Here is a 104139-nt window from a genome sequence, read left to right as displayed (position 1 = left end):
CTTTTATATCATTGATGTTCATGCGTCCCATGGTTATGTTTTCATTTAAATTTCATTTGTTGGATTAGGGAGAGAAACATCCATAGATTAGGGACACCCAGCAGCAGTGTCTAAGGGAAGTGATATATCTGTCCCTTTTGGTTAGGGGACACCCAGCAGTAGTGTATCAATGACTAAAGGGGGGATGATGATGGGGCGGGGACAGGTAGGGGATTTTGTCTCCAAAGGATGTGGCGGAGGCGAGGGGATGGGGATTAGATATTCCCCGCGGGGAGGGGAGGGGGATTCCCCACCATCCCCGCAGCGGGGAAGGGGTCGGGGACCCCAACATCCGGCCCCGACCCGCCCCGTTACCAACCCTAGTCCAAGAGTCCTAGTTTGATCAGAGTACATTATTAGTAGAAAAGACAAGAATAATGAAGAAGGCAAGGATTTTGTTCTTCCCAAACTTGAGTTCGTGAAGCACAGAGGCCAGTCACCTCTAAAGGTAACTGCATGTCTCCATTGAAGTCTTACAAGTGGTATTACAAGTGGTATCAGAGCTAGGTTTCCGAGCCCACTCAAGATCTCTGTGCTTCATAATGGATGATAAAGTTGGGGATTGGAGAGTGAGGTGCAATACTTATCTTTGATCTTGACGGGAGTGTTGGAAACCATAAAGAAGATGGTGATGAACGTTTTTTCAAAACATGATTTGAGATCTGGGTATCATCAAATCCAAGTGTACGAACCTAATATGCCAATAATTGTGGATCTAAACATGATTTGAGATTCGGGTATCATCAAATTCAAGTGTAAGAACATAATAGAAGCCCAAAGCCTATCTTATTGGGCTTGGTTAAAATGGATGCCAAGTTTAGACAAAAGTAGTGTCAATAAGATGCAACAACTGATTATTTAGTTAGATTATCATGGAGGAGTGAAAAAATCGAATTCCAAAAAGTTGAAAGGCACAACACAGTACAATAAAAAAGAAAGCATAAGCCCAGTCATTGGAGCAGAGACATGACATATAGGAATTATGGGTTGTGGCACACCTATGAATCCTCAATCCAATCAGAAAACCCGGCAAGCACGATGGTTATCATGAATTCCTTGTAATGCATTTTCTTGAAACCTTGTGATGCTGTTTGGACTGTCAAAAGCCCCATCAACTTTCCAAAGCCTAGGGGCTGATGAACACCCCTAGGACAATTTGCATTAAGTCTTTTTTGACGATAAGTGCTATACTAGCTTACATCTAACCGGTTGTATGTCAAAAGATCAAAGTGCACCTTTGGTTAATAACAAGTAGATTAGTTGGGGCATGTGATTCAGTAAATGGTGTAGCAAAAGGCCCCTATCCAAGCGAGCTAGGGTCAAGGCCTTGGCCTTACGGGGATTCTTGGGGCTGATTGGCTATTATAAAAAAAAAAATAGAATGGCTGATGCATTAAATAGGGAAACAAAGAGACCAGAGGGGCTCTTGATACAAGAAAAAACAAATACCTGAATTTCACATTCAGATTGTTCTTTACATTGTTTGATGGCTAATGCATTAAATCAAACCAAGGGAAAAGAAAGAGACTGAGGGGTCTCGATACAAGAAAAAAAACGAAGACCTGAATTTTACATTTAGATTGCTTTTATATTGTTTATGTTACACACCCAATAATCTCCAATGATCATTAGTGTATTGCAATGCAAGAAACAAGTTTATGAAAAGTGGCAGACATAAATGAAGGTGCAGAATCATTCAAATGTTTTTAATACCGTTACAGGCTAGCAAAATCTTTTGAAGTAGACCAACTTCAGGGTTCCAACAAGGGTTAAGAGTCAAAAGAATTTTTTAGCGTTACAGGCACTGGCTGAGCACACTGTTCTAGTACCTTGATCAATGGAGCTGCCAAGGGCACGTCTTCCTGAGAAAAGAAACTATGTAATGCACCATCGACTGATCGGCGGGCCACCCTGGTGAGGACACCAATATAGTCATTGATCGACGGGAAATCAACAAACACAGCAATTTCAAATTCCCCAATGTCTTCTCTACTTATGATGTGCTCTTGATCTGTTACTGAGACCGCCACTCTCTTCTCGCTGCAAATTTGGAAACAATAGATGACTATTAGGTTAGGTATCAATCACAGATTAATAAAAGAAAAGGCTAATGATATCCGCACGACTATGTTTTGATATACATTGTTTAACCTGCTCTCGAACGCCATTACAATTACGAAAAGGATCTCAACAGCCAATTAAAAAGTGTAAAACAAGGTGTGGGTTTGCCCCAATATCAAAACATGATCATGTGGATATCAGTAGCCAAAGAAAATAGTCCTGAAGAGTGCCATCACCAAGTTTGACCAGCCCAGTTGGGCAGACGTGGGCTGCACTAAACTTGGGGTAAATTAATTCAAAAAGAAAAAAAAATGCAGAACTTAACGATAAGATTGAGAAACTTTCAATTTTTTTCAGATGATAAAAAATAATTTATTAAAAAGAAGTAAGAAACTTCCCCCCAAAAAAGAATTACAAAGTGGGCAGAGATTGCCCCACAAACAAAACAGGAACAAGAATAATCTGATGAATCCAGCAAAAACTGAACTGTCTGTTCCAGATGAAAGTGGGTAAATTGTCTGATTCAACTTCCAAAAACTGTAAAAGGTGGGTTTGAGGTCAAACCACATTTCCAGAATTGCCAGTTCTGGTCAACCTGGATAGGGGTGGTGCACTTTCAGAAACATTGCCATAAACACCAAGTAATAGGGCATGTACCATTGGATAAATAGAAATTGAAAGGATGGGTATAAGCCGATAAGGCTTGCATATTACCTGTTATGATAAGAAAAATTAGAAACTCCTCCTTGTGATCCATCAGAGAGAGAGTCATTAGATGCATAAAAACCTTCAGCTCTAAGGGCAGTTATCAACATTTGAGGGTTGCTAGTCGTTCCTGCTATAAATAGGACCCTAAGAAGCATAGCGCGCACTCGATTATCACAAGCCTGTTTTAGAATTTGAATGGCCTGCAAATTGAAGAACATAAATAGCGTCAAGCAAGATGCACAATTAATAAAAAAAATGAACATTATTATTTGAAAGTATATCAAGTGGTAGAAAAAAAAGGTATCAAGAAGTAATAATCAAAATGACATTCAGTTATAAAGTCGCAGAGATCGCCGTGATGCTTTTTGAAGCAGATGGCTGGTGCTTTGGTCGTTTTGACTCTTGGTTCTGCATCAACTAGTCTAGTTTGGGGTGTGGTGTTTTTATTTGTGTCACATTTTTTTTCTTATTCTTTTTTAATTCTTTTGTTTCTCAGAATCATAATTAAGGGCCCGTTTGGATACCTCCCATTTTGTATTTGGATTTCGAATTGAGTTTTGAATACAAAATGAATATATCCGGCAGCTCATGTAGAGGGAGACAGAGGGAAGGGGGTACTTCCTAGTGGAGGGGAGAGGTTGAGGAGCAAAGAGGGTGAAGGAAACTGCCAGATCTGTGGATTTCCAATTTCTTATTTCCACAGCAAATTTAGAAATCTGATTTTTTTCACTGTCAGCTGCTGAATTAGAAATCCAAGAATTTGATCCGATCCAAATTACAATGCAAAAAGGGCTGCAAATGTGAGAAATCCAAATCAAAACCTTCTCGGCATCCAAACGGGCCCTAATAGATTTTATTAAACCAAAATTTGAGAACAAAAATGACAAACTAAGCTAATTATACAAGAGAAACAGAACGACAACAATAACTACAGATAGGAGACATAGGGTTACACATCATCTATTGGGAAATAATTATCCATAACTAATGCCACATGCTCCAATCCTCCTTTGCTAATGAATCAGCCTCTATGCTTTCTTCATAGTGAATATGCTAAAAGATATATGACTTGATGAAGTTAAGAACCTCATATAAAATATGTCGGCCACCAAGGGTACTCTTTCCCCTTTGAGATCCACTTAATGATATTCAAGATCTCCCTCAATTGAAAAAGGGCCCTTGAAACTGCTCTATAAGTAATCTCACCCCTTTGTCTCCATGTTAATACATATGCCTGATTTGAAAAAAAAATTCATTGAATGAGTCCTGTTCAATTCATTACTGAAATCTCAAAATCATTAACAAATAAATAAAAGTTTGAATAGTAGATTGCAAAACAAAATGGCTTTAATCCTTGTGACAGGTGTTTCCTGACTGTACTATACCTTAGAAGCGGCCTTTGTAGGACTTGTACTACTAGAAAACATCTTGATTTACCTTATCTCTCCCAAATCTTAAGGGGTGTATTTCATCGGAGGCTATCAAATATTTTGAAGGACATAGGACACATGGTTTTAAATTTCGGTTTCGATATATGTTTTGTTACCCTGCGAAAATCGAAATTTCAGTTTCAATTTTGGCTTCGATATGTGTTTCGTACCCCCTGTGAAACCGAAATTTCGCTCGAAATCCGACGGACTACTAAAGCGAATATTTTATTTGTTACGTAATTTCAGTCAAAATCCCTGCAGTTTCGGTCAAAATTTTGGGATAACTATAAAATAATTAAAAAAACGAAAAAATTGGTCGAAATCCCTAAAATTTTGCATAAGGTCAAAATTTCGAAATTGTGCACGAAATAAAGCCAAGTTTCGGGTTCGTGCCATTTAGGTTTCGGTCTCCACCAAAACCCAAAATTTCGGATTTCGGTCGAAATTTAAAACCATAATAATAGGACACTCCAGTCTACTTATTTCCTACGGCCATGTGAAGAGGGATGCAAATTCCGAGCTGACTATCTCACAAGGAATGAGGTTAATCAGCAAACTTTAGTTATTCATGATCATTTTCTGTTAGATGATGAAGTGTTAGATTTAGAACTTATTTCTTTCTTAATGACCAACTCAGTCATGTTGTTGTCATTGTGCTTCTTTGTTACTTCAATAAAATGTCTTATTTAACTATTAAAAAAAGAGAATAAATGGTGTCGTCCCATTTAGACTTGAACTTTTTATAATTACCAACTCCAACATCTTGTTGAATTTGTGTTTCTTTGTTACATATTAATAAAATACCTATCTCATCATTCAAAAATAGAAAACAATATCCGTGTTCCAATGGTGGTGTTCGAGCCTTGGAGATCTCCGACTGTCATATCCTAAGACAACAATGCCATTTAAAGATTAGCGTCTGACATTGTCTTATCATCACTTCACAATTTGGAAGGATGGAAATGTTGACATATTCAAGCTAAACCAAGGATCTGACAGTTTCAAGCTTACAATGAGATGATATGCCAAAAGTGTTAATATTATTGTTGTTATCACTATTTGATAGATAACAATTACTTAATAAATAAATAAAAAACATAATAACTGGGGTAGAGCTTGTCCAATACTAAATTTTGTTCTTGAACCTTGTTACACCCTCTTTAGATAACATATCTGCAACCTCGTTGTATAAATGAAGCTGTCATGCCATGTTTCTACTCACCTCTGTTCTTTCAATTTGGTTGGATTGTCTCAAAAGGCTTTTTGACTGAGGTCCATCTAGTTTTTCTATTATAAAATCATCTCATGTATGATTTCGTAGCATTGGGGTGAGTGACCAGCATATTGACTCTTCAAACTTCACACAACGCAAAAGTTTCAAGTTCATGTAGATTAGAAATACTGGATCAGGGGTAAGCAAGAATATTTTTTCGAGCTCTGCTTTGGTTTGCAGTCATACTGGACATATTGAACTCTACCTCAGTTGGTTCCTCTTAAGAGTCCATGGAACATGCAAATATACACCTTTATAACAACAAGATACACACGCATTCATTGCATTGTAGTAACCAAGGACTTGGTATTAACTGCACAAGGTTCTTTTAGGTTAAAAAATTACATCATGGAGTACAATAAACTCAGCCGACCTCAACTGGTTTGGGACAAAGGCTTAGTTGAGTTGAGCTGAGTTGAATACAATAAACTCAACGTCTAATGTACAGCCTTTTTGTGGATCCAGAAAACAGTCATAAAAAGAAAATATAAAATTTTAATATTCCTCCTGCAACTTCACAATATAGAAATGATGTTTCTATTTTTCCTTAAACTGAAATAATATTCACCTAGAAGTAAGGAATTAATCAGTTTCATAGGCTTCAAAGAAGATAACTACAGAATTGAAAATGATTTCAACTCAAAACGGCAATCAACATACCTTTGATATCTTTTCTTCTTCTGAGATGTACACATGTATAAATTGAGAGATGCAGGCACTTTGACTAGCTATAGAATCATTAAGGGACAACCTACGGATGGGTCCCTCAAATAAATTTTGCACCACTGACGTAGACATGTTTCCGTAGGAGTCACTGAAAATAATCGTCTGTGGACTTCCAGAAATAAACTGTCGAAGGGATTTTAGTGCATCTACAAAACCACCACTAACAAAACTTTCCAAGCCATCAAGAACCTGGTAAATTCAAAAGGGTAAAAAAGGGATCAGACACAGATGAAAAAGGTGACCATGAACGCTGAAATCAGATCATCTTGAAAAACCTCATTCAAAGTATTTTCTCAGTGACAAAAAATCTAGAGGAGATTTGAAAGTTTTTGGCTTGGGTTTTTATAAGGAAATTATAGGCGAACAACTCATTGATGCATCAATCAAGAAAGCCAGTACATGGATTAGATGCAGGAGTTGCACATCACTAATAGATAAAGCTAAATAAAGCAACAATACATGACATCATGCAATCATGAAATTTTTACAGTTAAAAATCTGGAAGCCTTCCCAAAATGAGAATTTATGCAAACATCTTTATAACAACATTCAAAAGGCTGGTGAAAGCATCCATCCTTTATTTATTTTTTTCTGCTAGATCAGTTCATTAATTTTGCAAGTATGATGTTCAAGTGATTCAACAGCCTGGAATTTCATATATTAAAGACTGTCTTATGGAAGATGTCCGACATTCTTTTTTCACTATCATGAATAAGAAGCCAAACAAAGACTCCTAAAGAGGGAAGAACTACTAGAATACCCAATGATGCATATAAAGACAAGGATATGAAAACAGTGCTGAACCATACATGAGAATCAGCCATGGATACATGAAAATCAGCCATGGCACATGCCTCCCTATGGATGTGAAAGTAATGAGCTATCAACAATTGGGGAAGAGGTTCCAAGAAAACGGAAAATGAACACTTCAAGCCTCAGAGGAATGTATTTTCTTAAAATGAAACACAGACGTCCAAGGTAGAGATATCTATACTGAAAAATCCTCCATCACAAGGAGATCATTAAGACTTGGATATACCAATGAAAAATGTCAGTCAGATATGAAGGCATTAGACCTAGATATACCAATGAAAGATGTGTCAGACATGCAGTCCTCGGGCAATAAAGAAATAGTAGAAAGAAGATGCATTGATAATCAAACATATATCTGGCGATTGGAATTAATATTACAAAAGCCATGGGGAACAACCATACCAACAATGAGACGCCAGATATGTCAATGGCCTTTAAGGAAACAAGCTCAAAAAGCCTTTCAGGAGTTGATACAAGGAACTCAGGCTCGCAGCTTCTTAAACTGCAGGTAAAGAAGAAAAAAAATCTTAGTAAGACAAAATGCACATTAAAATTGATAGCACATCCACACTGTCAGGCTCTACAAAACAGAAAGGGAAAAAAGAGGATCCAGCCTAAATTAATCAACTGAGCAGCATGTATGAAAAATGCTGTCCAGCCCAGAACCCATGACTTCAAATTACATGCATATGCGGATGAGGAATGCTAAGGGAAATCATAGTTTAAAACAGCCACATTGCCTATTTGTTCCCAAATATCTGGCCTTTTCAAAATATGACAGATTGACAGCCCTTGCAAATTGCAAATGGGTTGTTCTACAGCTGCCCCAAGTATTCCTCTCCACACATATGCATGGGAAACTATAAAAAAAAAAAAAAAAAAAGCATGCCTAAACTATCTCACAAATATCGTTCCGGAGAATTCTCGGCAAGGGAAAATCTCAGGATATATTATTTTTTTCTGGTTTATATCGGGAAAATAGTAAAATTATATATATATATATATATATATATATATATATATATATATAGAGAGAGAGAGAGAGAGAGAGAGAGTGTGCGGTCGAGCGCACCTAAGCTTAGGTGCGGTCGAGGGCCCAAACACATGAGTCCCACATTTTTTGTGCTGATCAAAACCATTCATTTGCAAGGCCCCATCATAGATAGGGTGTGTACAAAAAATCAGGTCCATTAGATCATCCTAACCCCTCCAAAAGTAGAGGGCAAAAATGGACAGATTTGTGGCAAACAGTGTCTGTCCATTTTTACCTCCACAAATGGATGGGTTAGGATGATCCTATGGAGCTGATTTTTTGTACATACCCCATCTCTGTAAGGGCCTTTCAAATGAATGATTTGGATCATCCTAATAAAGTGGGCCCACATGAGTTTGGGGCCCTCGACCACACCTAAGCTTGGTGCGGTTGACCGCACAATCTTATTCCTCATATATATATATATATATATATATATATATATATATATATATATATATATATAATGTAAGAAAAACACAATAAAAATATTATAAAATATCGCAATATGATGGTGATATTTTCATTGCAAATGATAAAAATGAAAATATCGTTATATTTTTTTAGAATCTCAGCATTATTTCGGGATTTTGATGTTTATCGAAATATTGCGATAAAATTGCGATATTTTGAAAATTTAGCGCGACATTTTTAAAATATCTGGTGATATTTTCATTGCAGATGATAAAAATGGAAATATCGTTATATTTTTTAAGAATCTCAACATTATTTCGGGATTTTGGCTTTTATCGAAATATTGCGATAAATTGTGATATTTTGAAAATTTACCGCGACATTTTTAAAATGTCAGATATTTGTGACATAGTGCCTAACATAGAAAAATGCCAGGCATCCACAATATTTTGTGCGCACTTACAGTTTTGCACGCTTAAATTTAGCAAAGGAATCTGCGTCCGTTATAAGATAAAGTGATAAACTAGCCCATGTAAGCCCTACATGAATAGAACCTCATAATATTCAAACATGATTAACCTTCACTGCAATTCGGACCCCATCTTAAAAGTTAGTCAAACAACTATTCAGTATTGTGATTCCTATCTATCCTATATTAAGCTCTTGCCCTGGTTTCCAAATGCAACATCAACACTTTATTTAATCAGATAAAAGATGCTCAACCTCTAAAATCTAAATACTTTGGTATACATCTTTCCTAATGAAAGCTTCAGTCTTATGTTGAATAACGAGACCATTCAATTTAACACTGACTGGTGTAAGTCATAAAGATGCCAAAAAAGGTCATGAAGTTTCATAAGCAGGTATCTCTTATCTCATCAGTTAAATTAGCCAACCTCCATGGGCCCATGCTTTTCCTTTTCACTCATGATATCATGTTGGTGGAGTTGCCTTCCACAGTGACCCTCCCAGTCAAGTCCCTCATAAAAATGTGCAAGCCCATGAACCAAGCACGAATCGTTGCCTCGTTATTGCCAATCGGACCGGATAAAGAACGAATTAACTGGCCTAGTCCCAGGAGTGCTAACAAAGTTGTAAATAAATTCACCAAGCCCATGGCATGTAAAAATTGCTTTGTACATAGAGCAACCCCACCCACTGATGCAATTATGCAATTTTATTTTCTTTCTTTGATTAAATTTTGGGATAAATACATTTACACCCCCTCTAGTTTCTGACACATCCACTTCGACCCCTGTGGTTTAAAAAGTGACAGAGACATCCCCTCTAGTTTCAATGTGTTTAAGGTTTGCCCCCTCAGCTGAAGGTTCGTCCATAGATTGAAGGGTTAGGATGATCCGATGGAGCTGATTTTTTGGGCACACCCTATCTATGTCAGGACCCATCAAATGAACGCTTTGGATCATCCAAATAATGTAGGCCCATATGCGAATCCAAAGCGTTTGGTAGTGTTTGGATTCGGGTATGGGCCCACATTATTTGGATGATCCAAAGCGTTCATTTGATGGGTCCTGACATAGATAGGGTGTGCCCAAAAAATCAGCTCCATCGGATCATCCTAACCCTTCAATCTATGGACGAACCTTCAGCTGAGGGGGCAAACCTTAAACAAATTGAAACTAGAGGGGATGTCTTTGTCACTTTTTAAACCACAGGGGTCGAAGTGGATGTGTCAAAAACTAGAGGGGGTTTAAATGTATTTATCCCTTAAATTTTTGTTTTCCCTCAGAAATCCTGAAATTTCAACTAGAACAGTTAAGTTCACAATGCAAGGTGTTGTGCAGATGTATTGTATTCAAGCATTATACAGGATCCTAACGAACTAACGTGCATGACGCACACGCGGCTCACTGGGGTGCAAGAGTAGCGCCACGGAAGAAAATTTTCGATTTTTGATTTTCATGTTACGAGAAACTTTTTTTTTTTATAGTTTTCTTGGCCAAGAATGAGAGTTTTGTAATCCTAACTCGAAATAGCGAAACCCTTTTCCTGTGAACGTAGGCACACTGTCGAACCATGTAAATCTTGTCTCCTTGCATTGTGTGATTGTGTTTCTCAAATTCTTTTTTGATGTTTGCTACAAATCGTTTTTTATCCTATTTGAGAAGGTATTTCTCGATTTTCTACACAAGAAAACCTGTTCAGAATTCTGCTAAACTTCCACACCTAAAACAAATGCAAATCAGGAGAATGAGTGTTCACTGACTATATATCCTATGGCTGAAGAAGGATATGCCTAGTCCAGGATAATCTTTACTTGCTTCAATGCTTTTGTTTCGATTTATAGTTTCCAAAATGCAGTACAAACTTAGATTCAACTAATTTCCTTTTTTCATTACTTTTCCTTTAATGGCACTCCTTTTTCCATTACCCCATTTTCAAAAATGGACTACGTGACCTTAGTAGTGTAGTATTGCATTTAAATGTAGAAAATGCAATTTTTTTCATCTAGACAGCAGTTAGAAATTTAAAAAAACTCTGAAAATACACTCACCCATGAATCTGGTGACCAACTGAAGCACCAGGATGCAAGCTTACTGTATGGATTCCAAGATCCTTGAGGGGTTTGCAAACTGATCGTACCTGAGAAATAATGTAAAGTGAAGCATAAGATAAACCAAAATAATTGTAACATCAGGGTCACACTAACATAATGACAACTAGCTATTTTGAACCATGGGGACAAGGAAAGGTTGAAAAGAATAAAATATAATTTAGCTTTGAGATTAAACACTTAAGAGGTGGAAAAGAGAGTGAAGAACATGAGAAAAGTTTAGGGAATGAACTTGAAGAAAATGGTAAAATTTTCACAAATTAAAGAAAGAAAATGTCATGCCAATTTTTGTTCATAACAGTTAGAGTTTTAAGCATGCAAACAATGGTTAAACTGTAGGACTGGTCAGTTAGAATTGTTTGACACTAACACAAGAAAAAATGCCATCTGAAACAATCTGGAACCAGACTTCAGGTAAGCATGGCTGAAGAGGTTTGTTAGATGTTAACAACTTTTGCAGACACACACACATATATACATATACACATAGACATGAATGATCACAAACCAGGAATGTAAGCTATGAAAAGCAAAGAATAGAATAACTGCAAACCTTAATAGCTTTTTCTTGAGATGGAACAAGCAATAAAAGAAAGGGTGTGGCGACGAATTGGCCTTCTTTCTCTTTTCTACTGAAAACATCAGAAGCAGTTGAAACCAGCCATGCAATCTGCTCTATGCTAGTACAAGTTCCACTAGTTTCCAAGATATCGGATCCAACCGAACAACATTTCCATAACTCAACTCCCCATGTGTTAGCTAACAATGGCCTGTCCACACTCGCATCAAAGGTACCATCATGCACCCATGCATTCTGAATTGCATTCAAGCATAAAATAAGAAACTTCGAAAGACAATCAGTGTTTCCAGTATTGCTACCGTCAACTCTTTCGTTAGCATTGATCACTGCACCATTTCCAAACAGCCGATGATTTAATTTTCCAGCCCCTTCAGGGATTGTCTGCCCCTTATTAGAAAGAGATGTTAATAACTTGCTCTGCTCATTCTTCGGATCAACTTTCCGAGGCGCAAGCTTTTTGGGTTTTTTACAGTTTTTACTGTTTTGGGCCTTATCATTTTTCTCGTTGAAGGGATCCTCAGGAGTTGGGAGGCTAAAACACATCCCCTGCAAAATCATAAGAGACAACCACACATTAACTTGAATTTTGGCATAAAATTTATAACTTTGTCCGTTACCCTTACACCTTCCAAAAGCGAAAAATCCAAAGCAATAATTCACATTATCACATTCTCCATAATCCATATGTTAAGTTCCAATGTTCACATCCAAGTTTAAGCAAAGTAGGTTCGCTAGGTTACACTCGTTTGGGATACGTATCTAGTACTTTGTTCAGACATTTTGAAAATGTCCAGTCCATATTCACATATCACTGCTGTGTGACCCACCTGAAACCTTCTCAAGCAAGTACGAAAATTTTCCCGTGTAGTTTCTTTTAATAAAATGTCTGTCACTGTTTCTAAAAAATAAAAAAAATAAAAACTTCTGTATTAGAAGCTATAAACTCAGTCTATCATTTTCCAGGTGACCCATTGCACTAGCCTGAAATTCAAATCTTAGAAGAGACTAAGGCCCTGTTTGGATTGCAGAAATTTTCTAGAAAAGTTTGGAAATAAAAAAACATTTCTAAAATTTACAACTTTGAACCAACATATTCAATTTATCATAATAGCCCTTGAAATTAACGATAATCATATCATGTCCTTCTAAATTGTGGAAAGAAAAAGTTTACTCAAGAAAAAAAATTCCATGAGAAATGTTTTTTTTTTTTTTTTTTTTTGACGCTGTTAGAAACGTCACATATCGAATTAGGGTTTCACTTGTCAGATCACTAGTGTCTATCTTCAACATCCAACGCCTAAGAAATTAAACTCAGTGCTCTTGTGAGCACGTTTTTAATGATTAGTATGAGATAAAACAAGATCCATTATAGATAGAATAAGATCAAAATCCACATAAATCTGATAAGTAGAAACACAGTTTAATTTGTGGGGCTTTTGATATCCTACAAAGAGGAATGCACAAAACCCTAAACCTCAAAGCATTAAGAAAAATAGAAATACCTGGCACATGCGGCGTTTTCCGGCCTTACGTCGGGATTTAGCGGCGATTATGGAGGCGACACGTGCGGAGACGGTGGATTCCTTACGCATCTTCTTGCGCTCGATCCTGCTTCGTTTTCTTCGCACTGCATCGTCTCCTTTGGCCATGGCAGCAGACACAGAGAGAGAGAGAGAGACTGCAAAATGGAAACTGCGGCGAGAGGAATTCTTCGGTAGGGCGCGACCTTCTCCTATAGTACAACCTACTGGGTCCCACCAATGGTTGATCCGATCCGCCCACTTTATGCAAACCGTCCCCAATTGTTGATCCGAACCGTCCAAGGACTAAAAGTTGTTGTTATAAAAGTTTGAGATTTGCTACGAAAACGGGAATCCGCTTTTGGGTAAAAAAAACCGGGCATCAATCAATGGAGCCATGTCTACTAAAAGACAAAGGGAGGGGGTTCAAATCCTCATAAAAGCAATAAATACACCTTTAAAAAGGTCAAATCAACAATTATGAGTGTTTTTATTTTCCAAAGGGAATCCCGTTTTCAAAGTGTTTTGCGGTCTTAGTTTCTTTTGTTACAAACTAGATTATGAGACTTTCGATTGGATATACATTTCATAGAATTACGAGTTGAACTGAGTGAGTTATTCTGTAATCAAAATTCAGCACACTGAAAATAGACGAGTTTCATCATTTCTTCCATAACTCTAAAAAATACGTACGGGCACCGACCAAAATTTATATCAACATGTACCATGATTGGATGTTGGCTTAATTCTTCCAGGCATTCTTTGAATGAAAAAAAACTCTGAAATTCAATATATACTTTCTTTTCTACATAAAATGGGGCAAAAATGAGAAACAAGTGCTACAGAAATTAGGGCTGCAACTCGAGCCGGGTTATACTTGACCCGCATCGACCCGACCCGAAAATAGCTTGGGATGGGTTCAGGTTTCATGGGTTTCAGGTCGAGCCGGGTTGAGCATTCAAAAGCCCGCATGAATCTCGGGTCGAGCCGGGTTTGAAGGGGCCCGACCTGACCCGACCTGAGTTACATAAGTTATAGTATGTACATTTTTTTCTACTGTTAGTTAAAAGTTAAAACCCACGCACCCACTGTTATTGTATGTGAGTGTAATTTCTGCTTCTATGAGTTGAGTTGATTCAAGTGTTTGATTCAGCATTGTTTGATTGTAATTACAACATTGTTTGATTACAGCATTGTTTGATTCAAGTATAATATGAGTGTAATTACATCATTGTTTGATTCAAGTGTAATTTCTGCTTCTATGAGTTGAGTTGCCTTGCCTTGCCAAACAAGAATTTTCCTTAAAAAATTGCGTCAACGTGAAAAAACCCGACCCGAGATATTTCTCGGGTAGGGTTGGGTTCTCCAAAACCCGACCCGCCCGACCGAGTTGCAGCCCTAACAGAAATCGTCATATGTCTTCTACATTTCATTTTGAAAAGCAATTTTTAGTGACAATAATCAGTTTCCCAAAAATCTTATAGAGATGTAGCATAAAAGATGAAGTCCAAGTTTGTTTACCAAAAAAATAAGGTCGGTATATGTGCTTATAGACATTCAAATTCATTTGCTTATACTTGGTAGGGGTTTGGTGCTTTATTTGCACTTGTTTTTCCGTCCAAAATGTTGTTGGTTAAGGACAGGGTTATTATTGTCGTTGGATCTATAGATGTGGGCATTTGAATTGTTTTCACTGTTTTGGTGGAGTTCTCTGAATTTCTGTACTTGCGTCTAACTTTTTACTCGTGAAGATATGGTTTTTCCTTGAACGGTCTCTATTGGGTTTACATCTACAGATGTATGACTCGTTGAACTGTTCCTAGATAAAAGAAAATATCTATCGAAGTAATATCCCTATCTGCTTAAATAAATTTATTGGCATAAAAAACCCATCAGCATAAATGTCCTATTGGCATAAATCTAATCTAATCTAACTACTATATATATAAAGGCAAAATGATGGGCTAAGTTCTTCCACCCTTTTGTGTTAATTCCAATTGAATCCCATTCATTTTCTACCTATCCTTTTTACAAGAGTATATGAAATTATGTATTTCCCTTAGGGTAATTTTGGCATTTCCTGCTCCTTGGAAAAGTAAAAAAGCATTCATTGCTCTCTTTTGCTGGGATTTGCTAGCTACAACCGACAAAGGAGTTTCGCCCTAAGCTCACTTTTCGGTAGCTTTTGTCACGTTTCATTGGATAACTTTCTTCATTTTGGGAAAAGCTATTGCTTCGGATGAAGGGCGATAACGAGTGGGACAAGCGGAATTCCTGTGAGGGGTGTGACGTGTCGAGACGAGATGCTTTTATTGGATTGAAACTTTCCCAGAGCGTAGGCGATTAGAGTGGTTGGGAATAAATCTATCCAGTAAACGAGTGTCACGTGGAGACGTTCCGTATCATTTGGTGCAACTTGTCCGGATCGTGTTTGAACTGGTCTTTCTTTCTGTGGGGCCCGCTTGATTCTCTCACAATGGTTTGGCAATTTTATACTCGAGATGCTAGGAAGAAGCGCGCGTGGCCACTTGTTCAGGCATTACTATCAAGTGATGGGTCCCACAACAGGACATGGGTATTTAATAGAGATCGTCGATCATGCAGATCATCATTAAGTGGTCCATCTTCGCGTCATGAAATCTAGAACGGACATCCCATTTTGAAGTACCATTTTAACTTTTCTTGGTGGAATTACCCCAAAGCAAGTGGTATAAAATGAAGGAGTCACAATACGCGATCAAATGACTTGTGACTGCGGGTCAAATCAACGAATCAGAACACGTCCACGTGGCATTGAACCATCTAAAGTGATCGTCGGTCTTAGTGCTCTTATACAATCTTACTTAGATAGTTAGGATCACCCAATTATTACGCTTTTTTTTCTTTGCATTGAATTATCTGAAGTGAGGCTTTCCAAGAACGGCTTAGATCAGCCATGGTTTGATTGATGATTGGTCATGAGGGCATGTTTGAGATCATTAGGAGCGTCATGCCTGGGCCTTTTGTATCCCTCGTCGCAGAAATATTTGCTTGCACAGTTTGTCAAAAAAGCATACAAACCCAAGTACTATTGAGATCATTAGGAGCGCCATGTCTGGGCCTTCTCTATCCCTTCTACCATAAATATTTGCTTGTGCAGTCGGTCAAAAAACATACAAATCCAAGTACTACATGCTGTTTTCTTCTATCTTGTGTTCTTTACTGATAGAGGAATAAATCTTAACAATCAAGTATTTCAAAACGACCTGTTTATTTTTTTCCTAATTTTTGAATTAATGAATGAATGTTCTGTACTGTATATAAGATTCCAAAATCTTATCTATATGTAATTCTCAATGCGGTTTGATCATGCCATTGAAAATGTATATATTTGCTATCCAATCAATAAGTAACAGCATGCATTTTTAAACAACTTTAATGACTCAAGCTAACATATTTATCATTTAATGAAATATGGCTTTTACAGTTAAATGTTCTAAAATATAAAATACTTCACATTTTTACTAGTATATTATCAGCATATTTTTACTAGTATATTATCAGCATAAAAAGGCTATCAAAGTAACCTATTGGGGCAATCTCTGGGCCCTGCTTGGTTGCAGGTATTTACCTCGAAGAGTAGTGGTATAAGTAGTCAACATGGAGGAGACAAGTCTTGCATTTACATGTAACTTAGCTCGTAGAATAGTTGTAGTGTTTGGATGTCAACCTCGGAGAGTAGCGGTAGGGAGTGCCATTACCAATATAGATGGAGGAGATGGAAAGAAAGAAAAAGCATCATTCCCATAAAATCCAAGCAAAATTCCACCTTTTCGTGGTTTTACATGCAATGATTATAGGGATATTATCATAAATTGAAGGTCCCTCTAAATAAAAATTAAATAGGTTTGGTTCAAGTTATCTTTATTGGAGTGTAAAAAAAAGGTAGGACATTTTAGAAATATATTTCATTTCCCAGCTTTTCCCGAAAATTCCTGCAGTCCAGACAAGCCCTTAGGTTCTAAGGAAGTTTGCGACCAGTAAGGAACGAATGATACGAGTCATAAGACTCATAGTACTTCTTAACACTCTAAATAGGGAAATGATATAGCACAACCATATTTTGAAGTTTTCAAAATATGGTTGTGCTGATAACATTACCCTTTAAATAACAGGGGAGTTGCTAGGGACCATCGCAGAAGGCATTTCGCAGGCCGGCTGTTGAGCAAAATGCGTTCTACGATGGTCCATAGCAAATCCTAAATAACAAATATACCAGGATTGATACCCTTCTCAGTTTAGCGAAGTGCCTTCTAGGATTTAGCCAACTAGTTTCAAATTTTCGAAAAATATTTGCAACAAGTCCCAAAAACTCCTTACAGACTGAGGCACGTGCTTAGGAGTGCTTTCGCCTTTTGGGCACTTCACGCTAGCATTTCCCTTTCAGAAACAGGTTAAAAAAAAAGGGTGGCCCAGTGCATAAGGTTACTACCAAAAAAAAAAAAAAACCAGTACCTCGCTGGCTCACAGATGAACAAGGCACAAAACCAATGCCGGCACTGATATATTTGGCGACCATGCGCCATAAGCCCAGCGAGTAGTTTGGCGACAGATACGCTATAAGCCCAACGGGTAAACGAGAGATAAATGTTTCGAAGTCACAGGCTGCCACCGTTCACTTGTTTCTGAGAGTGCATAATTGAGGCAAGGAAGCAAATCAAAGAGTTCAGCCATATGCCCATATCAACAGATAAACTGCTTAACCCCATGAATCATAACAGTAAAATCAGATTCTATAGATGACTAATTCACATATGAAAAGTTCAAGTTTCATAACCTTGTTGGATACATCCAGTATTTTCAAAGCATGCTACATAATTCAGGTACCCATATCTGACGGGTGAGTATCACTGGAACTGGAAAAATTGAGTGGTTTCCTGGAAATTTTCTTCCTACCAACTCAAGTTGATTTTTCCTAAAAAACACCCTCTTCTGATTTGTATCTCGATCAGTGTCGTTTCCTGTTTTCCAGTAATGAAGATAAGCATTCAACATCCCAGCAAAAGCCGAACTGCACTTCATGAGGATAGACACAGAGATTTAAATAATAGAAGCAACCCATTAGCTCTTGGCTTTGCAATTATAATGAGTCAAATGGAAAAATGCGTGGATCCTTCAGTACATCTATTTACATGCCTCTGCAAATGGAAACTCAACTTTGAAAGTGATATCAAAATGCAGAGTTGTCATAATTTGTTCTGGGTATTAACGGGCCCCCTTATTTGATCTACAAGAATGACATCCCACGTTTTAGCTCCTGCGAGAGAATTCCCATTTCCGTGTCTCCTACTGTGAAGTCTAAGGTTGTTTCTAACGTATATGAGATCTTCTGCTCTCTCTACTCCTAACTTGTTAATGGTTTCCGTGTAAGCCAAATCGTCATTGCTCCAACTTTCTAGGAAAGTAGAAATACTCGAAATCTGACTCAGAATCTTTATCGCTAATGTTTGCAATTGGGGTGTTTCTGAGCCGAAATTCTCCCACCATGCAACTGGGTCCATTTTATCTCTACAGTCCACGGCATCTTCCTCGCCCAACGACCCCTCAAGGTTCCAGTAAGAGCTCAGTTGCTCTCTAAGAACTCGTCGAGCAGTTCCATCACATTCATATCTGTCTAGAGTAGCCTTCCAACCCCGCATCACAGCTTTATCTTTTGTCTGACCTTTTCCGAAATACCGTGGGTTCAGTATATAACCTGTAGCGTGCAGTGGAGAGAACAACACTTCCCACCTGGTCTCTACTAGGACCTCCAATTGTTTCAATACCATATCACCAATTCCTTTACTCCTCACGGCGTCAATTGACCGAATGCGCCAATTGTAAATGTCACCCATGACAGACCTCTCAACATTTAGCAATCCTAGAAGCCTTACAAAGGGTTCACACACTTGCAACATCAAATGGGCCCCAGCCCAGAATTCATTCCCCAGAACCGTCGCTTCAATACTAGATACATCCTCTGGAAAAGTGAGTTTCCACTGACTCCAGTCCTCGCTAAGAACCACCTCTAGCAAAGCTTGCTTAAGCTCAAGAATCCTTTGCACCAAGTAATAGGTGGGTGTAAACTTTGGGTGAAGTGGGTCCACACTCTCATCTTTTAAATCTTGACTAAAAGTAAACTGAAAAGAATGTTGTTGAGTTAGAATGGTATGCTGAATTCCCTTGGCACACAAAACAATAGGCTTTATCCAATCCAATCCGATCATATCATCCATCAACATGTCTATGGAATGAGATGCACATGGGGACCAAAATATTTGTTGGAATTCCGACTGAATAAGAGATCCCAGTGATTTGGCTGTGGACCAGGGATGCAAAATTATCTGAAGCACATTGGTGGGCCCAACTTCTAAGACTGATTTCTTAAGAAAACCACTGAATACGTCATCTGCTTCATCTCCCTTTTTTACATCAACAGCTTGTAAAAATAAGAGTCCCCTTGGACTCGAGACAAAAATATTGATACAGTGACAGCCAATCTTACCTACAGATCCATCAACACAGATAATTGTGCAGCCTGTATTACCCCATGACTCCTTCACAGGAATTACAGCTTTATTTATTCGTGTTTTCTCTTTGCTCAAGAAAGAATTTGATAAATTTTCTATAGATGGAGGTTCGTACCCTGGGCCAAAGGCTGCAATTGCTTTAGCCATGTCATGGAAGTAGGGAGAATTAGTGACGTTGAAATTCAATCCATTGGCATAGAAAAATCTGGCGACTACATCATCAACATCCTCTTTTGCAAAAGCTTTCCACACACACGTCAGACTTGGCTGTGATGGCCGAATGCGCTTTCCAGGCTTTGTGGTTCCAGCCATCCGTTTCTTTTTTCTAGCAATTCGTTCCTCCTCCAGAATTTGAAATGCCTCTCTCAAAGACCTATCAATTGCTGGGCAGCTTTTAACCCCAACACCAGTGAAGCCAAGAAGGTGGGCCCTCACACGGGAGTAGGATCCATTATACCGTAGGTTGCAGTGGTTACATTTCCACCTCTTGGTACCACTTCCCTTTTCAAATCCTCCAAACACGCTAACATGTTTCCACCCCCACTTATCATTTTCCGAGGGCATCTTTTCAGCCCAAACAAATGCTGTGGCATCACAATCAAATGAAATAAAATAAGTACGAATGAAACTTTTCATTATCAACTTTGACATGGATGAAGACAGCACAAGAAAAAGTGTCTCCAACATAAATAATGCAAATTCCATTTCAATGCCAAAAGACGCCATAGAGAAGGGCTTTGCAAATTAAGGATTTTTGCTTCTAACTGGGCATGTTGTGGTACAAGTTACAAAGTTATAATTGCATTCTTACTGGGTGAAAAATGATAGGATGCTCTCGATTTATTGATATAAATGAAGAAGTAATGTATAGGAATGCAAATGGAAACAGAACTCAATTTAACACAATAATGGCATTTTGCATTACAAAAGGACGCATGGCAAGGCAGTTGTGCACATCATTTTTATAGGAAATCTAGAATACGGAAGCTGAAACCGTTCACACCTCCAAATCAGGAAGACATATTACTACCCCAAAAGGCAGAATGGATTTAAATTAGCAGGTGATGTATCTGGAATATAAATTGCACGGCCAAGTATCTGGTGCAAATAGAGTTGACTCAGTGGCTTTATTGTGTTTTGAGCATTCCCAAATTAACCTGTATGCCTCCCAGCATTTAATAGTTCAACTCCAAAATGGAAACAGTCTCATGCAATTAGAAAACCAGGTAGCTAAAGAATTAAACTTCCCTTCAGGGTGTGGAACCTCTAGATTCTAAATACAAGCTTTCTCATGTTTGATCTTAGAAAAAAAAAATGTTACTGCCCACCTGACCTCCAACTCATTTCTTAAATGCCAATTATGAACCAACTTGGAATGACTTGCTATGGGTGTTCACGTAAACCTTTCTTTAAGAAAAGGTAGAGATGTGTCAAGGAACAGAATAAAACTAAACTACAAAGGAAATCAATAATAAGAATATATGTCTATATACTAGTGAACACTGTGTACCAATTGTTAACATAAAGCTTAGAAATTCAAATTAAGAATATAATTAAAACGTGACACAAAAAAGTGGCTATTTTAAATTTTGTATTTCAATCGGTTTTGATGTAGTATATGAATTTAACATGAATAAAGTGGCTATTTTAAATTTTGTATTTCAATCGGTTTTGATGTAGTATATGTAACTTAAACACAAGTATGTACGCTGGTGCCATATACACAAGGTTGCAGAGTAGGCCATGCAACCTTGGAAAAACCTGAGCAAATGACATGTCAGTACACTTCAAATTTCAACGACTTCTAATACTTAGAGGGAAAATGAGCCTACCAGTTCTAAACCCTCATGAAAAAACCAACAAGGCTCTAAAATTACTAGTTGAGGTTGTCTTAGAAGAACTTAAGGCAAATCTCAAAAGAGACCTCAAAGAAAAAGACAGGGAAGACAAAGATTGTGGAAGGTAGCTTCCAATATGAATGAGAGAAACCCTGCTTTTTTCACTGTGAAAGGTAGAAAAGTTAATTGAACAAATAGCATGCAATTACAAAATAATGGACATACAATACCAATTAACCATGACCCACATCTAGTATTTGTGAGTCAACCCTAACCATTGTGGAGAATGTAATTTCCATATATCTAAAAAACTTTCTCCTATTGTTCAAGAAAGTGGACATTACACCGAAACCGAAACGTTTCGGTTTCGGTACGAAATTTCGGACGAAATCTTGTAAAAATTTCACCGAAATTCGGTGAAATTTCCGAAACGTTTCACGTTTGGTACTTTTCCGACTCACTGTGAATTTCGTTTCATTTTCCACCGAAACCGAAATATTTTGGCCGAAACGAAACGTTTCGGCCGAAATTTAAAACCATGCTCTTAGTTGCAAGATGTCTGATGCAATATCCATAGGTCCTTTAAACCAAAATTGGAGGAATAATAACCTTTAAAGAAATAAATATTTATTTTGAATTGAGGTTTAAGTTGCAGTAGGAAGGTTAAATTAGGAATAGTTTATAATTAGAAACTGCTTATGATGGAAGGTTATGTTTTTAGAGGACATAAACAGCTTATGATGGAAGGTTATGTTTTTAGAGGACATTTGGATTAGTTTTTTTTTTTTTGGAAAGTTTCTATTTTTGTTTTGAAAGAATTCTAGCTGGTTTAGAACTGTTTTACATGTGTTTTAAAGTTGAAATTTTTTCTAAGAATATGACGTAAATCCAGCTTCGATGACTCTGATACTAAAATAATGTGAATCCATGATAGCCAAGAAGACAGACAGAATGAATAATCAAGATCAAGATCAAGGAAGATCAAAATCACGGTAAAGAAATTCAAGACCGAGTAAGAGATCAAGATCAAGAAAAGACGGGGGATAGGGGTAGAAAGGAAAGTGGTTTATGAACCCAACCAAGGGTAGCAATTTATGAACCCCACCGGGGGGAGCAGTTTATGAACCCAACCGGGGGAGGGGTGAAAAAGATGTAAGAAGATAGGGAAATAGGGAAGGGAAAAGGCAAACAAGTAGAGATATGAAATATGAAAAGAGAGAGATGAAGGCGGAATGTGAAAAGAGAAAGATGGATTAGAAGAAAAGAAGGGAGAGAGAGAGAGAGAGAGAGAGAGAGAGAGAGAGAGGGAGGAGAAGAGAAGAGAGAGAGAGAGAGAGAGAGAGAGAGAGAGAGAGAGAGAGATGGGAGGTCCGGAGCATCAAACTATATGACCAGTAAATTCAATACACTTTTTTCCTTTCGGTTACATTCTTCACCGAGTCATAACGTTACCTTGATTGATGAGACTACATCTCGTGTCTCAGGAGTAGGTGTGGCTTCCTCTCATTTTGGTCTTCCATTACCTTTTGTCCTTTGTGTGCACAAATTTCTTTTTAATTTACTTTCTATTAGTTAGTTAACTAAACATCTTAATTGTTCTATTTCTTTCTTTCCCCCTTATAGTGTTTTTCAGGATCTGAAGATAGGGTTCGGGTCGTGAGGTGGATAACTAACCTTCTTCTTTGGATGACACACCTTCTCAATGCAGGTTTATACTCGTGGCCCTCGAAGTATTTGGCAGACTCATCAAGATGCACCTATCTCAGATCCTCCTCCACCGTCCAATTCCCTTCCCGGTCGGAAGGGCCTCCCTCAGGTAATCGGTTGTCTACTTTTCCTTTTGATACAGTTGGTTGTTGATTTTCCAGTTACTTCTTGGACTCTTTCACGCACTGTTACACATCATATTTCTCACTTTGTCTTCTATGATGGTATTTCTCCTTCATATCAGACATTTCTCTTTGTTTTTTTTTATGTTGTTATGTCTAAATATGTTGCATAGGCATTAGCTCACCCAGGTTGGCATGCCGCCATGTTCATTCTAATGGCACTTGGCAATTGGTCCCACATCCGTCCGGTGCTCAAACTGTTGGATGTTGAGGGGTGTTCTCGGTCAAGTATTTGTCGGATGGTACTGTTAAGCATCTGAAAGCCGGGTTGGTTGCGAAAGAATATATTCAGACATCTGGGGTTGATTACACTGAGACGTTTTCTCCTGTTGTGAAAATTTCATCCGTCCGGGCTCTTATCTCATTAGTTGTAAACTGGGGTTGGCCACTGTATCAATTGGATATGAAGAATGCCTTTTTTGCATGGTGAACTTATTGAGGAAGCTATATAGAGCAACCTCATGGGTATGATCAGTTGATCAGGGGGAGATGGGATAAGTATGCCGTCTTCATAAGGCTCTTTGTGGACTGAAACAGCCTCCCCAAACTTATTTTGGGAGATTTAGTGAGGTTGTTATGCACTTTGGTATAAAACAATGTATTGTCGATCACTCAGTGTTTAGTTCTCACTCAATATATTTTCTTGATAGTTTATGTGGATAATATTGTTATTATTGGAAATAACATGATAGACATACAAAAGCTGAAAGACTTTCTTTAACTAGAGTTCTGCACCAAGGATCCGGGTTGTCTTTGGTATTTTATGGGAGTTGAGGTGGTGTATTCTCGTGACGGTCTTTACTTGTCTCAGAGAAAGTTTGTGCTGGGTATATTAAAAGAGAAGATCCTTAGGAATAAAACTTGCTGAGATACCCATAGATCTTGTATGAAGCTCTATCCATATCAAGGGAAGCTGTTGGAAGATCCAGGCAGGTATAGGAGATTGATTGGCGAGTTGATCTACTTGACTATGACTCATCCTGATATCTCCTTCGTTGTAGGCGGTAGGAGGGGTTAGCAGATTTATGAGTTCTCCACAAAAATTTCATTGGGGAGATGTTCTTCAAATAGTTATGTACTTGAAGAGTGCTCCCAGGAAAGGCTTATTATTTAGAAAACATAATCATGTGAAGTTCGAAGGATTCACTGATGCAGACTGGGAATAATCTCCAGCATACAGGAGGTCAACTACAGGATATTGTACCTTTAGTATCGTGGCGAAGTACGAAACAAGATATGGTGGCTAGATCTAGTGCGGAGGGGTAGAATATCGAGCTATGGCTCACACTTGTGAGAAGTTGACTTGGTTGATATCTCTTTTGTCTGAGATTGGCATTCCTTCCTCATCGCCAACGTCATTGTACTGTGGTAATAGAGCAACCATTCATATCACCTCAAATCCAGTCTTTCATGAGAGGAATAAGCACATTGAAGTGGATTGTCATTTCATTTGTGAGAAGCTCCAAAAGGGAGAAGTATGTATTATGTTAACCCAATTTGGACTATGGAGATCAATTGCCTAAATGTTTACCAAACCATTGAAAAAGTCTAAGTTGAGTGATATTTGTAACAAACCGGGGTTGTATGATACATACACTTCAGCTTAAGGGGGAATATTAGAAGGGTTAAGTAATTACGTGCCTGTTTAAGGGTATTTTAGTCTTTCTCCTTGTACAATCCTAGTAATATATATAGATATCTATAAATCATGTTTGTGAAAGGTCTGAACATTGACCCTCACTTTTCTCCATCTCTTTCTCTCTCTATTTCTCCTCCATTACTAACAACTTTTAATGTCAAAGTACGATGAAATTATCTATGAATCCCAAGTTGTGATTGTTATAGTTACTTAGATGGAAATAGTGAAATTAAGATATCACAAATGGAATGCCCAATTGTGGAGGAGTTTTTGTATAACATTTCTAACAAACTGCCTCACGGGTTAGTGCCAAACTACATGTTATGGTTCAAATTCACCCAAGAATGTCATGGGGAAGGACGATTTGGAAAAGGCAAGACATTGGAATTTATTTCCAAAGATCTCTTCTGGTATCAAGGAAGTCCTTAGGTCTGTGAAGCATTGCCATGATGTGTATACAGAAAAGCGCTTAGCTTTGGATGAAGATGACATAAACTCATGGGTGAGTTCTCCCCAATCCGAAGAGAATTATGTAAATCAGATTTCGCAAGAGTGCCTAGATGGTCTAGACTGAGCCAAGAAGAAGCCCATCAAGTGTTGAAACTTGAAAGAGCTCACGATTTGTGTCATCCAATAATGCTATTAATAAATCAACGATTTGAACAACAAATCGACAAACTTGACAGTTGACAAACAAATCGCGTAGTCAATCAATAAATTATCCATGAAGATTGAAGTCAATTTATTACATTTTTTTTTTCCTTTCTTGATCGAACCATAGTCACCAAACAGGATAGGAAGTGCGAAAAGCGATGCGGAAAGAGAAAGCAGAGAGGGGTTAGAAAAGAGAAGATGCGGGAAGTGAAAAGCTCTAAAGAAAGTAAATAAGAAACGTGTGTGAAGTGCCATTGAAAGTCAATATAAAGCATATGATAAGCCTCATTAAGAGAGAATAAGAAGTGTATAGAAAGAGCAGGGTTTTAGCAGCTTATGGAGGAAGTGTTAATGTAGGTAAGAATTACAACAAAGAAGACTTCGCGAGTGATTAGACTTATAAGTTTTAGGGATTTATAGTTTCACATGTTTTATTCATGTAGATTCAATGTTAAGCTTTTAGAAAAAGAACAACATAATTATTTGAAGCTTAAGATAAGTTTTTTCAAGTTTCAAATGCACTCTTTTTAAATACGCTCCTTCGACGTTATCAAAAGGAGAGAACACTCTTTAGGAAAAATAAGCACCTCAATAGAAAGTGTATTCTTAGTTATTAATAGAAAACACGTGGGAAGCATTCCGGAAGCGATAAGGGAGCTTCCCATCGAACTAGGAAGTTTCAGGTAACTATGGTTCCAACATTGTGTTATTGGAATAGGTTTTTAAAGCTGTGCAAGTGCTTCAATTATAAAAGCATGCATGCGTTAGGGTTTGAGGGAGAGATTATTAAGTTCTACTCTAGATTGAATAAAAGTTGAGAGACACATGGTCCTCTTCTTAAGTTCTTATTTTCTTCCCTGATTTCGTGACTTGCAAGCCGGATTCCTTGGCTCAAATTCATATTTTCTTTCTACACTGCATCAATTTGGAAGAGGAGAGAGATGATTTCAAGTTTTATGTGGAGTATAATTTCAAAATACATAAGATAATTTAACAGAAAATTTCAATGATTATACTTTTAATGAAAACTACAATGACGATGGAGCCCCATTATTAATTGGGAGTTGCTAGACAATTTTGCGGAAAGCCATTTTGCGGATGGCTTTTGCACATGAGAACAACCACACCGGTTGACTTTTTGGCAGATTTTGTCTTTTTCATTTAATTCAGCTGAGGTGGATATTCTATCATGCAAAAGCCAACCGCGAAATGGCTTTCCGCGAAATTGCCTAGCAAATCCCTTATTAATTTATGAGTTTCGGTCAATTTCAACAATTTAGGGTTGCAAGAATCAAAGCTTTCTCATGGATTTATCAAAGAAGATGACACTACTAAACTTATTATTCCCAATGACCATGTGAACTTCCATAAAAAAACATGATCTACTATTTTAGAAAATATATGAATAAGAATTTTTGAAGTATAGGAGAAAGGAATTGATCTCTACTCCAAATACTTCATTCAATGAACTGGATCTCCAAAATATCTTAGTTCAAAATCTCAAGAAGATATGGTAGTGTTGTTGATTCGCCAAAGTCGAATGATGTAGAGCAATCCATAGGTCCTTAAACCAAAAATTGGATTAGGATGAGTGAACTTTGATTAAAGATTTTTTTATGAATTTTGATGATTCTATGAGAACTTTTGGAATATTTTGTCGGGTTTTAGAATATCCATGTTATGGGAGAAGATGTGGCCTTTTGGAGCTTCTAGTGTTTCTATTTTAAAATAAGGAGGTTGAAGTCGATTTATGAAGGTTGGGCTAGGGCTAGATTATTATTAGAAATAATTTAGGATATGTAAATTTATTTATTTAGAGGAGATTTGGGTTAGTTTTCTTTGAAAAACTAGCTTGTTTAGAACTGTGTAAGAAGTATTTTAAAGTTGAAAAGTGTCTAGGATTAGAAGTCCATACTTTGGATAGGTTTTGGAGTAAAAAAAGGCCAAGTATATGGTCTATAGAAGTGAACTTTGAACTAGTTTTGTAACCATTACGAAAATTGAAATTTATGAGTCTTTCTGTTGTTGTTTCTCTTTGAGAGAACAAATATCTTACTCTCCTTGTCATTTATGGAGGTATGTGCTTAGTTTTCTCCTGGGTTGAATGAATCAATTTCAAGCTCATGATTTTTATTCTCTGTCTGCCGCACAAAGCCTTAGGCCGCCCATAACCTAAGCAAATTATTCTCATCATGTATCTAGTAATTTATGCTAGGTGTTGAAATTTCATCCAAGTTGGTTACGAATATAATCAGGTGTTTCTCATTATATTCAGTTAATGTGGTTCTTGCATACACATTAGCACTTAATTCAGCCCTCCACGATAGTTCCTCTCGCCTTTCGTACCAAAGTGCAGTGAGTTGACTCCTATCATTTTCCTAGTTTTATCATTCATAGAATTCTAAGGCTTCAACCTACACAATCCAACGCTGGAATGACTAATTCTGAAGTGATGTAAAGGAGAGTGTAACATCAAATTTGAATCATATCTCAATGTCATAAGTTCATAACTGTGCAATATATTTTCCATGATTTCTACCAAGCATATAGTCTTTTCAAATGAAACAATATAAAGAACGATAGATTTGAATTCTCATCTTCAATTCCCTCTATTCTTATAAGCAATGTTTTCACTGTAATTGACATATTCTAATTCTACAAATAATTCATCCATTCTTCATAATCTTACAAAAATAGTTAAAAAAAAAAAAAAAACTAAAAATAAGCATGAATTAACATCTTTAATTTAAGATTTAGAATCATTCATGAGAAGAGGTATTCAAAGAAGAAATCTTAGAAACAAAATGTGCAAATTCGAGCTTCTCTTCTTCTTTTTTTGCTTTTTCCTCTTCTTTTATGAGAATTGAAACAAAAAGAGAAAATTTCAAAAAATTAAAGAGATTGAAAAGGTTAATCACATTACCTTGATAATAATAAGAGAATCGATTGGACCAAGAACAGCTAGTGGAAGAGATTTTGCGGCAGAATCGTTTCAATAGGTTTCGAAAACGAGGGAAATTTCTGAAAAGAGGAAAATCGGAGAAGAAAAAGCGATTCCTTTGTCATGAGAAACTTTTTTACGGATCGGAAGAGAAACGGGAGGAGAAAAATATTTTCCAATCGAGGGGTTATTCAGGACAGAGAAAAACGAGGAAAATGGGAAAAACGGGGAACTTGAATGCGGAGAGAAACGGAGTTTTTTTTTTTTTTTTTTTCTCTTCTTTTTTCCGTTTTGATGCACGTGATAGGCACGTGTGGCGTGTGAAAGGTTTTTACTCTCTCTCGCACGGTTGGGTATTTGGGTAATGGGCGCACCATATACGCTTTTCCCTCTTTTCATAGCGTACTGGTATTGGCACTACCATGTTTTAATAACAGCACAAAATCAGCTTGTATTGTCTTTTCCAATTGGCTTCTGAGAGCCTTTTGGGAACTGGAATGACGTTGGGCAGCTGTTTAAAAAGAAAAGAAAAGAAGACAACTTGGGTTTGTGCAATTATTAAAACATAGTAGTGCCAACACCAGTACCCTTGGATACTGATTTGCACTGCCATATTTTAATAACTGCACAAACTCAGCTTGTCTTTTCTTTTCTAATTGGCTTCTGACAGCTTTTTGGGAGAATATCTGAAAATGATAAATGGAATAACTTTCATGTTTATGGCATCCTCAAATTTTGAATATACATCGAAAAAGGCATTTTGCGGATGGTCCGTCGCATGTCAGGGCAGTCACCTTGTGAATGAAGACAGCAACTTTTGTCTCCATTCACTGGGTGGATGGTCTGACTTGCGACAGAACGGCCGTGAAAAGTCTTTTGCAATGGACCCTAGCAAATCCCTAAAAAGATATATTAAGTTTAAGTTTTCATAAGAACATGAAACCCTCTTTCATAAATCTGAAAGAAAAGTGACTTTTCTAGCCATCTCCGGTGAGAACTGGCCGGAACACTTAACCAGAGAAGTGTTCTTCTCTTTATATGGGACAACTTTTATGTTTATGAGTTTTCTTATAAATGAGGCCAACTCGAACCCAATTCTTTCCAACCTGGCGATTTGGAAAATTGGGGTTGGGTTGTTAGAACCAGTTTTCCTTTTTAAGTATGCTTTTTCTTATTTACATTATTTTCATATTCTAGTACGTTTCTTAAATATCCTCTTCCTAGTTTACTAATTTAAGTTTCCTATTTTATTTTCTTCAATTTCTATATAATGTAAATGTCATATGACTCATAAATGAATAATCAAATTTAGTGCGATTAGGACATTGGAGGTCGAGTTTCCTCGAATTAACTCATTGGAAGCCCGAGTTTCCTCGAATTAACTAATTGTTTCCCTCTTAAGAGGGCACTATTGAAGAGAGGGTGGGAAGTGGATGGAAAACTAGGAAAAAAATAAATTGCTTTTTGAGTGGAGTTTTTCGTCTTCTTATTTTCAGCCTTTTCTCACCTTGTCCTCACTCAATCCCTCTCTTACGTGCCTAGATATGGGTTCCACTTAGGTAGAATAAATTAGTTTATATTTTGCGGTATTTTCTCTCTAATTGTTTGGCATGGATAGGAGTTTAGAGACAAGGGTTATCTGGATTTGAGAAATTCTATGATGAAGTGGTGTACAAATATGTACTCGTCATCCAATCCTTATTTGATCCAACAGCAGCGCCCTTTTTGAGAAACTATTGTTGGATCGAATACCATGGGTGGTACTTGCATTGTACTACCTTTATGTGTTTTTATGCCCTTTCATCATATAATTTCTCATCTATCTCATCTAGACTGGCCTAGGTAGGAGTTTTAGAGAAAGTGGTCAATTGGGGTTTCTATAAAGAACATGTAAATAGCCTTTTTTGAATCAATGAAGAAACTTGTTTCATAAAGTGTGTCTTTGTGATCCTTCAATTGAAGTGTGTTAAGAGGCTGATCTTCTCTCTAAGAAGATCAATCACGTTGCAAACTGATTTGTGTTCGTAACATTTGCTATCAGAGCAATTGATCTTACGAATCTTGCGCCATAACTGCATCTTGGGAGATTTTGGATTCCATACATGACGATTTTCAAAAGATCAGAGTAATTTGTTATGGAATTGATGAAAGGGCATCGATGGTTTACTGAAGGCTTGAACAAAATCAGCATAGCGATTAAGGAAATGTGCAAAGATGGAGAAAAGCAAAATTTTGAAAATGTTGATGTTTGGGTAAAGAAAGTGCAAGAATTGATGGCGACAAGGATGGGTTAGTTGAGCATAAACATATTTATTTTGTTCAACTATTCAATCATTCTGTCATTTCGATGTTGCTCCATGAAAAATCGTATTTCTTTTCAACTTGGATCACTACGAATTTTGGAGGCAGGGCTCGAATGATCACGACTACTATTTTTGAAAAACATGAAAGGCTGATGTCAACTATGTTTTTCAACAAGATTATACCCGATAAGATCTAGACCCGATGGAATAAATTATTTTCTTCAATAATCCAACTTTGAGGACAAGGTTGATTTCAAGGGGGTGGAATGTTACATTATTGTTACATGCCTAGGTCCCACTTAGGTAGAATAAATTAGTTAATATTTTGTGGTATTTTCTCGCTAGTTGTTTGGCATGGATATGAATCTTAGAGATAAGGGTTGTCTAGATTGGCTTGGGTAGGAGCTTTAGAGGAAGTGGTCAAGTGGGTTTTCTATAAATAACATGTAAGTAGTTTTTTTTTTTTTTTTTTGAAAAGATGAAGTAACTTGTTGCAGAAAGTCTGTCTTTGTGCACAAAGGAGGATTGATCCTTCTCTCGAAGTGGGTCAAGAGGCTGATCTTCCATCTACGAAGATCGGGCTCGTAACATTCTCTGAGGCCTCTCCCTCTCCGGCCTTCCCACGCTATTAAATAAGCTAATATTCCATGGGGAAAAAATACATGGCTGCCAAACATGACCTAAACGTAATTTTGAGTACATTAATCAGTTTTGGACTCAATCAATTCTTAAAATTCAAAACAAATATGACCTAACCAAAATTGAGAATGTTAGAATATATAGCTGAACGGATAGTAAGCCGTATTTATTATTCAAATTGAATACACCATAATTTCATTAAAAACTACGTTTACAGGGATGTGGTTCCAAAAATATAGAATATAGATTCTAGCAAGTCTATATGCATTCAATTCTCCAAAGAAAACATCTATGAAACTAATAAGAACCAATGCATTCAATTCTCCAAAGAAGACATATATATGAAACTGACAAAAACCATTAAGTGTAGTGCAGAACTTAAAACTAGAGAATGCATTAAAATCATGTAAGTTAAATATAATTCTAATATAATCATAAATAACTTTATTATTAGATTTTCTGAAATATTTTTATTGTAAAAACCATAATCTCATTAAAAAATCTATTTCCAGAGATGAAATTCTGATTTTCAGATCTTGAATTCAGTACCCGTCATCATCCCCCTAAAATTTCACTTTTAATTAGCTTTATCACAGCTGTAGCAATACTCAAGATGCTATCAACATCCAATTAGAAAAATATGAAGCAAAGTGAGTAGTGTCATTATAAAAATATGGCAGTGCAGATATCAATCCCCATTTTCTTGTACCCAACTCCTTTGAAATATTCTTGAGTAATAGTATATCAAGTATCAAAACCCCTTAGAGGTCTTCACCAATTTAAAATTCACCCAAGATTAAGAAGGAAACTTCAAAGAAAGAAGTTTCTTAAATGACAATATAGATTCTATTGAGAGTTTATCACTTTCAAATATTACCAGAAAAAAGGAAAAGTTTCAACCATAATCTTTAGTCCTGAGAAGCTTAAAATAACAAACAAACAACCCAAATCCAAAAGTTATAAAGTTTAAGGACATAAAATAAATGATTCCATTACTTAAGTGACCCAGTTGCATGTCCTGCAATTCTTTGTACTCTCAACCTTAATGGATACGCCAGCCATCCAGTTAGAGTAGTTAAGCTTGAAGAACATCTTTGTGTTTAAAGAAAAGAAAAGTTACCTTCATGCTACTCCCCAGATGTTTATATCAGTATTAAGGCTTCTAGTTGGATGTGGGCTGTGAACCATGCTGACCTGTATGGCAAGAAGTCGGACCTGGGTTTTGGCTTTCACTCGGACTGTTCTCGGCATCTCCATGCATGCCTGAAGTAGTTGGAATGGCTGAATGGATCGAAGATTCAGGATTCGATCTCCTTTGAGGCTCATTGTCAGTGTTCGGTATGAAACTTCCCACACAAAGCTGGTAAAATAACCAAAGCCACAATTTTATGCTAAGATAGATATAGCATTGATATATGGTAACTACGATATGGTCAAAGCCACAATTTTATGCTAAGATAGATATCAGTGTAATGTCCATATAGCATTGGTATAGGCAATTAGTGTGGGGTGGTCGCATATGTTGTGAGTAGACTTGTGTCATCTTATTTACAACAATCTCCCCTTGAATTATATGCATATGCATCCCCTTATTGAGGGTGAGTTATAGATAAAATCACAGTTATTTCTGTCATCTAGAAAAATAACCGAACAAGTAAATTAAGAATAACAGAAGAATCCTTATCCCGTGCTTGGGTACTAAAGTTTTTGAAGGATCTAGATATCAAAGTTAGGTAACTTATATGAGGGCGAGGTTTTTGAGCTCTAGCTCAGCCTGAGCTAGAGCTCTATAAATACACCTTCTCCATGTTGTTTGACTCATCAAACCCATACATTCCTTAGAACCTAACATAGATAGGGTGTTCCTAAGAAACCATCTCCATACTAACATCCTAACCATTCAATCTATGGAAGCTCATTTTCAAGCCATCCATTTTAAACCTCCACAAATCAACACACCATGATGATCCTATGGAGATGATTCCTCTAGGACACCCTACCTATGTAAGGTTCTATGGAATGAATAGGTTCGATGAGTCAGACAACTATGGGAGATGGGGTTTTTGAGCTCGAGCTCACAAAAACCTTTTCCTAAACTTAAATATCTATCTATATATAATAAGGAGGAAGGGCTGTTTCACTGTTCACGATGACGTGGCAAGCCTCCCCTTCCTCCTCAAGTCTACCTGGCACAAAATATTCCAACGTGGCATTGCAATTTTCACAAGTCGAATTTCGTTTTTCCCCGTAATTTTTTGTCGCCTCCTACTTAAATAGCGGCTTTTCGTTCTCTATATAAACTACCATACATTTCTATTTAATTCAATAAGTTAACTCCCTTCAATTTTCCCTTCCCAAGTTCCCAACTTTACACAGATTCTTTTCAAAACACCTTCCCTCTGTAATCACCTTCCAAACCACACGATCCCAAAAGCATGTTGCCATTAATTACCCATCAGCATATGCGTATAGGTGTGAAAGGATAACGTTCCAAATCACATTCAATGCTATACTTTTCATTCAATGCATATAATGTTGAAGAGGCACACACTGAAGGAACGAATGGACATCTGTGCAGGATGAAAATATTGATTTTGTTAATGACTTCCTTTTCCATAAATATCTTTTTGCAGTGCATCAACCCTTTTTCTTAAAATTCTTTGGTTCTATTTGAATAGGGATTTCCTAGACAATTTCGCGGAAAGTCATTCTGTCCCTCTACTCTGTCTCAATTTCTATTGTCACGTTTGTTTTAACATCAACTGAGTTTATGTTTCTGGATTTTTTACACTGATGGGTTTTGTTATTGCATGTTTGCATGCTTAGATTAAGCAAGCACACACGCTGACTATAACATTGGCCATGATCTTTTTGGATTTTGAGTCCAAAAAGCTGATTACTGGTCTCAAAATTAAGGCATTCACATATTGTCCTAACCAATTTGGATTTTTCGTCAAAAAAGCTGATAACTGGTCTCAAAATTAAGGCCCTGTTTGTTTTGGGTTTTGTGAACCAAATGTATTTTCAACACTGTTTATTGGACTCTAAATTTCGTACAAGTTTGATTCCATTAATCAATTTTGCTTTTGATGATTTTCCATTCAGTCTTTTTAATATATACAAGTGTTAGAGAATAAAAGAAAAATAACGCCTTTCTCTAATAGCTCTCTAATAGCTTAAGCTATTGGAGAAGTTTGGTTAGTTAACATGGTATCAGAGCCAAAGGTCTCGAGTTCAAACCTCCAGGATAGCGAAAATCCACATGCAATGGTCAGCCCAAAGTGGGACCACATGTGCCACGTGTTTGCCAAGTGGGCCACACGTGCGGGGGAGTGTTAAAGTATAAAAGAAAAATAACGCCTTTCTGGATTTTTCGTCCAAAAAGCTGATAACTGGTCTCAAGATTAAGGCCCTGTTTGTTTTGGGTTTTGTGAACCAAATGTATTTCCAACACTGTTTATTGGACTCTAAATCTCGTACAAGTTTGATTGCATTAATCAATTTTGCTTTTGGTGATTTTCCATTTAGTCTTTTTAATATATACAAGAATAGTAATTCAATAATGTATTGCACTCTTTATTTTTTACTTTTCTGTTTGTTTTTCAATCTAAATTAGCATTCAGCTAAATTAGTATTCAAAGCAAACTTGATTCCAAATTTTGAATTTTCTGGAAAATCATAATTTAAGAAAATATAATCTAATCCTATCAATGGCTATCTATGGAGAGTTTTAAGGGATGTGGGTTATTTAGGAATGTTATAGGAAGTTCCATATTTCATTGAGATAAGATTGAGTTGGGAATTTTAGCCAATGAGAGCTAGGTTTTAGAGTTTAAAAAGAGAGAGAGCGAGATAAAGTTGGAGAAAATTTGGGATATGGATAGATTAGAGATTTTGTTGGAGGTTTGATTGAAGATTAAAACTGCCAATTCTTTTACTGCTACTAATTTCTATTTAAGAGAGATTTTAAGAGATTATTTAATTAGGGTTGCTATTTATTTTGGGAGAAGTTTTAGGAATTTTATTAGATTAGTATTTGAAAGTCTTTATTTTATGATTTGGAAATGTGTGAGAGGAAGAGAATTTTTAGGTGTTACTAATAATGGGAGGGTAATGTTTATTGTCTTCTTTGGTTTCATTTCCTAATTTTTGGATGGTTTTGGAGGGTTAGGATTAGGATTAAATTTTCTAGCTTCATGCCTAATAAGCAGTTTTTAACTTTTGTTTTTGCTACTGATATGCAAAGTTTGCCTAATGTAGGTGCAGGTTTACATAGCATCTCAGGTTGGGAATGACTTGGAAACAACAATGACTATTACTTATAGGCAGGCACCAATTGGAATTTGCATGATGCAATTGGATTGGTATCTACCGACATAGACTTCCAAATTGGTCATTTTTTTCTTTTTATTGGGCATTGATGGATCAATTTAGGCCTATTTTTTTCGTTCTCCTTTATTTCTCAGTTTCTAATATTATGTAAGTACTGCTGCATTTGTTCGTTTTCCCGTGCATCCCACGGGTTTCCTAAGTAGTGTTGATATATGAGATTAGTCCTCACTAGTGTTGATATATGAGATTAGTTCAATACTTAGGCTCATAGTTAGCTTTTTCTTTCCCTTGACATCTAAAAGGAGTAGGTAAGATGACATGGGTCAATCCAAGAACTGGATACGGAGATAAAATAACTCTAAATCTAAACAAACGATTAAATACATGACTCTGAAAAGCACGTTCAACAGAGGTAATGCTAAAATGTATCTAAGATTCAAGGGCCAATTAATGTAATGAATCGAGTTCTTACTTGGATTGGACTAGCAGCCATTAATAAGCCTACAACTCCACCACTGACCACATGACCATCATGGCCTGTGAGTGTAATTCTAACTTCACCAGTCCTGTCATGTACCCCACCATTATTAGAAGGTACGAAGGTGCCGGATAAATTCAATAACTCAAAGCGGCCCTGCATGAAAATGTATTAAACAGCTCAGGTCTCAAAGACAGGACATCCATGGCAAGGAAAGAAGCAATTCATACACAAATGTAAAAGGAGGATAGTAGAAATCGACAAATAATAAAAGGGTAAAATTGGAACCCATGGATTCTAAAGGTATCCATAATTAAATCATCGATAATAGGCAAACAAGAAGAAAAATAAGCCATTCTACATCATTATAACTTATAAGCTCTGGAGATATACAAACATTAAAAAAAAAAGTTAAAAACAAAACCAGAATACTTTGTGCATGCGAGTCATTCAAAGAAATAAACCTGTAAACAATCTCATGGGAATTCAAAGATAGCAATAGATTCTATCCATACCTCATATGTTATAGTACTGCCAGAAGAATTGGGTCGGCGTATAGTAACATTAGAAACATCACCAATGGCAGAGATGATGCAAACGGCACGAGAACCATTACGAGAGAATGAATGTATCCTTCGCACAACATCCTACAAGCAACAAAAGAGATTTAGTCATGATACCCTCCATATCAAAACACTATTAACATCAATTTTACCAGTAGTTACAGAACAAGGGATGGGTAAAATATGACAAACATCAATATATATGACCGCAAAGTAGACAAATTTCATCCTATCCTAACAAAGAAAAAAATTGAAAAGGCAAATGTCCACGTGCATTTTCAATTTCTTACCTCCCCTGGTGCTATTGTCACGGTGTGCGGCGTGAAATCTCTCCCTGTTATGTATGCAAGCAGAGCAAAAGTCTATAGTCAGTTAAAAGTCTTTTATGAAAATAACAAAAAGAATAAAAAAATCATCATCTCAATCTAATCATACTAAACTCTCTACTCAAACATTAAGGTATGCAAGCATTAAAAATCTCTCCCTGTTATGTATGCAAGCATTAAGGTCCAAGATCTACCAAATCAAATTCACCCACAAGCAGACTGATTCACCAAAAATTTCATTTCTAACACTAACCAACGGAGAAATTCATCAAATTACCCCGTTTTCCATTTTTTTATACTATGATATAACAGAAACAAAACAAATAAAGAACAAAATCTACCACAATCTAGATTCTTCACACTAATCACCACTCTAATAACTAACATTTTTCTTGACAGAATGCGACGATTTCCCAAACTAAAATCATACTACATAACATACATTCATTTTTACCATCAAATAAAAGAAATCATAATCCATATAAAGCATCCAATTCAAATTAGAAAATGACCATATTTTCCATTTTTTTTACTATGATATAACAGTGTGACCGTAAAATCCCTACCAAGTTGAAGGGAAAGTTTTATAAGACAGCTGTAAGGCCAGCCATGCTGGACGGCTTAGAATGTTGGGCCACCAAAAAGCAGCATGTGCATAAGATGAGTTTAGCGGAGATGCGAACGCTTAGATGGATGTGCGGCCACACAAGGTTAGATAGAATTAAAAATAAAAACATTCGTAAAAAGGTAGGGGTGGCACCAGTTGAGGAAAAATGAGAGAGCACCGCTTAAGATGGTTTGGACATATCCAACGTAGACCTTTGGATGCTCCGGTGAGAAGAGGCGACTTGTGCCAAATTGATGGAGTAAAAAGAGGTAGAGGCAGCCCGAAAACAACTTGGGTAGAAACAGTGAGGAAAGACTTGATAGCTAGGAACACAACAGAGTACATGACCTTGGATAGGATAGAATGGAAGAAAATGATCCACGTAGAAGAGAACCCAACTAGAGCCGGGTAGATTTCTTTCACCTTCTTTATGAAATTTTTCTAAAGGATTCATTTAGCCGACCCCAACTAGTTTGGGACAAAGGCTTTGTTGAATTGAGTTGACTATACTATGATATAACATAAACAAAATAAATAAAGAACAAAATATACCACAATCTAGATTCTTCACACTAAACCCCACTCTATTAACTAATATTTTTCTTGACAGAGCGCGACAATTTCTCAAACTAAAATCATACTACATAACCTATAATTATTTCCACCATCAAATAAAAGAAATCAGATTCCATATAAAGCATCCAATTGAAAGTAGAAATCACATCATTTTCTTTCTATTCAATCTTGATAAAAGAAATCAGAATCCTTACAAAGCATCAAGTTCAAATTAAAAATCTGATCATTCTCTTTCAATCTCGATAAAAGAAACCAGAATCCATATAAAGCATCCAATTCAAACTAGAAATCAGATCATTTTATTTCGATTCAATTTTGATAAAAGAAATCTGAATCCACATAAAGCATCCAATTCAAATAAGAAATCAGATCGTTTTCTTTCGATCTCGATCTCGATCTCAATAAAATACAAACTAGAAATTAGATCATTTTCTTTCGATTCATTCAAGAAAAAAGAAATTTGAATTCATATGAGGCATTCAATTCAAACTACAAGTCAGATCATTTTCTTTCGATTCTCTTGATAAAAAGAAATCAGAATCCATATAAGGCATTCAATTTAATCTTGATAAAAGAATTCAGAATCCATGTAAGCCATGCAATTCAAGTTAGAAAGTAGATCATTTTCTTTCGATTCAATCTTGATAAAATAAATCTGAATCCATATAAAATATCCATTTAAAATTAAAAATCAGATAATTTTCTTTCTATTCAATACTGGCAACTGACCTTGCCCTTGTTGACCTTCTCCAGCCAGGCGTTGCCATTTTCCGAATCCCGGCGGCTGCCCTCTATGCCGCTTTGCAGGAGAACTCAAAGGAGGAGGAGAGAATGCCGAAGAACTCGCTAATGGAACGCTCCCTTCTGGCTTAAATTTCCTTGGCCTCCCTCTTTTTCTCCTCCCTGAGCCTCTCCCCATGCTTGTTCCCATTCCCATATTCATCACTTGCTGTGGCAACCCCCCATCGACCGCTTCGGCCGTTGGCAATGGAGATTCAGTTGGATTCACTGGAGTGGTTGAAAATAGACCATCTCTGATCGCCATGCTCGATGTATACGAAACAAATATCAGTAATGGTAGAATCCTTTGGTCTGGTATGGATGGCAAAAAAGAAAAAGCCTACTACTGCAAGAACAAGACCACCATTCTGTCTTTGTGGGTTTTTTTAAGTAGGAGGTTTATGTGAGAAATACGGGTGAAGGTGGTGATTATCATGTCCATCAATGGAGAAATTTGCTTTTTACAATGTTTGGTCTATATTATAAGAGAATTACGAGAGTACCCCTTGAAGTGAAATGACAAAATTGCCCATTTATATTAAAAAACTACCCATTTTGGTTTTTCACTATATTCAAATCTAATATGTATTAGATTTAGATATATGCCTTACTTCTCTTCCTTATTAGATTTAGATATGCTTTACTTCTCTCTTTTTCTTTTTTTTGTTATTATCATATTTCTAGTTGCCAATTAGCTAAAATAACCAAAATTAAGCAAGAGGAGGAATTCTAATTAATGACATTGATGGGATTTATGAAAATGTCGAGGATAATTTTGTATATTATTGGAGATGGTCCAATAAGTCCTACCAATGGGGGAGAGCAAAATTAAGTACTTGCCTTTTATAAACAAATTCATCGCTATTTCTTTTTTGATATTATGATACAAATTAAGGGTAAATGTGTACTTGAAAACAACGAACGCGTATCCAAAACTTATTTTCTTGCCGAAAAATATTGCTTCGTATCAATTTACATCGCGAATCTTGAGATAACCTTCCATGAATGGGCAAGCGAGGGCTACTATAAAGATTTTGTAATAAGAAAAAGGGAAATGATGTTTCCACCCTATTTTTGTTTTCCTGAAAATGAAGGAGATACAGGGTTGAGGGGAGGGGTCCAATCGAAGCCGCAAATTGGCGATCGGCTGCAATCCAATGGCCAGATAATCATTACGTGTTTGGGGGGGGGGGGGGGGGGTTGCTAAAGCCACAGCCACTCCTCCTTCCTTGAAAAATTTCAAAGCATTAGGGGTGCGTTTGGATTGCTGGAGTCGGTTTCAGTGTCACATTCCAATCTAATTCCAATTCCCCTATAAACGGAATAACGATTCCAATTCCAGTGTTTATAAGCACTCGAATTCATCTAGGGGATCAATCATGATTTCTGATTCTAGCATTTGACACCTTCTATACTAACGTCGGAATGGAATCAAATTTTCAAAAATATTTCATAATATCCTACTCAATATGACTAGACAGGAGGCGGGACGAAGATGTAGTAAATATGACTGGATAGGAGATACCTAAGAGGGATATCTTTTGCTATCTTGGTTCAATTCTATATAGGGAAGGAGAGATTGAAGAGGATGTTAACCATAGAATAAGAGCAAGTTGGTTAAAGTGAAAGCTTGCCTCAAGAGTTCAGTGCAACCGTAAAATCCCTACGAAGTTAAAGGGAAAGTTTTATAAGACAATTGTGAGGCCAATCATGCTGTACGGCTCAGAATGTTGGGCCACCAAGAAGCAGCATGTGCATAAGATGAGTGTAGAGGAGATGCGAATGCTTAGATGGATGTGTGGCCACACAAGGTTAGATAGAATTAAAAATGAAGACATTTGTACAAAGGTGGGGGTGGCACCAATTGAGGAGAAGATGAGAGAGCACCGCTTAAGATGGTTTGGACATATCCAACACAGACCTTTGGATGCTCAGGTGAGAAGAGGTGACTCGTGCCAAATTGATGGAGTAAAAAGAGGTAGGGGCAGACCGAATACAACTTGGGTAGAAATAGTGAGGAAAGACTTGATAGCTAGGAACATAACAGAGAACATGACCTTGCATAGGATAGAATGGAAGAAAATGATCCACGTAGAAGAACCCAACTAGAGCCGGGTAGATTCTTTTCACCTTCTTCATGAAATTTTTCTGAAGGATTCATTTAGCCGACCCCAACTAGTTTGGGACAAAGGCTTTGTTGAGTAGAATATCTTACTCAATAAGATATTTTTTTCCTAAAATGTAAAACAATATATACTATTAAGACATTGACACCATAGAAATGTCGTTGCTAAGATAACAAAAGCATATCCGTTATAGTAATCTCACTCTAATAGCAATTTAAAGGTCATACCCATGGCCAGGCGTTAAAACACACATGCCATATGCAACAACAACATGCTTGATCATCACATTTTTCAGGACTAATGACATTTTGGTCATTTTCATGACTAGTCAACTCAGTTTTACCCGATTGGTGTATTTTGATCATTTTTTATGGAGTGTGGGTGGAGAGGAAGATTTTTTGTTATTACTGCTATTTATACAAGTGAAGTAGCAAATTTGCAATGTAATGGGGCCGCTACAATTTGAGTTCCAAATTAATTTGCATTTAGACTACTAATTAAGAGAATGTTTGCAATATATTAATACAATATAAAGCTAGCGCTCCAATAACTAATGCTCCATAAATCTATAATCTCTTATATCTTTTTGTCCTGACCAAGAACCTGCACGACAAGCTTTGTTCCTTTATTCCTATACTGATAATTTATATTGGGAAGTGATATATGCCCCCCCTTTTGATTACTTGGGACACCGAGCAGTGTACGTGTCATTGATACACTGCTGCCGGTGTCCCAAGTAATCAGAAGGGGTGCATATATCACTTCCCTTTATACTCTTTTATTACTAATACCTAATATAAAAAAACTAGTGATATAAGATATAAGAGAGTATCTTGTTAGAAACAGTGTCCAGAGTATATACTATACAATATAGGAAACAATCTTCAATCACTTCAATGAAATCCGTTAGTAGTGTTGCAACAGTCATGGGCTCGAATACCATGTGAAATCACCAATTACTTCACAAGCTTAAGCTATTGGAGTCCGTGTCATTTAATCATTTATACTTCAACATTCAACACACTTAAAAATGCTCGTCATGTCATTCCATATCTAAGAATTTCATAGTGCAGGCTATAAGAGGCAGGTGAGGTTGGATTAGAAGTTGAAACCCAACCCAAGACCCAGGTTATTTTGGGTCAGCCCAAGTTTCAGCTTAAAGAATGGCCCAAGTTCCCACTTATGCTTCCTTGTTTATAAATAAATAATACATTCTCTCCGTCTATTTCGCCTGCGGCTATTTGACCCCGATCTCATTTTTTTACTTTTATTTTATTACTCGTCATTCATTGACTCTCGTTGCCATATCCCCTATCCCATTTTTCCGTCAACTTTTACTTATCTTTCATTGACTCTCTACAGTACGCTTATCTCACCTTCCTAAAAACACAAACTTTCAAAACCCTCTTTCCCATTATCTTCTTCTCTCTCCCATTTTCTTCACATCTTCGTCTTTTATGGAGTCGTGGTTGAACAACTCACTTCAAATTGCATCCCAAAACTCGTTCCATCGAAAATGTTGGCGTCTTGGTAATCTTTTTTCCATCCTATCTTAAACTCCCCAGATCCATCCGTACGAGTTTTAGGGTTAGGGTTAGGGTTAGGGTTAGGGTTTCTGCTTTATCTTTTAGAGCAGAGATGGTGAATGAGTCGTGGTTTAGTCGTCTATGGGGTCGTAGATCGTCTTCTTCTGCGGAGGCTGAGAAGGCTACGATCGGGGTTTTGGCGTTTGAAATCGGGAGCTTGATGTCGAAGATCGTACACCTCTGGAATTCTCTGAGTGATGAACAAGTGGTCCTGCTCAGAGATGAGATCTTGAATTCGGAGGGCGTAAAAAAACTCGTCTCGGAAGATGAGGATTTCCTCCTAGGGTTAGCTCTAGCAGAGATGATTGACGGTCTAGGGTTTGCCGCACGATCCGTTGTACGGCTTGGGAAGCGGTGTTCAAACCCTGTGTTGCAGGGTTTGGATCATGTGTTTGAAGATCTGATCAAAGGCGAGCGCGGTGGTGATGGTTGGGAGTTTAATTGGAAGAAGATGAGGATAAAGGTTAAGAAGATGGAGAGATTTGTTTCGGCTAGTGCGAATTTGTACCAGGAGATGGAGGTTTTAGTTGAGTTAGAACAGTCTTTGAAGAGAATGCGTGAGAGCTGTGATAATCTAAGTAGGGAGAATTTGGTTGAGTTTCAGAGGAAGGTTGTGTGGCAGAGGCAGGAGGTGAAGTATATTAGAGAAAATTCGTTGTGGAATCGGAGTTATGATTATGTGGTTCGGATTTTGGTGAGATCACTATTCACGATATTTGGAAGGATCAAGTATGTTTTTGGTATTGGGGGAAATGGTAGTGAGTCTAGAATTCTGAATCATCTTCCTCGTAGTCAGTCTATTTCTGTGTTGGCTCAATCATCAGTTCATCCATCGGAGATTAGCAATTTCGGGAAATTCACTTCGGGCCCTCTGGGAGGATCCGTTACGAAATCGGGGCCTCTTCCTATGAATGGAAGAAGATCTGTTACGAAATCCGGCCCTATTTTAATGAACAGTGGACAATTGCGATCGAAACCCAAGTGGTCGGCTCGTGGGGTACCTTTCGTAGGATGCATGACAGGCAGTGGGATTGAGACCCAGGAGTTAACGACCTACACACCAGTTGAACGTGGGTATTCGAGGTCGAATGGTGTTGTTTCAGGAGTTGTTAATAGAATGGAAGAGTCCAATGTCGAAACTTTTGTTGATGGGAGTAGTATTCTCAATGGGAATCTAGCATCCCTCTTTAGTTCAAAAAGGAGGTTGTTCTTTAATGCTCCTCCATTGACTCTTGGAGCTGCCGCTTTAGCTCCACTCTACGCAAACATTATCATCATAATCGAGAAGTTGGTGTCGTGTCCCCACCTGATTGCTCCCGACACAAGAGACGACCTGTACAATATGCTACCCACGAGTATAAGAGCGGCCCTGAGGGCACGTCTTAAGTCCTACACTAAGAATTTGGCCTCTTCTGTTTACGACGCCAGTCTTGCGGCGGATTGGAATGATGCCTTGGAAAGAATACTTAAATGGTTAGCTCCACTGGCTCATAACATGATAAGGTGGCAGTCTGAGAGGAATTTCGAACAGCAGCACTTGGTTTCAAAGACAAATGTGCTTCTTTTGCAAACCCTTTTCTTTGCGAATCAGACAAAGACGGAAGCAGTGATTACTGAGCTTCTTGTTGGCCTGAATTACCTCTGTAGGATCCATGGAGAATTTAATCCAAAAACTTTGTTGGAAGCCACAAGCAGCTTAGAATTTGATGATTACTTGGAGGGAAATGTATGACCTCTGTATCTTCTTAGAGTTGATGCCTAAGAATCATCTGGCTAGTGTTTCTATCTATCTATTTGAGACTTTAGGAGTGTTTAGATGGGGCGATTCATGAGGATGGCTCGTGAGGATTGACCAGGCAGCAATGGTGTATTTCTTGGATATAGTTGTGGAATCTGAGCTGTCTGCTTGGTCAAGGGAGATGTGTAGCTTTTAGTTCGTTTGAATTCTTTAATACCGAGGAGCATTTCCAATTCCAGCAGTTCAGGTACTAGTTGAGCATCTGATTTTTTTTCCTTTTTAATGAACTGCAGCTCGTGGCCATTGAATTGGCCGTTCGTGCCATTTCACTGTATAAGACATTTTGTCACTTCACCATTAAACTCGCCACGGCCCTTCGATTGGTGTATGTTCATATTTCCACATTATGTGTAAAATTTATCATATGAAAGCTTTCCTATAGGTAATTTGACAGTTTTTGTTTTGTATATCTTCTATATTACTCATATTTATGGATGTTTTCATGGTTCCAATTCTAAATGTTGGTTGAAGCAGGCATGAAATGACCGACAGGTTTGTATTTCGGTAACATTCCTATCATGTCATGTTAGCCAAAACACTACCACTTCAATATGAAAATTACAGAACTTCGGTAAGCGTGCTGAAATTTTGACCAAAGTGTATAAAGAAGCTTGAGTTTTCACATTTTTTATGCGTAAGTGCTTTTTTTCCTTGTTTATTTTTTATGCAAATGCATTATTAATTATTGATTTGATGCATTTGCAGATGGATTAGTGCATGAAAAATCATTTTTCATGGTTTTATGTATATATTTTTTAAATTGGAAAAAATATTTTCAAATAAAAACTAATCATATATACATGCTAGCTTTTAATTTTATTATATGAATTCCTACTCGATTTACCGATTGAAGGAGTCAGATTTTTTTTATTTCGAAAATCAATTATTTTATTTTATTTTTGTTAAAAACAGGAAAAAAACTATTTTTTTTAGAAACTTATCATATGTACATGTTAGCTTTGTTTTTTTACATGTGAATTATTCTTTCCCGGTCTATTGATTAATGGAGTCATTTGTTTTTTTATTTTAAACATTAATTATTTTATTTAATAAAATTTTAATTTGTTATCATTATATTGTACTTTCTTTATGAAATTAGTGAATGCATTTATTTTTTCTTATATTTTATATTTACTTGAAGCACTTGAATATGTGGTTGTACACATTTTTAGTTTAGAATAGACCTTATTGTTCCAAACATACGTGACAACACATGTCACTAGGTGTTTGATCTTGTTAAACGGTTATAGATAGTTGTCGTATATGATGATTTTTAAATGTATATTTGCCCTTATTCTATCATTTCTTGAAGTTCTATCTTAAATATCCATCATTTGCACTCATTTCCATTAACTTTCGTGATTTATAGGATTTCTACAAAAATCTATGACTGAAACCTAATGTTTTCATTTCCATGGTGACCGACATGCATACTGAAACCAATATTCAAAACTTTGGATGTATTGTGTGTGTTATGTGATTTAGCAAATGAAATGGATGTGTTTAGCTTAGTAATCATAGACTGCTAAGGTCCTATTCGTTTTGATTTTGAGAATCGATTTTTAGGCCAAAACTGACTATTGGACTCAAAATTAAATGCAATCGAGTCCAATAGTCAGTTTTGATCTCAAAATTGATTCTCTAATGCTATTAAAAAATATTGGTTCTCAAAATCCAAAACGAACACGACCTTAGGATTCAGGTGTCATCAAAGTCGGGTTGATTACTCTCTGTATCTATTGTTCTAATGAGAAAATGCTAAGAACATAGGCATTGGAGATGGCCTATTAATGACTGGAGTCCATATGTAAGCCTGGCATTTTGTAGCAACTTATAGCTACTTGGTATGCACTGGTAGACACCTCATTTTGGCCCGGCTGACCTGACATTTGTCGCCCTGAGACGGGGAACCAATGATGAATGAAGCCTCTGAAATGAGCTGGGAATTGGACTTTGTAAATGGACTAAAACTTCAAAACACCAACCACTAGAAACCCTAAAATCCTTAGGTTGTTAGAACTTTTAAAAAACCTCGAGCACCTAGAAACCTAAAGTACATCTTCCATAGGCCCTTTAGAAAACTCTTGAAATCTTAATTGCCCTTGGAATTACCAAAATATCCCCTTAAAACCATAAAAAAATACCCAAAATTACCTAAATACCGTCCAAAATTACCCCCCAAAATCCCAAAACTATAGGATTAGAATCTTTTGGACCAATTGGATTGGGCATGGCCGATTGGTCGATCACCCTACCGATTGATCATTTGGATAAGCTCAAAAATTAAATCTTGATCTTATCAACTAGGGTTTACCCTACCAATTGATCATTTGGATAAGCTCAAAAATTAAATTTTGATCTTATCAACTAGGGTTTAACCCTAGTACGCCCTTAACCACTCTTGACCCTTTAAATTGGATCCTAGACTTCAAAAGACTTCAGATTGAACCTAAACCTTAGGATTTAAACCCCCTTTTGGGTCTGCAGTTTGACTCATGAATGCTCTATGATTGGGGTTTGGCATCACTAGATTCACTACTATGGTGAGTGAACCTTCATTATTTATTTCTACACTTGAGTTGGGGTAACTTTTACTCTTAAAGGCATTCTTTATGGTGCTGCTATGAGTCTTCCAACGAAAATGTTGGTTCATCTTCAAGATCTCATTCCCACTTCCAAACCTTCCTTTGCTTTCATCACCAACTATAAGATATTTAATAGCTATAAAAAATTACTTTTTATAAAAATATACATGTATAAGATCATTATTAGCTATAAAAAAATTACTTTTTTGAGCTATTAAATTAAAGGAAACTTTCCATTTTTAAGGTTTTAAATAACCTCAGAGGGCACCGAAGTATTCTCTGAATGTTAGTGTAGATACATAATTTAAATTTGTAAGTGTAATTATATAGGGATGCTCCTGTAAGAGCTCCTACTTAAAGTTTGTAAATTGTCAATTCGCTGCCCTGAAACCATAAGCTGTTCTAGCCTGTTTTGTGCAACTAATTTCATGGCACTTTTGTTTGTAGCTTGAGTATTTTTTTGTTATAATTTTGTTGTGTTCTCATATCCTTATCTTCATGTTTGTATCATGTGCTATGAATAGGTGGAGGTTTGATTCTCATCATTAGTGGGTTGGGTTGAGGAATTGCTGATATTGGGAAAAAAATTTCCCAGATGTTTTTGGTTGTTGCTTTTAGAAATGTTGAAAAGAAAAGCACTCTAGTATAGCTCTAGGAGCCTTCCACTTGCAGCTTCTCGTCTGGATTATCATGATTCCTAGGCAATTCAGCCCTCCAGTACATCCAAAAAAAAAAAAAAATGTCTTGCATTAGCCTATATTCTTTTAGTTACTGTTTTGGCAGTAACTAATGGTAGAAGCAGAAGAGGTTTCTTTGTGTTAGTGGACCTCATTTAATATATGTTTAGGTGCTGCCTATCTAACCAGTTCGGAGCTTTATTAGCCTCTTAGCATAAAATCACAGGCTGCCTTGAATGAGCAGAATTTCCAGACAAGGCCATCTACATGGTTGCATCGAAACTTATACTGTGAGGTATAGGTGTTGCTTGTAGGAAATGGCCTTCTGCAAGGTGATCCCCATCCTCTCTGTCATATCCCTTAACTCTGGAGTGACATTACGACAGGAACCCAGTGGAAACAGTGAAGCAGCGAGCTGGTTCCAGCAGAAGCAATTGGTTTGCCAGCAGAACTACACACGTTCTCCTCCCTGCTCCAAATGGCAGAACTGAAAATTGTGTCCCCTTGCATATAGTGTACCTCATCAAGTCAGTGTCTTTTAATGTTGTACATGGTGCTAGGAAAGGAATATGAGAGTATGAGGATGCAACCATAAGGTCTCCTTCACCACAGCCTGTGGATATCTCAGGCCTTTGATGCCCCTCTCTTCAGCCTTTCTGTTCCAGCTGACAAGACTGGTAAGATCGCCCTGGCCTCGCTTATCAATCCAGGTTTACAAAGAAGCTCTGTCATCTTCCATTCTATAGTGTTGGTGGTTGTCTGTGGCAGCCAACAATATTTCTTGCAACACCCAGGTAGTTAATTTAGTTAGTTCAGTGGAAGAAATCTGGAAACAATTTCAGTTGGGTACCAGGTAGAAGCTCATGAGAAAGACAAGGTGAGTGGCTTTGACACTCCCCAACTTATCTACTTCCTCTGCTATCTACAGGATCATGTCATCCACACATTTCTCCTGTGTATCTCCAGTCTGGTTGACGCACCCAGTAACAAAGAGCTCTTGTGTGTAGAGATGCCTCAGCATGCTCCAGCAGGGGTCGTATTTGGCAAGAGCCAAGGAGCCTTGTGCATAGCAGCAGAATTTCATGGTATTTGTCATGGTGCTGAGTGTTTCTTGAAAATATCCATGCAGTTTCGACTGACAAGTTCACTGTGCCTGACCATGGCTGGACGACAATGGGGTGTCAATATTAAGATCATAAGCTACGTCAAATTTCCACTCCAAGATGAAAGTTTCTCTACATCGGAGTGTGATCCATGGCTGATTTGGGGTTTTCTGGTCTGATCCATCCGGTGGCCCGTTTCTTGCTGCGGCCAAGTAGGAAACCTAATTTTTTGGATTGTCCTCTTCATTTTATTTTTTTTGAAACTTATCAGCTTTTGAAATAGGTTTGTTCCCAAAATCATCTAAATAGGTTATCTTTTATTCCCAGCCCCTCTTGTTCTTGTTGACTGATTAAGAAAATCTAAATTTTTATCATCTTTGTTCTCAAAATCATCTAAATGGGTTATCTTTTATTCCCAGCCTCTTGTGTTTTTCTTCTTTTTGATGACACAGAGTATCCCACCAAAAATTTAGGGCGGGACTATTCCCTATTGATGCGTGCAATCACCTATAAACCACGGGCATCGGGTAAGCCCGGGGGATTCAAACTGGGGGGCCTACCAACGACTTTAAGCCAAAGAGATTGTCACTGCGGAGCACACCCATGACTTTAAGCCAGAGAGCCACCCCCGTATGGGTTCCAGCTCCTCTTGTAATTATTGACTAATTAAGAAGATCTAAATTTATATTATCATTTTTCTTTACTTTTGTTATGAATAGGAAATAAATTAGGGAGATGAGCTTTTCACCCCCTGTAGGATTATGCGCCCCCCTTGTAAAAAAAATAATTTCCCATAAATTACTGTATTTGGTGTAGATGTTGTTCTGGTTCCCTGTAAGAGAAAAGAGTAGAGAACAAAAATGAGGAGAAACTGTAGATTACTGATCGCTGTCTTGTTTTTATCTTTTTACGCTCATTGCTTTGGTCTCTTTTATTTTAGAATTCTGATACCTAAATATTGTTGTATGCTCATTTTATTACTAGATTTCTGACTTCTTTATTTAGAACTTTCTAGAAGCGTGCTGAGTCAATGGTTGCATGCCATAATTTCTTTTAGGTGTTCTATTTTTTATGAACACTTGTCATGAATTTTCTCTCAGTTTATATTAAGTGATAAATCGACCCCCATATATCTTAAATCGACCCCCTATGTGTCTCTCTCTCCTCTTTCTCTCTCTAACCCAGAGGAGAGAGAAAGGCACATAGGTCATAGGGGGTAGATTTAAGACATTTGGGGGTCGATTTATCACTCCCCTTATTTTTTCCTCCGTTAATCTTAGAAAATCTAATCGCGACTTCCTTTTTTTTTGGTTGGTTTATATAGGATGTCTTGAGTAAGATTGTTTTCAATCGAATATAGATCTTAGAGCTTCAAAATGTCACCAAGATAGGCTACCTTTTACAAGATCATGAAATTATCCAAGTTAGCATTCAGCCTTGACAATTTGCCATGATTCGTACTAATTAGCTGCTGACGTGACTAAGCCAGGAAACGCCAAATCGGCCATGGATCAGACTTCAATCAGTTCAATCTAGAGATTTAGGGGCCGTTTGGATACGCGGATTTTAGAATCTAGGTTTTTAGTTTGAAAATGTATGGATTCTCAAGAAGAGAGGAGCCGTGGTGGTTCCCCCGCGGGACCGCCCGGATCCCACGAGTGAATAGAAAGTTAAATCTACATTGGATCTCACCTGAATCGCCCCATCTATCCTCCCGAGCAGTGTAAAGGATGGTTCATGATCAAGCTGCAATTCTTGAATTTTAAGTAAGAAAACCAGGTTCTATACTGCATGCAGCAGCTTGATTGTGCACCCTCTTTTACACTGTTTTCAAACTAAAAATCTGGATTCTAAAATCCGCGTATCCAAATGGCCCCTTAGGTATCTAAAGTTACCCCCAAATCTCTAGACTGAAATGTTATCTATAGTTGATTTGGGGTTTCTAACTGGATCGCCTAACTAATTAGTGCCATCATGGCAAATGGTCAGAGATGAATTCTAACTAGATCATAATGCCAATAATCTTTTATATTCTATTGGAAACCATCTTTATAGACTCAAAATATCCTATATAAACCAAACAAGAAAAATAGGAAGAAATGAATACATGCTCTAAGATCAACAGCCGAAAAATAAAAATATGATACAAATTAATAGAGAGAATCTATGACAAGAGTTTATAAGAAGAGGAATGATAGACTGACGGGCGCCTTTGCAAAAAACAACTACAAGGGCGCTCCTATTGGTTGGTTTCAGCAAAGTGCATTTATGGCAAAACTGTTTCCGTAATTTTCTGCACCAACATAAACATGGTTTGCTGGAACCCGGTTGAGATATTAATTTTTCAGGTTGGGTTGGGTTAGCCTTCATTGGGCTGAGAGTCAGGCTGGGTTCGGGTTGACGGTTTAGAATTTCAGGTTGGCTTCAACCTGACCCGACCCGAGTTGCACCCCTATCAGGAGGGAAGCATTCTTAGGATTGCCACTCCTTGGAAGCCTTGTGTGTGGGCCAGACTTCACAGGTTGTCAAGCCGAAATGTAGGACGCACAGAGAAAATCTCAGGTTAGGGAGAGTGAAAATCTTGAGGATGCCGCTCCCTCACTGAGCGTCGTCAAATCACTTTTCATTTACAAAAGAATGTCCATGTAGTATAAGAATACGTAAAATGGGGTCCTAACATTGCTCATATTTTGTAATAGAACACACACAGGTCAGTTTCCTAGAGCAGAATGACTGATGAAAGATGATTACTGCTTTTCAAAAATATAAACATAACCCAATAATATGAAGACAAAAATAGGAGGGAGAGGGGAAGGGAATGACATGTTTTTGTGGGACTTGATTTGAGGGGTTTTCTTAGGGCTGCAACTCGGGTCGGGCGGGTCGGGTTTTGGAGAACCCAACCCTACCCGAGAAATATCTCAGGTCGGGTCGGGTCGGGTTTTTTTTCGGAAAACCCACGATTCCCAAACCCGGCCCTACCCATGATAAATCTCGGGTCGAGTTGGGTTTTTTCACTTTGACGCAAATTTTTAAGGAAAATTCTTGTTTGGCAAGGCAACTCAACTCATAGAAGTAGAAATTACACTCACATTACACTTGAATCAAACAATGATGCAATTACACTCACATTACACTTGAATCAAACAATGCTGTAATCAAACAATGTTGTAATTACAATCAAACAATGCTGAGTCAAACACTTGAATCAACTCAACTCATAGAAGCAGAAATTACACTCACATACAATAACACAATAACAGTGGGTGCGTGGGTTTTCACTTTTAACTTTTAACTAACAATAGAAAAAAATGTACATACTATAACTTATGTAACTCGGGTCGGGTCGGGTCGGGCCCCTTCAAACCCGGCTCGACCCGAGATTCATGCGGGCTTTTGAATGCTCAACCCGGCTCGACCCGAAACCCATGAAACCTGAACCCAACCCAGGTTATTTTCGGGTCGGGTCGATGCGGGTCGGGTAAAACCCGGCTCGAGTTGCAGCCCTAGGTTTTCTCAAACATTACACACATAAATTGATGCAAATGAGTTTAAAAGTAAAAGAGATGTATGCTCCTAAAAGTTGCGGAAGGTAACAAGACACAAGGTACCAAAGCCCACTCCAGTTTTTCTTTTCTTTACTTTATCATATTATTGGATACATAAATATAGAATTGGCCACAAATGCTAACTATTGCAGAAGTTCAGTAACCCATGCCCTAATACATTCTCAAATATTAGATTACAGACAATAACCCTGAAAATCGGAAATGACCGATCACCCAACAAACCGATACCTCGCTAGGGAGCAGAACTACATGCCCCAAAGAATCTAAAAAAAAATTCCCACCCCAAAAATTATCCACTCCCAACACTATGACAATCACAAGGAGCTCACCTTTATTCCGCCAGCCCTTGCAACGCACCGCAATCCTCTCCCATGCAATTCCACCTCTGCAATTGCGTCATCACTTGCAGGGTAGGATCCCCTCTCAGGTACGACCATAGTAAACAAATTGGCACACCACATTGATCACCATCTTCCTCAAAGCAAACCGGCAAGCATAGCACCAGGATCCGTTAATCCTGCAGTAGCAACGGGGGGTTGTGTTTGAGGGGCTGGTGGAGTGGAGGGGGCAGTGGGTATGCTAACCAGTTGTTCCTTGATAAACTCTTTCAGCCTGTAGGGAAGTACTCACAGAAAATGTTGTTAGCCAAGAGTAAACCATGAGTAGTAAAATTATTGAAGAGTAAGGGGATTTCACTTACTCGAATGTTAGAGCAGGATCCCCTGAAGCAACCGTCATTCGGAGTTGGGTTCTATCTGAAGGATCGGTTTCAACTCTAATCTAAAATGTTATCACAAGGTTTTATCAGATAATGAGCATAAACCAACTTCAAGAAGTATGACATTAAACCTAATTACAGACTAGATGAGCTGATGTTAAACATTGCCAAGTCAAGTTTCCCCCCAACTTGGTTCAACTTGACGGGTTTAAAACCCATCTTTAGGCACTTAAAAGTGGCAAGCATGGCTTATGGGCGACTTTCACATGTAATTGTTTGGGCTCCTCGTGGAGATTTTTGGGTGCATGATAGTTGAAATTTCAGGTTTATGTAGCAGGGTAGACATTAGGCTGCGAAGACATTTTAGAGAGGATGAAATCAACAACTTTGCATCTCTTCTTAATATATTAAACTCTCTATTGCTCGCCCCTAGAACAAGACGAACGTGTATGAATACCAGAATTGGAAGGCGACTTTTCTGTAACCATTCCTTTCTTCTCTGAACCGAGGGAACCGGAAGGCATCGCGGCAATCTTACATTTGGAAGACAATTGCTCCCCCAAGGGTGGCAGCCTTTGCATGGACAGTGGTACATAAAGGCATTAATACATGCTATAAACTAAAGAAGGAAGTTTCAACTCGCTAGGAGGTGTGTTCTATGTGAGCAATCGGAGGAAAAACTTGATCATTTGCTACTTCACTGCCCTTTTTCTCACCGATTGTGGACCTATGCATTGAGATACTTTGGTGTGGATTGGGTGTTTCAAAAGACCATCAGACAGGTAATTTTAAACTGGAATGGAGGCCTATTAGGAGAAACTGGACAGGCAATGTGGAAATTACTTCCGTATGCAATTACCTGGAACATATGGAAGGAAAGAAACAACCAGATTTTGGTGGAAAAAGTACTGTGGATCATCAGACAGGTAATTTTAAACTGGAATGGAGGCCTATTAGGAGAAACTGGACAGGCAATGTGGAAATTACTTCCATACGCAATTATCTGGAACATATGGAAGGAAAGAAACAACCGGATTTTTGGTGGAAAAAGAAGTACTGTGGATCGGATGGCAATTGGAACAAAAATATAACAAATTTCATAGGTGAAAGAAAAAAGTAGGATATCCTATGGACTTGGCCAAACCTTGCAGAACTGGAAAAAATGATGGTGGAAAAGACGATGGTGGGAAAAATAACTCCAAAGTGGGTAGCACCACCGATGGGATGGATGAAGCTGAACTTCGACGGAAGCTCAATCGGCAACTCAGGCAAGGCAGGGATAGGGGGTGTGATCCGCGATGGAAACGGTGATATTTTAATGTCTTACTCGGGGCCAGCAGGGGTCTGTGATGCAAATGAGGCTGAAATAAGGGCTTTACTTTTTGGTCCCAAATGGTGGCACGAGAATATCCAAGGACCACTTATAATCGGGGGTGACTCTACCAACACAATTGAATGGGCAAAGGAGAATTCCAAAGGCCCTGGGAGACTTCGAAATTATATTGCTGAAGTCTGTCATTTGGTGCGCATAATCCATCCAAAGATTGAACATTGTAGAAGATCTGCCAATGAAATGGCCGATCAATTGGCAAAAAATGGGGTTACAATGGAGGAAATCACTGTATTTACCTCATCTCAAGCAAGGGGAATGGGACCATCTAACCATTCGTAAAGCCAATTTATCTGATTGTATCTATCCGTTTATCTTGGTGTATTACCGAAGGATTGTTCTACTAATGGGGGACCGCTTGTCCCCTATCATGTAATTTTTCAGTATCAATAAAAGTCTTCAAAAAAAAAAAAAGAAGGTTTTCTACACATTTTAAGGGATGTTAATGAGGTAGCTGATTTAAGTTTACTTTGAGATGATAAACAAATTAATTTAAGAACGATGGCAAATTCCTTAACAGGAGGGATTGTAAAAGGAAAAAAGTTGTGCAAATTTTACTCCTTTTGTAATGTTTTCATTTTTTTTAAAATAAAGTCTCTTGCTAGCATTCCAAAAAAGAAAGAACAACACATCGATCAAGAACTAGAAAATTCTTGGTTAAAACTCAAAATACTCGGGAGACTTGCACAAGAAGTGGAACAAACCAAAAGCTTGGGACAAAAAAGATAAAAAAGAGTAAGCCACCTCAAAACTTTGCCAAGTATACTAAACACAGTTAAGACCCAAGCCCCAGTGGATGGAACGCAATAGCAAGAAAAGGAAGGCATTCACTCCTTACCAAGCAAAGCATTGCTCGAGTACTCTCTGAGTAGAAGGTAGAACTTGCAACCAGATTGTCCGGATTTGGATCCTGAAACACAAAATCGATGTTTAATCAGTTCCAAAGGATAGTAAAAGCAGTCAACGCAAAAACGAGAAAGTAACTTACAAGTCCAGGAGAAACCGTCAATTGAAAGCTGTTGAACAAGTTTGCCATCTCAGGGAGAGATAATGGTTTTACACCTCTAACCTGCAACAACATAAGCAGATATAAGTGCCATGCATGCCTTTCAAAACAGCAGTTCACATAAACAGTCCTTTAACAAAAAGTGGCGTGTGTGCTACGCTTCATGAGGCCAAAAGAAAGTTTCTATTTCCCTTCTAAATCATTACTAAGATCCATATACTGGTACATCGTTATAAAAAAAGTAAATTAAATGATCAATGATCCAACAGCTTTCAATTGTATTTCCCTTCTAAAACCAATGGGCATCCTCTTAACGACCTAAACAAGTAAATTAAACCACCACAATTGAAAACACCCACTTCATAATTATATATATATAGCAGAAGAGAAAAGGAGAGAATTATTTGAATTTCTCCCAAAATTCTATGAGAATTACACATCATTTTTTTGACTCTTTTTAACAAAGGCACCCATTCAACCCACATATTTTCAATCCTACCCCCTCCTTTATGCTTTTTAACAAAGGCACCCATTAAAGCCACATAATTTCAATCCTACCCCCCTCCTTTATGCTTTTTTAATTATGGAAACCTCTATAGATTGGAGGGCTAGGATCAGCCTATGGAAATGATTTTACGGGCAAAACCTATTGATGTTGTGTTCCATCACATGGACGGTTTGGATCAACCTATGATGTGGTCCGTACAGTTCTTTGTCGGCCCGTGCATCGCACGAGGTTTTTTACTAGTGTGTATATATATATATATATAAGGAAAAGTGTTGCTACTCGGTCTTGTAGCTAAGCTTATCTACTCGGTCGGGTTAAATACAGTGGGGGCCCACATTGTCTGGGTGATCCAAACCATTCATTTGGATGGGTTAGGATGATCCTATGGGTCTGATTTTTTGTGGACACCCTATTTCAAATGAATGGTTTGGATCACCCAAACAATGTGGGCCCCCACTGTATTTAACCCGACCGAGTAGATAAGCTTAGCTACAAGACCAAGTAGCAACACTTTTCCGATATAGGTTGTGCCCCAAGAATCATTTCCATAGGATGATCCTAACCCTCCGATCTGTAGAAGATTCCATAAATGATTTTTGGAAATCTCCATATTCAGATTAGTTCAGATCGGAGGGTTAGGATCATCCTATGGAAATGATTTTTGGGGCACAACCTATTTACGTTGTGCCCAAACAGATGAACGGTTTGGATCATCAAAAAAAGTGGGCCGTACCTAGTTTTTTAGACTTCACGTGTTTTCACGGCCCCCCATCATATAAACTCTCTCTCTCTCTCTCTCTCTCTCTATATATATATATATATATATATAGAGAGAGAGAGAGAGAGAGGAAAAGGATTGTAAGCTCGAGAGTACCAACCTTATGGTACGCTCAAGTGCCCAATCACATGGGTCCCACATTTTTTTGTGGTGATCCAAAGCATTCATTTGCAAGGCCTTATCATAGATAGGGTGTGTACCAAAAATCAGCTCCATTGAATCATCCTAACCTCTCCAAAGTGGAGGGCAAAATGGGCAGATTTGTGGACAAACAGTGTCTGTCCACTTTGACCTCCACAAATGGATGGGTTAGGATGATCCTATGGAGCTGATTTTTGGTACACACCCCATCTATATAAGGGCCTTTCAAATGAATGCTTTGGATCATCCTAAAAATGTGGGCCCACATGTGATTGGGCACTCGAGCGTACCATAAGGTTGGTACACTCGAGCGTACAATCCTTTTCCTCATATATATATATATATATATATATATATATATATATATATATATATATATATATATAGAGGAATAAGATTGTACGCTCGACCGTACCTAAAGTTAGGTACGGTAGAGTGCCAAATCACATGGGTCCCACATTTTTGGTGAGCATCTAAACCATTCATTTGCAAGGCCCCATCATAGATAGGGTGCATACCAAAAATCAGCTCCATAGGATCATCCTAACCCATCCATTTGTGGAGGCCAAAATGGACAGACAGTGTTTGTCCACAAATCTGCCCATTTTGGCCTCCAGTTTTGGAGGGGTTAGGATGATTCAATGGTGCTGATTTTTGGTATGCACCCTATCTATGATGGGGCCTTGCAAATGAATGGTTTAGATGCCCACCAAAAATGGGGGACCCATGTGATTTGGCACTCTACCGTACCTAACTTTAGGTACGGTCAAGTGTACAATCCTTTTCCTCATATATATATATATATATGAGGAAAGGGTTTCTGCACACGTGGCTTACCTACACACAAGTGCAGAAACAGGGTGGGGGCCCACATTTTTTGGGTGTCCAAAGCATTCACTTGGAAGGCCCTTCTCCATGGATAGGGTGTGGACCAAAAATCAGCCCCATTGGATCATCCTAACCCTGCCATTTGTGGAGGGGAAAAATGGGCAGAAACATGGACACACAGTGTCTGTCCATCCCACCCTCACCCACCCACCCACCCACACCCATGCACCTTTGATTGGGTTAGGACAATCCAATGGAGCTGATTTTTGGGCCACACCTCATCCATGGAAGGGCCTTCCAAATGAATGGTTTTGATCCCCACAAAAATGTGGCCCCCACCCTGTTTCTGCACTCATGTGCAGGTCAGTTACCTGCACATGTTTGCAGGAACCCTCTCTCTCTCTCTCTCTCTCTCTCTCTCTCTCTATATATATATATATATATATATATATATATATATATATATACACACACACACACACACACACACACACACACACACACACAGCCAAATCAGGAGCTTCTGGTGGATCATTTTATATGGGGAATCTTTACCCTCTGAAGTGCATTTGATATCCGTTCTTATTTAATAAAATTATTATCACTATAAAAAAAGCCATTATGAAACTTGGAATGAACTAAGATCTGGCTAGCCAGTCTTTTTCTTCAATACACAAGAAACACATGCAGGGTAACCCAAACATTCTCTTTTACAAAGTATCACACATATTGATCTTGTTTATTGATGTTTCCACTCTAGGTGGCACAACAGGAGCATTTCACAATTTTAACTGAAGGCAAAGAGGTACCAAAAAAAAAAAAAACTTAAGCAGAGAGGTACCGACATCCACCAAAGGATTATAAAGGGAAAAAGCTTCAATGATCCCCACCCACCCACCCAACCAACCAACCAAATGAGAATCCCCTAAATGGGTTTTCTGCTAGTAACAAGTAAACGCTAGTAGTGTCAAACATTATCATGCTGATTAACAATATAAACCTGGTAAAAAAAAAGCAGCCTATTATACATAATATATATATATATATATATATAGGGAAATGTTATCAGCACTACTGTATTTTGATGATAGCACTCCTCACTTTATAAAAAAGTACCATAGGATGATCCAAACCGTCCATTAGATGGGCCACAGCCTAAATAGGTTGTGCCCCAAAAATCATTTTCGTGGGTTGATCCTAACACTCCGATCTGTAGAGGGTTAGGATCAACCCTCTTAACATTCAGTCCCTCTACAGATCGGAGGGTTAGGATCAACCTATGGAAATAATTTTTGAGGCATGCCTATTTAGGCTGTGGCCCATCTAATGGACGGTTTGGATCATCCTATGGTGCGGGCCATACCGTACTTTTAATAAAGCGAGGAGTGTGATCATCAAAATACAGTGGTGCTGATAACATTTCCCTATATATATATTATACAGGTAGTGATAAATCGACCACCATATATATAGAGAGAGAGAGAGATGTGGGTCGATATAAGATATCATGGGGGTCGATTTATCACTGTCCTATATTATATTATGTTAGATATGTCTGTATATTTTCTTAAACCAAAAAAAAAAAAATGATAAATGAGATCAAGAAATTTACTTTGTGCTAAAAATTGATAGAGAAAAACAAATTTACCACTTCTTGAAGCTTCAAAGGTGGTCCAGTAAGTGACCTCCATTGGGGAAAGAACTCCTCAGCGGACATTGATATAGGATGGAGAAATTTATTCAAGACAGCGGGAAGGCGTAGCTTGACATTCACCTAGATAAAAACAACAAATTCTTGAGTCAAGAAGCTTGCCACCACCCATGGTTCCACAAGATAAAGCCCATGAATGTCTGTTTTTAGTACAGTACCATTGTTGTTCCAAACTTATAAGAGAGATCAAGAACAGCTACATCTCTGCTAGGGCGAATATTCACAACTTCAAGCGGGCATTGCACCTAATCATAGGATAAAAGGAAAGAAAGAATAGAGATAAGTGGAGCCTATAGATTTCATCATAAAACCAGAGAACACATATTACACATATTACCATCGTCTTTTACCTGTGCCCTTGGAGGAATAGTTTCAGGAACCAATGAGAGCTCCATCTTTAAATGGGCGGGAGGCAATATCAAAGCTTGAACTGAGAGCAGAGGGGAGGTATTCTTGTTGCCCAAGAAAAGGACAAGACGGCCCTGATGGGCTCTCCAGTCTGCTTTTATGCCAATCTGACCAGGTGGGCCACAAAATTAGGCAGACTCAATTACAGTGACTGTATCCAAGTACAACATCAATACTTGAAGAGAGCAATGATGTTTTCAGTTCCTAAGAGGTAGCAAACCTGAATGTAAGGGTCCTCATACAACACACCACTATCCTTGAGGCAAAGAGCGTGAAATCTTTCAGCAATATTTCCAATTGGCTGCAAACATGTGTGCTACAGTTAGCTGGGAACATGTATGAATAGAAAATGTGGACAGCATGATAGCCAGCACATGTAATTGACATTAAAACCAGGTAATTGTGTTATGAATTTCACAATCCAATATCTGAGAAAAATAATACATAAACAACATGATAATCATAAAAAACACCCAATAACATAAAAGGTTGGATCATGGGAAATGTCATTTATTGTTTTGAAAATATTACGATTTCCAATTCAAATCTTACGATTCAAATCAAATGTTATGAATTTTGATCTAAACCCAATGATTGAATCTTAATTTGTATGAACTTGAGAATTTCGATTGAATCTTATGATTCGATCATAAATCGTATGATTCCTGTGACTCATGCGATTTATCCTAATTAAGATTTATATAAAAGAAAATATGATTTTCTTTCGAAAGACTCCCTTTCCTTTCTGCACTAGAAGAAGCCTTCAAAAACCCTCTCGTGAGAAGGAAGAAGACAGAGGAGTTCGAATGAATCGAATCGGTTTGAACTAACCAAGCATAAAACAAGTGCTTTAGGGGATTATTTACATTGATGAGGGAGAGAACTATAATGAGGGCAACATCGGCGATTTACCATTTAATAATTGATATTTGAGACTTTGAGAATTAATAAGATCTTGTGTCTTATTATTTTTAAGATTATTGTCCAATATGCATAGGTCTGGATGGGAAAAAGATGATTAGTATGTGACAAGTTTGCAACCAAACAATTCTTATTATGATGGTGAATAACTAATCACGGTAGTTTCTATTTAAATTAATGGATTTGAATGAAAAATGAATAATTGACTATTTTTTATTATTCTGACTTGTTTATGAATATATATATATATATATATATATATATATATATATATATATATATGAGAAAACGGTTTCTACACAAAGTGTAGATAAGTTATCTACACACTAGCTTAAAATACAGTGGGGGCCCACATTCTTTGGGTGATCCAAAGCATTCATTTGATGGGCCCTCACATAGATAGGGTGTGCCCAAAAAATCAGCTACATAGGATCATCCTAACCCTTCGAACCGTGGAGGCAAAAATGGACGGATTTGTGAAGGTTTATACACGTCCATTTTACCTCCACAAATCGTAGGGATGGGATGATCCTATGGAGCTGATTTTTTGTGGACACCCTATCTATGTGAGGGCCAGTCAAATGAATGGTTTGGATCACCCAAACAATATGCCCTCCACTATATTGTAAGCTAGTGTAGATAACTTATCTACACTTGTGTGTAGAAACCGTTTATGATATGATTTACAATCCAATACGGTTCGATTCCTATTACCATTAACAATTCCGAATTTCAAAGCATTGATGATAACTATTAACACACAAGAAAAAAATATCCTACTTTTCTCGAGTGGCACAAAAATATACTACTTAGACAAAACTACACAAGTCATAGAGATCGAGGAAGAGATGACAGGAGGAAAGAAAGTGAGAAGAAAAGCAATAGAGGGAAGGCGGCAACTTTTGGAATGTAAAGTCTAACTCCACTTCCATAAAGTTCTTTATATATATGTTTCAAAGGAACGTACCACTAATTATGATGAGCCTCATCCTAACTCAGCAATAATAACATTAAAAGGCTATATAAAACCAACGAAAAACTATTTAAACTACCCTATCTAAGGAAATGATCAAAGAAGTATTGATGCCTGGAAAAGATATTTGCAAGAACAGGTGCAAACCAAGGATTTGGGCCAATTGAGATATTTTTTTAGAATTGAAGTAGCAAGATTAAAGTTTGGCACACGCACGCACACGCACGCACGCTCACAGATATATATATATATATATATATATATATATATATATATATATAGCGAAACATAGTAATACTCCCATGAATTCCACGGGGAGATTGTTTTGTTAAAGGACCACGTGGATATGTTTGTGGGCCCTGGTAGGTATCACCGCGTTGGAGTTCTTATTTAATTAACTATCAGACATCCTAATATTGAATTTGGTGTAAGGTATTGAGTTTATGGTTTTAAACTTCCACCGGCATGTGTCGATTTTGACAGACATGTGTCGACTTACGTGGGGACCGAAGTCCGAAGTTTGATCCCTTACATGAACCTACGTAATAAAAAACCTATATATCTACGAAATATTAACACAAATTCCATTAATAAAATGAGTAAGTTAAAAAGAAAAAGATGTGGCATGATCATCAACGTTCATAACATGTGAAATATCTATATTTAGAATGAACCTTATTGTTCCAGACATGTGCAACAATGCATATCACTAGGTGTTCGATCTTGTCAAACCATTATGGATGGCGGTCTTGGTTGTGTGAGGGTTTCTAAGTGCATATGTCTACTTATTCTAGCATTTCTTGAAGTTTCATATTAAATTTTCATAGCTTCCATGGACTCCTTTGAACAACCATGATTTGTATACGATTTCCATAAACTCCCACAAAGTACTTCCAACTTCTGTGAGGGTATTTGAACTTTGGACTGTTATGTGACTTATGTCTAGTGAAAAGATTTTGAAATTTCACATCGATCTAATCAACAAGTTTATATAATTGTGAAGACAGTGTATTTCATAAAAATTATTGTTATTCTTGTAATTTTGTGGCTCAGTGAGGGTATTTGAGCTAGCTTCGACTAAGAATGGTCTCACTCGGCCACAAAATTACAAGAATGCCAGGTCACTTTTTTTTAACCAGAAATACCCTTACAAAGTTGTTAAACGGCATGACACTACATCAAATAATTTTGCAAATTTTCTTTAGAGTTACCTGAACTGTGAAATACCCAATACTTCACTATAGACACATGAGCGATAATTACAGTAGTACCTGGACTGAGTTTGATTGCTCGCCAATGGGAGCAAGCGCCAAGGCATCTGATTCATTGGGAGAAGCCTCCAGTCCAGAGACCATATTTTGCTCAGTTGGGACACCGGCACCTGGAGGCCCTTCAATAGCCAAAGGGCCCAAAAGATCACCAAGAAGATCCTCTGAAGGTAGGGAAGTTTGAGAATCTAATCTGCTTGAAGTCCCATTTGCCTGGGTCAATCCTTGTTCTACAAAGTTGGCATCCTGGAGATGGTTTAAATGTTGAGTAGAAATCCTAATTATAACATACCAGCAATATCAGCAACACTATGTCTGACAACAAACATGGAGAAATCAGTATCACCTTGTTATAGGTTGTGCTAGGCATCTTGACAAGAGTAAGCTGACTAACAGGTACAGATCCATTAACCGGCGGTTGGTCAGTTACAGTTAAAGCATTTGATGTCTGCTGCTGGGTCCGCAATTTGATGGCGCTTTGCTCTGCAGTATCAACTTCAGTATCTTCCGCTTTTTTCAGCAAGGCAGACTAGTTTGATAGAGAAAAATTTAGTTAGCAACATAGCATTCGATAGCCTTCTATATTTGTTAGAACCATGGTTTTAAATTTCGGCAGATCAGATTTCAGCCGGAACCGACACCAAAAGTACACTGTTTCGGTGTCGGTCCAGGATTTCGGCTGAAATTCGGCGAAATTCAGCAATTTCGGCCAAAATTTCATTTTTTCCAATTTTTTTGGGTCATTACAAATTTTGGCCTAAATTTTGTCACAGTGCCGATTTTTTTTTAAATTACCGAATTCCGGCCAAAATTTCAGGATTTCGGCCGAAACCGAAATCAAAATTTCAAACCTAGGTTAGAACCCCATTAATTCTGAAAATGTGCTCCTGCAAAAATATCAGTTCCAATGATAGTGACTGAAGCAAGAAGTTACCTTCTTTTCTTTCTCTCTCTGATGTTTACCCGTCTTTCATTTATAAATAAACTCATCCAATCATATTTTTTTTGAAAGGCAAATTTTATTAGGAAAAAGGAGTCATCCGACATTATTATGACACACGATACATGTTTGCATAGTTTGATGGGACCAATTCAAAGTATATGTGTACCTGGCGCTCGGGAAACTTGGGCATTTCCGCCAATATGTCCATCAAGGCCACACCTTTCCTACTTAATACAAAATACTCAACAGCCCGTTGTTGTATCTCAGCATCAATATAACTCTCATATCTGAACAAATGCGCATTTGAGTAAGAAATCTTCAATGTAGCATTAGGAATGAAGCCAGGAGAAATAGCACTCGAACCAAATGAGATATTCACAGAAAATTACTACCAGAAAGTAAACAGAAAAATAAATAAGGGTCAGTCTCACTTGTTGAATATTGCCCAAATCTGCTGCTGTAATTCAGGATCTGGTGGCTGAGTGTGCATTAAGATCTTAGCGTATGTTGAAAGAAGAATTGCAACAGTAGCAGTCCTGAAATACATGACATTCTTAGGGTACTGGGTCGATAAAAAGGTCTTATGTTGCCTGGCAAAGGTAAGAAATTTAAGGTAAGTCATCTTACGACACCGTAGGGAGCTTCTCATGAATGATGGCAAAGATCTCCTTAGGACTACAACCAGGTCTTCTGGCCAAAAGGTGGCTGTACTCTCCAAGAAGATAAGCACTGACCTGTTGCATTGGCCAACCAAAAGACTTCAACATGTTAAATAATTGCCAGAATATTATACAATGCTCCAATTTGAACTAACAACCTGATGAAGTGGCAGGTCACATACAAATGTTATAAAGCCAAAGGCCAAAGAATAAAAATATTCTGTAAATGGCGTATTAAACATCAGCGACTTGCAACTGAAACTCTGCTGAGATAAAATGATATAGACACACACACACACATATAGGGAATTCTAGACACTTTTGCAATTTGGGTTTTGCACAGCTAATATTGCACATGGAACCTACCATGTCATAAGGACCGATCAGGTCGCCTACTTTTTAGGTGAAATGATGATTTACATATGTGAAATCACAGTGCAAATTGTCTGCCTGCAGACGTGGCTATACATACAATGTCATATGTGCCTCTTTAGAGTGAATGACTAGCACCATACATACAACTGTCTTTATGTGCCTCGGTAGAGTGAGTGTGTGCGTGCGTGAGGGTACGTCTAAAGAACTAGTCTTTACCCTTACATAAATTAATAATCTTGTCCTCCAACGGCCTATACAACTATACAAGTAGCCCAGTTTATCATTGTTTAAAAACTCGGTCTCAGACGAGAACTCAGCCAAGGTAAAAAGGAGTCAACTTGAATGAGTCAATGACTGATTTTTATTTTTTTATTTTTTGAATGGTTCGAGTCAATGACTGATATTCATTAACTCGGGCAAATCAAAGGAGTTTTTTATTCCACTGCCAATAGGGCCAAAGAATGCTCAAAATACCTCCCCGTGACTATCTCTGAACACCCCTTCCACTCAGTGAGACCCGGTTTCACAAGCAAGCAGCCGTAAAAATTAAATTTGATGGTGTTCACGGGGAGGAAAGTCCACCTACCAGGTCTTTGCTTCTTCACCAATCTGCCACTAAGGATCTCGTTCCACTTCATGAAAATCTTGCATAATAACACCCTAAAACTTGTCCCTTGCTACAGACCAACTTCCCAACATGATTTTAATCTCCATGGAGTCTTCCTAAAAGGGGTTGAGTCCTAAACATATGACAATTTTGTCCTTCACATAAAATTCAAATTACCACAACAGGGATCTATTACCAAAAAAATTTGCCCTCTCCCCAATATGAGAAATATGCCATCCATAAAAAATAAATTAACATAGCAGGAAAGACCCAAAGCACGCTGCACCAAAATCGTAAACTGGCCTCCAAATAGTCATCCAACTAAAGCCATGGATTCCCACGAGAATATGAGCCTTTCATATCCTCCCTCCCAATTCAAATTGCCATCAGTTGTTTAAAGAAGCTTACCAAGAAGTCCTCTGAAATTCCTTCAACCAAATTCTACTACCAAACTCTATTGAAGAAATATAAACCTCCTCAAGGATGGCAAGAAGGCAAACAAAGATGGATTGGTGACCTCCTGGGAAGCCCTCGTATTGCACCCCTCTAATTTTACCATTCAGAAAAAAAAAAGCCAAACAAAGATGTACAATTCTGAATCCTTAGGATTTATGCAAAAGACTCATCCTGAACCTCTCTCTCTCTCTCTCATAGCGTTCCAGAACTTTAATCTCCTCTTCCTTTTCCCTCACTAACCTAAACGAGTATAGGAACTAATTGCATAAAAAATGACCACCTAACCACTCACAAAAAAAGGAATGAGCTCCTATCCATCACGTCTAGCCCAAACGAATCCTATCCCCCTTCCCACCAAGTATCCAACCGGAGACAAGAACTCCTCTGTTCAGAGACCGGTCATCGTGCCATGGAACCTTTATTTCTACCTAGAACATTACATTCTCATCCTCCCCAACCCTCCCCATATTTTCCAGAGAAGGAGTTCCTCCAAAGAGCGTCGTTCTCCTTCCCAGAACTCCATAAACATTTCGTTAATAAGGCCTTATTCCGAATAACAGTATTACCCAACTCTATATGCTCTCTTCTTTTGGGCTTTAACATCGTTTCCCAATTCACAAAATGCTTGAGCTTGTTCCCCTCCTCTTTACCTTACCGCAAGAAGTCCCTTTGTACACTCTATCCGCTTGGCCATCTCTCTAAGCATCTTAAATCAGGGCATAAAATATGTAGGAAGATTGGGTAATGAAGCCTTAATTAATAATCCTCACACCGAGGGGAAGATAGCCATTCTTCCACCCCGTCAGCTTCCTCTTCACTTTTTCCAACATGGATGTCCATAAAGCTTTTGAAGGGATACCAATCCCCAACAAAAGGCCTAAATACAAAATCAGTAATGACTTCACCTTGCAACCAAAAGCCACTGCAAGATTCGTAACCCTTCCCTCCAGAATATTAAAACCCACTTTGAGACTTTCCCTCACATTGACGCGAAGACCCAAAACTGCCATAAATCATCTTAATATGAGCTTCAAGTTCAGCTCTAGTTCCTCTGACTCCTAGCTAAAATTAAAATGTCGTTCACAAACTGAAGATGAGAAATTGAGAGGGACTGACATATTGATATGACATGTATTTATTTGATTCATCAAACACGAAAACAAATATCATGGCGGATAGTTTAGCAAGACAGGGTGTTTCTAGAGCTCGTATATGATCAAGTCCTCCATGTTAGTCGCAGTTGGATCAGTAGAATCCTTCGTTTTAGAGTGTGAATGAATAGGAGATTGAAAATGTGATCAGAATATACTCTGCAGGTACCATTTATCAAAATGTTATCCCTGGAAAGTCATAGGATACACTCATTTCTTCAACGAAAGCTTTAAGAGAGGAAAAAAACTCATTAAGGACAATCATCCCTGTAACTATAAAATATGCTCCTAGCTATACTGGAATTTCATGAGAAACATAAAAAGAATCATAAGAGTTGCACACCTTGACCATTGTCTCGTGCAAAGCAGGCTTATCAAGATATTCTCTTGCCTTGGCCGCTGCATAAGGCTAAGAAGGTATAACGTGTCAGAGAATTATATGATAAAACACCATTCAAAAAAAAGAATTATATAATAAAATCTTCAAACAGTAACAGGTGATATCACAGAGCAGCAGGCAGAAAAAATAAACAAATGAATGCTAATAGTGTAAACACCTGCAAATCTTCATTGTTTGTAACAAACTGGACCACGCGAAACCATATGTCATCACTAACAAAATCCCCGGCCTTGTCAATCAGCTGTAGAATCACATCTACATACCTAGAGTGAAAGAAGAATAAGCGCTCAGATATCTGTTCTATATGCACAAACTTTTGGCTGATTGAGATTAGGGAGTATTATTAGTGCACAACATTTTAAAAGAAGAAATTAGACATAGTAAAAAGCATGCATCAATTGTCCTAAAAGATAAACTTGAAAGGCACAATGGTCATTTTCAACATGAAGTGGGGAAACAGAATAACAAATATAACATCTAAAACTACAGAAGATCACAGTATAAGGGTATGTCGCATGCACCCTTTAAAACGGAGGTCGATTCTAGAATGGACATAGGGAATGCAACACAACCTGATTCCATAATCGGCACGAATGCAAACACACAATTTTTTTACGTGATATAATGTTCAACAGACAAATAGATAGTGTAAAAGAGTCAGACTTTCTCTTTCTCCTGATTGTTTCTTCTTTATTTTTTTATTTTTCTTCTTTTGGTAGGGGAGATGGGACTGAACCCTTGACCACATGGTTAGGGAACAAAACATCTTCCAATTGAAATATAGGCCGAAGCCCCATTGTGACTTCTTGATAGTAAAGATAATTTTAGCTTTTGGAAGGAAAGCTATGGCTGGGAATCACATCCCCCAGGTTGTGATAGAGAACTGTGCAATTCAACTATGGGGATAACTCCATGACCTTTATTCGATCTAACATATTTAAAAAGAATGTTACTAAATTCTATTTAGATCAGAAGCTAATGATACCTGAAGAACGTAAAACATGAGATATAGAGAATAAGAATAAAATATGTGGATGATATATTAACGGGGACACAAAACACAAATTTAGCTAAAAAGCCTAAAAGATATTCTAACGCATATCCGGGGTTTGCAGATTACTTTTGTGGGAAGAGAAAGAGAATAGAAGGAAATAAAGGAAACTGTGAGGGAAAACTAATGCTCATTAGCTCATTTAGAGAGAGAGAAGGGGTTGGCACCCAAGCTTGGAGGTAAAAGCTAAATTTTATTCAATCATATCATTATAGATAAGGCCAGATGCCTTTAAAATTTATAGATACTTCAAACCCACGAAATTCATGATCAAAGGAGGATTAGGACTCGTAACCTCACCCAAATCAAGTTTTAAACCCTAATTCCTACCCCTACTATGACTCCTATCAAATTAAGACTCTTTTTTCAAGGTCTTTCCTTATCCAAACAAAATTCTCAACACTCCAAGGACTCTTGGGGGTAGCGTTCTTCAATTCTTCTCATTTTTGGCCTTCCAGAGCGGGCGAAATGGGCAGAACAGAATCGTGTGGAGCGACTCTGCTTTGTTCCAAAAAAATCAGCATAAATCTACTCGAAAAGTCTCTCAAAACCCAAAAATGGGAAAAGCGGGTGGGGTGTCTCGGATTTGGTGATTGTCATTCCCCTTTTTTCATTCTCCACAATGAAAAAAAAACTCAGAAGCACTGCCCACTGGAATGGAAATAATTGCTTAGCAAATTTTAAGTTTCTCAAGTTTTTAATGGTAGAAATTAGACTTGCATGATTTCCCATACAACTGGAAATCCTAAAGACAATGGAACGTAAATTAGGTTAGAATTTGCCATTTATGAACACTTCCACTCTGTTATGCACAGCAAGCAAATGAAGACAGGAGTTGCGCCAAAAAAAAGAGCTATGCTACACGTAATTCCTGAAATAATTTTTCTTTATCAGATTTTGGAAGAAATTACATCCTTCTAGGAAAATGGGTGAGTCATTATCATGAAGTATATAACCGAAATTAAGTATAATTCTTTTTTCTTGAATGATTATTAAGTGTAACTCATTCTTATAATTTACATCCTCTAGACAAACTTATATATGTGGAAGTATAAATGTGTGTCAGTTTGCACATGTGATTATCCTGAATCTTAGATCTTGCTGTATAGAACAATGGGGTACATTAGCTATACTTACCACGACAGATCTGGAGCAAATTTCTCGGCAAGAATGGCAGCCTTTAAGGCCAGCTCCTCGCGCATTGCAAAGTCTGCTGTGCTGAGATACTGCGAATACGACAAACAAACAAAGAGCAAAAACTGTGAGAGTTGTTTTACTAGTTGTCCGTCAACTGCCTGTACAAAAAGTTCAAACGTCAAACTGAAACAACTATTAGTTTTTTTTAGTTCAGTTGTACCTGTAATAACTCTTCAACTATGTCCTTGGCGTTTGTAACATCACACATGCCATAAAGCAAATCAAGGGCACGCCTTCTAATGCTGCACATAGTTATTATGGCTATGTAAGGTGAGTTCACTACTCATTCTCATCAGAAATCAGTAATCGACATTTCAAGCGTGATAGAGAAAATCTTAAAACCAGAGTTTCTACTATACCATTTCATGTTTCCATGTACTTCCATGTACCAACAAATATAACAGTACCTCTAAAAGTTTTGGAAAGAAAAGTTCCAGCACTACCAGGGAGCATATTGCTTTCTATAAGGAATAAGTGGTATGTATTCACAAAAAGAAGAAGTACATATTAACAGGATAGCATCAGATAAACCTTTAGAATGAAAAACCCCCATATTATGCTCTGCCACAGGTTGATTGCTAAAAAAGAGAAAGTATAAATCTGAAATAATATAATCAATTTCAGGTTCTCCTGATCATCAAAATATAAATAAATGAGAGATTCCTGGCATAGCCTAACCAAGTGCCACCGATGCAAATCTGAGGAAGATACCTCTTTTGATATTGACCATAAAAAATATCTTTGAAAGATCATCGTGTCAAGATCTTTCTCTTCTTTCAAAAAGGGGGAATCACTGATAAACTAGAAACATAAAATAGATTCAACAATCAGACATATAACCCAAGTCTCAAAATCATTCAGACTTTAGTCTTAAAAACATTGACTTTAGTCTCAAAAATCATGACCAGAATTTTATTATATGGTTTGCAGGGAATAGAAAGAGCAAAGTAAACAACAAACATAGAGGAAGAGAGGGGACAGTACCCAATAAAAGAGAAACAGTTTAAATCATTAACGGGGACTTTTGGAATCTGACCGATTGCCTGATTCTAGAGAACTATTTGTGACAAGAGAGTTTGCTCAGGTTATATGAATAGTATACTTCGAGGTCTATTAAATGATAAAATGAATCATAGTAAAGCATTTTCACATAAACCTACAATGTGAAGTTCCCACAGATAAACATGCATGCATGCTCAAACATAGAATGTTAGTTTTATCATAATTTCTCATGGGTCTATCTTCCACATAAGTTTAGCCAACATTTTTATCATATTTTCTCATTGGTCTACCCAACAAATTAGCACAGCCACTATATCTAGAACGAGATTAACATAAACTTTCTTCTGCACTAATAATGAAATAGAACAAAACTTCATCCATACAAGGTATGCTGTGAAAAAGGTGTGAGCCACAAAACTAAACCATAATTAAAATTAAAGATTCTGAGGCTTCAACATATGTTGATTCGGATCTCCAAATTTCCCACTGCCTGAAATCAGAATATTGTGGGTCCCTTCCAGAATTACCTGATGTCAGGATCCTTCAAGGAGGTGATGATCTGTGCTTGGTGTCTCTTAATAATATCCTGCACATCTGTGACCATCAGCATCCTCGTCATGTTCTCCTGCACAAGGGCATTGGGTTGTTAATGAATGGATCAGGTGCAAGTGATATATCATTTTTCTGCTAGACCACCATAGAACACAGGCAAAGTCTCTGGACCAAGTACCATTGAGCTTGTTCTACATTAATCACGGGTTACTCACTAAGATAAATAAGGACATTATCAGTCCCAGATAGTTTCATTATATTGTCAATCAGGAAAAAACTTACCAGGCCAAGATATCGAATATTTGGTTCACGTACAGCAATAAATTTACCAAGCAAAGCAACACACTGAGACATCATCTCCTTCTCAGCATCAAGATGCATGACCTACAAGAAGAATTCCATTTTATCACTTTGAGGGGTATCAAGATGCATGACCTACAAGAAGAATTCCATTTTATCACTTTGTGGGGTATCAGCAAGTTTAAAATTTCAAAGAGACCTCTCACCTCTCAAAACACAAGATTAAACAAAACGAAACCTTTTGTCCTAAACACAATGACAATAAGCATCAACATAAAATTAAAAAGAAAGAAGAAATGGAGAGACGGAACAAAAGAGAACAGCACTTTTGAGAAAACTGATTACAATGTGTTTTTCCTTTTCTTTCTGAATGATAGCGATAGATTTATGAAAAGAAAAAAGGGGAACATACGAAAGAACAGAAACTGTCCTATTCTCAAAGAGTATCCATTTACACCGTTTGTAGCACCCATTTATAGCCTCTCTAGCATCACTTCATTGGCACCCCTCAAAAAGAAAATCTCTCTCCCACCACACATCATGAATCTCATTGATTGTATGAGCTAATCTCCATGGGCTGGTCCTCCGAAGTGCACAAGAAATCACATTGGACAATTTCCGTCAATCTGCGACTAATTCCGAGGTTCCATAACGGGAAACAAAATATAGCCCACCCAACATTTGCATGTATACACACAGACGTATGTATATAGTATATATATGCATGTGTGTGTATCCATCTGCATACACCATGGTTTTAAATGTCAGTTTTTATTGGTGGAGTGATTTTCTTGGACGATATCTCATCGTCGGTTCAAGATATCGGGCAATATATTGGGTTCTTCTCAGTCATCTGGGTTGAGAAATTTAAAGAAACAAACAAACAAGTCCCATAAAGCTATTTCATTTTAGAGACCAGTCCATATGTGCCATACAACTGACAAAATATTAATAATTGCTCCCTCATAACGAGAATAGGTTAAAATGACTAAGAATGCTTTTACTTTATTACACATGGCAACATTCAAGTGGTTGTTTGGACAATCCTAAAACAAGTATGACACAATAAAGGTGGGCTAAATATGCATTTCATTTAACAAGTCTGACCCAACAACAGCAGGCACACCAAATCACGTTTTCAATCGGCAAGTCAATTGTGCGGAAAATATGGGAAGATTTTGAGAAAATTTTGGAAAAAATGCAAGTATTTATCTTTCTACATTAGTTCTGAATTTCTCATGAGATCCTCAAATAATAAATGACAAACTATTCGTAAAATTCGGATTTTATTTGAAAATTTTGCAAGTAACTCAAAAATACAAGAAATTTTTAATTATTTGGGATTTTATAAAGTTGAAAAATGAGCCGCCAAAATTTTGGGATTTTTTCAAGATTTTTTTATTTATTCAAAGAATTTTGTAACTACGATAGGGCATGGGCCCACCAAGAATTTCACTTCACAAGTGAGACACACCAAGGGTGGGAGTTCCATAATCCCAATTTACAAGTGTGGCACACAGAGAGTGGGTTCATAATTTATTTCATCTTACAAGTGCAACAGGTGGACGGTGAGCATACAATCTATATCATTTTACAAGTGAGACAGAGAGAGTGGGCTCACCAAGCATTTCACTTCATGTATGATACAATGAGAATAGGCCTGTCAAGTATTTCCTTTCACAAGTGTGGCGCACCAAGGGTGGCCTCACAATGTATTTCATCTCGCAAGTGAGCAAACCAATAGTAGGTCATCCTTTGTATTTCATTTCACAAGTACAACAAAGAAAAGGTGGGTCCACCATATATTTCATCACAAGCATGGCACAACAAGAGTGGGCCCACTATGTATTTCCATATTGCAAGCGTGCATACTGAGGGTGGGCTAACCATGTATTTCATATCAAAAGTGTGCACACCGAGGGTGGGCTCACCATGTGTTTCATTTCACAAGTGCAATACACCAATGATGGGTCCATCATGTATTTCATTTCACATGTGTGCCTTACTGGTGGGGCCACTATATATTTCATTTCACAAGTATGACATTCCCCAAGTGTCACACCATGGGTGGGCCCCCATCATCTTTTTCATTACACAAGTGTCTCACACCACTGGTGGTCCTAGCATGTATTTATTTCACAAGTGTGCCTCACTAAGGGTGGGTCATCATTAATTTCATTTCACAAGTGTGTCGTCCCCAAGGGTGGGCCCACTACGTATTCCGTTTCACATGTGTGCCCGACCATAGGTCGGCCCACCATATATTTACCGGTACATCAAGGGTGGGACCATCATTTATTTTATTTCATTTTCTTCTCCTTATTTCCTCTTATTTATTCTTAGTTACCCTTTTCACTGTGTTTTAACAAATATTTAAAATGTTTTTCATTTTTTCTGGAATTTTGAACTTTTTAGGGTTTTTCTAAAATACCAACCAATATTTTAAGAAAAAGGACTCCAAGCTATCAGCGAATATTTTTCCCATCTAGCTTTATTCGCTGATAGCTTGGAGTCCTTTTTCTTAAAATATTCTTCGTACCCCCAGAGTAGCCAAACTGTGGGAATTCTCCATTAAATCCTTCTATCACCAACTTCTACCTTGCCTCAGTACCTCCAAAGTAGCCAAAGTGTGGGGCTTTCAAGCTCCACCAAGGGTATGTTTTTTTAGTTGGTCGGCGCTTCTTCAAAGAATCCAGACCACTGACTTCCTTAAAGAAAGGAATATGATGATTCTTGACCATTGCGCACTATGCTTAGAAGTAGGGGAATCAGTGGACCATTTACTAGTTCACTGTAAATTGGCATCAAAGGTATGGAGTAGGGTCTTGTGTAGATTTGGGATTACATGGATCTTCCCGAAAACTTTCTTGGAGCTTTGTACCGTGGAAGAGGAAAGGTAAGACCCTTTGGTATGTTTCTTTTCTAGCCACCATTTGGGTTCTATGGAAGGCAAGGACGGAGGCAGAGGGGTCAAGCAGGGGCAGTTGCCCCCCTAAAAAATTGAAAAAAAAAACTTTGTGGCATCTTTGATAGCATGTTACATTTCCATTATTGCCCTCTTGCCCCTCTTTAAGTTTCTGTTTTTTCCTTAAGGGGGCAATGGTTATTAGGTATTTTCTAATTAATGCAAAATGCATAGCAAACTTTTTTGGCTATTTCCTTCCCTCCGTAATGGTACTACTCTCTCTCAATCTCCTCTCCCACGGACTTTCAATTAGGTGAGAAATTTTTGGGAAAAAAGAGATATTTTTGGGGATGAGAGGATTTTGTGCATTTCTGGCAAACTTCTATTTCTTTTTCAGCCACCTCATTCCTTTCAATTTCGGCTTTTCACCATTCAAGCGGATCCTTTGGGCTTGGAATTTTTCAATTGCTAGTCTTCTGGCCACATGATATGCTTTGGTGTAAAATAGTGGGCCCGACCCGTCAAAACATGAATTTTACGATGATGGACCCACTACATCTAAACTTTGAGATTTTACAAGGTGCAAGTCCCTACAGTTAAATATTTTGCCAAAAGGAATGTATGGCCTAGACCATAGATGATCAAAACCGTCCATTTGATGGGCGATAATGTAAATAGGTTGTGCCCCAAAAATCACTTCCATAGGATGATCCCAACCCTCCAATCTATATATGTTTCCATAATATACAGTTCCTCTATAGATTGGAGGGATCGGGTCATCCTATGGAAATGATATCTCGGCCACAACTGATTTACGTTGTTGACCATCAAATGGATGGTTTCAATCATCCTAAGAACAGGGTTGTAGAGTAGATTTTAAAAAATAATGGACCATATGCACCTAAACCATATAAAAACTCCAAAATGTGAGTTGTAAATTGTGGGGGGTGTTCTTGGTTCTGATTTACTATTATACAACAACCATTGTTTGCCTCCCCCCCCCCCCCCCCCCCCGCGTGCAACTTCCTGGCTCCGCCCCTGATGAAAGGAGTGTAATGCTAGAATCTTTAAAGGTTATTCAAAGGGAGCCCAATTTCTTTTCAATAAGGTGATTGCTTTAATTGAGGAGAAGATGAGAGAGCGCCGCTTAAGATGGCTAGGAATATAACAGAGAACATGACCTTGGATAGGAGAGAATGGAAGAAAATGATCCATGTAGACGAACCCAACTAGTGTCAGGTTTAGACTTAGTCAATTTGAGCCGGGTAGATTCTTTCACCTTCTTCATGAAAATATTCTAAAGGATTCATTAGCTAACCCCAACTAGTTTGGGACAAAGGCTTAGTTGAGTTGAGTTGAAGGTGACTGCTTTAACTATTTCCGGGGTGAAAACTCTAGAATCCTTTAGATTTGTCTCCGCGTCTGATTTGTTGCACGGTTGGAGAGAGATATGTGGGGCTTCTAACAATGCCCATAAAGTAGTACAAGCATGGACCCCTCCTCACCAAGGGATACTTAAATTAAATTTTGATGGCTCGAGTATGGGGAACCCGGGTCCCTCAGGCATTGGAGGGCTCCTTAGAAACAAATAAGGGATAGTGATTTGGGCATTCAGTGGCCCAATTGGGGTGGCAGACTCAAACGAGGCTGAAGTTCGAGCCATTTATCAAGGTATTAGATTGCTTCAAAATCAGGACAGGGTACAGATAGAAGGGTACTCTCTTAACGTTATTAGGTGGCTTCGAGGTTCTTATATGGCTCCAAGTAGATTCGCGGATTTATTTGACGAAATTAAGGATAGAATTGGACCCTCTTCGACATCCTTTATTCACATAAGGCGGTCAGCTAATGGAAAGGCTCCAATACTTGATGGTTAGTATAATCAACAGTTGGGAACAACAAATTCAGGAGAAGCATCAAAAAAGCAAAGAACAGAAATATACTCCATACGGCTGTGTCTTAAGAAGATGAAGGTCGAAATAAGTCTTAAGAACACGATGCCTGCGACAAGAGGCAGATGGGCACTATCAACACCAACAATGATAAGAGCCATGCGGTGGAGAACAAGTAGAATGTTAGGACTTAGGATAGAAGATTCAGAAAAACACTACCATCAAACATGACGAGAAAGAAGGTGCAACAAAGACGGCAGCAATGTTATTGTCGGCAAGGATAGACTAGTGTGTACATGTGAGGGATTCCTTGAGCATCAACAGAAAGCACTAGAACTACTCACAGTCCTAATATCACAATGATGATGAGATTATGTCTGCAAATTAGATTTTTTTCTTTTTTTGATGACATAAGGTACCCCCACCCCAATTTTTCGGGCGGACTATTCCCTGCGGATGCACGCAATCACCCGTAAACCACGCGCATAGGGAGGATTCAAACTCAGGTCAATGGGGAGCATACCCATGACTTTAAGCCACATAGAATTGCAATGCTAATTTATGAATAGAAACCCTGCAGCATGATCAGGTATTTCAGTTTACGTTGTGAGATATACCATAATTTCCTATCTGTAAGCATTGCAGCATGTACATCAAACATATTGTAACAGCATTTTATTTTTTTTGAATGGTATATTGTAACAGTATAATGGAACACCATTGTTTAGGTGTGACATGTTTAGTTGCATTAATTGGGACATTTATGGAATGTGTTTCATTTTGAGTAGTTTTATGACTTCTGTCAAACTAAAGGAAATTATTTATGAAATTTTAGCTTTCAAATTGTTTAGTAGAATCAGTAGACGTGCTAATGGTATTATGCACTCATTAATTAATTCGAAAGTAGAAGGTTATGTTTTGGTACTATATTGGTATTCCATCTTGATTTTTAATCTCTTTACTTTTAGCTTTTAACATTTTTAAAGCAAAAGCATAGAAATTCAAATGGCATGCTTTATTACTCGATTGAGTTTCTAGTCAAACAGGAACTAAGGCATCAAGTTTCTAAAGCTTTCAGGCTAAATAAGGTTGCATAAGTAAACGTAGGGAATTTTCAGAAGTGTCAATAAACATGTAAGATGCAAAGCAAACACATCTAGAAATTCAGACAAAACATAAAAGCCAGTCTTAGAATCCACCAGAAGACTATTCTATCATTGTACCCTGATAGACCTGAAAGATCTTATGCATTTGAACAAAATCAATTGAAACACATTTCAGACTGCAACTTTCATATAACAAATAAACTTTTACGCAGCGAACTTACTAGGGCAAGGGCTTCAAAAAGAACAGCGTGTGATGCATTGTTTTTGTTCACATTTTTTACAACATCAGTGCCCATCAGAATACGCTGCAAAACCTACAATCAACAATAATTTCTGATTAGAATTATTAGAATTAACAAACTGAGTTAGTGTAATTTCAAATTATTCTATAACAAAAAAAAACATACATCAAACAAAGATCGTCTGGTATTTGGATCCTCAATTGTTGGAAAATATTGGAGAACCCTCATTGTCTTAACCTGCACCAAGCAAGCCATCCATGTTATATGCCATTAGTTGATTACGTAAACATTAACTTCTTGCTCTAAGTTGCTAATTTATTGTAGGAAATTATCACCTAAAACTTATGTTAATATATCAGGAGAGGCCATTGACACAAAGTTACACAAGAAAGAATAAAAAAAAAGAATGAGACACAAAATCAGCATCAGATATTCAAGTTAAGAAAACAGAACAGAAGGTGCAAAAACTAATAAAGCATCTGAAAGTGATTTTTTCAAATATTGAGGAAAGAAGTTGATATTGATCAATGAGGCTAAAAACTTGGACACGCTATCATTTACAAGATGAAAATTTCATCAAAATAACTTGTTAATTAGCATACAGTCAGCAACAGAATATGAATAGGTTAGAAAGCACAGCCCAACTTCAACTATAAGATAAACAAAGTGAAAACTAATCAGTTATGTGACACTGCACGCGGTGAAAAGATCAATTTGTTAATAGAGAACTAAGATTGTGCTGAAAAGATCAATTAGCAAATAGAGAACTACGATTGTGCTGGAAAAATATTAGAGATCCGCAAATACAGATGATCGCAGGAGAGAGTCAAAAGCTGAACAGTGCTTTTGAAACAATGTCACATAGAGTCAACCATCAACACTCATATCAGCAACATTCATGAAAATAGAATGTTATACCACATGAGAAAACCCCAGAGCATGTGTACAAGCAAATTGAGTTTTCCTGAGTTTTTTGAGTTAAAAATCATTTGGGGTTTTCCAGGAACAATCCCTTCCGTTCAGCATTTTGGTTGAGGCATTAATAGTCCTAACAGAGGATACATACAGAGAATTAATAGTGATTATAAAGGGCAGATGAAGAGATCAGGACAAAACTAAATGTTGTCATTGCCTTCCATTCAGCATTTTGGTTTTCGGACTAATAGTCCTAACAGAGGATACATACAGAGAATTAATAGTGATTATAAAGGACAGATCAAGAGATCAGGACAAAACTAAAAGTTGCCATTCAAAACTATAAAACTCCGTAACAGATACCGCAGTTGACCAATGCATATATGAAGGGCCCTCAACATGCAAAGATCTCAGGTAAATGAGTTCTGAAACCCACCTAAGGATCCAAATACGTATAGGCCACTAAGAAAAATTTCAGACTGGTGTGGCGCAGAGAAGATATGAATCCACTTGACTAGAGAGGAAATGGCTTCCAAGTTGAGCAAAACCCATACTTGGATTCTTACAATGTTACAACTTTAAGTTCACACTTAAGAGAAAAGAATTACAAAACTTCTTTCAATGATAGAAACATGCAAACCTGAAGCCATGGCGATGGGATCCCATAATAGGTGTACTCTTGGGGAATATCTTGGTTCCTAGCAAGCCTCTCCAAGGTCTTCACACACTTCGGAAGGCAATTCCAATATGCATCGTGGTTATTTGAAACTAAAGCAACAAGAAGGCTCATAACGGATGTCAAAACCCCCATATCACGTTCGTCTAGAAGCTGTGTCATGCGATCTGACCTAAAAATGAAATAAGAGTAATTCGAGAAGCATAATTAACCCAGCAAAGGTAACAACCCATTTCAGGACAGAACACAGAATTCCAACTTACCAGCCATCTACATTGACAACATCGGGATTTTTCCTATACAACCGCAGAAGACATAAGGCGGCCTTCTTCCTCACAAGCGGTCTGCAACTACTGGAAATCTGATGTAGAAAATGAAGGTCTCATTATTTACACTCTTTTATTTAAAACCAAAGAGTCATGAAAGGGTTTTATTTTCCTTACAAGCAACTTTTGGACATCAGGTGCTAATGATTCAGCAAACTCTCTCCCACCAATGTTTCCTACCTGCAAAACGAACAGGTGGGACAAAAACCAAACAATATCCATGAGTAAGGGGGAAAGAACAAAAAGTGTCAACAAGGCTTTCGTCAAAAACCATTGATTGTTGTATCCATTTACATTACACATGGGGCATTCATTCTAGAGGGGACCAAGACCATGTGGGTCAACTCATGATGTTCTACATGATCAATGGTCTTGATTTCATATGCACGTCCCCAGCGAGCTGATAGTGGCACTCGTTCTTTTCATACTCAATGAGGAACAAAAAAAGAAATAAATAAAATAAAATATTTAATGTTGATATCAGACCCAAAAATATGTGCAATTCTAAAACCATGAAAGCAACTCTATAAACCATGAAAGCTGTTTCATTTTATAAATTGAAGCAGGCTAAGATTTTCGTTTGAAATATGAATGAACACAACTGTGTGTTTGTGAAAGGAAAATGTTAAAAAGAGTCACTTTTACCCTCCTTTATAAAAGACACTTATGGGGTCCCACTTCTGCCTGTATAAGTGATCAGATCTGCTGATCCTAACGGAAACCATAAGTCCGGCCAAATGCCTCCGAAAACACATTGATTGGAAGATTGTAGGTTCTTGATCCATCAAGCCTATTTAAGGGTTCTGCCAAGAAAAGTTAAATTGTTGATTTTTGCATTCCTTTTACCTTATGCATGAGATTTCTATTCAGGATGAGCCTCCTGCCAAGAAAAGCTAAGCTGATGATTTTTGTATTCCTTTACCTTATGCATGAGATGCCCATTCGGGGTAGGACAAAGGCCATGTGGGCCACCTCATGATGTTACTAGATAACCAATGGTATTGATTCCACATACATATACACATGTGGACATCATCTACCTAAACGAATTCCGCGCACACATATATACACGAAGAGAAGAAAAAAAACTGTGCTTTAGTTTAGTAGGATCTATTAGCACGCATTACAATGAATGTCCAAAGAAACTAGCATATAGAACAAGAAGGTCAATAGAAAAAGTCAGACTAAAGAACTTAAAACCAAAATCAGCTAGGAAACGTGTTACCATAGTCAGTGCCAAGCATTGGAAAGTTTCATTGCGCCCAATAATGTCGTTGCGTACAGAATTTATGGCCAATCTTAGAAAGTCATGGTTCTCGTTCAGCAAGCATGATGTCACTATGTATCCAACCTGCAGCCATATTGATAACTTGTAAGCTAGTAGAGGAGCTGTCTATCACAAATTTGAGATTTCTCAACGAAAGAACCAACAGATAGATGAGTGTGCAAGTGTGTTAATCAGATGCAGCTACAACAGATATCATCAAACTAAAAAAGGGGCAGCCCAGTGCACGAGGCTCCCGACATTGCAGGGTCTGGGGAGGGCTAGATGTACGCAGCCTTGCCCCTGCTTGGCAGAGAGGCTGTTTCCGTGACTCGAACCCGTGACCACCAGGTCACAATGGAGCAACCTTACCGTTGCACCAAGGCTCGCCCTCAGATATCATCAAACTAGAGAACTCAAATTAGAAGTATAAAAACTTACTTGACAAGGCCATAGGAATCAAATTCTTTGTTATCATTAATGAAAACTTTAGCGAAAACAATGAAAGAAATATAATAAGAGGTCGAGAGCCTGCTACAATAAAACACAATAATACCTATCAAGAGTCAAGACCTTTTTTTTTTTTTGAACGAATGGGATTAATTAAAAAAGAAAAGGAAAAGAACAGAAAAGAAAAGATACAAGTGAGATGACTTAGAAGGACAGGAGCTACAATTAAACAAAGCAGCCCCAGACCATATGTGCCAATAATATTTGAAATTTTGGTATACCATGAATGCTGATACTATCAAGAACTCTTTTAATAAAAAAAAGCAGCACAACAAACAAGTTGCATCCTTGGCCTACCTGAATATACGAAGTCAGCAAAGAACCAAAAGAAAACTGAATGCACAGACAATACCAAGAGAAGAACCAGTCAATGCAAAGCTAAATTTGACCCTCAAAACAATCTCTCCTAACGTGAGCAAAGAACATCTTTGTCAAGACTTTCAAACCTTGTTCTTGTATCCATCCAGAATCCACAGGAAACATTCCCTGTACCAACGGAAACCCATTTCTGTTGCTTCAGAACAGTCTTTATTTTCCTCAGAAGGCATTCTGTCTATTCTATAAGTGGAATTCCTGAAAGCAAAATGCCGGTTGAAAAATAAGAGCACCTATCAGCCATTACACCTTCATCTAACTGACGCCAGGGGCAATGCTTCTAAAAAGCATACAATCATCTTGCCATAACCATCACTTAATAAGCATCACTTCATGCAATGCCTGAATCCTTTTCGAAGACCCATTAAATTATAATTTTACCAAGCACCTACAGGAGGTCCGTTAGCAACTAACTTCACTTTATCAAACTTAAGAATAAGTCTCAAATTTGACTGGTTTAACCTTTTTAGAACTAAAGTAAATCCCTATCATCTTCTGTCATTGCAACTAAAAATGCTCATTATTAATCGTTTTTAAGTTACCTACCTGGAGCTGATGTTCCAAAGTTCCCTCTAGCTATATGATGTTTAAAAGTTCCCGCCAACCACATCATACCAGGGGTTACACCGGACTGCTAAGACACATATTAGGTAATGACCTGCACTTGAAAACTTACTGAAAGCAACATCTTCACACACTTGTGTGTCCTAGTTTTTTATAATTCACGAACTCTAATGCAGCTCCTAACTTTAGATACAAGGTCAGAAATTATATGTTGATATAAACATGATTTGGAATTTATTTTGAACACCTCCAACAATTATAAATGCAGAATGTCACATATAGTGGAGAACTTCATAACTTCAAATAGCTACCTTGAATTGATGAACTTGAGTAATTATATGGTATCAGACCCTATCATCTCAAAGAAAACCAAGGGAAGGTAAAATTACAAGTGGGGATTGCTTCAATATACATTTGTTGGTCCCCACCATAGATCAAAGACATGCCCCAAAAACCTTCTCCATTGGACAACACAAACTATTCATATATTAGGGTGTAAAATGGATGGATCATAAAGTTAAAAGAATGATGGGTACAAAATATCCACAAATGTTTACAGTTGTCCAATGTAGGTGTTGGTATATGAAATATGAACCATCCATTGTAGGGCCCAGTAGATGAATGGCTTGGATAAATAGACAGTTAGGCACCACTTATATTTTTGTCACCAATATTTTTCCTTGGAAAAGTGTGCGTGAGCGCCATAGAATTCCCCATTCAATTACAGGTGAGAAGGTTGCTATGATGGGTACAAAATATCCACAAATGTTTACAGTTGTCCAATGTAGGTGTTGGTATATGAAATATGAACCATCCATTGTAGGGCCCAGTAGATGAATGGCTTGGATAAATAGACAGTTAGGCACCACTTATATTTTTGTCACCAATATTTTTCCTTGGAAAAGTGTGCGTGAGCGCCATAGAATTCCCCATTCAATTACAGGTGAGAAGGTTGCTTAATCTTGTGAGAAATAGGTCAATACCATCAATAGGTTAAAGCATGAGCCTTTTGTTCTGAAATGTTACAATATGAGAAAAGGCAAAAGCCTAAGAAAGACAAAAATAAAGGAAGAAAAACAAAGGAAAAAATCATAACTCTAGCATGTCACCCCAAATGGCTATATCGTTACAAAGGACCCCAAAAATTAGCTAGCATGTCACTTGGAGTATCATTCTATAGAATATGAGAGAAGGAGCACTCAACAAAGCACAAGCTTAATGACTCGGTCTTTCTAGAAAAACAACAAAATCTCAAGAGGGCATGAAACTCCCTTAAGCCAGCTTACGGTGATAAGAGAAGCTTCCTCGACCCAAACATTCAAGCAGCAGCAATCCTTAAAGGCATTTAAGCCCGAACCAAGAACAAGCTAAATAAGACGTAGAAATGCAATTCAAGAAGGGAATGAGAACTTACCTGCTTCTCAGGATACTTTGGTGCAGATATTAGAGAAACAGCCTCCATATGACCAAAATCTACATCATAACCCAACATATAAATGTAAAGCATTTTCCAAACATATTTCTTTTTCTCATAAGGTGTCAATCCCTGTCAAAAAATACAAGAGGTCCGTCATTAACAACTTACAAGGTTCATATTATGAACAGAAAAAGTTCATTGGACTTTGGTTAGTAATTTAAGAATAGAAAAAATATCGAGCTCTTTTGACAGATTTTCAGTAAACCGAGAGTTAACAACACGAACAATGTATAAAGATCATTAACCAAGGGCCAAATACTTATGGGCAAAAGATTGAAGAAATGGGAAACCATTGCTTCTTTCATGGAACTTTTAGCAAGCAACTCCAATGTAACAAAAAATACATCAGAGAACTCATTGTTGGTACTAAGTTTAATATTATGTAGATTTGTACAATTGTACATTTAAAGAAACTTGTTTTTTGTAGGCAACACTTAAGGAAACTAAAATCCATAAAACAAAAAAAAAAAAAAGGTGGGCGGCTATGAACACGATCAATCAATGAATGTGAAATGCATAAAAATCAAATTAATAATATTACTTGAGATCCTAGATCAAAATCTCTTCCCCGTAAAATAAGAGCACTCCAAAAAAGAACAAGGAGCTTTCAACAAATAGAGTTCACTATCACCTAAAGATAATAGACTGGACTCATAAATAAATATAACGAAAAAGAAGCTCGCTGCTCTGATACAGCATCAAGAATCTCCTCCATGGAATCAACTACCATGACAGAAACTTAAAAGTGAGTTACAAGAGGATCTTATCCCTTGTCTTAACATCATACATCTCTGCCTCATTACAGTCTTTTAGCCGTACCGGCTCTGAATAAACCAGTCTACGCCCTACCAGCTCTGAATAAACCAGTCTACACCCTACCAGCTCTGAATAAACCAGTCTACGCCCTACCAGCTCTGAATAAGCCAGTCTACGCCCTACCAGCTCTGAATAAACCCTCTGCTTTGCCTCTGAATGAATATGATGAAAAGAAACCCTCTGCTTTGATACAACATTGAGAATCTCCTCCATGGTATACCATCAATGGATGTTCCTTCTATTGTTCATCCACTCGATCATGTTTGATGGATCAGCCTCTAGGCCTCCACCATGAAATGGCCTTAAAAGTCAGTTACAAGCAAATCTTATACCGAGTCTTATTATTAAACATCTCTGCCTCATTTCATTCCTTTAGCCCCAACAGCTCTGAATAAACCAATCTAAGCTTCCCAACATGAACTCTAATTGTACAATCAATCCCCTTACATAATAGGGCAGATACTGATCTCTGTTTCGCATGTGCCATTTGGTTTTTTTTTTTTCTTGAATGGTAGCCAATTTATTGCAAAGAAAAAAGGACCGAGGTGGTCAAGATACAAAAGAGATAAAAACAAACAAGAACGAGACTAAACGCTTCCACAAAGGCCACAAAAATCAAGGAGGAAGAGAATCAAACAAAGCCAAAACTTCTTTAGAGACTCCTTCTCTTGCTAGACTATCCGCCACCGAGTTGGCGTATTGGTAAAAATGCTGGAACACTACATAAGAAGATCCGACAAGCATCTCATCGAAGAGACTATCAAATCTCCAAGGGCGATTCTGCGAGCCATTAAGCCACCGGATGATGTTTAGGGAGTCCCCTTCAACCACTACGTTGGCCATTTGATCTCTCCCCAACAATTTTAAACCTTGGTGAACTGCACACATCTCTGCCTCTGTTGCATCCGCCACCCCTAATGGACCTGGGAAGGCCCAAATCACCTCCCCAAGCTCATTTCCTAGGACACCTCCAATCCCAGCGGACCAGGATTCCCCATACTAGATCCATCAAAGTTAAACTTAACAAAGCCCGTTGGAGGGGGTACCCATTCTTGAACTGCTTTTTGTTTTACCTTCACACTATTACACACTTCCTCCAACCTTCCCATAAATCATACACTGAAACGAATTTAAAGCATGGAAGTGGCTTAACCCAAGTGATCGTCAATGCTATCACTTTGATAAAAAGTAATGAGGAGCTTTTGGAGACCCCTTTGAAGACTCTTGCATTCCTTTCTTTCCACAACACCCAAATAGTAGCCAGGAAGGACATGTTCCATAGAATTTTCCATTTTTTCTTCCATGGGATTAGCGAACATCCCAGTAGGAGATCCAAGAGTTCTGCAGGAAAAAACCCACTCAATACCAAATCTTCTAAGTAATTCGCCCCATACTTTCGTAACAAATTTGCAATTCATGAATAGATGATCCACGGTTTCCCTGGCCTCAATACATAAGGCACAATGGTTGATGATGAGAAACTCCCCGTTTCGTAAAAAGTCTACCGTTTGAATCTTTTCCAATAAAGACACCCAACCAAAGGTGCACACTCTAAGAGGTGCCTGGAATGACCACACTCTAGCTACATGGGAAGACACAGGGCGTGCCACTAGATGTTGGTAGAAGGACTTGACAGAGAAATCACTATATGAATCCAAGATTCAAACACTTTTATCTTCCCAATCCTGCTTAATGTAGCCCTCTGCCAGCAACTCCAAAAGCCTAGCAATGGATGCTAGCTCCCTCTTGAAGAAATTCCTTCAGAACTGAGGTTTCCATACCACACTACCATCCACCATTCTCTCTTTCCATGTTTTCCATCACAAAACTATCCTCGTTCACTGCAATGACAAACAAATCCAGGAACATTTCTTGTAGAGACCGATCTGAACACCATTTATCTTGCCAAAAACAAATTCTATCTTGTGAGTAGACTTTGTGTGTTGTACCTATTACAAACAAGTGGCTAAAGCCCGGGATGTCTCTCCATATCGTCAACCCTACACATCTGAAGTTATCTTCTGAAACCCAATGGCCCGGCGAATCACCATATTTGCTTCCAATTACTCTAGCCCATAGATGAGACTCCTCCTTACCAACTCTCCATAGCCATTTCCCTAGAAGGATAATATTCATCTCCTTGGTTTTTCTTATACCCAAGCCACCTCCTTTTATGGGTCTGTAGACTTCTTCCTACTTAACCAAGGGAATACCACGCTTATCCTCTGATTCCCCCCCTTCCCCCTATAGAAATCGCCTCTAGATTTGCTCTATTCTTTTGACAACAATCGTGGGGCATCTAAAGACCGACAATTGATAGATCAGGATATTGGTTAGGGCCGCTTTAATAAGAGTGACTCTTCCTCCCCTGGACACTAGATTTCTCTTCTAAGTGTCCAATCTTTTGTCCACCCTCTCTACAATATGTCCCCAACTCATCTTTTTGGCCCTTCCTCCCCAAGAGGTAACCCCACGTACGAGGTAGGGAGAGTATCTACCTTACATCCCAAAATACCAGCTAAACATTGAGTCACACCCTCCTCCAAGTGAATGCCAAAGACTCTGGACTTATGAAAATTAGATCTTTGCCCCGTTATGGCCTCGCAACAATGCAAAACGGCTTTCAAATTCATTACTTTCATCACATTAGGAGAGCTAAACAAAAGAGTGTAATCTGCAAATTATAACCGAGAGACTTCAACCTCATTCTCTCGTATCTTAAAACATTCAATTAATCGACAAGATTTCCCCCTTTCCAATAATCCGCTAAGAGTCTCCACTACAATAACAAAGAGGGAAGGCGATAAAGGGTTCCCTTGCCTTAGACCCTGAGAAGACTTGAAAAGGCCTTTTGGAGAGCCATTAATAAGGACGGAGAACCAAGCAAACGATATGCATCTCGCAATCCATGATCTCCATCTTGGACCAAAGCTCATTCTACTTATCAGGTAGTCCAAACATTTCCACTCTACCCTATCAGAAGCCTTCTCCATATCCAATTTACATGCAACACCGCCGCGACCCACCTTTTGGTAGTAATCCACTACTTCATTAGCAACCAGGGAGCAATCAAGAATTCGTATCTCACTAAGAAAGACGCTCTAGCTCCCAGAGATGATTTTGGGGAGTACCCTTTATAACCGCTCCACTTGGACCTTGTCAAGAACTTTACACAAACACCCAAGCAGACTAATAGGGTGGAATTCTGTTACTGAAGCAGCACCTTTTACCCTGGGGATCAATGCATGAAAGTGGCTCCGGTCATAGTTTTAAATTTCGTCCGAAATTTCGGATTTCAGTTGGGGCCCAAACCGAAATTTCAGATTTCTCAAATTTCAGCCGAAATTTCCGAAATGATTAATTAATTGTTTTTTTTTACCGGATTTCGGCCGAAATTTCTGTTTCGGCGAAGGCTGAAATTGAACCGAAACCAAAATTTAAATCCATGGCTTCATTACCACGATCCAACTCCAATCCATCAAAAAAATCTTTGAAAAAAACGCAATATATCTTCCTTCACACATTCCCAACAACTCTAAAAAAATGTTAGAAACCATCAGGGCCAGGGGCTCTGTCCCTCCCCATTGAGAATACCACCCACGCCCTCTCTCAATTTCCTCTTATGTGAATGGCATTTCAAGTATTTTCCTCTCGTCCTCCCCATTGAGAATACCGTTTGGTCATGTTACCTCGTCTTTGTAGTCCATGGACGAGACAAGAACTTTCGGATTCTAACAGGGCACGAGAATCTAAATCAAAGGGCCCTCTCCAATATATGGAATCCACACCAACTTGGGACCAGACAAATCAGCATAAACATAGCAAGGCTTGTATTACCGATGCCCTATAAAAATTCAATTTGACGACATCGAGAGATGGAGGACTCCACCAAACACAGTCTATACTGGGAAAATTATGGAATTTAACAAAAATATGACACGGTCTACATAGCGGCAAACACCTTATACCACAAAAATGTTTATCAATACAAGCAAAAAAGACGATCCGCCCAAAAATTCTCTCTTTGACCTGATTTAGATGAGATATAGATTCTCTCTCAAAGACAGTTAAGGGAGATGTGCTTCCCTTTCTATCCAAGGATTCAATTTACTCTTAACTTGATATTTGTCGAAGGATAAGCTACTACAATTATCCTTATTCCACTTCCAAAGTATCAGTGTAAGATCTTTCAACATCCAGAACAGCCTATTTGAGGGCCTCCCTTTAGAATCCCAAAGAAAAGAAAACGAGTGCCTTAAACTCCAAATGACTCAACTGCAATTGCTCAACCTTAAAAGGAGCCTGCCTTCTCAATTCCCTTCTGATCTTGAAAACAAGAGGTAAGTGGCCCGATAAGGGACCTGCAGGAATCCTTTGACAATCCTGGGAAGACTTCCTCCCAATCAGAAGTGATCTAGCCTCCATAAAACTGGGTGAGCTTCCGTGCTTCACCGCGTACATTATGTTGGAAATATTTGATGACCTTACTAGTCCACCTGAATTTATGAGTCTCTGCTAAGCATGGTGGAAACAAAGACTCTTCTTCCAAATCCATTATTGTTTGCCTTCATTTTCGGAATGTGGTGATGTAGCATACTGTGAAGAAGAAGATGGCAAGTGTCTTGGAGTATAAGGATGATAATGATATTGATCATTTCAAGAGAGAAATTGACGAACCATATAGCTTTGCATCATTGCATGTTAGTTACAAACTTGGCTCAATACGAAACTTTAAAAGCCAAAGGAGCCAAGACAAACGACATGGTTGTTTAAATGTAAAAAAAATTATCCTCCCATTCATTGTATGAGTACAGATCCAAATCAGTAATATGAGTGAAATAACAATTGCATACAGTAATAAACTTTGCTCAATGAAATACGAAGGAGCAGGCAGGCATTAACTTCGGAATCATAGTTCTTCCCCACAATTCATTTTTGGTAGAGGCAAATGAGTTTCAGCCCCTCTCACCCCACAATAACACTTTTCTTAGTTAACATTTTTTGCTGGAGCCAGAAAGAAAATTTCGAGGATTATGTTTGTCAAGCAGGTGTTTGTTTCTGTAATCTAATAAAAAAAAATTGGCGCTTTGATTCACAAGATTTCAAGACCAAAAATGCAATCTAATAAAAAAAAACCACAAACATGTGTTTTCTCATGGTCATGCCAAAGTCAGGAATTAAGTCTGATACCAAAAATAAATTCAATTTACTGAACATTCAAGAGAACCCTAAAACCAGGTTAGAACAAACAGCACGAACATTTAACTGTTATTCAGCTAAATCAAAAACTGCTCTACTATTGAGAATGCAGGAAACAGCCATATGAATTGGAAAACAAAACAAAAACAAAAAAAAAGACAGATAGAAACCCTAACCCTAACCTTTTCGTTCTTGAAACGAATCCTGATGTTACCGAGTTCTTTGTCGACTCGAAGCCTCTCTTGTTCCTTGTTCTGACAATTGCGAACGTCACTTATGAAGACGGATAGACCTCTCATTCCAGACAAGGCCATCTCCTCAGATCCAGACACACAGATCGAACTCAGAACGATTCTGATTCTTTTTTCAGATCCAAGAGGGAGAAAAGAAACGAGATCTTAAGAGAAATTTTCTGATCCGATGCCCTAGATTGGAATGAAAGGGAAATGAAAAGGGGGTCGTGGTTGCAGAGCTGGACTCAAATTTTGGAAAAGCCGTCGTCGGCCGGTGTAGGGGACGACTTTCACCATTCCATCATTTCTCCACACGCTCGTTTTTTTTTCCCCTTTATTTTCTACTTTTTTAATATTTATTTATTATAACTGGCTGTTTGGATGTAGGGAAAATTTTGTTTCGAAGTTTTTTTCAATGAAAATTTTCAAAAGTATGACTAACTCAAGTCCATGAAATTTTGTTTCCATAGAGTATTAGTTTATCTGGGGTGGGAGGGGCGCAGAACAAGCAACTCAACTCAACTAAGCCTTTGTCCCAAGCTAGTGGGGTCGGCTAAATGAATCCTTTAGAGAGAGAAAATTCATGAAGAAGGTAAAAGGAATCTACCCGGCTCTAATCCTGGTTCTAGTTGGGTTCTTCTACGTGGATCATGTTCTTTCATTCTATCCTATCCAAGGTCAAGTTCTCTGTTATGTTCCTATCTATCAAGTCTTTCCTCAATGTTTCTACCCAAGTTGTTTTCGATCTGCCCCTATCTCTTTTTACTCCAAAAAATTTGGCACGAGTCGTCTCTTCTCATGGGAGCATCCAAAGGCCTACGTTGGGTTCGTCTAAGTGGACTTATGAGAAGTAACTAAAAATAGGGAAAAAATAAACCAATTTTTAAGAGGAGTTTTTGTTTCTTTGTTTTTCAACCTTTTCTTACCCTCTCTCCTCACTCAATTCCTCTCCCGTCCTCCCTCACCATTGGGTAAGCTAATTTTCCAAGAAAAAAACTTCATGGTTGCCAAATATAGCTTTATTGTATGTTTTTTCCCCAAAAATTCATATTTTTTTCCAAAAATTGCGAACCTACTACTCTACTAGATAATAAGATTTCATGAAAACTCAACCTGCTCGTTTTGACCGTTTGAAAAAAAAAGAGATTTCATGAAAATTTTTATTTTCTATAATCTCCTTTTCCCAAAAGATTTTAAGATTCTAAGTAATCGTTTGCATTTTAAATGCGGACGTTGGACGTGTTTAAGAAAACAATTAACTTATTTTTCGAAGAAAAACACTGGGCAAGAGAACAAGTGGGGGACCACTTGTAAAATGATCCAAACCATTCTTTAAAAGCAGCCAGCAAAAGTATAGTTGGTGGTGTTATTGAATGATTCATTCCTTCTCCAATTAGATTATCCATAACCATATAAATTCCCTCTAAAGGTGGACACCAAAAAAGAATTTCCTACAAAAAAAAATAAAAAATTAGTATTTTTTTCCTGCAATCCAAGCAGGGCCTAAAATTCTGCCAGAATTATTAGGGGCCGTTTGGATACGCGTATTTTAGAATCTTGGATTTCCTCAAAATACTAGATGGGAGACAATAGAAGGAGACTGTCCGTTTCGCTTCTCTTCAGAATCTTAGATTTTAATTAAGAAATCCAGGTTTTAGAAATCTCTTCAACATCCTAAGATTACTAAAACCTGGAAACATGGGATGATCTCCTACTCTCTTGCTTACAGAAAGAAGGCTGGGAAATCAGAAAACAACGCAGGTCTCCCGTCTACGATTTTGAGGAAATCCAAGATTCTAAAACCCGCGTATCCAAATGGCCCCTTATTCTTATAGCGAACCCTTCCTTGCCTTTTAGTCAATGGATAACGCTTATCCTCTTTCAATCAATACAATGAGAAATGGATGACAGAAATGAGAAAGACAAAACAATGAGAAATGGATGACAAAAGGGAGACAGAAAGACAAAAGGTCTTTATTGCTTATCTTTTTTTTTTTATCAACAAAATGTTAAATGGAGGAGATTAGAAAAGAAAGACAGAAAGAGGTCCTTATGGAAGAGGTTTTACACCTAAATTATGACTAACGAAGATCATAAGAATTCTCCTTTGGATAAAAAAAAGTGTCTAGGTCACCAACTACGAACAAACAAAATCACACTGCGGTTTCTCTTGATTGGAGCCCTGAAAGAATGGCCTAAAGAAATCAAGGGACTAGCATCATCCATTCGAGTCGAGGACAACACCAATGGACCACACTTGTGTTTGTTGATTAGTTAATGGACCACACTTGTGTTTGTTGATTAGTTCAACGGAACCGATCACATCCACAAGGCACGAATGGGGCCCCAAAAAATGATTGCCATGAAAGAGTCTAAATCAAAGGAAATTTCGACAACCTCTATAAATTCTCTCTCTCTCTCTCTCTCTCTCTCTCTCTATATATATATATATATATATATATATATATATATGAGGAAAATGATTGTACGCTCGACCGTACCTAGAGTTAGGTACGGTAGAGTGCCAAATCACATGGGTCCCCAATTTTTGGTGGGCATCTAAACTATTCATTTGCAAGGCCCCATCATAGATAGGGTGCATACCAAAAATTAGCTCCATAGGATCATCCTAACCCATCCATTTGTGGAGGCCAAAAATGGATGGACAGTGTTTGTCCACAAATCTGCCCATTTTGGCCTCCAGTTTTAGAGGGGTTAGGATGATTCAATGGTGCTGATTTTTGGTATGCACCCTATCTATGATGGGGCCTAGCAAATGAATGGTTTAGATGCCCACCAAAAATGGGGGACCCATGTGATTTGGCACTCTACCGTACCTAACTTTAGGTACGATCGAGCGTACAATCTTATTCCTCTATATATATATATATATATATATATATATATATATATATACACACACACACACACACACACACTAGTAAAAAACCCGGGCCGACAAAAAACTGTACGGACCACATCATAAGTTGATCCAAACCGTCCATGTGATGGAACACAACATCAATTGGTTGTGCCTGTAAAATCATTTCCATATGTTGATCATAGCCCTCCAATCTATAGAGGTTTCCATAATCTATTGTTTGTCCGAAGGTGCCCGGAATTTGTAAATATTTTTACAGGTGTGCTGAATTCGTCATATCCTCAAAAAATTAATAAGGAAAATTAGTTTTTTTCGTAATTGTCATATTTTGATACCTCTTCTTTGTAGTTTTTTTCGTAATTGTCATATCAAGGTACCCATTGTCCGTATTTTCCCTCCCAAACTTTACTAATGATTATTATTGCTAGCTTCTTTCTTTACGTATTATTGCTAGCAACCTTTCAACAAATATTGTTTCCGTGCAGTTTTTTATCACATCTAATAAGACAAATCTCTGAATACATACAATTGCAAAGGATGGGCGAGACATAGCATTTGGAGAAGGTGGCTAGCAAATCAAGATTCGAAATTATCAGCGAGGTGTAAATGCCACAGATTTTGCAAATAATTCCAAACATTCATATATTTTTTACCCTCACATAGATAGTATGTACAGATATGTGGGGAGAGCAAAAAACGGTAAAAATCATGCACATTGACGTGTTAATGCCAGAGATTTTGCAAATAATTATGAACATTCATACCTTTTATACCCTCACATAGATAGTGTGTACAGATATGTGGGGAGGGCAAAAAACGATAAAAATCATGCACATTGACGTGTTAAATGGACAAAATTCTCTCATTTTCTCTTATGATATATATATATATATACTGGTAAAAAACCCCGTGCGATGCACGGGCAGACAAAGAACTGTACGGACCACGTCATAGGTTGATCCAAACCATCCATGTGATGGAACACAACATCAATAGGTTGTGCCCCAAAAATCATTTCCATAGGCTGATCCTAGCCCTCCAATCTATAGAGGTTTCCATAATTCCTCTTAAATCGGATGGTTAAGATCACCTATAGATTTTTTATTAAAAAACCATAAAGAAGGGGGGTAAGATTGAAATTATGTGGCTTTAATGGATGCCTTTGTTAAAAAGCATAAAGGAGGGGGTAGGATTGAAAATATGTGGGCTGAATGGGTGCATTTATTAAAAAAAGTCAAAAAAAGTGGTGTGATTCTCATAGAATTTTCAAAAAATTATCTTCTTTTCTCTTCTGCTATATAGTATACAAGGAGAGTCAGATTAGGTTTTCTAATTAAGCCAAGAGAGGTATGAGTATGTTAGTTTCACAGAGAGAGAGAGAGAGAGAGAGAGAGAGAGAGAGAGAGAGAGAGAGAGAGAGAGGCTTATTACTGGGGGAGGGCTGATTGGTTAAGAAATCGATTTTAACTATCCAAACTAAAAGGAAATAGGTAATCAACGACTATAGTTCTAAAATTAAATCAATGACAATAAAACAAAAAAAAAAAGAGAAGAAAGGAGAACACAAAGGATACGTGGTTGGGCTATTTGCCTACTCCACGGCAATGAATTTGCTTTCTTTCTCTTGTATATACATTAGCCATTTTTACATCCTTAAATAAAGAGGCAGCTTCTAATTAAAGGGAAAATACACAACGGTAATGAAGAGCTATAATAGGGACGGAGTAATGTTGGGAGGTGATTTGGTAATTTATTTTTTTGTGTGCCTGATCCAAGTTTTTGGAATTCTTGACTATATTATTGCATCTTGTTGTGTGTCCAGAAGAGCCCAAAGATCCCCACTCATAAGCAAGTTGTCCCATTCACCTTCTCCGTCAAGGCCTTCAGCCACAAAGGTTGTACCCAACTCCTCACCTGTTCCACGTATTGAGCAAGAGATCCCCTTCTCTTCCTCTCCTTCCTCAACCAACAAACTCTTCCACCATAACATAGACTCCTCTGGAGGTGATTTCGGTATTGAATTACTGATGATTTCTCGCGGTTGTGTGTTTATGGGGTATCTCAACCACTTTGAATTGCGGGAGAAGGTCCAAGGTTGAGGCTTTATAACTTTGTTCTCCATGGTGATACTCATGTCTTTCTCCACATCTGAACGGCCCGCAAGCTTTTTACTTAAATGGGTATTCCAGTAGTTCTTGATATCGTTCGCGGTCCGACCTGGAATTCTACCTGCAATTAGTGACCACCTAAAGAGAAAAATAAATGAGTTTAATCTTGTGATTTTAATAACTATACCAAAATCGATCCTTATTTGCAAATAAAATACTTCTAAGAGGGATCGAAAATCTGCTGCCACTAAGTGTTGCAAAAAGTAGACTTAATTTAGAGGGTTAATTGATTTAATTATTAATTTCAAATTATTTTTTTTTGTGGAGGGCTTATATTATTCTCACTATATATATATAGTCGTAGACCATCACAAAAAAAAAAAGTGAGGCTGATTTTTGGACAACGGAATTAGTGAAGAGGAAATCTTTTATCATATTTGCAAATGGGACATTAAGGCCATTTTCGAAGGCATTATCATATTAAGTTATTTTTTTGACAATTCTTTGCCTATAAAATAACATATAGATGAAATTAGATGCATATCCGACATATGCAAATGACTTGTGGAGGTACCCAAGAAGGCCCTAAATGTGCAATTATTTTTGGAGGTATCCTTCTTTATGTTAGTTTTGGTCATTGCCCTAAAAAAGTACAAAAAGTGCCGACCCCAACTAGTTTGGGACAAAGGCTTAGTTGAGTTGAGTTGAGTTGAGTTGAGTTGAGTTGCCCTAAAAAAGTGCAATTACATTGTAATATAAGAGAACTTTTCACCTACTTGTTGCCCAAGAGTTTATGAAGCCTGATGATGAGATCAATCTCGTCGTCCTTAAACCCACCTCGCTTGATGTCGGGATGAAGATAATTCAACCATCTTAGCCTACAGCTTTTACGGCATCGCCTAAGACCTGCAAATTTAAATATATGTATTATTAAGCATGTATTATTATAATATAAGAGATTGTTTCACCCCCGAGGCGACTAAATGAGTAAATGTGTCGCCCAAATCAAACTTTGATATTTTTTGTGGAGGGTTGGGATAAATCTTAATCTCAACCCTTCTCAAAAAAGTGGAAGGCTGACGTACTTAGTCTGGGACGGAGGTGAAACAAGCCCATGTATTATATAGGAGGATGTTTCACCTCCGTGTTACGACTAAGGCCATGTTCGGCAGCCATGAAATTTTTTCCATGAAATATTAGTTTATCAAGTGGCAAGGGAAGGTGGGTGGAGTGACTTAAGAGGTCACGAGCGAGGACATGGTAAGAAGTGCATAAAAAAAGGAAAAAATAAATCGTATTCTGAGTCTAGTTTTTCTTTTCCTTGTTTTTCAGCCTTTTATCACCCTCTCCCTCTCCCTCTCCCTCGCCCACCTTTTCTCACCATTGGGTAAACTAATATTCCATAGAAAAAATTTCATGGTTTTCAAACATGGCAATCAGTGTTTCTCTTGTTATGTTGCATTGAATAAAACGAACTCGTATATTACCTGCTCTTATAGGAACGTAACGCCAATTCCCTTCTCCATACTTCTCTATGCATTTCCTTAGAAGAACATCTTCTTCTTCTGTCCATGCTCCTTTTCTAACGCCGAAGCGCTCCGGGCTTGAAAGCCGACCCATCTCTCTCTCTCTCTCTCTCTCTCTCTGGGCTTGTTTACACTTTAGAGCTTTGATTTTCCTTGCTATGGAAGTGCAGACATTTATATGTTGTTATAGGGACTACGTGCAAGTTTATTGACCACGAGGTGGGATTTTTTTTATCCATGACCAAACCAGGCTCACCAATCATTGACCAACCACCAGTCCATCTTACACATAAATAGAAGACGAAGAGAAGAGTTCCAGTTCCAACTAAAGAAAAGCCCCACAGATGTGTATTTTTCCCACATGAAAATCTTTCCACGTACATTTTTTTCTGGTGTCACGCGAATATACTACAAAAGCAAATTATTGTATAGCAATTATTTACTTTGTAACCCAACTTCATGTGGTCCCCACCTTGCATGGGTCAACCTATATAGTAATGGCACGAAAATGAACGTTCAAAGAGGGGCAAAACTAAATTCATTGGATTTTATGCCACGTGTATTGACCAGATTCACTCTTCATCTGAGTAGGAATACTTGCACGACTAAACATGAAATATAAACCCGCCTGACTCAACCAGACTCGCTCGTCAAATGAGTCGACTCAATGTCATTGAAATAGTAAAATGACCAACTGCACATAAACTAACCTCTAAAGGAGAACTTTGATATATGAACAAGAAAAGCAGTGTGCTTTAGTTTCCATCCCGTTACTCACTTGAGTTAACTCGACTCGACCCACTTCCTAGTCGAGCAGGGTTTTTGCGTTGTTGAGCAATGCATATAATGTGTTAAATGAAAGACTGAAACAACCAATTACTCCAAAAGCTTAAGCTGTTAGAGTTGATTATTTAATCATTTTACACTTCCAACAAAGACTAGTGGACTGCGAATTGAAGGTCACAGTATGAAGTGGGCAAGGAGCCAAGTATTCAAGAGGAGAGGGTCCTATGAATATATGAACCACATTCTGCCATCTCTCCACAAGGTTGTCATATAGTGAGGAGAATGGTGAAGTGTACGTAACTCAATAGAAAATAGAGGATAAAAAACAAAACTGGATGTCTCTCTTTCTTAGCCCCTTTCTGTCGTACATGAAAAAGGTTTCTAAAACGAATGGTAATAATTTAAACATGTCATTCATGGAAAATGCTGCAAGCAAGGTATCTGAGAAGAGGATGACTCTGGTGCTATATTGCAAAATAGGTGTTTTGTGAATACAACACAATTGACTCGAAGTGTAAACAATTGAATTAGTAAAAGTGAAGGCAGATAATGAAGGCACGAGTTTACAAGATTTGATAATATTACCTACGGACTATGAAAGAACGAATTACTCCAAAAGCTTAAGCAGTTAGAGTTGGTGTTATTCAATCATTTATACTACAGCACTCACCCACCCTCACGTGAGGCCAGTGGTGGTGGTGGTTGGAGGGGTAGGGCCCACCATTTTAAACCTTATGCTTATGTTTTGATGGGTGAGGCCCACCATTTTACCCCGATTGTTTTGATGGAGTGGGGCCACAATCTGCCCAAACCCATGCATAAGGTGGAGGCCATAATTTTACAAAGGGAAGGGATATATCCGCTCCTTTTGATTACTTGGGACACCGTACGTGGCAATCAGCCCCATTGAATCCTTCTAATGTGAAGTACATCAGCCCCTCTGCAATCATTGATACATTGTGTATGTGGCAATCAGCCCCATTGAATCCTGATGTGAAGTACATCAGCCCCTATGCAGTCATTGATACATTGCTGCTAGGTGTCCCAAGTAATCAAAAGGGTCGGATACATCACTTCCCTTTTACAAATCATATTTGGGAAATGATATATTCTCCCCTTTTCTTACTTGGGACAGCTGCTTCTAGTGTATATATGACTACTCTTTTACCCTAGATGGGGTTGTCCAAAGAAAAAAGGGGTGGATATATCATTTCCCCTCATATTTTGATTTAGCAGTGCCCTTATATTACACCTTATGTTTTGATGCATGCGCTAAGAAGGCCGATAGTTTAATAAATTCCAAGCCAAACCAAAAAGATAAATCGGTCTTTGCTTTTAAGGGCCTAAAATCGTAGGGTTGGGATGATCCTATGGAACTGATTTTTTGGGCACACCCTATCTAAATAAGGGTCTATCAAATGAATGCTTTGGATCATCCAAACAATGTGGGCCCACATGATTTTTTGAGCTCTTGCGGAGAAAACTTATCTGAGGTATCATGCAAAAAACATTTCCCCATATAGGGTTAACGTTTTCTGCACGATACCTCACCGTGAGCAGCCCTCTATAAAACACCACCTGCATGTTGTTTGACTCATCCTACCCATTCATTCTATAGGACCTCACATAGATAGGGTGTCCCTAAGAAACCACCTCCATACCATAATCCTAACCATTCGATTTATAGGAGTTTAACTTGCAGCCATCCATTTGGAAACCTCCACTAATCATAACCATAACCATAACCCATAACCCTAACCCTAACCATAACCCTAATCCCACCTATAACCCTACATAACCAATGGGTTGGATGAGTCAACCAACTATGGGAAATGGGGTATCTAGAGGGCTGCTCACGGTGAGCGATACCTCAGAAACCTTTTTCCCACATATATATATATATATATATATAGAGGAAAGTGTTGGTGAGCTTAAGCTCACCAAACTTATGGTGAGCTAGCTTGCCCAATCACATGGGTCCCACATTTTGGGGAGTGATCCAAATCATTCATTTGCAAGGCCTTATCATAGATAGGGGGTGTACCAAAAATCAGCTCCGTAGGATCATCCTAACCCCTCCATTTGTGGAGGACAAAAATGGGGCAGATTTGTGTCTGTCCATTTTTGTCCTCCACAAATGGAGGGGTTAGGATGATCCTATGGAGCTGATTTTTTGTACACCCCCCATCTATGTAAGGGACTTTCAAATGAATGCTTTGGATCATCCTAACAAAGTGGGCCCCCATGTGATTGGGCAAGCTAGCTCACCATAAGTTTGGTGAGCTTAAGCTCACTAACAGTTTCCTCTATATATATATATATATATATATATATATATATATATATATATATATATGTGAGAAAAGTGTAGCTACACATACGTGTAGCTAACTTAGCTACACCGACGGCTTAAAATACAGTGGGCCCCACATTGTTTCGGTGATGCAAACCATTCATTTTAAGCCATCGGTGTAGCTAAGTTAGCTACACGTATGTGTAGCTTCACTTATATATATATATATATATATATATATATATATATATAGTAAAAAAACCCGTGCGATGCACGGGCCGACAAAGAACTGTACAGACCACGTCATAGGTTGATCCAAACTGTCCATGTGATGGAACACAACAAAAATAGGTTGTGCCCCAAAAATCATTTCCATAGGCTGATCCTAGCCCTCCAATCTATAGAGACTTCCATAATTCCTCTTAAATCGGATGGTTAAGATCACCCTATAGATTTTTTATTAAAAAACCATAAAGGAGGGGGGTAAGATTGAAATTATATGGCTTTAATGGGTGCCTTTGTTAAAAAGCATAAAGGAGGGGGTAGGATTGAAAATATGTGAGTTGAATGGGTGTATTTGTTAAAAAAAGTCAAAAAAAGTGATGTGTAATTCTCATAGAATTTTCAAAAAATTCTCTTCTTTTCTCTTCTGCTATATAGTATACTAGTATAAGACCCGCTGTGCGTCGCACGGCGCGAGAAAGAAAAGTAAATGATTCCTAAAAAATGAGTTAAATAGATGGGAATATAGATTTTGTAAAGTATTTGTAAAGAAGTAAACCCTTGAAAGAGACGATAAAGAAAAAAGACATGATTATCTATACAGTTCTACATTAAGATTATAATACGGAATTTTACCAAATATCATAATGAAAAATAGAGGACATTGAAAATGTCATATGGTTTGAAGAAGCATATCATAATGAGAAATAGAGGACATGGAAAATGTCAGCACAGATATCAGAGGTATACACGGGGAATCACAAATTCGTTAAAAGAAGATGCATTTGTAAAAATAGATGCAAGTTGGGAGGTATACTGGAGCGGGGTTTTGTTACCACCAAATGGGCTGACAGAACCTCATTAAGTAGTTAATTTGTTCCCAGTGGTTTAGGGACGAAAGCCTGTCATTTTCATTAAAAAAGTTCACGGCGTTTTTTAAAAAGTTCACCAAATGGAAACTGATTCTGATTCTTTTGACTTTCTCGGTTAAATAAGCAACTTAATGAGATGGAAAAATCAGTTATACTGTGAAAAGTGAAGCCGACTCCTCTGAGAGAATTCGATTAAAAAACCATTGGCCTATCTCCCAATATCCATTTTGTGCATCCTGATCTCTGTACCCGCCGATCTTCATCATAAGCATACTTGAAGAAAAGCTCTCTTGGTAGAGTTCCATAGAAGGAAATTATCATCTACCATCTCATCCAACAATGAACAGGATCGGAAAATAATATGGCATATCCCAATGAAGCAATATTTCATATAGCAAAGGAAGTTATACATCAGAAAGGTTGGAAAGAAAGGTCAGATCCTTGAAATTTAAGCCCCACTCCCCTTCTACATCCAGCACCACAGTTAGAAATAATTTGAGAAGGAAGGTTATTAACAGCTTTGATAAATTACACCAAATTGATAGCATGATACATTTTAATGGATAAAAAAGGAATAAATTGGAAGAACCCAATGAAGCAATAATGTCTTAACACTGAGGTTCATTATACTCAATCTGCGAGTTCATTATACTAAATATTTTGTATAGCTTTAGGATGTTGTTGGCGATGTCCTCTGTGATCGTCTGTGCAACTGCAATTGGATTGCGTTTGTCAATCCCAACTTTAATACATAGAAAGAACTTGCAAATAGAATAATGAAGAGCAACGAAGGACATCAATATCATGTCATCGAAAACAGATTCGTAGGAAAATTATCAGTAGAATCTCTTGAAAGATGCAAATATTCAAATCTCTCAGAATAAAGGAGATTCGAAAGAAACAAAACATGAGGTTGGAAAAGAAGCGCACATAATGTGAATTCCCAGATCTTTGAGAGAAAGTTAGTGTTCATAAAAACTTTGTAAGAGAGATAGGGAGAGGACAAGTTCTATGGCAGTTGTGATGTTTTCCTCAACTTGAGAAGTATGAAAAAGAATCATGAGCCCATTAAAGAAGAAAAGACATGGGTTTGTGCAAGTATAAAAATATGCCTGTGCTCAAAAAATTTCATTTTCAAAATACAGAAACAATGTATATATTATGATTAGTACAAAGCAAGCTGTAAAAAAAATTATTAGTATAGAACTATTAATGAACTAATACGGAAGCATTGAATTACAACCTTAGTTGGTGGTAAGAGGAAAAAGATGGAAAAAATATTCCAATTGCATTTCAATTAGAATTATGAAATTCTACTTGAAACAGATCTGGACTGTTTTATTGGCAAAAATTTATAGAATTTATGTAAGCCTTTGTGTAGTTTAAGGTCAAATGTCCATGCCTTGCTAAAGATAGAAAAAAATGGTGATTCATGTTCTTCATTCAACAATTGATCCCTATATAAAAATGTGGTGTGTTTAGTAAGGACTCTTTTCAAAGTATATGACCATAGCTGATAGAGAAGTGTCTTGTGTTTTGGAATTTATCCATCACCTGATTCTTCCTAAATTTGTGTGGTCCCTGTAATCGTAATATGATGGATTGCTCGCATTGATATGACTCTCACCTTTCTATCGTCTCACCTACAACCCTAGCTCTATGATTCGCAGCCTTCTATAGTCTCACTTACATGATCACATGCGCGATCTTCCTCTCTTTACGTCATTTGAAGTTTTTTGTGTCATTGATACATGCATGACACATACGAATGTTAAATGTTTGATACTATAGAAGGAGTAGATGCACATGGTTCAAATAAATAGCCAAAATGAAATATCAGCCAAGAGTGAAGGAGTACATGCATGTAACAGGAATGTTAAATGTTGTTGACCTTTTCATTAGCATTGGTTATGGAATCCATACTTTGGCAACCTGGAAAATTTAAAAAATGAGAAGCAAATCAAATACAATAAAGTTGTTAAAAAAAGAGGGAAGAAGAGAAACATAATGAAATAGAGGAAAAAGTTAGGAGACGGATAACACATCACAATTTGCACTGAATTAAAATCCATATATTATACGACCTAATAATGATATTCAAAGAAGTGATAAGTACCTGTTTGGGTTCAGCTGTTGTTCATGCTCGCATCAAAAATTATATGAAAGTGGGGAACTTAACATAAGTTACATCTATAGTTTAAGATGAGCTGAAGATACAGACATGAGGTAACTTTTATTTACAAAGTTGTAGTTAAAATATACATAGTATTCAAAAGCACTCATACATAGTGAATATACATGTAATATTAACATGTTTTACAAACCAAAAGACCAGTTATATAATTTTCCACTCTAAAGTGATAGGAAAGCTATATAACTTTTTCCCAAAATGAGCTCATTTGATCTGACATCTTCATCCTGAAAATAAAACAAAGATGGAGTGTTGGTAAATGTTGGAAATTGATATCCATATTAAAGAATAGGAGCAGATAGGTTTTAAACTCAACTGGTGTGCATAGGGATTTTGTTTCCGTTGTAGTAAAATAATTAATACTATGAATGTCCCCCTATGTTATATTAAAGTCTTTCATTAAAAAATCTTAAAGTTTATACCTTCTTCGGAAGCATTTCCTAAATGCAATTCATCATCTCTTGTTCTTTTTTGTGAGGCATGTATTGAAGATTTTGCGATGGTTGATTCAACCGCTGAATGCTCTCCATGAGTATGAAGTGATATGATATCTTGCTCCTTTGAAAAAAGAAGACGTAATTGACCTTAATATTGAGAACTGATATAACTTCTAACAACAAAGGATAAGAAAGTTTGGTGAATTAAGTACCATGCATAGAGAATCCTGTTCCCTATGTGATTCGTAATA

The 104139-nt window shown here is 37.7% G+C and overlaps 5 protein-coding genes and 1 pseudogene across 8 annotated transcripts; 1 reads left to right on the top strand and 5 right to left on the bottom strand.

Moving 5' to 3' along the window:
* Positions 1-1582: 1582 nt before the first annotated feature.
* Positions 1583-13513, bottom strand: LOC143881805 (P-loop containing nucleoside triphosphate hydrolases superfamily protein). Of its 2 annotated transcripts, none has more exons than XM_077385095.1 (7): positions 13155-13497; positions 11626-12198; positions 11013-11101; positions 7453-7552; positions 6172-6426; positions 2815-3008; positions 1583-2079 (listed from the first exon to the last, which is right to left on the bottom strand). In XM_077385095.1, the coding sequence occupies exons 1-7, from the start codon at positions 13299-13301 to the stop codon at positions 1809-1811; spliced, it is 1629 nt and encodes a 542-aa protein (XP_077241210.1). In that variant the 5' UTR covers positions 13302-13497; the 3' UTR covers positions 1583-1808. The 2 variants fall into 2 exon arrangements, with proteins under 2 accessions (XP_077241210.1, XP_077241211.1); XM_077385096.1 differs by lacking the exon at positions 1583-2079 and adding an exon at positions 3895-4042 and having other exon boundaries at positions 2875-3008; positions 13155-13513.
* A 4391-nt stretch (positions 13514-17904) lies between these two features.
* LOC143880943 (uncharacterized) lies at positions 17905-28972 on the bottom strand. The gene is made up of 2 exons (XM_077383924.1): positions 28664-28972; positions 17905-20304 (listed from the first exon to the last, which is right to left on the bottom strand). Exon 2 carries the CDS (start codon positions 20282-20284, stop codon positions 18398-18400), a length of 1887 nt encoding a protein of 628 aa, XP_077240039.1. The 5' UTR covers positions 20285-20304; positions 28664-28972; the 3' UTR covers positions 17905-18397.
* A 3804-nt stretch (positions 28973-32776) lies between these two features.
* On the bottom strand, positions 32777-39550 carry LOC143880560 (AT-hook motif nuclear-localized protein 1-like; annotated as a pseudogene).
* Positions 39551-42754: 3204 nt separating this feature from the next.
* Positions 42755-50076, top strand: LOC143881804 (protein PSK SIMULATOR 1-like). Of its 3 annotated transcripts, none has more exons than XM_077385094.1 (3): positions 42755-44982; positions 47905-48734; positions 48986-50076. In XM_077385094.1, the coding sequence occupies exon 1, from the start codon at positions 43050-43052 to the stop codon at positions 44727-44729; it is 1680 nt and encodes a 559-aa protein (XP_077241209.1). In that variant the 5' UTR covers positions 42755-43049; the 3' UTR covers positions 44730-44982; positions 47905-48734; positions 48986-50076. The 3 variants fall into 3 exon arrangements, with proteins under 3 accessions (XP_077241209.1, XP_077241208.1, XP_077241207.1); XM_077385093.1 differs by having other exon boundaries at positions 47905-48851; XM_077385092.1 differs by having other exon boundaries at positions 47905-50076.
* Positions 50077-52768: 2692 nt separating this feature from the next.
* On the bottom strand, positions 52769-90935 carry LOC143881803 (AP-2 complex subunit alpha-1-like). The gene is made up of 27 exons (XM_077385091.1): positions 90522-90935; positions 84262-84393; positions 81360-81485; positions 80252-80314; positions 80072-80169; positions 79773-79980; positions 78383-78454; positions 78197-78289; positions 72055-72156; positions 71748-71845; positions 70379-70460; positions 70159-70247; positions 68128-68233; positions 67914-67979; positions 64950-65056; positions 64754-64858; positions 64489-64609; positions 63726-63908; positions 63383-63625; positions 60438-60518; positions 60160-60324; positions 59968-60054; positions 59747-59872; positions 55826-55906; positions 55676-55747; positions 53430-53509; positions 52769-53341 (listed from the first exon to the last, which is right to left on the bottom strand). Exons 1-27 carry the CDS (start codon positions 90651-90653, stop codon positions 53206-53208), a joined length of 3054 nt encoding a protein of 1017 aa, XP_077241206.1. The 5' UTR covers positions 90654-90935; the 3' UTR covers positions 52769-53205.
* A 4089-nt stretch (positions 90936-95024) lies between these two features.
* On the bottom strand, positions 95025-97253 carry LOC143880942 (transcription factor MYB1-like). Its single transcript, XM_077383923.1, has 3 exons — positions 97049-97253; positions 96338-96467; positions 95025-95699 (listed from the first exon to the last, which is right to left on the bottom strand). Exons 1-3 carry the CDS (start codon positions 97179-97181, stop codon positions 95246-95248), a joined length of 717 nt encoding a protein of 238 aa, XP_077240038.1. The 5' UTR covers positions 97182-97253; the 3' UTR covers positions 95025-95245.
* Positions 97254-104139: the final 6886 nt, after the last annotated feature.

The sequence above is a fragment of the Tasmannia lanceolata genome, unplaced genomic scaffold (genome assembly GCF_043159265.1).
Source record: "Tasmannia lanceolata isolate RefF3 unplaced genomic scaffold, GAP_Taslan_0.1 ptg000007l, whole genome shotgun sequence".
NCBI lineage: Eukaryota > Viridiplantae > Streptophyta > Magnoliopsida > Canellales > Winteraceae > Tasmannia > Tasmannia lanceolata.
The sequence above is the reverse complement of the archived record's forward strand: the minus strand, read 5'-3'. Positions and strand labels throughout refer to the sequence as shown.

What these genes read in the sequence shown, in the direction of transcription:
- LOC143881805 (XM_077385095.1), bottom strand. Translation starts at nt 13,301, where the DNA reads ATGGCCAAAGGAGACGATGCAGTGCGAAGAAAACGAAGCAGGATCGAG. An exon ending in CTCAAGAAAAAGCTATTAAG is followed by an intron (nt 11,102 to 11,625) that starts GTTTGCAGTTAT and finishes ATTATTTCTCAG; the next exon opens with GTACGATCAGTTTGCAAACC. An exon ending in TATCTGGCGTCTCATTGTTG is followed by an intron (nt 6,427 to 7,452) that starts GTATGGTTGTTC and finishes TGAATTTACCAG; the next exon opens with GTTCTTGATGGCTTGGAAAG.
- LOC143880943 (XM_077383924.1), bottom strand. Translation starts at nt 20,284, where the DNA reads ATGCCCTCGGAAAATGATAAGTGGGGGTGGAAACATGTTAGCGTGTTT.
- LOC143881804 (XM_077385094.1), top strand. Translation starts at nt 43,050, where the DNA reads ATGGTGAATGAGTCGTGGTTTAGTCGTCTATGGGGTCGTAGATCGTCT.
- LOC143881803 (XM_077385091.1), bottom strand. Translation starts at nt 90,653, where the DNA reads ATGGCCTTGTCTGGAATGAGAGGTCTATCCGTCTTCATAAGTGACGTT. An exon ending in AATGCTTGGCACTGACTATG is followed by an intron (nt 80,315 to 81,359) that starts GTAACACGTTTC and finishes TTCGTTTTGCAG; the next exon opens with GTAGGAAACATTGGTGGGAG. An exon ending in ATATTCGATATCTTGGCCTG is followed by an intron (nt 71,846 to 72,054) that starts GTAAGTTTTTTC and finishes GCCCTTGTGCAG; the next exon opens with GAGAACATGACGAGGATGCT.
- LOC143880942 (XM_077383923.1), bottom strand. Translation starts at nt 97,181, where the DNA reads ATGGGTCGGCTTTCAAGCCCGGAGCGCTTCGGCGTTAGAAAAGGAGCA. An exon ending in TTACGTTCCTATAAGAGCAG is followed by an intron (nt 96,468 to 97,048) that starts GTAATATACGAG and finishes TTAAATTTGCAG; the next exon opens with GTCTTAGGCGATGCCGTAAA. An exon ending in CATAAACTCTTGGGCAACAA is followed by an intron (nt 95,700 to 96,337) that starts GTAGGTGAAAAG and finishes TTTTCTCTTTAG; the next exon opens with GTGGTCACTAATTGCAGGTA.